Below are 144,179 nucleotides of genomic sequence, written 5' to 3' on the forward strand. Positions count from 1 at the left end.
CTAAACCCTAGACTCTAAACCTTAAACCTTGGATCCTAAACCCTGAACCCTAGACCGTTAACCCTAAACCCTAGACCCTGAACCCTAGACCCTTAACCCTTGCCCCTAGACCCTAAAACCTAGACCTTAAATCCTAAATCTCAGACCCTAAAGCTTAAACCCTAGCAAAACCCTAAAATGCAAGCAATAATATGTAAAATATCTTGATTTAAGCAACAGGTTGTGCGCAAACCCTAAAATGTAAGCAATAATTTATAAAACATCTTGATTTAAGCAACAAATTGTGTTGCACACAACCTGTTGCTTGAGCAACAGGTTGGGTTGCATCCAACCTGTGGCTCAAATCACTATTTGGGGTGCACCCAACCCAAATCACTAAAGAATATGATTTGAGCAATAGGTTGGATGCACCCAAAAGAAAGTTTGATTATTTTTATTAAAAAAACAATATTTATATTTATATTAAAAAAATAAATAGTCTATGTATATGAATAAATTAGTATTTTTTTAAAAATATGCAATATTATTTATTATTTTAATATATTGTTTGCTAAGAATAGTGTAGATTGCACAATGAGGTCTAGAGAGGATCGTAAATGTGCTCATGGAAATCCCTACCTTAATCCTGAGGGAAGAAACATGTATATGACACATTTTTTAGAATAAAGTTTCAAGCCAAAAGGGGAATAACTCGAAAGGGATTAAAGTTAGAAAGCAAATATGTCATTTTCAAAATCTTATGCTACATGGTGGCTCCACATTTTCCTTTAAAGAGCCCTTCCTAGGTAAAAGACCTCCCTATAAGAATTACAAAGCAACAATACATTCTCAATGCACAGAACCTCTTGCACATGGATGGAGCAATTATCTTAATTATTCTTAGAGTAACTAGAAGCCATCACAGGGATGTACATGTTGTGGTCCTCGGGGCCAACTCAATATGTAATTTGTTACTACCCTTGTCCAAAATCTAAGGTATGGGGGGACAAGGTCCATATATAATATGCATGGATTTTCTTTCTAAAATTCAAATATGCAAGGGAAAAATATCAAAATTTCATGTCCCCCCTCCCCCAAGCACACGGGCAGGGAGTTCCTTCTCACGAAAAATTTAATGCGAATTATCACGTGGGGCTCGAACTCACGACTTGCCACCATGTAGGAGAAGTGACTACCGCCCACCCACTGGCGGTGTGTATGCTTGGGCGGGGGTGCGAAGCGGGTAAACGAGGCGGGGATGCCAAATGGCAGGTTCTCGCATGTGCCAAGTGGAGCAGGGCTGAGGAAGCCACGTGGCAAGGTGTGGAAGATCACTTGAGTCAGATGTATGGGTAAATGGACGCATCGACGACAGGCTCCTCACTCTCCGCTCTCTCTATTCGCCTTCCTTTGCCGGTGTGATGAGTGCCACGTGGAACCGTCCCTAATATAAATAATAAAAAATGAATAAATATAAAAATAAATAAATAAATCCCTAATAGAAAATATAAATGCATGTAAATCCAACGCTCATTTCTGTAGATGGTACGTTGGCTTTGTTAGCTTCAATGGCGACGTCCTTCCCCCTGCCATCATGGCCTTTCCCCTCTACAACTTTCACAGTAATCTCAATCAACCCTCTTTTAATGTCTGCGTTTCTCAAGTGATGATTTTGCGGCTTTAACAATGTGATGACAGTTCACGGCTTAGCGCAATGTTCATACATTTTGTGCATACGGTTTACGCCGAGATTCTTTCAGCTCAAAGAGTCATAGACACTTGAAAATTGATACTATTAGATACCTTCCCCTCTCTTTTGGCAGTTCCAGAGCCAGTTTTGCGGCCGCCAGTGGAATTGTGCTGGTCGTAAACTCTTGAGAACAAGGCGCCCTCGGCGCTCTATCTGCAGAGCTTCTTGGCAAGAGGTATGCTTAGCTTGGTTAGCGAATTCTCGCCGTTTTTTGCTTGCCATCCTGTATTCTCTGGCAATACATTTTAAATGGGTTTCTCATTTTTTGGTCCGTCAGTTGGCAGGAGTATTGGTATTTTCTGCATTTCCCTTCACAATTGTGAAGCTTATTGCAAACAGTTCTTTGGGAAGCCAGCTTCAAGAGCAAATGCAAGCATCCAAAAGTGCCGCGAAGCAAAAAGCACCAGAAGTTGAACTCGCCAAGAAAACGGCTAGAGAGAAAAGGTGCATTGTTTGTCTAGGTTTGTTGTAATGGCTTCGATTTGATGTTTCTTCCAATTGTTATTTAACTCCTAGCTTTGCGGCTCTCAAAGCTTTGAAGCCAGGAGGGCTTATTAGCGTTAAATGCAAGAATGGAGTGAATTCGGTTGTATGTTAACAAGTAATCGTCCCACTTGTGTCATATTAAAGGAAATTGTATGGTACGTAATGGATCGGCTTGCTATGGAGCTCTAAGATTGCATCTCTTGTAGGTGTTCATGCCTTGTAGGTGTTCATGTCCAAGTTTCCATGCAAAGAAGCTTAAGTAGAGCATGGGTACTCTTTATGTATTGATCAATTAGTTTTAAGTCTAAGCAGACGCTTTCGTGCAAAAGCTGCTGCATTTCCTCGAAATTGGGTTCGTTGTGCGTGTTCAGACAATCGGAGCCTGTGCTCCTCTGGCCAGCTTTCTTCCGAGCGAGTTTTATCTCTGGAGCTACTTCTATGTCAAATTAGCGTTTTATTTCCTTTATAGCCTTGATATTCTTTCTCCATGCAATGAAATGAGGTGGCTTGCTAAATCTGTTAACTATGGTTCAAATCATGTCATGACCATGTTGTTTATGTGGGAATTTTCTAACAAAATCCGTTGCTATACTTTCACATGGAGCCTCTGTAATGACTATCGTTTAAGTAAACCTTGGCTTTTCGTTTGGTCATACTTGGTTTCCTGACAAGTAAGGCATTAGTATGGATGGGTGGTTAATGAAAATACTTTTTAAACTGTGCCAAGGTTGGAGACAATCATTGATGTCTTGCATACGGTGGATTATGGCTTCCCTCAGTTATCTTCTCCCGCATATACTCCTCGTGACACAAATCCGATAACCCATCTTTGATATAAAATTCCTTGTCTCCTTCGCCATGCTTAAGTTTGTCCAAATATTTGTGCATTTGGGATCAACTTCATAAAGCTCCTTCATGGCTTTCAACTTTTCAGATAGGCTACTATAATAGAGAGACCTTCTGGTCTCCTGGATTCCCAGAAAAAGACTTCTAATGAGTATAACGAACTACATCAATTCTAGAAGTAACTCCTATAACCAACAAGTATCCCATAGCAGCAGCTCTCCTAGCTCGAGCAAAGCAGGAAGAGCCCTGAATCCTGCTCCAGTTTGCCATGAGAGTGTGTATGATGTCACGCCATATGATGCAAATAGACTGAGATGGGTAAGTCTGAGAGCTATCAATGGCCTCTGTACATCTGGATTGCCAACTTGTCAGGTTGTTACACCAGCAATAATCTCCCATGCTGAGTTTTATGGAAAAAGATGACACTGAAAGGAGAACAAGGCACCACATCCAAGCCAGTGACTTCAGGGCTGCCTCCATGAATCATTGTGGTCTGGACTGTATAATTAGATCCTAATTTTTTTAAAAACAAATCGTCTCTCCATAGTGAAGAGAGTACAGGAAGTGGGGCGTGGCAAATGTGAGGTTAGGGACTATGTCATATAGTGTGCGTGCGTAATTATACCAGACTTGAGTGTCAGTGAGTGGTGTGTGAGAAAAATGGAAGCAAGGGCAAGAGTGAGCAAGAAGAGTGAGCTGAATGTAGGTCACTCACAAGGTGGACTGAAATGAAGTGTAGTACAAAACAAGAGATGAGGGGTTTTGTCACTTACCCTATCTAATCACTAACCGTAGTTAGAGATTAGACTGCTGTTAGAGAAAAAACCTGTAAGAAGGAAAAGTGCCCCTAACCCACTTATTACATTACATTGGCCACTGCCTAGAATATAATAATAATTCTAACACCCCCCTGCAGTGCCAATGTGGTGTACAAGGTAGTGATCAATCACCAAAAGGAGATAAGTTTAGGGCACTGCGAAATGCCTCAGACTTCTCACGTGGAAGTGCTTTGGTGAAGATGTCTACAACATTGTCATGTGTTGACACATAGATCATACTGATCTCCCCTGCATGCAACTTCATAATGATAATGAATCTCAATGTGTTTTGTGCGAGAAAGAAACACAGGATTCTTTGCCACTGCTATAGCACTCTGACTATCAATGAGAATTGGAGGACCCTCGAATAAGAGACGAAGATCAGCGAACAAACGTCGCAGCCAATCACACTCAACTGTTGCTGTGAAAGCTGCCCTGTACTCAGCTTCACATGAGGAGTAGCCACTGTAGATTGCTTCTTGCTCAGCCAAGAAATGCAAGCTTTGCCCAAAAAGAAACAATTACCACTAGTGGACTGCCTGGTATCATAGTCTCCAGTGCAATTTGAATCAGTCATAGTTGTAAGACACGTTAAGACACGACACGTTAGACACGCTTTAGACACGAGTGTCTAAAGTGTCTTAAAGATAAGACACGTAAGACACGTTTTCCAGTTATAATAATATTCAATAAATATTAAATTTAAAAATATAAGTATATATAAGTACAACTTGGTAGCATGACTAGCTGCTAGTTTTAAGTTTTAACATTTTAGAAGTACAATGTAGTTAAGAGTGAAGACTTCTCACTTATCAATTAATACTTAAAAGTTAAATGCCAAGACTCGAGACTTAAAAGTTAAAAGTTAAGACTCAAGACTCATGGGCTTGCAAGTCATGACTCACAACTTTAAGGTTTAAAGTGCAAACCAACAATTTGACATTCAAAATTCCAAATTACATTTAAAAAGAGCCTAGAGGGCTACATAGATGATAGACTGATAGTCAATCATCATAGATCAATAAAGTTTAAACATATGTCATAAATAACTTGGCCAATGCCAACAATCTAGTAGTCACATGTGACATGAATGAAATCTGAATCCTCATACATATAACTGAATGGGAAACTTTTGAATCTCAAGAGTCAAGTCTCTCAAGACTCATCCTAGTCTGAATCTGCTAGGTCATTGCCACTGCTGGATCCAAAGTCACCATCAGTGATAGTGTTACCCTCACTATCATACTGTGGCTCCTCAGGCACCTCATCCTCCTCCTCCTCCTCCTCATCCTCCCCCTCCTCCTCGTCCAAGGCAGACCGCATAGGTGTATCTGACGAGGTACTGGCCATAGCCATGGCTCTGCCATGGCCACGTCGGATGGCACAACCACGACCTCATGCTCCTCTTCCACCACTCCTGCCTCTGACTCTGCCTGTGCCTGTGCCTCTGCCTCTGCCCCTGCCCTCTGATGTGTCCCTCTGTGCTGGAATAGCAATGGCTGATGATGCTGATCTACGACGTGAACGAGTGACTCGTCTATCTATGGTCTCTAGCTCTCTATGTAGCTGTGCATATATCTCCTCCTCATCAGCTTCAACTCTAGCATAAGTAGGCAACTTGGTTATGTCAATGCTTGTAGGATCCACTTGCAACAACATTTAGAAGCATATGTTATTATGTTCAATGTTCATTGTTATGATTTCAATTTCCTAGATATATTTAGAATCAAAATCATAGATGATAGAACTGTGAACATGTTACAATAGACTCAAGCTACCAATGTTACCTGCATTGGACCTGCCAAGTTTTTAAGCTTTCTTATAAGCCTCAAGTTTGCACGGCAGTATACTAAGTGCTCGAGTTGCCTTGTGCTTAACTTGTTCCTTATTTTCGTATGGATCAAAGAGTAGGAGCTCCAGTTCCTCTCGCATGCTCCTGCTGCACATTCCTTTTGGTTCCAAATCCCGATTGGCATTTACAAATCGAGATTAAAGGAGTGAGAATCAAGATCAATCATCATCTACATTTACAGTTTACCTAACCAGGAATAGCAACCAAACTTCAAAGATATATGTCTCAGCTCTCACCTGAGATAAAATCCGGAGAGCCAACTTCCGCACTTGAGGAGTGGAGTAGCCATATGTCTCCCACCACTCAATTGGCTTCACACAAATTTCTTTCCTTCTAGACGTGGGTCTAGAGAAGGAAACACCCACACTATTCTGATACTGAGAAAGCTCCAAGTCCAGCTCCAATTGCTCATCCTCTGAAAAAACCCTCCCTATGTAGGCATCTCTATCCGCCAATAACTCTGGCTTATTGAATAAATCAGCTGACTTAAACAGTGGATGCAAAAGTGTTGCAAGCCCATGGATGGGCCTACACATGAACTGCCATCTCGTATCCACTAGAGACCTTATTTCTTCCAATCTACATATCAACATAATTTGTAAATTATAATAAACACTGATAATGGATTTATGATAAGTGATGATTCATTACTTATTAATATAATGGACATAGACCAACCTTACCTCTCAGGTGCGAGGAAATTATCTGCATTGTCTGTAACAACTTGGACCACATTCTCAGGCCCTATCTCGATGATAGCTGCTCGGATATGCTGAAAAATGACTTCACCTGTAGTGCTAGCACCTCCTCGACCTGTATCAACAGCTTTCAAAAAATAGGTACCAAGGCATGAGGATACCAATATATTAATGATGCCCCTCCTCCTAACATCACTCCAACCATCAGACAGAATGCTGCAACCAAATTTCTTCCATCCTTTCTTGATAGGATCAAGAGCTTCAAGGTTGATAGTGTGAGACTCAGGCCCCAACAAATCCTCATCTTGCAAGGCAGCAGGCATGGTACTAGGTCCACCACAAAGTTTTGGATGATCTCTGATAACTTTCTGCGCAATCTCAAAAGGAACAGAAATACGATTTAGGCATGGTAAATCTCTGCTGCTATGCTGTAATTCTCTGTTGCTATGCTGTAATTCTCTGCTGCTATGACCTGCAACCTGTCATGTTGGCATGCAAACGAGCATAATTCAATATAAATTTTGGGAGAAGTAGAACAAGCAAGTAATTGTGTTGAGAAATGCACATGCCAAGCAAGCTGCAATAGAAGCTTCAAGGCTCAAGCATTAAGCAGTAACAAGTCTCATGCATAAGGCATAAGCAATGCTAGTATGGTGCTATGCAGCCCTAAGGAGGCCAAATTAATTAGGGCTTTCAGCCCATACTTTGCCCCCTTTAAATTTACTGTTATACTAGCAGGCTCTTATATGAATCAAGCCCAGAAGGGGGCCAACTTTCTTAGGGCTTTCAGGAATCAGCCCATAATTGCCCCAATTTATTGGGAAAGGAGAAAGCAAGATGCAGAGTGGAGCCTTCAAGGCCTTCAAAAACAGCACTATATAACGAGATAAAAGAAGGCTGAAGCAAACGATGCACAACGTGAACCTGAAGGCAAGCTGAGCTCCAACGTTGATGCTCGTCACCCAAACCAGCAGGCTGCAGAAGGTGCCAAAAATCGAACGTACGGTAAATCCGTATAGTATACGGCAGGTCCGTACAGTGTACGGCGGGTCCGTACAGTGTACGTCGAGTCTGTACGGCGGGTACGTCGAGTCTGTACGGCGGGTACGTCGAGTCTGTACGGGGTACGTCGGGTGTGTACGGCGAATCGTCAGCAGCTGTGCAAGAGAGGCGAAAGAGCGTACGGGTACGGACGGCATGTACGGCGAAACGAAAATGCTACTTTGCATTTGCAAAGTCTAAGGTTCCAAAACGTAGGGCTTTTTAAAATTGATAAAAAAATTTAGAGCGTGTCTAAACGTGTCTTAAGTGTCTTACCATAAGACACGAGTGTCTTAACAACCATGGAATCAGTGTAAGCATGCATCTGCAAGTCACCCCCCCTGGGAAACATCAAGCCATAAGACTTTGTGCCTTGCAAATAACGAAAGATGCGTTTTACAGCTTGCCAATGTGTTGTCTTTGGGCTGTGCATATATTTGCTCACGTGAGATACTGCGTATTGAATATCCGGTCATATATTGAACAAGTAGATGAGGGATCCAACAGCCTGGCTGTAAAGTGTGACATCCACTGATTCACCTACATCATACATAGTAAGCTTCAACCCCGGCTTCATGGGAGTGGCTATAGGCTTACAATCATGCATGTTGAACCTGTCCAAGAGCTTTTGCACATACTTGGATTGAGACATAACGATGCCATGCTTGTCTTGTATAAACTGGATCCCCAAATAAAAATTTAATATGCCCAAATTTGTCATGTCAAATTCAGCTTTCAACTCAGCTTTGAAATCTGCAATTATATCCCCATTCGACCCTGTGAACAGCATGTCATCTACATAAAGAATGATGACCAAAATATCCCCCCCATCCTTCGTGATGTAGAGGGTGCTTTCCGTGGGACTACTGTGTAATCCCTTACTTGCCAGGAATGCATCAATCTTGGCATACCATGCACGTGGGGCTTGCTTCAGCCCATATAAAGCTTTGTTAAGCTTGCAAACTTGAAGTGCATTGCCAGAATCTAGGAGGCTGTTTAACATAAACCTCTTCGTGCAAGTTCCCATTAAGGAAAGCTGTTTTTATGTCCAACTGATGGACATTCCAAACAAAATTAGCAGCCATGGCAATAACTGACCGTATGGTGGTCATCTGGGATGTAGGAGCAAAAGTCTCCTCATAATCTATGCCCTTCTTCTGTGCATAGCCTTTGGCAACCAGCCTTGCCTTGTACCTATCAATAGATGCATCTGGCTTCCTTTTTACCTTGAAAACCACTTGGTACCAATGGCATGCTTACCTGGTGGCAAATCCACAACATCCCAAGTCTGATTTTTCTCTATGGACTGCAATTCATTGTGCATGGCATGCATCCAATGCAAATTATCCTTTGCTTCTTCAAAAGAGTCGGGCTCCTCTTCATCTAGAAGAGTCCCTACATAAGCTGTCTCAACTGAAAGAGCCCCCCCTGGGTGCCTTACTGCACTACGAGTCCTGCCAGGCAATGGGGCCTCAAGCCTACTCTCCTTGAGAGTCTGTAGCAACCAATTTGGGACTGTTTTGGCTGCGTGTATCTCTTGAATTTCTTGCGTGTCAACTCCATCCACACCTTGTGGAGGTACAAATCAACCTGTGGCTGAATCAGGGCATGTGGATCAGGAGGTTGCTGTAAATTCTGATTTTCAGCATGAACCTCAGCTGGGGAACCAAATGCTATAGGAAGCATCCCCTCAAAAACATCATCGGAAGAAGTTGGAATCTGAAATTCAGCATGTGTATGTGCTGAATTTTCAAAGAATATAACATCTCTACTCACAAAATCTTGTGTGAAGTAGGATTGTAGAGACGATAGCCTTTGCTTTGTGAACTATACTCCACAAAAATGCATTTAAGTGCCTTATCTGACAACTTGTGTCGAAACTCCACAGGCACGTGGGCATATGCAACACAACTTGGAAGCATGGTCGCTCTAGTCGGGCCAAAGCACCGTGCCCTCGTGTGAGTTGTGCTTTGGCTACGTGGGTCATCGTGAAAACTGGCCCTGTGAAAACTGCACCCAAGTCTGTGTAGGCCTGCAAAAGCTCCACTGGCTGACTCTAGTATGTAAAGCTATGTCGGTGAAGCACTGTGTAAGAGGTGTTGAAGATCATGACCTTGGTCTTCCCAAGGTTAACCATCAGGTCTCTCTCTGTGCAAAACACCTCTAGGGCATCTAGATGTCTCTGTAGTCCCTCTGTCAAAGATGACAGGAGGATCTGTCATCCGTGCATAGTAGAATTTGTATCATCAAGTCTGCTAGTGGTGCTCCCTCGCCTCCTAGACGGTCTATGAAAGATGTAATCTCATCAATGTAGAGCCCGAAGAGAGTCGGTGAGAGAGGGCATCCCTGCTTTACTCCGATCGTGCTCTCAATCGAGTTTGATAGGCCTCTTGGGACACAAACTCTCCCTCTGATGGACTCGTATAGGCTCACCACTCCCCAGATCAGAACCTTTGGAGTCTGCATATCTTGTAGTCTCCTGATCATGCGGGATCGCGGGACAGTGTCGAAGGCCTTCCGAAAGTCTACAAAACAAGCGTAGACTTTCTGGCGTCTCGACCTCGCCTCCTCAATGTTAGTCCTCAGGGTGAAGATGTGGTCTAGTGTGGAGTGCTGTCTATGGAAACTTGCCTGCCCTAGAGCACGTTGCCCATGTGCCTTTGTATGGCTCCCTCTCCAGTATCGATCCATAGATATTGGCCAGCGTGTGGCCAATCATGAGAGTGCGATAGTTCCCAGTATCCATGGGGTCACCTGCCTTGTGTATTGGTACTATGGTGGTGGTAATCCATGAGGGTGGGAAGCTGTGACATGTGGCGTGGTTGAACATCTGTGCTAGTACCGGAGCCAAAACCTCCTGTCCATGATCGAAATGCTTAGTCTGTAGCCCCTCATGGTCCTGTGCTCTCCGGTTATGAAGCAGGCTCAGTGCAGCCCGCACATTCTGTGCAGTGAACAAGTGGCAAGTGGTGGGTCTGGGCATAGTGGACATATCAGGTGGTGCCTGCATCGGGACATCATGCATAAGTGTGCCAAACACCTGGGTCTGTGATGGGGATAAGTGGCTTCTCCTTCGATAGAAGCCCCCAGCGAATGGTGGGATCCCCCCCTCGAAATGAACTGATCACCTCATCCATTCTGTGGGTGAGGAAGGTCCGCCGCTTACGGCGTGTCAGTCGCCGTGAGATCCGCTGTGCCTCGGGTGATGTCAAGTGGCCAAGGGCTCGCTCACGTGTGAGGTGAGCTCTCATCTCTCTGCACTCATCATCATACCAAGGATTATGTGGCATCTTCCCTAGTGAGGCACGTGCAAATCGAGTCGTGGGGAAAGACCTGATGGCTGCATCCATGACTACTGTGGCAAGGGTGTTTGAGGCATGGGCGAGGTCTACATGATCTCCAAGTAGTAGGGCTGGAAGTCCTTTCGCCAGGTTGCTCACATAGATGGGGTTCAGGGCACGATCAAAGTGAACTTGTACACGAGTGGGTGTGGGGGGCACCCTCCTTGTGACTGGCATAGTGTTAGTGATACAAAAGGCTAAGTAGGAGTGATCAGCACAGAGTGGGGGAGGGGGCACAATAAAGTCGTATATCCGTGAGGTAAAGGCCAAGGGACCCAATAGGTAGTCCAGTGTGCTTGTCCCTCCGCCATGCGGGAAATAAGTGAGACCACCGGATGATGGCCATCTCTGTAGACCATTGTAAATGATCAAATCATGAACAGCCCCTAGCTCAAGTAGATGTCGTCCATACTCTTTCACGTGGTGCATTTGAAGAGTGTCTCACTATCCTGAGCTCAGCTGCATCTAGTTTTGGTACTATGAGGGAATCCGATGCAAAGTCCAGTAGGCCCACTTGCCTATTCCCTGTGTGTGCATTGAAGTCACCAAGAAGGAGGATGTCCCCCTGCCCGGAGAATTCATTGATATCATCCTGTATGGACTCATATGGGCTGTGCCCTTCTGTGGTGACCTCACGTGCATAGGATGAAGTATCTGGGGGGAAATAACACACTGCTATGAGAATCGGTCGTGCGTTTGGTAGCTGGACTCGTATCCACATGTGTTGCGCATGCTCCTCTCTTCGTGCCACTGATATGAGAGGTCTCATGTGTGATCTAAAGATGATAGCCACTACTTTTTGATTAGCCTTCTCCTTTAGTGCTAGCCTTCATCATGGCTGAGTTTGCCCTTCACCTCCGGAGTGCGGACAGAAACTCAGTACGAAGACTTTGTATAAAAGGATGCTCAAGTATGTGTGGGTGTGTGGATTTGTATGTGTGAGAGCATACTTTTATACTATGGTCTACACCCACTGTTGGGTGCTGATGATGTCAGTGGGGATGCCATAGTAGCTATCCCTGCTGTGCGTGATGGAGTTTATGGTTTTCAATCTTATGAGTGACTATCGTGAGATTGAAACTGCACTATGTTGTGTTTTTAGAGGATGAGTTTGGGAATGTTCCTGGATTCATCTAGGTATATGATAGCCACTCCCCCCGAACCCCGCACACAAGTGTCTCTCCTTGTCTCCTTCCTATGAGATGACTCCCATGTATATCCTGTCACAATGGGCAGTCCTCTCTCGGGGCTCTCACGTGTCTCAGTATAGAAGACCATGTCTCTGTCAGTGTGTGTCTCCGAGAAACCACCCAGTTCAGACCAGAGTGTGCCATTGCAATTCCTCACTGCAATTCTCAGTCCACTTTGTGTCTTATTGGCCCGACACCGTCATAATTCGCCCTCTTCTTTCTCTTCCTTTTCTTCCTTCTCCCCGTGGTCTTGATCTCCTCTCTCTCGGATGATCACCCTACCATCTTTGTATGCAGCCCATTTCCCTGCTTCTCTCGCTGCCATGACGTGTACCATACCTTCCCTCCAGTGTTCGTGCTGTAGGAGGGTCAGGTCATCGTCCAGGTAGATCCGAGTTCCTTTCAAGGTCACCCTCGTGCTGATGAGGGTCTTCCTATCCATGGCTGTTCGGAGCTTCATCACAAGTGGCCTCGTGGGTGGGCTTGCCAACTCTCCAAGCTGTCTCACATGTCAGGTTCACACCCATTTTGGTGAACAAAGCATTTGCATCTGCCGTAGGAGTATCTCCAACTGTGAGACCTCGGACTAAAACATTTAGGGCTTTACTGTTTCTCCTTTTATCCTCCTCTAGAGCATCTGAATTGAACTCTTTCTTCGGGACAGCAGTACCTTTCTTGACCACATCTCTCCATTCCAAGATTGCAGCCTCTCCTTTCTTGATTTTTTGGGTGAAATCAGCATGTTGACCCTTCATAGTGTCTTGCAAAAATGCCAAGTCTTTTCTGAGTTTTTCATTCTCAGATTTCAGTTCATCTATGATCTTGCATCCTTCTTTTGAAGTTCCCTTTTCCCCCTTGAGCTGCTTCATTTGTTCCCTAATGATGTTTAGCTCCTCGTGGAGAGAGAGAGAGAGAGAGAGAGAGTGTGTAGGCAGCACGTAGGAGGAGTGACAAGATTAGATGTCACATCAAAAGGTGTCCTTGTACATGAGAGGATGGTACTTATATAGTACTCCTTAGCCGAAGGGCCCCTTGTTCATGAAGGGCACACACCACCTTTGTGTCAAGAGTGGCAGCGGAAGATGTAAGCAAACTGAAGCTACAGAATCACACAGAGAACACTAGAGACAACAAGATGTGCCACAAACAGATCTGCTGTAACTTAGCCCATAAACCAGGGCAGCAACTGTAATACAAGGAGTCTTGAACAGGAGCTGTAGAAGGGGCTGAACTGGAGCAGAGGATAGGGGCACAAGGAGGCTGGAGCCTGAGAGCACGGAGGCTGGAGGAGCCTGGAGCGAGGAGCCTGGATGAGCCTGGAGCGAGGAGGCAGAAGCCTGAGGCGAGGAGGCAGGAGGAGCCTGGAGCGAGGAGGCTGGAGGAGCTGCACCAGAAGATCTGCAGAGGGAGCGTGGGCAGCCAACAGAACAGCTGAGGGGAGGCTCCGGTGGGGATGGCCAGGAGCAGGCTGAAGACAAGAGCCTTGAGGAGTTGCTGGAAGAAGTGCAGAGATGAGGAAGGGGGAAGACCCTTTTATAGGGAAGGCCAGGAGGGTCGGCCAGATGGCCTAGACCGACCAGCCTGGTCGGTCAGCCAACTGGGCCGACCAGCTGGTCGGCCAGAGCCTGGTCAGCCAGGGGCTGGTCGGCCAGCCTACCCCCTCTGGCCCCCCTGCTGCGTGGGAGCTGGTCGGCCAGCCTCGGCCCTGTCTCGTGGGTGCCCCCTCTGAGTGTAGGAATAGCCTCCGACCGATGGAAAATAGTGTCAGATACAAGTGTAGAACCGGGAATGAAAGAACCTCACGAGGGGCGGGCACACCCACAAAGAAGCCCTCACTCAGAGCAATGTGCACACAAGTACACTGTAGACAGGAGATGCATATAATGCTAACACTTTGCTGAGGATTGAGCACCTTCAAGTAGCACATCTTGATTTGGGAGAGCTTTCAAAACTTGGACTTTCACATCAGTTGTAACCCCCAACACTTGGACTACTACATTAATGTCATCCACCTCAATTATCATTATTCCTAACATTAGCATAAGTCAATCTACATGAGATGTGTCATGCAACTCAATTACCATTATTCCTAACAGTAGCATAGGTCAATCTACATGAGATGTATTGGCTAGGCACATTCCTATTGAGCTTATTGTTTAGTACATGCACACAACAGCTTAGTCTCATCCTTCCTATAGATTTGTCAGCATGACATGTCCTAGAGGGCCTAGCCTTGCAAAGCATTCCTCATCTAGGACCCCCCTTTTCTAGGCTCCTACAAAGGATGACTCTTGACCTTGCAGATTACCCCTATTTTGCAGGCTGAGATACTTGTCCCATTATCTAGAGTGCTTCAACGTTTTATGCCTCCTCTACGAGATTTCCATTTGTGGTCAAAATTGTAGTACAATGACTCCGTGCTTCATCCCTAGGATAGACATCCATGTCGTCCCAATGAGCATTGAGACCTTGTACTTAAAACATCTGGCCTGTGCATGCAAGAGTGATGTGGACCTATACCCGCCTACTTCCACTCTACAGTGTATCCTATTGATTGGGTTTGAGTTGACCAGGCCATCGCGTTTGAGAGCCAAGTTAGTATGTTATGACACACCACCTCTAGAATCGACATTCAATACAACTCGAGAGAGGTAGAGAACCAAGAACTCAATGTTGTCTACCATCTTTTACAAGATAAAAAAGGGAAAGACTCAATAGAAACTTTGGATGCCTCTGATGGGTAAAGAAAGCACCCAACTGTTAATTGACACAATTCCGAAATAGCCAAGTTTTGTGCTAGCTGCCTCACCCAAACAACCCAAGCAAAACCCTACATGTGAACCAACTAGTTTCAATACACAAGCAGATGTGGCTCACCACCTCGTGTAGATGAGAAAGGCAACTTTTGGAATATCTCACACTATAAACATGAGCCAAGTGAAACTATTGCGCTTCTCTTCACTAAGAAGCATGCTTACACAATCCAAAAAGTCCATGTCGACGTCAAAGCATAGTATACGTACAATTTCACCGAACTGCTTAGGAGGTAACCTTTTCAATAGAGTTGCCTTCTTGTCTTCGTCCTCTACGCGAGCTCTGAGATCACTCAACTGTCTAAGGAGCGCTTGCATACGATTGAGGAAGACTCCCAAGGTTGCATACGATTGAAGACTCCCAAGGTTTCCGATTTAACCATTTGTAAGTCGAAAAGGTCTTGAAGTTAGACTTGGAGTGTTTCATGCGCATTGTAAAGAGTCTCCAAAGTCTGCCAATTCTCTACTGCACTGGCTTTGATGTCCAAATGGTGAAAATACTCTGGCCCTAAAGCTCTACCTAAATACTCTAGCGCTTTCTCGTCTTTTTGCTCCCACATTGGTATCTTATCTGCGTCATGAGACCTCTCTTTTGGCTTCTTCTCTTCCCTTGAGTATACTTGTGCTTTCTAAGTTAGAAATGTATTTTTGCCTCTTTGCAGAAATGAGACATAAGTGTAAAGTGCCATTTAACTTTTTATGTTTTAAATAAGAGAGAGAGAGAGAGAGAGAGAGAGAGAGAGAGAGAGAGAGAGAGATTCTAGTTTTTTGGAAGTTTTTGTTTCTTGACTTGCTTGTTTATTTTTGCTTAAGTCACCTGCTTCGTTTCTTCTTTATTTCTTGTTTTCATTCTCTTTTGTTTATTTGACGTATTTTAGCAAGCACTAGGTTTGCCCAAGAGACTCCGCGGGTCTTTAGAAACCCAGTATAGCTACTTATGCTTGGGCACTGATGACGACATAAGTGTTGCTTTGCTTGCTAAGTATGTCTTCCTTTTGCTTTTCATAAAAGTTTTTGTTTACCTCTTTTTTCTTCTCTTTCATTTTCTCTTTTATTTTCTTTGTAGATTTTTGATCTTTAGAACAACAAAAAATTCTAAATTTGTATGATTGGACTTATTCTAGTCTTACAAAGGTATATATAAGCCTAGTCACCAATCAAAAGACTCACTTGGCTACTTTGGTCCTATGTCTTCATGATGGTTATTCATGCGACGTCTTTGCTAATTCATTGGTGGCTCGTATATGGCTTCATACAGCTGATTACCAAATTGAACTTGCAAATAGTTTAATGTTCTTGTGTAAAAGACATTGTCAAGGAACTTTCCTTGAGAATTCGATGTCAGCCCATTACCATAGCTCAAGTACGTTATCTTGTATGATGTCATACGTGGACAACAATGCCCCTATGATTACGACCTTGCAATCAGCTTTTGGAGTCGTTGTATCTACTTTTTTCACAACAATTAACTCATGGAGTCCACCGCTTCTTTAAGACTTATTGTGTTCGTACTACAAGACAAGAAGCGGGTTTGGCAATATGCATAGACCGCAATTTGGCTAGTCAACTCATCAATGATTGTACTCAACTACCGTCGTCTAGCCATATTTGCATATGTTTTCTGAGGATCTACCATCAATAATTGACTAAAGGATCATGCAATTGAAATTGTGCATAGCGATATATTCAGCAACTGAGCAATCCCCAATTTACGGGGCAATCAAATAGCTCACAGGCCAGCCAAAATGCCAGCTCTCTCAGCCAAACAAATGGCCAGAAAGTCCAGCTGGTCTGGCCGACCAGTTGGCCGACCAGCTGGCAGGCCCACCGACCAGCTGGCAGGCCCAACCGACCAGCTGGCCGACCAGCTGGCAGGCCCACCGGCCAGCTGGCCGACCAGCTAGGTCTGGCCTATAAAAGGCCTCTGCCCTCACACTTCCGGTGACAGGACAGGACCTGCAGCTGCTCCCCTCCTGGCTGCTCCATCCTCTCCTCCAGATCTGTCCCAACTTCTGCTCCTGTGCTCAGATCTGCTCCTCTACTTCAGCTCAGCTCCTTCTGCTCCAGATCTGTCCCATCCTACTCCAGATCTGTCCCAACTTCTGCTCCTGTGCTCAGATCTGCTCCTCTACTTCAGCTCAGCTCCTTCTGCTCCAGATCTGTCCCATCCTACTCCAGATCTGTCCCCTTCTGCTCCTCTACTTCAGCTCAGCTCCTTTTGCTCCAGATCTGTCCCATCCTACTCCAGATCTGTCCCCTTCTGCTCCTCTTCTTCAGATCAGCTCCTTCTGCTCCAGATCTGTCCCATCCTACTCCAGATCTGTCCCATCCTACTCCAGATCTGTCCCCTTTTGCTCCTCTGCTACAGATCAGCTCCTTCTGCCCGAGATCAGCTCCTTTTCTTCATCATATTGCTATTCCAGATAGCCTGAAGGTTCCTTCCTCAGAGCATGCTGGTTTCAGCCATTTCCTAGGGCAGCTCCAGCTCCCATCATCCTCGTCATCATTGAGCTATACGGAGGACTGCGTTACGCTCCCTCTGCTGCTATCTTTTCTACTGTCTCTCTACATGGAATCATCTTTCTGATTCACCTCAGCCACGGTCCTTCAGACACGACGGCTTGAGGTTCTTGTATTCAGTTTTTCATATTACCGACAGGCACTATGTTTTCTGAGTTCCGTTCTTCAGTTGTATCTGAGTATTGTCTATTTTCTGATCGCTCCACTGCAAACCCTATGGTTTCTCTATCGTTTCTCTATACGATACTCTTTTTTTGTGATCTCCCTATTGGGTTTCCTTTAGTTCACATGAGGAAATCTAACAACAACTAATGTAGTTGCTTGCCAAATTTGACATCCGACCTTGTTGTAGCCCATTTGGAAAACTAAAAATAAAGTCTTTGCAAATTTGGCTGGATTACATCGTAAACTTACCATATTGACTAATGATTGCCGTCATGACTTATGTTAAAGATCATCATGTAATACCTTATGCGGCACGTCTATTAACTAGATACATAGAGCTATTCATTACTAGCCGCAAGTAGAAAGTGATGTTATAAAGGTGTTACTACTTGCTAATCTTGCCAATGAATGAAAGCAAATAAAAGATTATACCAAAACTACTTCAATCACTTTCCATTTCAATAGGAAGATGTTAAAGCATCTTGGAATTTAGTTACAACCTATCTCTAGAAAGCAATGCCCAAATTATCATAACTATGAATTTAAAAAATGGTACTTAATACATGAAAAATGAGTGCTAAGATCGGGATAATGCATAGGTATTCAATTACTACTTATCTATTGACTCCATGGTTTGTCAAAGAACACCTTATCATGGCAAGATCTCAAGTTCACGGTTCACTTATAGGTTGTTCTCATCAAATCTTTGGACATGTCATTACTATTTTTCTCTGCTTATCATCTAGAGTCTAAGATTAAAGTTGAACCAGTTAATTAATCCTTGGAAGGAATGTTATGCTATTGTATTCAATCATGTCTAGCATCTTGGGAAGGGAGTCTACTTCTCATTGAGTTTTCATAAACAACTCTTTATCTATGCTATCAGAAAAACACCTTTCCAAGCAGCTTAGAATCATACTCCTATTGTACCTATGAAATTTCTTCTATAGCATATAGTAGTTGTAGCATATCGAATTGTGGGAGACATGAAAGATATTTTGTTATGGGTTAGTTATTAGATGGGTAAAGTACACAAGTGGTATTAATCCTCAACTAAAAATTGTAGACAAAATCTAGTGTCAATGAAGGTGATCAAGTATTGTTATTGGTAGTGCCTCACTAATACAAAATAGTCAAAGAGTGTGACTCTTCTCGACCCTTTAAATACTCACAACATAGTATTTATTGTAACATTTGAGTAGAACTCTATCATTCATGTCATATTTCTTGGTTAAAGCATTTATTCTAGCTGATGAGAATTGAGATAGTTTCAATACCAGATAACTATGTGCAAGAGTCCGAGGACTATCGGTTCATACTTATTTTCAATTAGAATGTGGACCGTGGGACTTGTCATCGACTAATTAGGGATTTTCTCGTATAATGTGGATGGTTTTTTTGATCTATTAGCATTGATCCATCGTTTCTATCCGAGGTTTTGAAATAAAAAATTTTGGTGTGGAAGGGGATGTCAGAGATTGTGACTTAAAAGGGATACACTTATGGAAGAGGGACACTCTTTCATAGAGAGAGAGACTTCTAATTATAGTCATATATTTTACACCCTATCATATAGGTTTACACATTTCACAAGGGGTACACATCACTCCATGCACATACCCTTTAGGGCACACACCTTTACAATTGCAGCCCTTCACTCATTTTGAAGAAGGACCAATTATAAGGATTGACCAATCTTTATTCGTTGCTATCGTTATACTCTTTTTGATCCCATGGTACTAGTGATATTAGATTACTACGATTTTGTGTGTGGTTTTTTTTCCCTTCACTTTTTGTTTTGGTCTTATTTAAGAGATCCTAAAATATTGTAAAACCCAGATTGTAGTTGGTAGCTTATGCTTACGTTCAGAAGCATTGCTTTCTCTTAAATGTTGCATCTCAAGTACTTTTCTCTTTCTTTTTGAGTTTTTGTTCTATATCTTCTTGTAAAGAATCTCTCTCTCTCTCGCTCTCTCTCTCTCTCTTCCAGGATCCATCGACGAAGTGCTGGGTTTTCGATACGCTAGTGCGACCGAGTGCCATGTATGCAGCACCCTTCTGGGGATGTGATCTACCGATAGCAATGTGGAAGACATTTGAGCGGCTACAGGTGACCATGGGATCTAGGATGATTCGGAGCAAGCCCTCAATTTTGCATGAGATAGTACATGTAGAGTTCGCCATGACATTACCACAGATTGATGCCATCTTTCAAACAGTGACTTTCATCCATAGAGTCTGGGACTTACCCCATTGGAGACTACTGAGGTTGGCTCTGGAGTCATCCAGACGACTAGGTGAGGGTGGGGCAGACACATGGTATGCACGTATATCCACATGGTTTGCCAGACACATGATTTAGATGGACAGGCTCCCCCCCTTGCAGCATAGTTTGGATGCACCCCCTGAGTCGATCCCACGAGATGAGATTAACTGTATCATACGGTTAGATCTTTTCCAGCTCCACACGTCTCAGGCTTGGGGGGGAGATCAGGAGCTCCCCACCAAGACACAGTTCTACCGTGACAATTTCCTGAATGTCTCAGAGGAGGGATTCATTGTCAGACCCCTATATCTCGAGGACATAAGAGTCTCACATGCATTGAGGATCGCCATTGGACAGATGCGGGTTTCATCCCATTAGCTGAGGATTGAGACAGGGAGAGCAGCACGTATACCTAGAGAGGAGCGGACCTACACGCTATGCACATTGGGGGTGGTTGAGATAGAGGAAAACTTTCTTTGCATCTGTCCAGCCTACTATGAGATCCGAGGACGATATCATTGCCTCTATCAGGATGGGAGTGGCTTCAGCCCACTATCACGCTTGATCCATTTCCATGACCAGGTCTGCATTGGGCTCCATATGCCTGAGATGCGTAGACCCAAGGAGACCTTGCTATGATAGATCAGAGAGTAGCAGGAAGCGATCACACCACATGATGCAGAGGCTGACCACACAAAGCGACACATCATAGATTTTTATGCATTCGAATCAGCTCTAGGACAGAGTGGGGAGGAGGAGGAGGAGCTAGCTGCTATGCGGGCAGTTTGGATTACCGAGAGAGGACTGCAGAAGCCACCCATGACATGGAGAGCGCCCAGAGCACACTCGATTGAGGTTCGCCCTATCACAACTTTCCTCAGAGGGGACCGCCTGAGATGAGGGTTCACTCTGAACATAGCTCAGCGGGTTCAGAGATCGAGAAGACCACTCCCCCCTCCGACGCCACAGTATGAGACAGCCAGAGAGACTCAGATTCGAGACATTTTCACCGCTCATATACGAGCCACCACAGTGCCGGGCTTCAGTTTCTGAGTTTCCAGTTCCAATTCTAGGCCTGCTCCAGATAGCAGATAGCACATGATATGATATGATATTTTTGTACTTGTTTTTGCTTGAGCCATTGAGCTCTCTTTATTTCAGCATAGTACTCAGCAAAGGGTCTTAGCACGCCTTTTGCCTCAGCCCCTTGTGGCTTGTACGAGTTTTTCTCTTTGGTGTCACTTTGTCCCATAGGTCCGCGAGGCCTCTCGTGGACGTTAATCTCTCTCTCTCTCTCTCTCTCTCTCATTTTCATCAACTCTCACCCCATTTATACTTCCTACATATGGTATTTACCATGGTTCGCTCTTGGGACAGTACTCCATATGTGGAGTGTTGAAAAAATGCTAACTATGTTAAAAGGCCTTCTTTGTGTGTTTTATTTTTTTTCCTTTCTTCTATTTTCCTGAATTTGCAAATTGGACATATTCAAGGTCTACAAAGGTGTATGTTGGATCAGCCATTACCTAGATTAGCTTGGTTGGCAAGTTCTATCAAATGTTGGTAAGCCTGTTTTGTGATTGTGTGACACGGTTTGAGAAAGGTAGAGCGAACGACTTTTTCCTGGCCAATTCATAATGCCTCCACTGAACTGCTTAGGGATATTTTTTCCAATTCTTTCTTTATGTATAATACCCTTAAACAGTCATCTCCTTAAGAGTACCATACAAGGTTACAAGGAGTGTCTACTGTAAAACCAATTTTGTTTGGGATGGCTAGTCTTCTCTTACTTTTCTAGTATGTTAAAGGAACGATGCATGGTTGTTCATGTCTATGTGAATGAGACATATGCATTTTGCAACTTCTTATAGAGGACGTTCTGTTCCTTTTGGCATTGAAATGAGATTGAAAGTTTGCAAGTTGCAATTCTTTGACCGTAATTGGCATGGTTGGTGCAGTTTTTGGTATGGAAAAGACCGGCCGAAATGGCTAGGACCTGTTCCATTTGAGTACCCCGAGCACCTAACTGGTGATGCTCCTGGTGATTATGGATTTGACCTCTTGGGACTTGCACGTGATACTACAGCCTTCAACAGATATTTCAAGTGAGTCTTTGTGTGGGTTGTTTGTTAGTGGTCTTTAGTTTGACACCCCTTGATAGGGATTTTTATGCAATGGATGTGTAATATTTCTATGGTTCCTACATATTAATTCTATTAATTCTATTGTAGTTGAGTTTTGCCTTGATAGGTCCATCCTGAGGAAATTAACAAATTTAGTAGTATTAAGAAGAATAGTTTTCATCTCAAAAGTCTAGGTGACGCTTAAATCTAGCATTATTAGAAAAGGCTTGAAGCTTGGCGTGATAAGGTAGTAAAAATTAAAAAACTATAAAGAGGCTATGAAGCTTCTCAAAAGTCAAACAAATTGGACATTTAGTATTGTCCTTATTGAAAAAAACTATGAGAAGAGTTCATCTAGAAGCAAGATGAAATTCTCCTTATTTATCGATCATATTTTCTTCAAAACCTCCTCTTCAAGTGTAGAAGTTCTAGTAGAAGGACAACTCTACAAATTTTTATAAGCCTACAAGCATTTGAGGAGCATGCCAAACAAAGAAAGTCGTGAAAGATACTCTTCCATAGGGTGCCACACATTTATTTTTCGAAAGCCAAGTAATTTGAGATCCTATGTAGAAGAGGAAATCATGACATACGTTAGAATGTCGTGGCATTGTTCTTCTGCATTCTAAATGATTCTAAAAAACTCTCTCAAATGCTTCCATATATGTGGTACTACAAGAAATTATACCTTTAGAATTCAAGTAGAATGAGATGCTTCTAGAGATGCTGCTCCTTTGGATTCTCAATCAGCTAGAGCAACTCTCCCAAATGCCTCTATATTTTAACAAGCTTAATGAAGAAGGCTGAGAACAATCATGTGTACAAGGATGGATTCCCTCCATGGCTTGTGATCACTGCACATTCAAGGCACATAATCTTGCACATTGAGTCTGCTTGGGTCAATCGAGCCCTCCGAGAGAGAGATCTACCTCAACTAGATGAGATGCACTAAGTAAGGAGCTTGAACCAAGTGTATTGGCCATTTCTTGTAGTGTATACAGATAATAGTGCTTGAGCGAGCTACGTAAAAGACCAACAAGTGAGAAAATGTGCCATGCGAAGATCTTCATAACAACGGCAATAATTTTGAGCAAATAGGATGTCCAAGGTACAACCCATTGAAAACCCCCTATGTGCATCAAGTAGAACGGACTCCATTGCATTACTATATGCATGTTTTTAAATCTCTATCTGATTAGTTGGTAATGGCCTATGCTAGGAAATGCTTCTGCATAGGCTCCAATGTACATAAAGAATGAGAATGGCTTACAATCTAGCCATTGGAGAAGGGAAGACTACTCATTACAGTACCAAATTTCAAGTATAGTACAAACCATAATCCTTGTGCTGATCCTATCTAATTCTTGGTCTCGTTCTACCAGCAATTCCACATTATTGCTTGAGAGATTTGTGAATAGATGCCTACTAGTCTCCAAAGATGATATCAAGGTTGAACCTTTGCATTCAAAAGAGATAACATGGATCTTTGCCAGCAGAATTTGGCTACAAATTTGGGCAAGTTCTATCTATTTTACTCAATGTACTATTACACTCAAGGGTGAGCACAAATCATTGAGATGAGGAAAGATCAATACCCATGTGGCAGCCACGTATTGGATTGGGTGGTCTCTTTTGCTGCACTAAAACATATCATCATTGCTCATTCATTGAGCCATTTGTCATAGATCTGAGTTTCATTGACTTATGCTAGTTGCCATCTGTCATGTGCATGGATTGGTATCTGACGTGTACTGGGTACACAAGACTAGCTCAAGTAGCCTGGGGAGGCTTAGAGCTAGGCAGGCTTGATTCTCGGGTTGAGTGGCAAGGGTACGAACCATTTATAGGTCTTCGCTATTTTTGGCGCTTGGGGCCCGAGTCTATAAAAGGGGCCCAGGGGGTTCAGTTCTCGGTGTGCCGATGGGAGCAAGTTTCGTTCCCAGGTGCTAGGTCTGATCCTAGATTGAGTCGCGGACGCGCGCCTGCATCTTAGCGTAGCCCAAGGCCCAGTGGCAGATCCCAAGGCTTCACAGCGCCACCTGGTAGTATGGGACACCAGGCTGGTTTGGATCTGATTGGGAGTTCGTGCCAGTAGCTCAGCTCGTGGCTCGGAGGGGACATCTCCTGATTCGGGATCACATCCCGTAGATGTCATGGTTGGGTGGTGAGCAGCCTGCTCAGTTTCTCACGTTGTGCGAGTTTGTTTTGCAGATCAGGGGTTTCAGGAGTGCTGGGACGTGTCAGTTGGTATCAGAGCCAGCTCCTGAGGTAGGAATTTCTGATGCGAGTACTTTGGACGATTTCTTCCTCCAGGTATGCCAAAAAATTCGAAATTTGCTGCTGCAAATTCTGGTTGGTTCATGGGTTATCAGGGGTGGTCAGGATGTAGGGAAAAAGGTAGGAGAAAGAGAGAGAGTGATTCGAATTTGCTGAAGGGCTTAGGTGAGAGAGGGATGAGCGTCGCTGGGAGAGAGCGAAGGTGCAGGTAGGAGAGGCGATAGAAGAGCTGAGTGGCAGGCGTGCAGATCGAGGCTGGTCGGGGCTGCATGGGAGTAGAGGACGCAGAGGCGTGAGGCCGTGTGGTGCGCCATGGCTGGAAGGAGTTTCGGCCAGGGCAGGGTGATGCGCAAGGGGCTGGAGCAGGGTGCGGCCACTCTGTGGGAGGTGATGCTTTTTTCGAAAAAGCACCACCCTCCAAAGTTGGGAGGGTGAGCTTTTCTGGGAAGCAGGGCTTCCTAGATTAGCTGCCCTATTCCCTATTTAGCTTGGCAAGGTTCCAAGCTCAGCCACAAGCCTTGCGTGAGGAGCCCTCTTTGCCAACGACTAGATTGCGCCATCGGGATTCGGGACAGCTTGCGACAGGCTGCCGTACAACCTGCGTCAGCTACCGTACACCCACGTCAGCAAACGTATGGATTGCGGCAGCATCCGTACAGATTACGTCAGCAACCGTACGGATTGCGTCAGCATCCGTACAGATCGCGTCAGCATCCGTATAGTCCACGTCAGCAATCCGTACAGTTTGCGTCACCTGTACGGTCAGCAGGAGGATTCCGTACAGTACGGTTTGCTGCAGAATTCTGTACACTGCAGCCTGCAGCGAATTCAGCAAGAGGGAGACTCCGGGATTATTCGCGCCCGCTGTTCGCCAGTTTTCAGCATCTTCCTCCGTCATCATCTCTTGGGACGGTTTTTCTCTGCTCCACTCTCCTTTCAGCTTCGATTCCCTCAGTTATTTCTCTCAGTTTATATTCGTTCAAATCAGATTTTAGATATGTCTGATTCTGCAAATCCCGAGTTCACCATGGGAGATCAAGATTTGGATTACACTCCTGTGGGAGAGGAAGACCAGGGTCTTTATGACGATCTGATTACGAAGAAGGGCTTCAGTGAATTCACCACTGCTCTGGATGGAAAATTCGAGCAGGTTAATGCGAATCAAACGGGGTTGACACAGCAACTCCAAGGGATTCAGGCGACTCTCACCCTTCTGGCTAGCACTGTGCAGGCACTCACGCATGTGGATGCCATGGCTTCGGTGCTAGGCCCGAACATAACTCCAGACCCTTTTCCGGGAGATCAAAAATCTCGAACTAAGGAGGTTGTTGACACTTGGTTACACAAGTGGCAGGTACACTTCCAGTTGCACCCGTACCCAGATGAAAAGAAAATACAGCTTGCAGCCGGTTTCATGTCAGGAAAGGCGTTGCTATGGTGGAAGGAACTCCAACCTAAGCCGGATACATGGATAGATTTCGAAGGGGTCTTCAGGAAGGAGTTCCTGAAGAAGGAGGACGATTATGATATCGTTGGCAAGCTTAAAGCCCTCGATATGTCAAAGCTGAACTTGTCGTTTGAAGTTTATCTTCAAGGGTTTCGAGATCTCCAGACCAGGGCCACAAAGATGGATCCAGTGACCTTGTTAGGTTTCTTTGTGGATGGTTTGCCAGATTCATACAAGTTGCAAATTAAGAACAACAAATGTACAACGTTGCAAGAGGCCATGAATTACGCGCGTATTTATGATGATACCATGGCCGGTGCAAAAGCAACTACAGTTTCCGACACGAGTGGAAAGAACAAACGAAAGTTCTTTCAGCCTACGACTGGCACCGGGGAGACGAAGTCTACAGACAACGCCTCCAAGAAAAACTTGACTCAGACAAAGAATGGTCGAGCCCGTTTCCTTCGCACATTGAAGCTAAAGAAGGAAGGACGTTGCTTCTATTGCGAGGAGCGGGGCCACACCAAGAATGAATGTCCAAAGCGCAAGAATCAAAAGTTAGTGCTTGGACCGAAGCTCCAGGCAGGTACAGGTACCAAAGCCAGGTATTTCTGTAAATGTCATTACCTGCCCACTTTATTGTAATTGCACTTTCAATACTTCGTTGTTTGGTTCCCATGATCTCTTCCGAGTTTATGGAGAAGTTATGGACCAACAGGTTCACATTCTCTTTGACCCGGGCAGCTCTCACAACTTTGTTAATTACAAATTTGTGCAGAAGATGGGGTTGTCCACAGTACCTAGCGATCACACCTATGAGGTGCAGCTTCCTGCTGGGAAGCAGTTTTGGGATCGCAAGGTTGAAGCGCTTCCTATCCGGATCCAAGCTTACATAGGGGCTCTTACGTGTTATGTTATGCACCTGGAGCATGTAGACTTGTCAATCGGAATAGAGTGGTTTAAAACCCACAATATTCAGATTGGATGGACGGAGCATAGACTTTCTTTTGTAGATAAGGACACCCAATTTTGTATTCAGTGTGATAAAATTCCCTCTTCTCAGGGACCTATTGTATCTGCGATGCAGCTTCGGAATATATTAAACACTTCTCATTATGATGTCTATTAGTGTGTTTTGATTCCGCTTTCTTCCTTTGTTGTTTCTGTAATTAACAAGAATGATTTAAGTGTGCTTGAACACCGTGAATTGAGAATGTTGTTAGATAATTTTAAGGATGTATTCCCTGCTCAATTGCCAGAAGGTTTACCTCCAGAACGGGCAGTAGATCATCGCATAGATTTAGTCCCAGGGGCTCAACCTATTAGTGTACCACCTTATAAGATGAGCCAGATAGAGGAGGATGAGTTAGCTTCACAGCTACAGGATTACCTGAATATGGGCTATATACGCCCAAGTAAATCACCTTGGGGTGCACTTTTCCTCTTAAGAAAGAAGAAAGATTCTACATGGAGAATGTGTATAGATTATAAACGATTAAATAAAGTGACAATTAAGAATCGATACCCTCTACCTCGTTCCGATGATTTGATAGACCGTTTGGCCGGAGCGAAGTATTTCACTAAGATTGATTTGCGTACGGGTTATCACCAAATCCGTATCTATGCTAAACACATAGATAGAACCGCATTCCGAACTAGGTATGGTCATTACGAGTTTCTTGTATTACCTTTTGGTTTGACCAATGCTCCTGCCATCTTTCAGCAGATGATGAACGATTTGTTTCGGGATCATCTGGGCAAATTTGTTGTAGTGTTCTTAGATGACATCTTGGTATATAGTCGAACGCTTGAGGATCACATAGGACACCTCCGGATTGTCTTAGTTATTCTAAGACAGCATAAGCTCTATGCCAAGATGAGTAAATGTGACTTCTTTATGAAGGAGATCATTTACTTAGGACACAAGATTTCTTCTGAAGGTATTAGCATTGATCTGGATCGTATCTAGAAGGTTTTAGAATGGCCTATCCCTCATACTGTGAAACAACTTCGTTCTTTCCTAGGATTTACGGTATTTCTATGGAAGTCTGTGCGTGATTATTCACATATCACGGCACCCCTGATAAACATATTGAAAGGTCGTGCACGCAGGTCTACCCAGCCGATCTCTTGGAATGATGCATTGAACAAGGCTTTTGAAACCTTGAAGTTTTCTATCAAGAAAGCACCCGTTCTTGCCTTACCCGATCCTACCCGGTCTTATGTTTTAGAGGCCGATGCGAGTGATTATGCGATTGGGGCAGCTCTATTCCAAGAGGGCAGACTTGTAGCTTTCGAGAGTAAGAAGCTAGACGACACCCAATATCGTTGGCCCACACTCGAGAAGAAACTTGATGCTGTAGTGTATGCTCTTAAGGTTTGGAGACACTAGTTGTATGGTTCAAAGTTCCTTGTATTGACTGATCATCAGTCAATTAAGTATGTGTGTGATGGATCTGAGTTAAGGGGACGGAAAGCTAGATGGGCAGAATTAATGCAAGATTTTGATTTTGAAATACGTTATCGTAAGGGTTCGTTGAATAGTGTGGCGGATGCCTTAAGTCGAGTTAAGTTTGTAAATGCTCTGTCATTTACGGAAATATCCTCAGATCTATTTCAATCCTTGAGAGGGCTATACACAACTGATAGTCATTTCAGTTCTTATTGGCAGAGAGTCCAGGATGGGAGCTCCATGGTTGACCAGGACTCAGGGATTGTGCCACCTACGGTACAGGCGGCGGGAGGTCAGTGGATGATTAGGAACGGCTTGCTGTTCCGGAATGAAAAGATTTGTGTGCCAGATGTTCGGGACCTTAAATCCAAGATTCTCTGGGAGTGTCATGATGCTCCTAGTGTTGGACATCCAGGTATACATCGGACTCTGTCTCTTGTGAAGCATACCTTTTATTGGCCTAAGATGCGTGCATTTATTGAGAACTATGTAGTAGGTTGCCGGGTTTGTCAGGTTACTAAGGTCGAACGCCTTAGAAGCGCGGGGTTATTACAGCCATTACAGATTCCAGGTAATAAATGGGAAAGTATTTCCATGGATTTTATTACTGGTTTGCCTCGTACGCGCAAGGGTCATGACTCCATTTGGGTCATAGTCGACCGTTTGACAAAAATGGCTAGATTCTTATCTACTAGAACAACTATTTCAGCTGTTCAGCTGGCTCACGAGTTTGTGGACCACTTGTTTAAGCTGTATGGTTTGCCATCTGACATAGTCAGTGACAGGGACTCAAAGTTTACAAGTAACTTTTGGACACTTGTTTTTGAGAAGTTAGAAACTACTCTAAGTATGAGTTCCTCAGATCATGCACAATCTGATGGCAGTACAGAGAAGGTTAACCAGTTGGTTGAAGACATGCTTCGGGCATATGTATCTAAGAGACAGTCTTCATGGGAAGATTATCTACCTATGATAGAATTTGCTTACAACAGTGCAAATCATTCTAGTACTGGTTACAGTCCTTTTATGCTTATGTAAAGGTTTCAACCTAAGTCACCAGTTATGGTTGGATTAAAAGGAATTCAAAATGATGCTGCTAAGACCTTCTTGCTAGACATGCAGGAAATGTTGCAGTTTGCCAAGGAGTCTATTAGAAGTGCCCAAGATCGGGACAGATTTTATGCTAATAGACATCGTTCACCTAGAGAGTTCTCTGAAGGAACGATGGTATATTTGCGAATTCCTAAGGAATCCAAGAGCTTAAGTACTGGTTTGGTTCCGAAATTATCCCCCAGATACTGTGGCCCATTCAAGGTCATTAAAAGAATTGGACCAGTTGCATATCGACTAGAATTGCCTCCTGATGTTAAAGTCCATCCAGTCTTTCATGTCAGTAGACTGAAAGAAGTCTTGGGTGCGGATGATCAACTTGTTTCTCCTCACGAGATAATAGAAGTTACAGATTTGACTTTTATTCCACACGAACCTGAGTGTATTCTTGAATTTCATGACAGACAGATTCATAATCGATCTATCACGGAATACAAGATCAAGTGGAAGGATCGTGTTGAGGAGGATGCAACATGGGAGACATTACAAAACCTCCAGAGAACATTTCCGAGTTTTTTAGCGAACTCAGGAGTGAGTTCTTAGAGGAGGGGGAGTATGTCATGTGCATGGATTGGTATCTGACGTTAGAGGAGGGGGAGTATGTCATGTGCATGGATTGGTATCTGACGTGTACTGGGTACACAAGACTAGCTCAGGTAGCCTGGGGAGGCTTAGAGCTAGGCAGGCTTGATTCTCGGGTTGAGTGGCAAGGGTACGAACCATTTATAGGTCTTCGCTATTTTTGGCGCTTGGGGCCCGAGTCTATAAAAGGGGCCCAGGGGGTTCAGTTCTCAGTGTGCCGATGGGAGCAAGTTTCGTTCCCAGGTGCTAGGTTTGATCTTGGATTGAGTCGCGGACGCGTGCCTGCATCTTAGCGTAGCCCAAGGCCCAGTGGCAGATTCCAGGCTTCACAGCGCCACCTGGTGGTATGGGACACCAGGCTGGTTTGGATCTGATTGGGAGTTCGTGCCAGTAGCTCAGCTCGTGGCTCGGAGGGGACATCTCCTGATTCGGGATCACATCCCGTAGATGTCATGGTTGGGTGGTGAGCAGCCTGCTCACCAGTTGTGCGAGTTTGTTTTGCAGATCAGGGGTTTCAGGAGTGCTGGGACGTGTCACCATCGTTGAGAATCCTATCTTTCATGCTGGTGTGAGACTCAATACCATTACAGATTGGAGTGACGAGTCGATGGTGACATGGCAATGTGATATGTATTTTGAAACAACCCCTAACCAGGTCTGGTAAGTCCTAGACCCTGGTAAGGTACAACTTCAAGCCAGAGTCCAATCAAACCACGGGATGCTTCCGCAAACAACCATAAGGGTTGGAGCTAGCAGCTCACCTCCCAGTCGTAGGGCTCAGAATGCCGAGCCACCCCCGCACTAGAGGTCTAGACCACCGCAAAGAGTCAGCCAGCCGTGAAAGCCAAACATGCGTCCCATACCACATGCCCTTTCCTCTAGCTGCTGCTCCTAGGACAGCAGGTCAATGTCCAGAGGAGAGCACTCTTCAAACCCCTGATAATGTGCCATTGGCCTATACTTATAGACTAGGCTCCACCTATGTTTAGCTATGAGCCTATACTTTAGCATGCATGCATAAAGTAACTTTACATTGTGGCCACCCTTTGCTAAGTATAGCTCAGCCACGCCTTGCCTTTAGCGGGCTAGCTCTATCCACAAGATCTAGACCTCACCTTTGCTAGCTCTGGTCTCAACCCTAGGTTATTCCTAATCCCGAGTTAGACAGTGTTCTAACCTTAGATCTATTCCTAGATCCTAGGCTTTGATAAACCTATATGCAAGCTAGTCCAGTCGTGTAATCTCGAGTTAGACAACGTTCTAACCTTAGATCTATTCCTAGATCCTAGGTTTGTCAAGTCTAGGCTTTGATAAACCTATACACAAGTTAGTCCAGTCGTGGATGTAACATTCTCCTTCCCTTAAAAGAAGATTCATGCAGACATAAATCAAGGTAGGAGAGTTAAATGAGTGATACTTAGACTATACTTTTCAAATCTTCATTTGATTCCAAATGGTAGCATACATAAGGTATCCCTTCAAAGGAAGCAAGAGGCCTAGACCATCCTAGGTCGAGCCGTCTCTATAAGGGAAGTGGACCAAAGTTGGGGAAAAGGCCGAGAAGAATCGTAGAAGGCATGCTAGACCTAAGGAGAACATGTGAGCAAAGTATAAGGCAGCCTCCCAGGCTTAGGGAGATTAGGGACTGCCCCCTCTGGTCGCCAAAGGAGGAGACCTTCATCCATCTTTAGGCAGATTCCCCAGGCAGTGGAGGTCCAGGGTACACTAGTGGATGCAAGAGCCCTGAACACTTTGGCACTTGCGGCCCCTCCGCTAGACCTTTCTCGCACTCCGGGACAGGAGCCGAGAGCTCTCAAGCACATGCACAACAGTGAGGCACTAGAGCGTACTTCAGCGGCACCCCCCCGGGCCGCGCTCTCCCTCTCCCTCCCCTGGTGCAACAAGTCCGACTTCTTCCTTTGCTTCTTCCGCCCCTCGGTCTTCCCTCGAGCCCAATCCGATCTTCCAAACATATGGTAGCAAAGGCAAAGCATGTATTGAAGACCTAAATGCATTTGCAGCATATGCCTCGACTGTTGAAGGTCCACTCCTAAGGAGGATGACCAATTTGTCTTCCTAAATCATGCTTCTGTCGATTTTGAATTGCGCCTATTGATGGCGGTTTTAATTTTTCTTTTGTTTAGTGTGTGTTTTTAATCTTGGATTGTCTACTTGTTGATTGTAGTAGCCTTGTTATTTTGTTGAGGAAGAACATCTCTTGATGGGGGAAGATGACCACTTGTTAAAACCCCTACTCAAGAAGCTGCTGCAACACCATGAATATATCTTGGGCTATAGTTCTATGTAAGGCAGATTCATTGAGTTGTTTCTTTCTACTTCTTCTATGTAAACATGCACAGAACGCACGCACACGCACGCGCATGCACACACATTTCTGTAAGACAGAAGCCTTGGATCTTTTTTCATGCATGGATAGGATCGTGCATTATGAGAGCATAATTGCTAACTTTTTTCCAGTTTTGAAGTTCTTCATGCGCGTTGGGCCATGCTAGCAGCACTTGGGGTTGTGATTCCTGAGATATTGGACAGATTCAGTGGGGTAGCATTTTCTGAGCCAGTTTGGTGGCGTGTTGGGTATGCCAAGCTTCAGGCAATCATCTGCCAATGCATTTCTTTTATGTTATTTCATACCGCCCAGTGTGGTTTATCTCCTGCATTTTTAATTTATATTCTATGATAAGGAAATTCTGCTTTCTGATGTACGTGATGGACTAGTTGTTGGCTGTGTCGCATAAAACTTTTTGTACTCGCAAAAGTATGATGTTATATTTCCCAAACCACTGTTAGTAGTTGAAGCAGTCATAGCTTTATTTGTAATTTGATTTACAAATGTCGAATTTTGAAACCAAAAACTTAAGAAAAGTATTTTAAAGTTGCTGATAATATTTTTGGGTTTGCAGGGAGATACTTTAGATTATCTCGGCATACCTGGCTTGCATATTGCCGGAGCTCAAGGAGTCTTAGTAATTGCTGTCTGTCAATTTCTTCTTATGGTAACTCATTTTGTATGTGTGGTACTTTATTGATTGAGGCTGATAATGGAACAGGAACAAGTGTGCAATATATTTTGTAGGCTTGTTAAATTTGGAATCTCATTAAAATACTCCATGCAATTGAAAGATTGAGTGAAAATTGGTGAGGATTTAATGTGATAAGAGTGACTTATTCTAAGGAGACAATGCTGTAACATGAGTGGAGTGATTTTTTGTAACGACAATGTCAGGTGCTAGAAAGCGAAGGCATGCATCAAACATTATAAAATGAGAGTATTATTTTGTTTGAAGGAGTGGCTATCATGGAAATACAGAATTAAGCCTAAAGATATCACAAAAGAGTGGTTGATGAAAGGGTGAAGAAGATAGCAAGAGAGAAAAAGTGTCATGTTACCACATCTTTATGTAAAGGTTCTCTAATTTTGTGATTCTCAAGTCCCATATAAGGAGGCTAAAATGAAGCAAGAGCTTGAGAAAAGGACGTTAAAGTAAATTAGGGGCTTGAGAAAGAAACTGGAGAACAAGGAAAAGCACAATATATCCAAAAAATTAATAGATGAGAATGTTTGTAGGATAGAGAAAGAGAGAGAATGTTTTGAAAAAAGCTATGATCTTAAAAAATAATTAAAAAATAGATGGAACAAGAGTCACAGAGAGGTTGAAAATGAAGCAGGATCTTGAGAGAGAAACTTGAGAACAAGGTAAAATTAAGAAGGAAATGAAGCAAGAGAGAGGGGGAAAGAAAGAAAGAAAGATGTATTAATGTCTGCAGGAGGCCTCTCGGACCTATGAGACAAAGTACAAAACCAAAAGCAATTCATACAAGCCGCTATGGGCTGAAGCAAAGGGCTCACTAAGGCCCTTACTGAAGCTCAAGTGCTAGACTAGTGAGTAAAATAGCAAAGTAGCAAAATAGTATCAGGTGCTCAGAGCTAGCGCTCCTAGTACACGCCGAGGCTCCATATATCCAAGTACCCTGGTGGCTCTCTGATGGGATGTGAGGAGCTCTCATATATCTGTCTGTCGAGCTCTCCCTCGAGGTGGCGGAGGGTGTGGTCTCCTCGATCTCTGTATCCGATGGGCTACGTCAAGGGTGATGCCTCGTCTCCGGCAGTCTCTTTGAGGAGGGCTGAAATAGACCGAGCCTCAATTGTGCGTGCTGTGGTCACTCTCCGTGCTGCATGTGGAGTGTGTGCCTCTCGTCTGGCAATATCGTGGCTCTGACTCTCACTGCTAATCCATGATGGTCTCATCTCATAAGCTCCTCTCCCTTAGCCTCCCCGGTAGGTGACTCAAATACATAAAAGTTTGTAACACGTGTGTGTTCGGTCGATCTTGGTGACTTGTGGCATCGCCTCTTGTTGCTCTTTGATTTGTCACATCAGTATATGTTTGTGTCGTCGCGTCTCAATTAGATAGAGCCCAACACAAACCTGGTCGGGAAAATGGATCAGCCGTGTAAGCGGGATCAAAGCATGCCCCTCTTGAAAGAGGCAGTGATATCTGGGCAGACACATAGAAAGTGCTCCCCTATCTCGACCTCCCCCATCGGGCATGGTCTGCAGATCCTTTGCTCTCTGGGTATGCTTGCAGCTCTTCCTGTCTCAATCCTCAGGTGATGTGATGAGACTCGCAACTGCCCAATGGCGATCCACAGTGCATGTGAGAATATCCTCGAAATACTAATGTTTGATGACGAGACCATACTGCAAGACCCTCAGGAAGTGGTCATGGTAGAACTGGATCTTGGTGGGGACCTCCTCTCCCCTCCAAGCCCTAGACGTATGGAGCTGGAGAAGGTCCAACCGTATGATACGGTTGATCTCATCTTGTGGGATCATCTCTGGTGGTGCACCCATGCTGTACTGAAAGGGTGAAAGATGGCCTCAACCTAGAGAGGGGCCATGGCGAACTCTGCTTGTATAATTTGATGGGGGACGGAGGGCTTACTCGGAATCATCGTAGAAACCATAGTCACCTGTAGCCTCTCGAATCTCTTCCATTGTCTCGCTGAAATGTCACTCCCCTAGAAAGGTGATGCATACATGGTAGTCGGTCTCACCAAGTTATCAAAATGCCAACCCTTCGTCCGAGGGTCGTGGAAGTGTGCCTGGAAGCACTACCTCTCTAGTTGGGCCAGAGCACCCCGCCCTCATGTGAGTTGTGCTGTAGCTGCATGGGTCATCGTGAAACCTGGCCCAGTGAACACTACCCCCAAATATGTGTAAGACTGCACTATCTGCACTGGCTCATCTCAGTACGTGAAGCTATGACGAGGGGACAACTGCTCGTGAGGTGTTGAAGATCATAACCTTGGTCTTTCCAAGGTTGACTGTCAAGTCTCTCTCTGTGCAGAACATCTCCAGAGCCTCTAGATGCTTCTGCAATCCCTCTGTTGAGGATGATATGAGGACTATGTCATCTGCGTATAGCAGTATCTACACCATCAGGTCACCTAGAAGTGAACCCTCTCCACCTAGATGATCTACAAAAGATGTAATCTCATCGGTATTGAGACCCAAGAGAGTCGGTGAGAGGGGGCAGCCTTGCTTCACTTCAATAGTGCTCTCAACCCAATCTGATAGACGTCCTGGGGCACGTACTCCCCCTCTGACGGACTCTTATAGACTCATAACCCCCCAAATCATGATCTCTGGGAGCTACAACTCCGGTAACCACCTGATCAAGCGGGAACGTGGGACAGTATCAAATGCCTTACGAAAGTCTACAAAGCAAGTGTAGACTTTCTGGTGCCTCCACTTCGCCTCCTCAATGATAACCCTCAGGGTGAAGATGTGGTCCAAGGTGGAGTGTTGTCTCTGAAAACATGCTTGCACAAGAGCCCACTGCCATGATCCTGTGTGGGGCTACTAATCTCCTCCTCTAGTACCGACCCATATGATGACGTGTTGTGTATGACATGGCATTCCGGTTCCCGTTCCCCTGTTCCTCCTCCTTGGAACGTTCCCATTCCGACTCTTGAATTTTCAGAACGTTCCTGTTCCCTGGTAACTATGCCTTGTGTATCGGTACTATGGTAGTAGTGCTCCAGGTAGGTGGGAAGCATGGCATACGGCATGATTGAACAATTGTGCTAGAAGAACCGAGGTTATGACGCGGAATAAGGGCAACCCGTACATTTTGTGTAGTAAACAAGTGACACGTAGTAGTTCTGGGCATAGATGACATATCAGGTGGCGCCTGACCCGAAAATTATGAACAATGACTAGGAAGAAATTAAGCAAAACCTTGCACAGAAAATGGAAAAGAGAGAGAGAGATGAGGGAAGAAAACTAATCCTTCAAATGTAGAGAAAAAGATTCAAAAAAAAGTAATATTGGCAGTGAGAATAGGGTGGGGGCAAGGTCGTTTAAGAATGATGCAATAAGGCACACAATATGGATCAGGCATGGCCTTGCCGAACAAGATTTGCAGTCTGCCATAACCAAAGCAAAACCTTGCACAGAAAATGGAAAAGAGAAAGAGAGAGAGGAGGGAAGAAAACTAATCCTTCAAATGTAGAGAAAAAGATTCCAACAAAAGTAATATTGGCAGTGAGAATAGGGTAGGGGCAAGGTCGTTTAAGAATGATGCAATAAGGCACACAATATGGATCAGGCATGGCCTTGCCGAACGAGATTTGCAGTCTGCCACAACCAAAGGAAAGGATAAAGACATGTAGTAAAGAGATGTAAAATGGCGACATGGTGGGCATTCTGTAGAAAGAACAATTAGTAGGGCGAATTTTTTAACAATTCACCCGCCACTACTGACAGCACCAGTCATCACTCTCATATGTTGCTCGCCATATGGCTGGAGGATATTATTCGGGATTATTTGAAGCTTCCGATTCCCAAAACCTAATGATTCTTCCATATTCGCTTTCAATTGGTCGATTCCCAGGCTACGTCCCTCAATCAATAGATCTGGAAATCCTGTAGGTAAATAACCAGGTATCCACGAGGCTCAACAAGTTCGGGGAACGCACATGTGGTAATTGGTAAAGTGATTGATCAACGAGAACAAGGCGCTTAGTTCCATGTGGCTGATTCTTTGCATGCTTGTGATCCATGGCGACATCTTATGTTGATAATGATGGGTATACATTTCATTATAATGCATTCACCTAGTATTGGGCTCGCTTGGATCGGTGGTATATGCTTCATGCAAGGCAGTTTGATGACCTTGTGACATGAAATTGGATCACACTGCATTTATCTGATCAATCCCTGGTTTTCATGACCTTGTGCTTTGGCTTGCAAGTAAATGATGTGACATTGCCTTTTAAAAGGTGTTTATTGGTAAATGATTCCTATTTACAGCACTACCCCTTTTCGGTAATGGTTAAGGGTCTTATTACCAGACTCACCTTGCATTCTCTAGTAGATGTGGATTGGGCATGGAATCATTTCTCTTTGGGCATGCAAATTTTGATTAAACAATATGGCAGATGCTATTTGGGTGATTTACGCTGCAAAGTGGTTGATGCAAAAGTTTGAATTCATTATTTTATGCTGTGGCTCAGCAACATAGATTGTCTCCTAGTGAGCAGGCTGATTTTCAAGCTGCACTTAATTGCTTGGCGCAAAATGATCAAAGGAAATTGAGGAAATGGCAGCTTCAGCCATGCAGGATAGAGGCTGTTCATCCAAATCTTTTTTCGAAAGCGTGTATACCTCTCGTAGAATGCATTCTCTGCATTGTGTATTGCACCCGGGTGGCTCTTGGACAATCAATAATCAATAGCTTGATGATGTGGTCATTTTCCTGCCCCTCTGGCCTCTTCATCTGTTGCTAGAGATGCTCTTCTTCGCCATGTCCATCCAATTCCGTCTTCTGAGGAGGCCGACTCATTGGACATTTCACCTTGTGAAGTTTTCGTCCATGTTGCGGCTTGTTGGTATTGCGATAATTATTTCTATCTTAAGTGGTGTGTTGCCCTATCAGCTAGATTTAGATCCTTGTCTAGGAGAGACTAAAATGAAATCGTTTAGTCTTCACAAGATGTTGTAGCTTGAATGAAGAGATTTTGGGCTACTTTTTGATTAGCCGTCTCCTTTAGTGCTAGCTTTCATCATGGCCGAGTCTGCCCTTCACCTCTAGAGTGTCGACAGAAACTCAGTACGAAGACTTTGTATAAATGGATGGTCAAGTATGTGTGGGTGTGTGGATTTGTATGTGTGAGAGCATATGTTTATACTACGGTCTACACCTACTGTTGGGCACTGTTGACGTTAGTGGGAATGTCATAGTAGCTAGCCTACTATGCTTGATGGAGTTTATGGTTTTTAACATTATGAGTGTCTATCATGAGATTGAAACTGTACAATGTTGTGAGACGAGTTTGGGCATGTTCCTGGATTCATCTAGATATATGCTTTTGCCGTATTAGCGGACATGCAAATTTCACATTGTGAAGTTTTCGTCCACGTTGGGGCCTGTTGGTATTGCGATAATTTGTTCTATCTTATGAGGTGTGTTGCTGTATCAGCTAGATTTAGATGCTCGTCTAGGAGAGACTAAAATGAAATCGTTTAGTCTTCGGAAGTAGTTGTAGCTTGAATGAAGAGATTTTGGACGACTTTTTTATCAACCTTCTCCTTTAGTGCTAGCCTTCGTCATGGCTGAGTCTGCCCTTCACCTCTGGAGTGCTGATAGAAACTCAGTAATTCTCAATTATTTGTGGGCGTGTGGATTTGTGTGTGTGAGAGCATATGTTATACTATGGTCTACACCCACTATTGGGCATTGATGATGTCAGTGGAGTGTGAGTTTTGGGGGAGAGAGAGAGAGCAAGAGAGTGAGCTGAGAGCTGAAAGCTTGAAAGCTTAGTTGCAATAGAAGAGTGTTAGACTACAACTGAAAGAGTGAGAGATAAGGTTTTGTCCTAGTGACAAAACCTTAGTAGTCACTAACCATAGTTAGTGAACTAACTGCGGTTAGGGGGAAAAACCTCTTAAAGAGGGAAAAGTGCCCCTAACTAGCTTATTAAATTACATTGGTCACTACTGAATCATATCTATAATTCTAACACCCCCCTGCAGTGCCAATGTCATGTACAAGGCTGATTAATCACCAAATGGATATAAGTTCAGGGCACTACGAAATGCTTCGAACTTTTCAAATGGTAGTGCTTTGGTGAAAATATCTGCAACGTTGTCATGTGTGGACACAAAGATCATACTGATCTCTCCTGCATGCAACTTCTCTCTGACGTAGTGATAGTGAACCTCAATGTGCTTCGTGCGAGCATGAAACACTGGATTCTTTGCCACTGCAATGGCACTCTGACTATCAGTGAGAATTGGAGAAGGACCCTCCAAAGACAGATGAAGATCAGCAAATAGACGTCGCAGCCAGACACATTCAACTGTTGTTGTGAAAGCTGCCGTGTACTCAGCTTCACATGATGAGGTAGCCACTGTAGATTGTTTCTTGCTCAGCCAGGAAATGCAAGATTTACCCAAAAAGAAACAATTGCCACTAGTGGACTGCCTAGTGTCATAATCACCAGCCCAATCTGAATCACTGAAGGCATGCATCTGCAAGTCACCCCCCCTGGGAAATAACAAGCCAAAAGACTTCGTGCAATGCAAATAACGGAAGATGCGCTTAACTGCCTGCCAATGCATAGTTTTTGGGCTGTGCATATACCTGCTCACCTGAGATACTGCAAATTGAATATCAGGTCTAGTGTTGCAGAGATATATGAGGCATCCAACAGCCTGACTGTAAGATGTGGCATCAATTGATTCTCCTGCACCATGCATTGTGAGTTTCAGCCCCGGCTCCATGGGAGTGGCTATGGGCTTACAATCATACATGTTAAATCTGTCCAAGAGTTTCTGCACATACTTGGACTGAGACATAACAGTGCCACGTCTCTCTTGAGAGAACTGGATCCCCAAATAAAAGTGAAGCAGCCCCAAATCTAACATGTCAAAGGTGGTCTACAAATCAGCTTTGAAATATGCAATATTATCTTCATTGGACCCTGTGAGCAGTAAGTCATTGACATAAAGAAGGATGACTAAAATTTCCCCCCCATCCATCTTGATGTAGAGGGTGCTCTCAGTAGGACTATTGTGCAGCCCCTTGCCGGTCAAAAAGGCATGAATCTTGGCATACCATGCACGAGGGGCTTGTTTCAGCCCATACAAAGCTTTGTTTAGCTTGCATACCTGAAGTGCATTTGCTGTAATTTCAAAGCCTGGAGGTTGTTTGACATAAACCTCTTCCAGCAAGCCTCCATTTAAGAAGGCTGTTTTTATGTCCAACTGATGAACATTCCACTCAAAATGTGCAGCCATTGCAATAACAGATCAGATGGTTGTCATCCGGGATGTAGGAGCAAAAGTCTCTTCATAATCTATGCCCTTTTTCTGAGCATAGCCTTTAGCAAACAGCCTTGGCTTGTATCTGTCAATGGAGCCATCTGGCTTCCGTTTCACCTTGAAAACCCATCGTGTGCCAATGGCATGTTTGCTTGGTGGCAAGTCTACAACATCCCAAGTCTGATTTTTCTTAATGGACTGCAACTCATCGTGCATGGCATTCATCCAATGCACATTGTCCTTTGCTTCTTCGAATGTGGCAGGCTCCTCCTCATCGAGAAGAGTACCTGCATATGCTGATTCCACTGAATTAGCACCTTCCATGTGCCTTGCTGCACTGCGAGTCCTGCCAGGTAATGGAGCATCAATCTTACTCTCCCTGAGAGTCTGTAACAGCCAGTTTTGCTGCATGTATGTCTGCAATTTCTTGCTGAACCACCTGTTCCACTGCCTGTGGAGGTGGAGACATCTTGTGGCTGAACTGGAGCATCGGGAGGTGGCTGTAAATTCTGATTTGCATCAGAAATATCAGCAGGGGGACCCAAAGCAATGGGTAGCAACCCCTCAAAAACATCCTCTGAAGAAGAAGGCATATGAAATTCAGCCTGAGTGTGAGCTGAATTTTCTGCAAATATCACATCTCTATTGACAATGATCTTGCGTGTAGCAAGATTGTAGAGACGGTACCCCTTGCTTTCTGCATTGTACCCAACAAATATGCACTTAATTGCCTTATCTGACAACTTATGCCGAAATTCAACTGGCACATGAGCATATGCAAGGCATCCAAAGACTCGGAAATGATCCACTGAAGGCTTTCTCCCATTCCAGACCTCATAGGGAGTTTTTGTTTTCAAAGCCTTAGTGGGAGCCCGATTTAAAATGTAGTTGGCACACATCAGACCTTCAAGCCAGATTTTGTGAGGCATGTGTTTGCTTTTCAGCATACATCTGTCCATCTCCATAAGAGTTCTATTTTTCCTCTCAGCTTTGCGATTTTGCTGAGGGGTCAGCCTCACTGTGAGCTGATGCACAATACCCTTGCCTTTTAGAAAAGCATCAAAATCTGCAGACAAGTATTCCCCACCTCTATCTGTGCGTAATTTCTGTATCTTGAGTCCAGTTTCATTTTCAACCATGGCTGAAAAGTGTTTAAATACCATGAACACTTCTGATTTGCGTTTCAACCCAAAGACCCAAGTGAAATTGGAGTAATCATCAATAAAAGTAACAAAGTAGAGATGACCACCCAATGATGGAGTCCTCATGGGACCACAGACATCACTGTGTATAAGCTGTAATTTGCGGACAGCTTTAACTGAACCATCCTTTTTGAAGGGGAATCTATGCATCTTGCCTAAAATGCACCCTTCACAGGCATGTTGAGGAGGTATCTCAAGAGGTGGCAATGCATCAACCATAGAGTGCTTCTGAAGCGTCATCAAGCTGTTGTAATGCATGTGGCCATATCGGGCATGCCATAATTTTGCATTCTGCATGGCAGCAGTAGGAGTAGAAACTGCAAGAGCATGGGCTGCTCTTTTCTCAAAAAGATCAAGCTGAAAAAGCCCACGCAGCAGAGTACCAGATAATCTCAAGGCATAATCATTTTCCCTGTCTCGGACAGCACATTTGTCATCTTCAAAGATGACCTGAAATCCAGCCCTGTTAAGAGTGGACACTGAAAGAAGATTCTTGGTGATACCAGGCACACATAAGACATTTGAAAGTCTGAAAACTGAGCCATCAATGGCAGTAAGCTCAACTTCTCCTGTGCCACGTACTAAATATGACGAGTTATTGGGACAAGTGACTTTCTTACCAACGGGAGGTGGATGCAAGAAGTAAAGAGACACTTTCTAGAAGTGATATGCTTGGATGCACCGCTGTCAAAATACCAAGTATTCAGTGTTTCATTGACACTGAAAGCAGATGCATCCGTAGAAGAGTCATAAGTGCAAGTCAAAAAGGCATATGTATCATCATTACAAGTGGTTGTACTATCCCGAGCATCTAGCGCAGCCAGCCTAGAATCTGAAATGCAAAATAAAAAGGCATAATCTTGTCCAACAAAGTTGGCTGCAGCATCCCCACTGTCAGATGCATGAGGAGCTGAATCTGAAACAGCCATACCGGAGCTGTTTTTCTTCTCTTTTGCAAGCCTTTTCTTGCATTCTGCAATGTGATGACCTGGCTTTTTGCAGTAATGACAAAAACCCTTCTTCTTGGGCTTACTTGCATCATTTTTAGCCTTTTGTGAAGGCTGTCCTGACCCACTGGAAGGCTGATTTACTGATGTCTTTGCCTGTCCCTTTGTTTTTGACTTGAACTTTGAGAGCATAGCTTGTTCACCTGCACGTGAAGCCAAGTTTTTCCTGGTCTGCTCTTCCTGAAGCAGAAGTCCTATCAACTCATGAAAAGTGAGAGGATTTGCAACCCCCCTCAATGATAAGTTCAGCGAGGTATGAAAGCTGAGATAAGACTCAGGAAGAGAATTCAGGGTGGTGGTAATCATCTCTGAATCAGGAATAATCTCATCTATGTTCAATAATTGCTCTCTGAGATCCTGTAGCTTTGTGAGGTGGACTGACATGGAGTCACCCTCTTCCATATGTGTATTACTTAACTCTCTTTTCAAGAAAGATACCCTTGCATCATTCCGGGCTGCATACATGCTTTCTAAGATATCCCACGTTGCCTTTGAGGTCTTACACAACCGGATATGTGGAATGATAAATCTTTTCACTGAAAGAGAGATGCATGACAAAGCTAAGGCATCCTGTGAATCCCATCTCTTCTGCTCTGGAGTAGTGGCTATAGCTGCACCAACAACTTGTTCTGCAGCTGCACCCTGTGCACGACCTCTTCCACCTCCTTGCTGAGGAGGGGTATTAGGTGCCATACCTGCTGGTCGGATCTCACCCCCATTCACATAATCCCATAAATTGTGAGAAATCAGAATATTGCGTACCATGAAACTCGAGAGGGAGTAGTTGGTACCATCCAACTTGTCTTCCTGTGAAAGACCACTGAACTGGAAATCATTCTGATTTTGCTGGGCCATATCTGAGAAAGAGATTTTAGCAGATACAAGACTGAATTCCCTTACTGGGAATGAAATGCACAACTCCCAAAAAACACAGCCAAGCACTGGCTGTAAATGCAACTCAGATTTCTGCACTTGCACTATCAAAAATCTGTCCAAGCATTAAAAAAAACTCTCCAGAATCTGCCAAAAGTGCTGCAAAACACTTCAAGAAAGGCAGTATGAACTGAAATCTCCAAAATTGCTCTCTCAACACAAAAGCCCCAAAATAGGCCCGAAATTGCAACCAGAAAGGGGCAAATTGATCAAAAGCCCCAAATGTTGCAAGAATTGCGCTCTGTCTGCAAAAGCCCCAAATTTCACTGCGAAATTGCAGTGTAATCACAAAATCCCCAAATTTCTGCAAGAAATTGTACTGCAAAACTGTAAGCCCTAAATTTCGAGCTTGAAATTGCAACCAGAAAGGGGTAAAAGCACATAAAGCCCCAAATTTTGCAATTTCAGCAGAAAGCCCCAAATTTTTGGCTAACCCTCTGAATCTGCATGCAATGTCTGCTTCACAAGCAACTATGAACCCGAAAGTACCCAAATGACTGCAAATGTCTGCACAAATACCACCAAATCTGCAAATGTTGCAGAAGAACTGCAAGAATGCCTGGTAGATGAAGGAAACCCTGTACGGATCTGCAGGTACAGATATGCAAGTATGATTTTTGCAACTGGACTATACGGTCGTGGAGTGTACGGTCGTACGGAAACGCACGTGCGGTACGGATGAGCAGATCTGCCGTACGGACGTATGGATTTGCGAAACAGTACGGCGAAGTACAGGCGTATGGCGACAAGCTGTACGGTACAGTACGGAAGGCAGCGCTACACGTGCAGTACGGCGACGACGATTTGTACGATGACAAATGGCGAATGGTAGGGCGTCGCAAGTACAGTACGGATGAGATTGCAGGTGCGACAGGTACGGAAGCAGCAGGTATGGGTACGCGCAGGTACGAGCAGGTACGGACGAGTGGTGCAAGTACAGTGCGAAACTGTACTTAAACACTCCGTACAGATTGTACGGACGACATGTACGGGACGACGATTGTACGGATGGCGTGCTCCAACGGGAATGCGCATACAGACGGAATGCAACAGGAGGAGGAGCACGAACTATCCGGGCAGGAGGAGCTTGGGCTGGGAGCAGGAGCTCAACGAGGCCCTGATACCAAATGTGAGTTTTGGGGGGGAGAGAGAGAGCAAGAGAGTGAGCTGAGCTTAGTTGCAATAGAAGAGTGTTAGAGTACAACTGAAAGAGTGAGAGATAAGGTTTTGTCCTAGTGACAAAACCTTAGTAGTCACTAACCATAGTTAGTGAACTAACTGCGGTCAGGGGGAAAAACCTCTTAAAGAGGGAAAAGTGCCCCTAACTAGCTTATTAAATTACATTGGTCACTGCTGAATTATATCTATAATTCTAACATGGGGATGTTGTAGTTGCCATGCGAGATGGAGTTTATGGCTTTTAACCTTATGAGTGACTATCATGAGATTGAAACTGCACAATGTTGTGTTTTTAGAGGATGATGTTCTTGGATTCATCTAAAAATAGGCCGACTCATTGGAATTGCCATTCACAAATAATGAGTTGGAAGGCGCATTGGCTAAATTGGGGCGTTCATGGCCTTCTAGTGGAATTTTTGTGGAATTATGGGATCAACTGAGCCCTGTTCTTTTACACATGATCAATGATTCTTGGCTTTCTGGTTCTTTGCCCTCTTCTTGGAAGAAAGGCCTACCGCGTTTGGTTCCCAAGAAGCCGCTATGTAAGTGTTGATCGAACTGGAGGCCAATCACCTAAAGCTTATCTCTAAAATGTTGGTAATACGTATCGCACAGATCTTATAGAGGCTTGCATCCTGCGCAATACGGATTTGTGCCTCGCAAACAAATCATGGATAATATTGTGAATGCCGATGTTGGTATTGATATGCCAAATACACGCATCCGGATGTTTTGATCATGCAGATAGATATTGAAAAAGCTTTGACACAGTTAGATGGGACTTCATTGCAGATGTCATGCAACGGTTGGGTTTCGGACCTAAAATGCAAAATGTGGTTTATTGGCTTTATGATGGTGGCACGGCATCTTGTCTTTTTTTTAATGCTTTTTCTTCTTCATGGTCATTAGGACGCTTTGTTCGTCACGGCTGTCCGCTTAGTGCTTTGCTTTTTGCTATTGCTACGCATCCCCTCCTGATGCATATGGACGATTTGGTTTCTCACCAGTATTTACATGGCATTGATATCCCTGGATGCTCCTTTGGTTAGTCCAGGCCTATGTTGATATCTCCTTTTTCTGAATCAGATGTTCGGCATCTCATGCATGTGCTTCACCAGATCATCCATATGGATGCATATCATCCATATGGATCATCCATTTGGTGAGAAAACGAATCATCCATATGGATGATTTGGTTTCTCCCCAGTATTTACATGGCATTGATATTCCTGGAGATGCTCCTTTTGTTAGTACAAGCCTATGTTGATGACTCCTTTTTTCTAAGGAACTCTGAATAAGATGTTCAGCATCTCATGCAGGCCCTTGACTTATTTGGTCTTGCAGTTGGACTAAAGGTGCACTTTACCAAATCCAAACTCCTCCCTCTCCATGCATGTGATTGACACCGTGTTTTATGTCTTGGAATGGTATTGCCTTCATATCAGATTGTGCACCATTTGGGCTACCCCATTGGTTGGCATATTTCTTTGCCACATAGGAGAGACTGGGTTTTGTAGAAGCTATTTCATAAAATAGATTATTGGAAGCTGTCCACATGGCCCTTACATGTCCGTCTTCGAGTAGTACAGTCTATTATTATGGCCTATGTGCAATTTCACTTGCCATTGATTCCTTGGTCATTTACAGACATTGAGAAATTCATATCAAAGGCTATGGAATGCTTGTGGCACACTAAAACGGATCATAAGGAGCTTCGGCTTCTAAAGTACAGCTATGTTTGTTTGCCCAAGATGCATGGGGGTTTAAATATTTTGAACATTCACACTCATGTGATAGCTCGTAAGGCTACTCTTTTGCTTACTTTTCTTGAGCATCATCAGCCATGGACACTTATGCTCTCCTGTTTGTTTACTTCACTTCGTTTTGAGGCTTTTGGACAATGGATTCTGCAAGCTAGGGCAATCAATGGAAGCAATGGAGGTGGAGGCAATGAAGAAAACAAACTGCTGTAATGAATTTCTGCAATCATGAAATGATTACAAAGTACACCCAATATAACAAAACCCTAGTAGTAGTAAGTGTACTAATTGTACCATGTGTCCTAACTGCCTACAACTAGGCCTACAAGGCACATACCGGGGAATGAGTGGCACCTATGGGTAGCCCATAGAATGGCCTACAAACCCCACTCCATGGTATGGGCTGAAGTATCCTGAACACGTCTCAGAATACTTGAAAAACTAATGTCATGGTTGCTTATGTTCAATCTGTATGGATATAGCAACCTATGACTTTAGAGAGCATAACAAATCAAGTCACAAAAGGTACCAAGTTTAAAGCTTGCCGGAAAGCTTCAAACTTAGGTCCAGGAAGAGCCTTCGTAAAGAGATCCCCCAAGTTGTTTTCAGTGGGAACATAAGACAACTGAATATCACCTATTGATAATCTCTCTTTTACATAGTGACAATGAACGTCAATATGTGCGGGCATGGAAAACTGATTCCGTGAAACAACCAAAGCACTCTGACTATCGTTGAAGATGACAGTAGGAGCTATCTGACTTACATGAAGATCTGCAAGTAACTTCTGGAGCCAAACATACCCCACTGTAGCTATAAAAGATGCTCTTGTACTCAGCCTCACAGCTAGAAGTAGCAATTGTAGTCTACTTCTTGTTGAACCAAGAGATGCATGAAACAACTGTTACTATGTGACACACGGGTGTCAAAACAGCCAGCCCAATCACTATCAGTGAATCAATGCATGACAAGTGAAGAATCAGCCTCATAAAGAAGGACCAAATTTTGATTACCTTAGAGATATTTGAAGACTCGCTTCACGGCCTGCCAATGGTGTGTAGAGGGGTTGTGCATATATCTACTCAAGTGTGAGACTAACATACTGAAGATCTGGGCTGGTATGGCATAAATAAATCAAACAGCCTACTGCCTACTGATAGAGAGTGATATCACATGCACCACTGCTATCCTCAGATGAGAAATGAAAACGAGACTCTAATGGTGTGGATACTGGCTTGCAATCCTCAAATTGAAAACGCTGCAAAAGCAGTCCAATATACTTGGATTGTGACATCAAAATACCCCCTCACTGCTAGGAAATTGAATGCCCAAATAATAATGCAAAGGACCAAAATTTGACATAGCCAATGTCTTCTGCAAGTCAACCTTAAAAGCTGCAATTTTGCTCAGCATGTGGTCTAGTAATAAGCATGTCATCCACATAGAGTACAAAAATCAGCAACTCTGTCCCCCTCTTATGTACGTAATGGCCATAAATTCTCACATGTGTGGATGCACCTCAGGATTTGTGCCGACCAGCAGATGAACAGACTGCCAAACAGCCGGCAATGAGCATTAGGGTGGCTGGAAATGGCTGAGGGGAGAGGACGTGACTTGCTCTGATACCACTGTAAGCTAGAGCAATCAATGGAAACAATGGAGGTGGAGGCAATGGAGAAAACCGTACTGCTGTAATGAATTGCTGCAATCATGAAATGAGTACAAAGTACACCCAATATAACAAAACCCTAGGACAGGGTGTCCTAGTAGTAGTAAGTGTACTAACTGTACCATGTGTCTTAATGGCCTACAACTAGGCCTACAAGGCACATACCAAGGGATGAGTGGCACGTATGGATAGCCCATAGAATGGCCTACAGATTCCGGCTCTATCTAATGTTATTTTCAGGGTCATCTACATGGTTCCATTCCTAGTTGTCCTGATTGGCAGCTCCTTCTAGAACATCTGCATTGGTCAGGCTATCCTCCCGATCCTGGAAATACACTCCGTTCGCAGAGTATTCATTGGAGCCATGTCTTTGATCCGCTGTTGGCTAATCTTCAGCCTAGAAATGCTTATTTTCTACACCAATTAGGTACTTCCACAATGGATGATGTGGTGGATGACAGGAGTTTTGCTCTTTCTTGTCCACAGGCTATGAGACAATTTTGTCTGGGCATGCATCATAGGCCTATATGGCATACTTTCACTACCATGCTGCTTCCCTTTCAACTTGTTCCCCGTTTATTTACTGACCTTTCTCTTATGGATTGGAGATTTGATGGAGACGTTCCGGGTTATTTTACTTTTTCCTTTGCGGATCTCACTGCAAAGAAAGCTTAGCATCTTCCTTTACCTCAGCCATGGATTCAGGAGCGTGGCCTTTTTATCTGGCATCTTGACAAAACTCTTGCCTAGTGGAAGGTTTGTCTTGCCTGTATTTGGAATAGTAGGCTCCCACTTAGATAGAGGCTTTTTTTATGGTGGTGTTTGGTTGGTGCTTTACCGGTCGATTCTTTTTTGGCTATCCAGCGCATGGCTTTCTCGCATTGTCCATCTTCTTCACATCCAAGGAAGAAAGTCCCGCATTTACTCTGGACTTGCCGAGTTGCCCGTGATTTTCTTCCTAGATTGTGGACTTATCTCCGTGCTCGATTTCCTAGTGTTGCTTTTGGCAGGCAGTTTTGGTTGTTTGGGAGATAGGCCTCTACACCGGACTATATGCACTTTTCAGTCGGTGTTGGTATTGGGCACTATAGTCTTTATCTCATGCCCATAACTCTCAACTCTATGGCATCTCCTTTGTGGATATTTATCATTTTTTCCGTCCCTGCCTGCATCGCTCCCTTCGGGACACACATTTCATGGGAGATCTTCTAGCGACCCAGCTAGAAGTGTTCTTTCACTGTTTTCAGCTTTCTTGTACTAGGTGTTCTTTACATGAGCAGCTATCTTATGTTTTCTTTTCATCATCTTAGTGTATGAGTAGTACCTGTCTCAATTTGAGACAGCTATGATGTATATTCTTCTTAATGAAAGGTTCTTAAAAAAAGGGGGAAAAAAAAGCTTGTGTATTAGGTAGAGAGAGAGAGAGAGAGAGAGAGAGGATATGATATGATTCTATTGAAGTTCGCTTGGGACCGTATAGGATCTATAGGAGTAGAAGCCGGTATCAAATGATAGTGGATCTTTTACATCTGACTGATACACCTGTAAATCCTATGTGATCATCATGTGCTTGGCCAACCTATCAGCCATGTTTACTGCGGTGTCCCAGAGCTTTCTTAAGGTATGTACCCAGTTGCTTGGCTGGTTGGTTCATAAGGACTGTTAGGCTGACGTCATTGCTGTTGTATGTTTCCTTGTACTTTCCCTGATATGCATGGATGCTCTGCAGTGAAAGAGTGCATGCTCTTTATTCTCTTTCTCCTGTTGGGCAGATCTTACAGATTCTTGCCTCCCTTGGGATTCTTGCTTTGGCCCATCTACCTTTTTCTACCTCTAGATCATGGGAGCTCTTTTCTTATTCTGCAGATTATGTGCCTTTTGAACAATGAGATATCCTCCCTGAGATATACTTGTGTTTTGTACTTCTTCATCGGGTTCTCTCGCGCTTTTAAAATTCCGTTTTTGTTCCTGAGTCTTGCAATAATTTCTGTAGCATTTTTACACAACTAGCTCTAATTTCTCCTTATTTCTCTGGGATATTTAGAGGATGTAGCCCCCATCTCTCCATCCACTTGACTCCCTCTCTATGCCAACCTGAAAATTTTGCTGCCTCCATGGCTCAGAACGGGAGTCTGCTTGCGTCCATCTTCGTTACCTTGTGAAGTTATGCTATGTATTGGCATGGAGCTTCCCCTTCAATCCCCGTCTCTGCTAACATGACGGTATAAGGGGTTGACCCCCAGCTCTCCTATGAGAATACTTTTGTGAATTGTTTCTATTCCTTTCCAATATTCTTTTTCTTTTGGGGGGTGGGTAGAGAGAGAGAGAGAGAGAGAGAGAGAGAGAGAGAGCGAGAGGGAGAGAGAGAGAGATCACTTCTGTTTAGCACAACAATAGCTTTCCCAGAAGCCATTTTCCTTTTAACACCTTATTTCATGCTTGTAGGTTCAGAGTTCTAGTCATTCTAAAAACAAGAAAATTCAGCTCACATAATTGTCTTTTTTAAGAACAGTGATTTAAAGAAGAGAGCTGACATTGTTGACATCATGTGTGTGCCAGGTTGGACCCGAATATGCTAGATACTGTGGTATTGAGGCTTTAGAGCCATTGGGAATTTTCCTGCCTGGGGATATAAACTACCCTGGGGGTGCTCTTTTTGATCCTCTGGGGTTATCAAAGGATCCAGCTGCCTTCGAAGAGCTGAAGGTGAAAGAAATGAAGCATGGACGGTTGGCCATGGTGGCATGGCTGGGTTTCTATGCACAAGCAGCAGTCACCAATAAAGGTCCCATAGAGAATTTATTTGACCACATAAATGATCCTTTTCATAACAATCTGGCATCATATATCAGTTCTGCACTACACATTACCTAATGATATCCTTGCACAGCCTGTTTTGTGGTATTATATAGTAGCCACAACACAGCAAAATGCCTACATACCAGCTGTAAAATATCAGGTCTTAAATTGGCATATCTCCACTTAATATAGGAGTTTGATTTCAACGTGAATGTCAAGGTTTCCACTGTTGTATTTTTAAGAGGATATTTTTTTAAAATAGTGCTTTTGACTCTGGTTGTTATCAAATTACTCATAAGAGCTTTGTAAAGTAAGCTTAAAAGAGGCCGAGTCAATCATTACCGGTACCAATGAGCTGAAAATAATGCCATGCTACTTCATGAGCCATCAATATGCATGAGTCATCATGAAATAACAAGTGGCTGCTAGATATTTTGTATGGAAGCTAAAGAAACCAGTGATGTCAAGTGGAATGGCTATTTTGTATGGCATTGCTTCTTGGAGAAGTTTTGAATTAATAACCATCGATTATGTAACCTCAAAATCAACCACATCGGTTTTATTGATCCATGATTACTAAAATGATAGATGTGCTCAGATATTTAAAAAACGCCATGAAGAAAGCATATGGAGAAGGGGGGCATTTGGGCATTGGGGGGGGGGCTTTTGTTGGGGTTAGTTTTCTTTAAGGTGTGATAGGAAATATTTGTTGAGGCAGGGTAGGAGTGGAACTAGAAAGGTTATATTAGAGAAACAAAATGCAATGTTAGTACTTTGATTGGAATCACCAAAAAGGATGTTGCTATCAAGAATATAAAAGGATGGTAAATTAAACTGTGCAACAAAGAATAGTGGATTGAGGTAATTGGGGCTCTAGAGTCTACTAGAACTAAGATTGGAACTTTGTTTAGGCTTCTATGGCAAAAGTAATTGTGCATTTGGGAGAAAACCTATAAGCTAGAGAGACTTCTTCCTCTATTTCTCCAACTCTTATTCTCTTGACACTAAGTTATGAGAAGTAGTGATTGGCATTTGCCTAAAATATGCAAAGTTGAGTATCTAGTCAAAAAGTCTTTGAATTGTAGGAAGAGATTGCTTGTATTTCCGTACATGAGTAATTGTTACAGTTTTAACAACAAGGGTGACCTTGTGAGTCCCTATCAGTAATCTATTCTTATCATTGAATGGTTTTTTAGCAAGATATCTTGAGACAAATTGAGGATTGTGAATGTAGTAAGTGTCCATGGGAGTTGGTTGTCAAGTTGGAATAGGTAAAATATGTGGAGAAACCTTTTCTAAATATCTAGAAAATTTGAATTCAATTCTTTGAGCCCCGATCAAAGCCTTGTTTAGTGTTTGGGCACCTTGATCTTGTATATGTTTAGAGATTTATATGCTTAACTTGGGCCAAGGAGAGCAACTTTCGATCTTCTAACATATTTGGGTCAACACAAAAAAATACATCAATTTGGCTCCAAACTTAGATGCAATTTCATTTGGTGCTTACTTCAGATCCTGTAACTAGTGCATGTAGAAATAGTGAGATTATGAAGGACTCTTACACTATAATAGTTTCTTCTCGCAAAGTTTGGCCAAGAGCTTTTGGTTGAACCATCTAGTTGATGATACCAAGCCACTACAATACCTTGTAAAGAAGGTTTAATTTGGTCTGCTTGTTGTGATCTTGACCATTTGTGCTATTCAACTTCGAAAAATGATACGAACATAGATTTACATTGGATTGATAAGACTGTGGCTAAAATATCAGGATTGATTTGAAATGTTTGCAAAGATTCTGTGTTGATCAATTCTTGATCATTCTCCATTTCCATTAATCTCACAGTTACGAAAAGATAGATAGGCAAAAGGAATAATTTGTAATATTTTTGAAACAAAAATTAGCAATGTTGGTCAAAATGTTGGAATACTCTTGAGTGAAGTATTCAAACCCGAAGGAATAAGATTGAAGGTCTCCTTGAGTGGGTGAGTGTCTTCTAAGACAACTGGCTCTTTCAATTTCAGCGGTAATGGAATAAGTTGAATTGATGTGTTGCTAGGTGAATGTAAAGGAAAAGTTTTGAATTCAGACCAGGCATTGGCATCTCCTCCAATTACATGATGACCCCATTTTGCAAAAAAAGAGAATCCAATGCAAGAGAGCAACAGATGAGAAAAGGTTTGCAGTCAAAAGATGTAGATGAATCCTTGGAGATCTGTACGTTTGAGTCACTAGCATGTCACTAGTTGCATCATTGGTCTAACATGTCAAGATACATATTTATTAAAACATTTATGTGGAGCCATTGAAAAAAAATTCCATATTTGAAACCAATCTCAAGATGTTCAATCCAAAAGATTCTTTGGTGTTTTTCATTTCTTGGGGACCTCATGCAAAATAATGATATCCTAGCTTAGCAAACCCCTTCCCCCTTGCTCTAGCCCCCTTACCTTGGCACTTGTAAAAATTTTGATTTCTCCCCATTCTCCTCCCGTCTTTGACACAACTTCTCATTCATCCATCAAAAGATAACACAATTTAGAATCTAGATGCATTTGGCAGATCTAGGTTTACAATAATAGGAGGGGTTTTTTAATTCTCAACTTTGGAAAAAAATCACTTAGTTCATAAGTAAAGAGGTGTGTTTTTATTGAGGGGAAAATTTTAGTTGAGGGGTTTTTTAAATACCCCTTGAATGCATGTGATACATAGGGTTTCTAGGTAGTACACCCCTCGAGACATATTTTTCATAGGTTTTCAAAAAAGTGTGGGTAGGATAAAAAGTGCACATATTTTATAGGTTTTATGGGGAAGAGTGGGAGGTAGTTTGAATCCTCATGTGACATGCTACTCCTGAATTACTACACTAAAATGTGTTTTATGCTCTAATCTCTATGTACCTGCCTATTTTCCTTCCAACTAGCACATCCATGAGCATAATTTCTTTGGAACCACTCATCCTTACCAAGGCTATCAGAACTCTAGGCCTAAAAGTTTCGCTCACTCCTCTCAACAACTATAATCTATCTTCTGTCACTGCTTGTTCTAAGTAATCTAATGAGTTGAACTCAGTCACTACAATTATGTGCTCCATGAATCAATGAATGAAAGCAAGATAGAAATCTATCAAGTAATCTAACTATGAGTCACTTTGTACCTATCACTTTGCCACCATGATTTAATGGCCTTACCTAATTGTGTCTCTGCAATTTTCATTGCAGCACTTGGGAAACCTAAGAAAATCTTGTCTAAAGAAGTTCTTGAAAACAAGGACCTAACTAGGACTACAGAAGCATCACTCTCAAAGCATTCAACAACAAGGACTAGAAACTCTTTCTCCACCAATAGGCCAATGAACTCCTAGCAAGGCGGAGCTACTTTTCCTTCACTAGTCTTTTTGAGATGATAAATTCATGGACGTTCTAAGGACTTCTTTGTTCATTAAACCAAATCATGTGGAATATTCGTTTGTAGGGATTTATTTACCATAGGTGAGGTGATCAAGCATATCATCAGGTTGCTTTGGTGCTACTAATAATCAAAGCACAACAAGAGGTCAAAAGAGAGGGATGGTTAACCCCTTCATAGAGATTTGTTCAAGCTTGTGACTATAATCCTTCCCTTCTTGTAAGCAAGAAAGCTTACATTTTTTTGCTTGGAAAGGAAGAAGAGGTATGTGCAAGTCCATTTGTTCTTTTTGTTTGTTTACAATGTATTTCTAGACCTTTCCCCCTTCCCACAGCTTTTTTGGAGCATTGTTGGCAATGGCTTAAGCCACCATCTCTCAAATTCTCTCTTTCTCTATCTTCTTGCAAGTTACTAGACGACTACAAGCTTCCTTTCTTTGCTCCATAGACTCAAGATGCCTATATTTCTATCATGCATTGTTTTGGTTTGAACTTTCATTGCAATGAATCCATCATTTTCAAGAACATAAATGTGAGCTATGCCAATATCTTAAGTCCAATTGTGGTTGTAAACTTGTAGATCTTAGTCTCTCCATGGTTTTGGTCCAAATTTCCATGGTAGAAAATTGCTTGCAATGCGTGAACTGTGTCAATAGCTTAAGCACTGTAGAATAGAGTTACGCATAAGAGGAGGTAGAATCTCACAACAAATTAGGATGACATTTTCTTCTTAGCAATAAATGCCCATTTCATCAACTTGGAGAGGACATAATAAACTACTCTCGAGAATCGTCCCCCATTGAGCCTATAGGGTATGTGTTTGTTTACATTGACATTGACTCCTAAAACAAAGGGTCACAGATCACTCCTTCAACCTTTCCAAATTGCCCCTGCTCCCAACCCCAAAATCACATTCAACATATTTGGGCTGGGGAGGTTGAAAATATGATCAACTACGCTACCTTTTTAAGTGAATTTTGCTCAAAAAAGTGGATGCATGCAAGTGTTTGTGTCTTTTGTTCTTTGGAAAGTGTTCTTCATTGCCTCAACTAGACGAGCTCGTGAAATCATGCTTTTAGGCCTACCAAAACCATACTCGAAAACCATGATTTTGTGAACTTATGCTAGGCTCCTCTGACCCAGTGACAATTGCCAAGTACTATGTAAACAAATTCCAATCATTGAAACACATTCTCAAACAAGATCTCTCAATCATATGCAAAGTGCTTGACTTCTTCTTCATGATAGAATTCCAAAATAGAGGGAGTCAGCATGACCACGGCTTATTGTGGATAGAGAACACACCTGTTATGGCAAAAGCCTTATCATTGACATTGAAAACATCATTGAGAAGCACATACACACATACATTTCAAAGCTCACGTTACAAAACAAAGACATCCAGAAGCACAAACATAAAAAAACTTGACTGAAACATGGCACGTCATGTTGATTCCATTTTCTAAGACTTCCAATGAGAACAACACAAATTCTAACTCCACTTGAAGACGAAAAGCTAACAAGCATTCACAAAGCCAATTACAAGAAAATCAAGGCTTTCATGGAACAAACTTGCAAAGAGACCTTGGACTTTGATAGCTTCTTGAATGCACTGTCGCTCACAGATGACGACTACATAGTAACGAGATAGTAACACTATGTTATAGCAGAGAGCAGCCTACAATTTTCTTGAAAAGGCATCCCAAGGATACATACACAAACAACTTCACATTGCTACATCCGCATTATGTGTTGCAAACATAGACATTCAATTTGTCATGAACCCCGACATGACTGCGTCCTACTATAAGCATTGTAGGTTGCTTTGGATCTATTCTTGCACTCAAACGCACCAGCAAATGAAGGCATTTGGAAAATTGGGAATGCTATCTTGAACACACAACACAGCAGCTCACAACAAGGAGCATACTTGTGCTTGTCACTTCTAATGACAAGCACCATAGGCAAGTTATGTTACATCAACACAAGCCTAGTCGAGGAGCACACATTGCTATTCAAAAAGATGCTTCCAACTAGAGAAGATGGACCCACACAGCACTGACATTTTCTTCCCTTGCATAATTGCCAAGTACAAGCATAGACCAAGTGAGCTATGCAGCTAGTGCTTATAATGTAAATGGTCACACCACCAAGAAATGCAAATGATCAAAGATTGTGTGCTTCAACAACTACAACAAAAGCAAAGACCTCAAAAACCACTACAAAGAACTATGCTTGCTTTACCTGCCATTCAACAATGAGGAGCCATGCATAAACGATGATTTTTAAATGTGGCATGACGTGTAGCATTGCCTAGAGGACCTTAAGAGGACACAATTAAAAGAAATAAGGAAAAATTCACTAGAGAAATTTTCCCTATCAACATTTGCAAGACACTGTCTTCAATAGCAGGCACCGCTGTGAACAATGAGCACATTACCAGTGACAACTTTGACCTCCACCTCGAGATGGAAGGCTTGCACAAAACAAGCCAGCAACACAATCCAAAAAATTTCATGTGCGTGTTCATGCCCAATGCTCAATACTACCAAGAACTAAGAAAACTGAACATAAGGCAACTGCTAGTCATAGAAGACATTCTCCTCAAAAAACATTTGCACGAAAAAACACCTTTCCGTTTGTTTTTGTAAGGCAACACCAGGATTGGGAAAATGTTTGCATTATTGCTTTTGGTGCAAGCATAGTTGCATCACTGCTCACGAGAGCAAGTGTCTGATGTTGAGCTGCCCAAGGTTCTGCTGCTAGCCTACACTGGAAAAGTAGTGTACAACATAGGGGGACAACTATCCACTCTGCTCTTCATTTTCCTTTGCCAAGGATTTGCAGGGAATTAAAACGGATGTTTTAATTCGGTGAATTAAAATGTTTTAAACATTTTTTGACCCCCCCAGGAGCGATTTAAACCGGCCCGCGCTAAGTTTTAAAACCAGGACTACAGTTATTGCATGGTAAAACCACCTACCATGCGGTACAAGGGCAGGTGTACTACCTGGTAATCACCTATACCATGCAGGGGATGTATACACGACACGGTCTATTTCATGTACCGCTCGGGTTTGTGGTACATACTAAGCAGTATTATGAACATACTGCATGGTGCAATTTCTTTTATATACTTTGTGCCGACCTCGTACTAGTCACATTCCCGAGAATCTAGATCTGCTTGGAGTCTCAAAAAAAACAAAGAAGGACAAGGAAAAAGGGATAAAGAAATCTTTCAAAATAATTTGTGAGTTTTTATATCCTTTGAAAAAGTGTCCAGTGTCGGTGGTGGGCTCGCTTAGGCTAGCTAATATCTACCCACACTAGGATGCAAAATGGATAAATGCGTAGCTCTAAGTTGATGGTTTATTATTTGTGATTTGAAAGATTATTTTTTAAAGACTATTTTCATTTAAATATATTTGAAGTTATTTTCACAAAAAGAAAAGGAAAAAAGTTTTTTTTCGTAGACATTAGCTTTTGAAATTTAGTGAAATCTCACATTTTTGATATGTTACTAGCTATATAGCCTATTGGTTATTAAAAACTAGTAAAAATTATATATGAGATTGATTGTAAGTATCTATGTGCCAATGGGGAGTCTGCTTATGTTGACTTGTAACTACTCGCATATGGATACAAAATACCGTTGAACCATGTGCTAATGGGTGGTCCGCATATGCCAATCGGTAACTACTCACACATGGATGTGAAATTGAAAATGATATATTATACTTTATATGTACTTATTAGGCAATAGGAAGATGAAAATACTCTCAAGAAAACACTAGGTAGGGCCATGGATAATGTCCCTATCTCTCTCCATGAGTACGCTACTCCCATTGGGGATGATTCATCTTCCCCAATTCATTTGATTGAGAGAGATGCAGCCCTTACCGTTCTCCTTGCAACTAGCAAGTTTGATGAGGATGTTGGCAAGCAGCCCAAGGGTCCTTCTTCATCTACAAGTGGTGGATCAAGTCCATCAATGAGTGGTGGAGGAGATGACATAAACCTAGTCCTGGAGCCTGAGGAGGACACTATTAACCTAGCTGAGGAGCAAGTTGAAAGCGAGGTCATCTTATCATCATATCCGACTTGTGCATATCCATCCTTTACCTATAATCTAGATGAGGTAGCAACCAAGCCACACCTTGCTTCAGTTGATCCGATTAGGATTGAGGATGAGGAATACCTTACCCTATTGGAAGTGATGGAAGAAAATGGTCTCCGAGAGGATGAGGTGCTATGTCAGCTCTCAAATGACACCTTTGATGATGTCATTGACTTTGATGCTCCAGTCAATCCAACAATTGATGAGAGTGCACTCTTTGATGACTCAAGCCTCACTGATCTGGAGGCAACAATCCAACGAACACAATTGAAGATGCTGCACTAGAGTACGACCTGTCCGATGAGGAGTTCATGAATTTGCAAAGGGAATTGTTTGGGGAGAGAGATGAAGAAGTTGGCATCTGTAGGGATACAATGTCCCACACTTGGCATCCCTTGCTAAAACCATAGAGCCCTTTTGAATTTTCCAACTCTGAAAGTCAAAGGTGGTTTGAAAACCATCATCTAGTTGACTCGCTAAAATGAGACTCTTGGTCAGCTTAGGCACATGTCTCACGTTTTTCAAAACAAATGCAGACCCATTTGCAAAAGAAAACTTTATGTCACCTGCTCCCACTGTGTCACATGCATAGTTATTTACAAGATGCACACAACAACCTGTCTTTCCACTATCATAAGTGGAGAACCATTCCCTATGGGGTGTAACATGGAATGAAGCACTGGAATCCAAAATCCAATCCTGGGAATATGCATCATCTAAAGTGGTAAGCAACTCTATAGGTAGACTAAAAATGAAGAGAATGTCATTGTCACTATCATCAGTGATGACTGCATTGATCTCCTCGATCTACACTTTTCCTTTGTCCTCCCTTAGACTCTCTTCCTTATTATTTGCACCCTAATTTGCATTCTTTTTCTTATCCATTTGCTCTCTTTTCAGCTTGTAGCAATCCTTTTTCATGTGGCCCTTCTTGCTACAATGGTAACACTCAATGTTTCATGTCCTAGATTTTCTACGAGACTTCTCTCTTTCTTGGGACTTCCCCCTGAACTGTGATCTGCCCCTTTGCACATTTAAGGATGCATCCTACTTGTTGCCATCCATACACTTATGTCTACTCTCCTTGACCAATACGCTACCCACAACATCATCAAACTTCAGTACTCCACCGGGTACAGAGTTACTTATAGGCTGTACGGAAGGTATCCCATGAGGATGGCAATGAAGAGGAATATTGCCTTAGTCTTTGCATCAAAATTCATCTTCTTAGCCTGAAGCTAGTTGAAAATAATATTGAATTCATGGTTTATTGTTTGCTTGGGTGGGTGTAGCCATTTTTGGTGAGGTTCAGGGACTTTTTTGTATATGGGTATCTTGCATGACCCATAACTTATGCATTGCTCAACAAAATTCGGCAAACTTTGTCTTCAAGTTGTAGTACACATTCCAAACTTGAACATGAGAGCAAAAAATTATGGAATAAGGATTTGGAATGAGACCGCTAAAGCATTACAAGTGCTATGTTGCATGTGAAGCATGCATCCTGAAGACTATAAGATATAGCAATTTATTCAAAAACATTAAAATTTTGTTCTATACATACATGCAACCAAGTAATCATTCTAAAATACACTGTGAGCTTCTCCTCAACCCAAGGACACACCTAGAGAGTATCTCTCTTGTGACTTTTAACATTTCTGTGATACACGTGGGATTAAGAGGGAGCTCATGTCCCCTCATACTCTAGAGCAAAATCTAGTTGCAACAATCATTGAGGCATCTTAAAAGCACGAGAAGACTCAAAACTGATGAAAACCAAAGGAACCTTCTGCCTAAAACAAGACCATACAACTAAGTTGATATTAGTAAAGGCACCATGGGTGTTGACAAAAGCAAAAGAGACCTAGGTGAAGAGTGTTATCATGGATATGAAAACCTCTCTAAGCATATGAATGGAAAACTAAGTGGTCTAAAGTCACAGATTAACACAAAATGATACAGGTAACATTATTTCCACTTTATTTTAAAACATTTTTGTAACTCTTTTTTCAAATTTACTGACACATGATGGTTACTATAGTATGTACTTCCAATTACTTTGTGGGGATGTAGTACTAAAGATGTGTTGGATGCCATCAATAAGCACAATGCTATCAACCCAAACTCTAGGCATGTCTGGCATGAGTTGTACAAGAATCTCCATAAATTAAATGTAAAAGGTTGACTCTTGCACTAGCCAGCCTTCTACCATGCATCCTTCTTGTCTAGCTTTTTTGTCTTACATACCATTTCAACACCTTCATAAACCAATCCAAGAAAAACATCCACCAGCTATGCAAAGTTCCTACATATGCCACTTCATCTCCTAAGTGCATGAGTAGATGCAATTGGATATCATGAAACTTGTTGGGAAATTCCTTTTCAATCAAACAAATGGCTTTGATGGCAAGAATCCTCATTTCTAAAAAAGATGATTTTTAAATCTCATTTGATGATATCCACTTGCATTTATCCATCGGTTTAGTGATGGAACTAACTTTTGCAATGAGAATGGAAATTTGACATATATTTGTAGACCCACTAACATACCTTACAAATTCACCTTTTGTCTTTACAATTGTGGAGAAATGGTGAAATGGATCAAAAAATATCAAGAAGAAAGAGCTAAAAGAGAGGAGGATAGAAAATCCTAGCAAAGGACCAATAGAGGTAGGAAGCATCCCTCATAGTTATAAAAATTGCCTACTGATTGGTTAGCGTATGCTCTCAAAAGATGGAAGTCAAAGAGGGGAGATTGTCACTATAGAGAATCATGTTGCTTTTATTTAAATTCATTTACAACTTTATGCATATGCTAAGGAGAATCCATTACCTTTGAACTATCATACGTTCAATGCAATGTGGGCATATGGTAATCACAATCAACTAAAGAAAATCGATGTAAGGTGCAAACATTTTACCGAGGAGTTATGGCCAACATTTTGCAAGATAGTAGAGCTATTGCAAGGGATACAAGTCTCATCGTAGGCAAATTGAATTATGTTGGAACCATACAAGATATTTTGCATAGTGAATTTTAGAAAGTTCCAAGTATTTGTATTGGATATGAAATGGTTCAAAGTTGTATGCAAAAGTGCTCAAGCTACAACCATGACCTATCCAAGTGGTTCTTTTGCCATTGATTCAATAAAAAAATTGGGATGACCTTACTGACACATTCATTCACATTCATTCTACCTATGCAATGCAAGCAAGTAAGCATTTTTTCTTATATGGATATCGTTTTTGCTTCAACTTCATTAGACCGTGCATGAACATATCATGGAATTTTGTCTTAGGTGGTCTTTCAACCCGATCGAGTGGACAAGAAGTGTTGGTTTGTGATTCAAGTTGCACCTAGAAATCGACATATATTTGAAGATATGGAAGTAGAGAATGAAATGGAAGATTAAGAAATAGATGTGTTGGAAGCTAATGCTTCCAATACTCCTTCTACAAGAGTTTTGAAACATGAGGATAGTTTGAGTTCCTCAAAGGGTTTCTAAAAACACTGATTTTGAAGACCGCAATCTACATGCTAAAGATGTGCAAATCTTGGCCATGGATGATCAAAAGGATGACCATCAATCTCACAATGAAGGTTCTAGCGAGGCTTAAATTGATTAAAAACTGGGGAGAACATTGATACAATATATTTTTGGCTACTACGAAAACATTTATATATTTGATTTCATTGTTGCAAGGTGAAGGGTGAAACCCCACATTGCCCAAATTTATCAATGCTTTTTTTAATGTTTTGTTTTATTTTGGAGGCTTGAGTGACTCTAATATCAATGTTTATATCGACATGTTTTTCCAAAGACTATAGTAATATCGATGCTAATATTGATGTTTTCTTCCAAAACTATAGTTATTGAGGGAAATTTTAATGTTACATCATTTTGGCACAAATATTGATGGATGTCTTTTTTACTAAAGATTTAAGTGTGACATGTCTTTGGGGGGAAGAGCAAGGCCTCGTTGATATTGTTGCATCCTATTGTGCTCTAATCTCCTCCTCATAGTAGTTAACTCTTTCTATTTTGGCCTCTTCATATCTCTGAATCCTAACTTATTTATCTTTTAGCATATTTTATGCTAGTATGTGTGTCAGAGATTGCGGCCATCTCCTTGTAGTGAATGTCTTATAACAATATAGAAAAATAACAAATTGATTGCTACTAACTTTTTAAAATGACTAGCAATGATGTATACATTGGATATTGATCACTGAGTTTCCTTAGCCATTTATGAGATTAAGGGGGACAATGTCTCTTGGTGATGTAAGGAATGATGTAGAGTAAGGAGATGGGACAATAGAGAGATACATGTTATAGTTTAGAGAATTGCGGATTGTTAGATTCTGTGATCTCATTAATTATGAAACTACAATGTATATATAGCCTATATAAGAGGATCCCTTCCTTATTATAATAAATTGGTGCTTATGTTCATGTTTATACTCTCTCTTACTCTCATACACATTCATATTCTGCCCTCCATAGCCATTTGTTCCTTTTTTCTCTATATCCATAGAGTGACATTCTACCCTACAATGCTACCTTCTAGCTTTCTTTCTCTTAATATCTACCATGAGAAATGTTGCTTCTATGAAATTTGAGCTACTATCACCTCCATTGATCTACAATTTCCCTTTTTCTATAACTAATTGAATGCCATCTCTTGTAGTGTATTATAGCGCGTATTATAGCTTTGTAACACTATACAACAATCCATCTACATCTTGTTTTCTATTCCATGTGTTGCCTTCTCTCAAATTTGTTTATAATTTGAATCATCTAGACCTTATTTTTAATGTGAGCCACACCTCAAGGATCTATAAAACCACATCTTGATCCTCTAAAGATTCTCTACATACTTTCAAGTTATGTATGCTATGCCTTTCACTTCTGCATTCTATGTTATTGATAGTTATTGCTCCCTTTACATACTTGTTGCAATTTCTCTCATGCTGCTATTTCTATTGCCTTGCTCTCATAGCTATCTATAGTTCTCCTCTTATAACTTTGAAGTATAGCCCAACTACACATGTGATATCAGCTATAGCACACGTTATTTTCACGCTTCTATATGCTACCACCTTGTCTCCCTTTCCATGGCCTCTACAAACTAGTACATTGCTCCTAAAACCTATTGTTTTGCAGCTTTAAACTACTACATTGCCTCTATAGACTGTCATTACTTCTAAAACCTATTGTTTGTGTCTTTGAGCTACTACATTACCTGAGACCTCTAGAACCTATCATGCATAAGTATGGGATATTGCTTTGCTATGATATTAGCTATAGTTTTGAGCGACGACATTGCTTCTACATTGTTTGGCACTTTGAGCTACTACATTGACTCTATAATCTGTCATTTGCAACTATGATATATTGCTTTGTTATGATTTCATACATAGAATAACTAATTTTCAATTATGAGCTACTTCTCTAGGCTACCAACTTGTCTCTAGTACTCTTAAGCCTCTAGAAACTACTATATTGCTTCTAAAACTTGTTGTTTATATCTCTGACCTGCTACATTGCCTTTATAGTCTGCCATTTGCAACTATGAGATATTGCTTTGCTTTTACAAGACAATATTTCTTTTGCTTAGATTTTGACTCCTTCTATGTAGCTATATATTGCTATTTTCTATTTCAATCTATCGCCTCAAAAATTTCATTGCAATAGCATTTCGGCATTGCTAATAGTTGTAACATTAGTGAGATTAATTTCTTACTATCTAATCTTCTTTGTGAAAGCATTAGGCACTACACTTGTGCTTCAAGACAAGAGGTAAGATTTTGCTTCACTATGGAATCAAAAGCTTACACTAACATGTTTAATGAATAGGGATATCATGTATGGTGAAACAACATATGGTTTGTCCCGATGAGGAAGGGGCTATGATCCATTGCAAAAAATTAGGACTAGAAACCAATCACATGGGAAAATAAATCGGAATGGGTTAAAAGATATGAGAAGATGTATGCCATCATAGGTCATAGATCTTAGACATCACATGACAAATGCACAAGATGCAGCTCAAGCTTGGGATACATTAGATAGAATCTTATTTTGTTGGAAAGGAAAAACTTCACAACGGTTATGCGAGGCCATTGCTTTTCTATAGATGTCCAATGGGGTATTTGCTCTTCATCAAGCGATGTGAATCAAGGTGCAATGATTATGTAGCATGAGAGCAAGGGGAAAAACACAACTTAAAAAGTGAATGATGAGTGCACACACACACACACACACACACACACACACACTTTTTATGTCCCCTTGCACCCCATTAAATAAAGAAGGGAGACAAGCAAGGAATACTAGATGATGGGATCTAGGAGGGATACACAATCTCAAATACAGATAGGAGCAATGCCCTTTGATATGGAGTGCAGCTGAAACGGGGGGCATAGTTAATGGAAAATAAACATTGGTAAGTAATTTCATATCTGGATGGAAATGACATATTATTCATTACAAGTAAAATTGACCCCTTTACTAGATGATGATTACTAGAGAAGGAGGTTATAAAAGGAGGTCTAATTTTAGTAATAAGACCCCTATGGCTCTAGGGGGGATATATTATGAACTAGAAAGGAATAGTAAGAGAAATGGGAGCCGAGATAGAGATCCCATTTGATTATGGATGGGCCCCTTTATTTAATATCACACCTATCGATGGATGGACAAAGGAACATTACAATTAAGATGATTATACCAAGGAACCCATTGAAAATCCACCTTCCTAGGAACCCATTGAAAATACACCTTCGATTCATTTGAACACTGGGTTATTCAAACATGAACACAGAAAATCTTGGGCTATAGGCTTTGGATACGGGGGAAATATGCAGACCTAGGGCTAATTGGGAAGTGGTGTGCAAGTGAATATAGTATTATTGATTTTGAAAAAGGGGAGGGGTAAAATGGATGGAGAATGTTGGATAAATTGGAAATTATGGACAGCCAAGGGAATGAATATAGAGTACTCCGCTGGATATTGATAGGCAATGTGTGGTTTGAAGATGGACTAGTGGGGAACCTTCCGATACCACCACCTTATTGGTGGAAATCCCTCGAACCGCTGGGTAAAAAGGAGTATACTAGGATTTAAAGGTATGCCTAAGGGGTATGGCAACGTACCCATACAAGAGGAATGCACAAGGACATGATATGGAGAAATGGGTGTACTGGCACTTGCATTGAAGGCAGAGGGTATGAGCCAGTATGGCTATTCCTTAGTGGCAAAGGAGTGTAGAGACTTGGAATTATGAGCTCCATGCCTTGCAGAGAGGAGGAGACTATGTTCGTTCAATGACACAACTTGAGGAGATTTGGATGCCTCAGAATCCGTGGGAGCCTTGAATAAACAACGCTTGGCATGAGGTTCGGTGGAGATATCTATAGCAGCCATCAAGTAGAGCTATTGAGCTCGAGCTATCCAGACTGACGACCTCGAGGAGCAAACCCTAACAAGATGCAGACCAGTAAATGAACGAGGAGACCCGCTCACGCCTCCCTCCCTTGGGGATATGGACAATACCGAGGTGAGACGTTAGGTATTATTTACCTTCCATACGAGGCTTTACTCTGAGTCACTTCCTCGAGCTCCATCTGCAAGGGAGAGGTAACATTGTTCAGTAAACCCAAGTGCTAGCTAAAGAGCATGAGGAAGGGTCAAAGGAGATGCATGGCCATAGTCCATGTGCAGAAGTGTTGCTACTCATGCCACCATATCCTCATACTCACTACGCAGAGATAGGAGTCATGACTATATGCACTCACATGGCCAAGTGACCTCATGGAGAATCGTTCGTAGTAGCTAGGGTCTCATCCACGATTCCTTAGTATGCACTCGCTTTCCTTGTGGAGCTCTTAACATGAGTTTCCCTCCCTGAGCCACATTGGAATGGGATCATAGTGAGGAAAGGCAAAACATAGACATTTTTACAATAGAGCTCGGGCCTCATCACATTGGTTAAGCTGTGGAGCAATATTATCGCATATGACCACAACGTAGAAAGCATGCACATCGGCAAGGATAGAGCCCACCACCTTGAGCCCTTGCACAAGAACAATGCTTGATAAGGGTATGGGCAAGAGGGTCATTCTATGAGTACGTGATAGTAGGATCGGAGATATCGAGGCTCGATGCCCTGCATAGTTTTACACGGACTATGTTTGTCCCATTTTCATTGATGGGTGATCTACTATATGAGTCCTAGTTCTCATCCCTTACCATAGGTAGACAAGGGATGGAAAGCTCACGGCCGAGATCTACAAATGAAGTGCTGATAGAGTAACCATATACCCATGCGAGAATCATGCCGCAGCCTTTCCCTGCGTCATTTTGTTATTTCGATTACGTGAAGCAAATATGTCTATTGGACAGATACTATCAATGAGGGTAACATAGTGATCTGCTACATCATTTCGTGGCTATATCTTCCTTTCTGGAAGTTTGATTCGAATGACTCCACCATCTTTACTAATCTGAGCGTTGGGATATACATTAGAATATCATGTCTCTTCCACTGCTTCTCGAAGAAGTGTGCTTGCAAATTGCCTCTAGGAATGCCTAGCGCATTTTCAATCATGCTTTGAGTGATGGTAATCTTTTGACCTTGACAAACTATTTGTCCCTCCTTCACGTTCACCTCCTGTACCAACCTGGTGAAGTTGCTGCTGAGAGCATCCAAATTGGGCTTTTGAAGAGCGAGTGAGGAGCTCTCAGATGCACAATTTCAAGATCAGGGGAGGAGAGGCTCTCGCACTGTGCCGCAGAGGGGAAGGAAAGATTGTGTGAGGAGCTCCCGGACTATGCAGGGTCCATTACAAGAGGGGATAGAACTCGTAGGAAGAGTGCAAGGGAGATCGAAACAATCAAGAGGGATAGAAGATGGAACAGTGAAGGAAATGGAGCAGTGGAGGCTTAAGTTTGCAGTCCCGAGTGCAAGGGAGAAAAAAAAGTTGAGAGGGATAGAAGACGAAATAGTTAAGGGAATGGAATAGCAGAGGCTTACCTATTGAGGGGTATTTAGGCACCTAGGCTAAGTCAAAGTCATGTGGAAGTTAGAAGGTCACAAGTAGTATACATGAGTGGCAGTTACAAAGAACCATAGTGGGCAATTATAACTTCTTTTGGGATCTTCTTTGTAAAGGTTCTTGATATGTAACAATCAGACTGCTGTCTGACAGGATTCAACCTGCATATTCCCTTTTGGCAAGCTCAAGGCTGATCCTATGTAGATCTAGAGGACAATTATGTTGTAGTTCCAATATTGAAGATTGTTCTTGCTTAAAGTTGTATTTGGATTACTCTTCGCCTTTCCGACTGTGTGTATGCTTGTGCTTGCTTCATGTTAATGGTTGGAAAGGCATAGTTTTGAATTGTTCAGAGTTGAATGCACCCTGAACAATTCAAAAGGCCTTGGCATTGAGGCAAATGGAAGAACGTGAAGAGAATGATGCTGCTGGAAAAAGAAATGTAGATGCTAAGTTGCTCCGTTGGAAAGACTTGAAGACTATTGCAAAGGGTACATTCCTTCCCAAAACTCATTTTCTTCCACACTTCGCAGGGCAAGATCACATTCATGCCCAACAGCTTCCACTTTTGCCTTGAACTTTTTTGGGGATCCATGCTTCCTCACCTTGACAAACGTCTGATTGGCTACTGATGCGTTGTCCATAAATTACAAAACTTAACCCAGTGATTTCTCGCCGAGGCTTGTTTTGCCAAGGAAGAAAATAATTAGGACTAGTTGACATAGTAAACGCCTTCACAACGGAATCCACAGCAAGTTCAATAGCAGCAAAAGAATCTGTCACTGATCGTTCACAGGGGCGATCTTAACTTCTTTGGAAGAACCCCCGTGGACTAAAGGGGAGAATAGATCAACGCAAAGATCGGAGCAGAGGAGAGATGAAAAGAGGCAACAAGCAAGCAAAGTGCTTGCACGTTGCTTGATCAAAGGTCAGCAACAACAGAGGAGAGGTGAAACGCGGCAACAATCAAGCAGAAGTGCTTGCTTGATGAAAGATCAGCAGCAGCAACAGAGGCAAAGATGACCGTGCAAAAACACAGTGGGGAGCAGCACAGATAGCAATGCGTGGAGAACAACGGGGAGTAGCACCAAGCAATTGTGCCAAACAGCTATAGCTCAAATAGCAGGAGAACGAGAACAGCGTGAGCATCGCTACAGAGAAAATCCAACGACATAGCATGCGACATGAAAAACTATAGCAACTCTCAAGAAAGGAAGAGTTAGAGGTAAGCGGGTGAAAAGCGAACGATGACAACATAGAAGAGAAAGGAGAGTTTCCTAGAGGAGCTGCGATTGTCTGAGGCTTTGGAACGTGCTTGAAGACAATTAATCCAGAGAGGATTTAGCCTCCTCCCATTGTGAGGTCTGAATTCTCAAGCCAATAAAGTGGTCACAGAACAAGGAATCAATGGTGCGCCAGCTGTCAAAGCACAATTCTCTTCCTACCTGCGTAGCTTCTCCAATGCAAAGCTTCTCTTTGCTTGTTCCAAATCACCACATTTACCATACATAGTGATAAGGACAGTGCTTACAACAATGTTTGATTCACGTCCACAACCTGTGATGTTGGCGTGTATTCATTTTCCTTTTCCTCTAGTCGCTTGATTGGAAGAGAGAAGGCTGATGAAGGACACGTTGGTTGGCATCACTACTTCCTACTACATTTGATCAAAGATGTGTGTCACTTCCTCAAGCATCCCATGATGCGTATATGCTGCAATCATAAGAACAGATTTCACAGATGCAATTTGTAAAACAATTTCTCACAGATGCATTTTGTAAAACAATTTCTCAGCAGCATCAAGCTTGCTACGCTTCTCATACAGCAGTCCCCACAACAACATCTGACTAAAATTCACCACCTGAGATACAAGCGTGCAACCGCATCCCCTCTACAAGGTGATGGTGGAGGAGCTTGCCATCATCTAAAGACTTCACTACTGGAAGGGGGATATTGTGGTTTGAAGATTTGGGTCTGGCTTGTCATTCAAGGAAGGCACCCTTTTTGAGTTGGGCACTTCCCACCTTGTAGATTAATACACTTGGGGTGAGACTAACTTCGCTGAAGGCAGCCACCACGAAATTCGTAATGGAGGCGGATCTCATGCTCTCTTTGGATACTAAGGTGATGAGGATATAAGCAATGACGAAAGGGCTACAGAGAAGCTCCAAATTCAAAATAATGAAGAAGAGAACAACAAAGAAAAGAAGTCAGATCCAAATAAGGCTGAAGACCAATTGTTTGATGATGAAGAGAATGAGATATTGAGGTTTCTTCTTTCTTTTGGGCATAATCAGATTACTGACCAGTTTGCACAAAATGGTGAGGGCTTTAAAGGTCCAATTGCCTCGGAAAAGTCAAATCAAATGCAACCAACAATGTTGACAAAAATTCAGATTTCAAATGGCAAAATGCAAATGAATTCAGCTCAGTTATTGGGTGAAGAAAATGATGTGGACAATGTTCCAAATGAAACACCCTTTGAGGTGGTTTCACAAACAGGATACTTAGATTTGAAGGATGATATGTCCAAAATGTTTTATGATGCTTTTACTAATTTGAAGAAGAATTCTTTGATGCAAGTGATGACATTATGCAATCAGATTTTGTTTTACAATCAGATTCCCTTGTTGGCAAAGATCCAGTTGTTTGGGAGGACTTAAGTGCAAAAGCACAAACTGAAAAATTCAAAGACAAATGCAAACAAAGATGATGCTGATGTTTATGTTGATGATTATGCTGATATTTATGCAATGCAAAGGATGACAGATGAGGATAAATGGAAGAGCTTAGCCCGAAGCCGAAAGAGCCCAAAAGGGAGCTGAAACAGCCTCGAGGAGTTTCCTAATCACCTCTACTTCATACCAAAAGTATTCCCACACTTGGCAAGTGTTCAAGGGCCCAAAATACAGCAAATGCAAGCTTGGGGAAAGGAAAAATGACAAACAAAAACTCAACAAACAGTTCCAACATGTTTCAGGTAGTCTGATGGGGTCGGATGCATTTTGAAGGTTGGAAACGGTCTAAAAGATGGATGTTCAGTATGATCTCAGTAAAACAAAGTTCTAAAAGTTTAAAGATGTTTGTTGTGATCTTTAATTCAGCATGTGGTGATCAAACAGTATGACAATTCAATTGCAGCCCAATGATAGCCTGACTATCTATTCTCTTATTTGTGACGCATTTTTCAAAATCCGACTAGATAGCATATTCTTGAATTATATCAACTTTATGGTTGTGTTTTTGGATACTATAATTGGAAAGATTTTGAGAATTAGATTGGAGTCCAACAGTAGTCCGATGACAATCCAACTGTGGCAAAATCTAGTAAAAAATCATAATTCAGCGAAGGGATTAAAGCTCATTCAAAATTTAGTATTCCTATGGTTTGATCAAAGACAAATGCAAATAGTTCAAAGAAAAATGAAGGATTTCTTTGAATACTTGACAATGATACATGTTGCGGATGTTGGATCTTCATCGACCTATTTCTTTTTGCTAGATCGAAGCAATCTATCCATTCCGTGCCAGTGGAATGTGAACATTTTGATTCATGCATGGTTCTATTTATTCATTTTGTATGAACTAGCATGGATGGAATTATATTTCTTGGGTTCCCAGACCTAGCCTGTAGCCATGAAATGGTACAATTGTATTAGTAAAACCTACACCATGGAGGTTAGGAAGGGTTCAAGTCTTTGTCTTTTTGTTTCAAAAAGAACTATCCACCGCCGGGAGTGCCAAGTGTTGAGGGGTATTCAGGCGCTTGGGCTAAGTCAAAGTCATGTGGAAGTTGGAAGGTCACAAGTCATATACATGAGTGGCAGTTACAAAGAACCATAGTGGGTAGTTATAACTCCTTTTGGGATCTTCTTTGTAACGGTTCTTGATATGTAATAGTCAAACTGTTGTCTGACAGGATTCAGCCTACATATTCCCTTTTGGCAAGCTCAAGGATGATCCTATGCAAATCTAGAGGATAATTATCCATCTTCCTGAATGGAAGGGGAGTACTTTTGCTGTAATTCCAATGTGGAAGATTGTTCTTTTTTGAAAGTTGTATTTGGATTACTCTTCACCTTTCCGACTCTTATTCGACTGTGCTTGCTTGTTCTTGCTTCAGGTTAATGGTTGGAAAGGTGTAGTTCTCAAATGTTCAGGGTTGAATGCACTCTGAACATAGCCCGACTACAAGGAACTATCAAGGTGAGAGCCATTGCGGTGGTTGGCTTGAATTTTGATTAATTCAAGGCGACAGTACTACCTTGCATGGTAATAAGTAATTAGAGGTGATGGCGTCTAAGATTACCAGCCACGTCTGTGGTGGTGGCTAAGATTCCATCGGGCTGGTAGTTAATTACCAACCATTGCGGTGGCCCACAATTACTCACCTTCCACTTATCACCATTAGGCTTACATGCATGATTACTACGAGTCCAATAAATTACCAATCACCAGGCTTGCATGCTCAGTAGAGTACTAGAGTGCATGGTAATGAGTGATTAGAGGTGATTAGGCTTCATGATTTACTTTTATGGTAATTACTGCTCGGTGGTGGTGGCTCTCATCAGCCATGTTTGTGGTGGCTAAGATGCCACCGGACTGGCTGTTAATTACCAATCACCACAGTGGCCCGCAGTTACTCACTTGCTAGTTACCACCACTAGCCTTGCATGCATGATTACTACAAGTGCAGTAAATTATCAGTCTCATTGAGCTTGCATGCTCAGTAAAGTACTGGAGTGCATGGTAATGAGTGATTAGAGGTGATTAGGCTTTATGATTTACTTTTATGCTAATTACTACCCAGTGGTGGTGGCTCTCATCAGCCACGTCTGTGGTGGCTAAGATGCCACCGGGCTAGCAGTTAATTACCAGCCACCACAATGGCCTGTAGTTACTCACCTATCACACACCACCATCGGGCTTGCATGCATGATTACTATGAGTGCAGTAAATTACCAGTCACCGGGCTTGCATGCTCAGTAGAGTAATAGAGTGCATGGTAATGAGAGATTAGAGGTGATTAGGCTTCTGTGGTAATTACTGCCCGGGGGTGGTGGCTCTCACCAGCCATGCCTATCGTAGCTAAGATTCCACTAGGATGGTAGTTAATTACCAGCCACCACAGTGGCTTACTCACCCACCACTGGGCATTTGCTTCATGATTTCCAGCCCGTCTAGGGTGGCACCTAAGATTCCACCACGATGGCCTGTAATTAATATGGATGGAACCCCGAGCTCTAGCCACAATGGTAGATAAGATTTGTCGCATTTGTAATTTTACTGCGTTGCTCTCATCCGCCCATGCTCTGCTTCTTTGCTCCATACGCTCTGTTACTTTGCTCCACACACCCTCCTCTAGCTCTTTTCTGCCCCTACTCTACTTTGCTTCACACTTCCTCCTCCAATTCTCAGCTCCCTAAAAAGTTTTAATGCAACAAGCTAGGCTGGCGGCAATACTGAGTTGTACAAATTTCCTCTTGCTCAACAAGGCTCATAACCACTCAGCAATGGCTGGATGTAATCTTTTGGGCTCTAAGGTTCTTAATGATCTTTTGGCTCGCTGGATGTAATGTTTTGGTCTCTAAGGCTCTCAACAATTGATAAGTTATGAGGCTCTCAGTATGCACTATTGTTAACTTTTATATTTGAATGGTTATGGTCACCAGATGTAATCTTTTGGCCTTTAAGGCTCTCAGCAATTGCTAAGTTTTTATAAATGTAAGATCCTCTGTTCAATTTTTGCTCAATATAAGTTGTTAGTTTTTATATAACCTGTTATTGGATGCAGATGTACATTGTAATCCCTTTTGCTCAATTTTCACTCAATGAATTATAGTTGATTATTTGGATGGCACCACCGGGCCTCCAGTCACTGCGGTGGCTCGGAATCCTTTTGCCCTCATTTATATTTACTGCAACAAGGACTAAAATACCAGTAAAGTAGGACTGCAATTTCCTTAGTTTAGGACCAAAATATCGCTAAAATAGCTCCAACGACCCACCGTTGTGGTTGCGTGGAGATATATCTAGGAAAATACAATTAAACTTTTAGAAAATGCAATTGACGATATGGCCCTTGAGGGGTCCCCTCTAGGGACAAGGGCCATATCGACATGCATTATACAATATCCAGGATGCCACTAGACAGATATGGCATGTCAATATGGCCCTTACCCCTAAAGGGGACCCCTCAAGGGCCATATTGTCAATTGCATTTTCCTTGGTACAAAAATATATAACTCCAAGAACCAGCACGGTGGTTGTCATAGATCTTCTTTTGTTTGCCAGTGCGGTGGTCGTAAAAGACCTCCTCCTATAATACATAAAAATAGATAGCGGAGCTATAACTCCAAGAACCAGCGCAGTGGTTGCTCTAAGAAAACCCTGAATTTCGGGCAGGTCGTCCGGCCAGAGACTGCACTAAGGTGATGTTCAGAATGATAGATTGCAGCTCATTATTATGCCAAAAACCAACACCGTGGTCTCTCCAAGCTAACCTATGATCTGCATGGGCGCGTTGCCCAATGGTAGGTAGCAAAGCTACTACAAAAAGCTACGCGATGACAGGTGGTCAGAGGCCAGAGACTGCATTGCGGCAAAGTTTAGAATGATAGATTGCATCTGAATATTGTATACCAAGAACTAGCACGGTGGTCTCTCCAAGCCAACCTTGATCTACATGGGTGTGCTGCCCAGTGACAGGTGGCAAAGCTGTGGCAATAGGCTACACGGTAATAGGTGGTCAGGCTAGAAACTGTGCTACATGAAGCAGTGTAGAGATGCACGATGTAGTGCAAAGCTATTGTGTATCGACCTCTATGGTGTTTAGAACAAATAGATTGCATCTCATTATTATGCCAGTGTAGAATCATGACATTGGAAAATTTTTCGATGAGACCATGGGTCCACGCAAAATTCAAAATTTCACCCAAGATTGCATCGTGTCGTGGTGCCAAAAAAAAAAATGGCCCCAAAAATAGTTCTGTGATTGGCTACACCCAAGCAACGTTGACCCCCAACTCATTTGCCAAGGGATAAGGACAAACCTCCATGATAGTGGAGAGTTTTATGTGAGCTAGCATGGCTAGGGAGGATATTGGCAACTTCTCAACGACCATACATAGAAGCATCATCGAGAGCATCCAAGTAGCTCTCGGAATGATACTTTCCTCTGCCCACTTTAGTAATGGGCCTTTTTACCTTCAGCTCGAGGTGTTTTGCCAATAACTTCTTGGTGGCTCAGTCTTCTTTCTCTGTCATTCTAGGTTTCCATTCTCTGACATTTTGGTACATCTATTTGATCGGTGGGAAAAATATCAAAATAATTGAGAGAAGATCTACATCTCCCTTTATTTCTTCCTGGATTTTGGTGGAAATATTAACACAATTAACATCATCAACTTCTCCCTACATTTATTTATTTTGGGTGGAACATGGTCATAATCAATTTTGTTTATGAATGTAATGTCTATGTCTATTATACCCATTCTAGTAGCACCCTAACGCCATCCCCACATGATTGTTGGTTGATGGGGTGCACAGCCCTCCTTTTTTGTTGAGATGAGAAGGACATGCCATAGGGTTGCTGAGTATCTTTTTCTTTGCTTTTTGGGAGAAAAAGTTGAACCCATGGTCCAAAAGATCCTTAATTAAGTTATACTCTATTTTAGCAACAACTAAAAAACGTTTTTAAGTTGTGGTCCATTCCAAAACCTATCTGGTTGATTTGGTTAATCATGTTGTGGACCTCCTAGTCTCATCGAGAAGCATCATGGAGAGCACCCAAATAGCTCTCAAAATGATACTTTCCTCCACCCACTTTAGTAATGGGCCTTTCACCATTAGCTCGAGATATTTTGCCAAGAACTTCTTCGAGGCTCAATCTTCTTTCTCTGTCATTCTAGGTTTCTGTTCTTTGACATTTCGGTACATCTGTTCGATTGGTGGGAAAAATATCAACATAATTGAGAGAAGATCTACATCTCCCTTTATTACTTCCTGGATTTTGGTGGAAATATTAACACGATTAACATCATCATCTTCTCCCTACATTTATTATTTTTGGGTGGAACATGGTCATAATCAATTTTGTTTGCGAATGTAATGTCTATGTCTATTATACCCATTCCAGTAGCACCCTGACGCCATTCCCATATGATTGTTGGTTGATGGGGTGCACAGCCCTCCTTTTTTGTTGAGATGAGGACATGCCATAGGGTTTCTGAGTATCTTTTTCTTTCCTTTTTGGGAGAAAAAGTTGAACCCATGGTCCAAAAGATCCTTAATTAAGTTATACTCTACTTTAGCAACAACTAAAAAAAGTTTCTAGGTTGTGGCCCATTCCAAAACCTACCTGGTTGATATGGCTAATCATGTTGTGGACCTCCTAGTATCATCCTCTCCCCTCATTTTGGTAGGTATTTAGTGATATCTGCTGATGGTGAATATTGGTGAGATTTTTTGTTCATTTTCACACTATTATTTGTATCTGTTTATAGAGTTGGTCAAGGGTGTTCTCTAATTTGAAAGCAATGCATATACGAGGGACAATGGCATGCACATGTTCTATTTTTGGGGCATAAAGCTACATTGAATTTCTCATTAGTAATCTTGTCTAGGTAAATTGCATAGAGCCATTGACTTTACAAGTGTGTTAATACCTAAGAATTTATTTTACTTTAGAGATAATTTAATATTGGGTTGATATCTAAGAACTTAAAGAATTTGGATGTAATTTCATATACAAGAAATTAGCATGGTAACGATGATTATGAAAGGAAATACTACGACTATAGGGGGAATGGGAGTAGAAATTGGAAGGGGAAATGGGTGACAATGTGTGTATGTGTGTTGAGTCTCTCTCCCTCCCCCTCTATCTCTCTCCCCCTCTCCCTCCCCCCCTCCCTCTCTTACTTCCTCTCCTTCTCCCCCCCTCTCCCTCTCCCTCTCTGGCTATCTCACCCTTCCTCCCTCCCTCCTAGAATGGATTCAATCATATAAACTGGAATAAGTGAGCTAATTGTCAACTCTAATAACACAACATTAGATTTCAAAAATATGACTACTCAAAGTTGGAAAGAAGTTAGAGAGGAAGCAATGATGCATGTGTAGCTAGTAGTAGAAGAGAGATGGCAAAGAGCAACAAGGGAAAGGAGGAGACAAGGCAAATGGTAAGGGCAAGAGAGGTAAGATATAAAGGGAGATTACTTGTAGAGTGAAGGGGGGGGAGACAATTCAGGTCATGAGTTTTGGAGACTTTCTTTCAACTCACTACCAATTTAAAAACTTTAATCTTAATAATATTATTCCATACATATAATTTGACCTAGGAAGAAACCTAAAGATAATTTTCAATGTAAAATTTCAATTAGGTGAAATGGTGGACATAGCAAATTAGGCTAAGGTCTTAGGATAACATAAAAATTCATGCAGAGGAAAACACAACTATAGAAGTCTTTCCACTAGGCTACATGAGATTCTAAAAGAATAATCAGGAAGGGATTTTGAATTCTTGAGAGGGAATATTGGTGAGATTTATTGTTCTTTTTCACACTATTGTTTGTATCTGTTTGTAGAGTTGGTCAAGGATGTTTTCTAATTTGAAAGCAATGCATATACGAGGGACAATGGCATCCACATGTTCTATTTTTGGGGCATAATGGTACATTGAATTTCTCATTAGTAATCTTGTCCAGGTAAATTGCATAGAGCCATTGACTTTACAAGTGTGTTAATACCTAAGAATTTATTTTACTTTAGAGATAATTTAATATTGGGTTGGTATCTAAGAACTTAAAGAACTTGGACATAAATCCATATACAAGAAATTAGCATGGTAATGATGATTATGAAAGGAAATACTAGACATAGGGGGAAAGGGAGTAGAAATTGGAAGGGGAAATGGGTGACATTGTGTGTATGTGTGTTGAGTGTCTCTCCCTCCCCCTCTATCTCTCTCCCCCTCTCGCTCCCCCCCCTCCCTCTCTTACTTCCTCTCCTTCTCCCCCCCTCTCCCTCTCCCTCTCTTGCTATCTCACCCTTCCTCCCTCCCTCCTAGAATGGATTCAATCATATAAACTGGAATAAGTGAGCTAATTGTCAACTCTAATAACAACATTAAATTTCAAAAATATGATAGAGGACTCGTTACATTTGAGTTGCATCCATTTTACCAAATCATCACGATATATCAGAATCCAAGAACAATCAGTAACAAGGACTTGCGGAATCGGATGTCTTATGACACTTACAAATAGAACTAAACGAGGGCTTGTGCTGTAATAGGAAAACGATGAAAGACCCAAAGCATTGAAATACAACAACAGCCTCTGCGTACTACTAAGAGCGCTTAAGGTCAGATTACATTCAACCAACTTTGCGGAAAGGGAAGACAAGAATACATATACACAGAATTTACTTGACGAAGTAGGGGAGGTTGAGCACATACAAAAGGATGTAAGCCCATGTTACCCCTGATAAGCCCCCGAAGAAGAAACCACCTGCGAAACTTGCCCAACCTTCAGCTGTTTGAAGCTTATCGGCCACTTTTTTCCTTCCTGTTAGCGTCAATGCAGGAGCAATCGAAGCATCTCCCTCTTTGAACGAAACCACGCCGTACATGGTAAGGCAAACCGATAGGATCACTACAAGGCCTGCGGCTCCCAATGCTCCAGCAGAACCTGCTACCTCAGTGTTGCGCAGAGGGCCAGCCTTCACGAAAGGACCAACCAACAGAAAGCCATGGGCGAGCCCGACCTCGACTCCCCTGAGGAGTGGACTGACGGCAGTGCGATATGCGGGCAGGTTGGAGAGATACCATGCGATAAGAGGGCTGGATGTCACTGGGGTCTCTAACCCACCAACAAAAGGATCACCGTTGAGTGGCTCGATCACTTGGAACTGCAAGGGAAGCCAAACAACCTCATGATTAGGATGAGGAGGAAAATGCAATGTGAAACCCTCGCCAAGGAAAATTGCATCCGTGAAACAAAGACGCCGCCGAGAGCGAATACTTAGAGAGCAATGTGGATTAGAGCAGTGGATCCATCGGGGAGGAACGCAAAAGATCAGCAGTAAAGGAGGCTAGATACAGGGACATAAACATCACTGTTACGCGCTATGATACCAATACAAACAGGTACATTGTCCATAGAGCAGCGACACAAACAAAGCTTTCTTCTAAGGTAGAGACAAGCTGCCAGGGAAAAGCAACAAACACCATGCTTGCTTCCGGCAGAGTCATCGGGCTCTGACCGTCAAAGCTCGAGAGCAGTATCACCCAGCCAATCAAAGAAGGCATCAGGAGGGAGCAAAACGTGACTTACCTGAGAGAGCAGTCTCCGTCAACACAGACCGACCTGAAAGAGCAGACTCCTTCAAAACAGTCTAGAAGCTACAAGCTATAGGTGAAACAACGTGAGAAACAAAACAGCGCTCCGATCAACTGATCAAGCAGGAAATTGAGCAAGGAGGGAGAGGATAGAGGAGACCCAAAGATGAGGAGAGGCGATTGCTGGAGGGGGGGGGGGCTGACCTTCTCCTGGGCACGGACGAGGAGAGGACGGGCGACGGTATACTTGGAGGGGAGGGAGGGGGAGAAGCCGAGGCCTTTGCCGAAGAAGGCGTGGGTGAGCTTAGCAGAGGAGGAAGGCATGCAAGCAGCAGACGACGAGGAGGTGGCCGTGGCCATGGAAGCTGCTAATTGAGCCGTTGCAGACGCCGCCGCCATAGCTGATGATCTCTCACAGAAAAACACTCTCTTTGTTTGTGATAGTTTTGCTTCTACCAACGATTGGTTGATGAATATGAAATGTCCTTCTTGTTTGGATTAGATGTTGAATGGCTTTCCAAGGAACGTGAGAGCGAGAGAGAGAGAGAGACAGAGATAAGGAGCTCCTCTCACAATTTTGAGTGGATAGGATTTGTTAAGGCCTCATTGGGTGCTCGTAGATAAAGTCCCTCCCCCCTTTTCTCCTTTCCTATCCCTTCTCTTTCTCAAACACAAGGTGGCACACCCCTATAGCCCCTCCCTCCTTCGGACCAATGTGCTAGCCATTATCCCAATGGCGTCTTAGCTTGGTGGAGGCAAAGTGTGTGTGTGTTAGTAGTTCACCCAAGAAAAAAAAAACTTGTGTGTAGTTTCACCAAAAGAAAAAGTGTGTGTGTGTGTGTGTGTGTGTGTGTGTGTGTGTGAGAGAGAGAGAAAGAGAGCTCAACCCCTAGCTAGAGGCCCTAGCATTTTTTTCCCATCCTCTACGTGCAATCATCGTAATTAGGGCTTGTTCATCAGAGAAACTACCCCACCGGCCCTAGCATTTTTTTCCCATCCTCTAAGTGCAATCATCGTAATTAGGGCTTGTTCATCAAAGAAACTACCCCACCGCTCACTACAACTTTACCCTCATACATGCATTTCACATCAAAATTAAAAGAAATGGGATGACGTGGAGCCAGCCTAGCCACAACCATCCCAAAGACCGGAACATTTGGACATGCTCGTCTCTATCTGCAGTAGGCCATCCAAGTTTCTTTGACAAACAAGCCCTAATTAGGATGATTGTACCTAGAGGATAGCAAAAACAAATGTGGCACTAAGGGCTAGCAAGGGTCTCTCTCTCTCTCTCTCTCTCTCTCTCTCTCTCTCTCTACTCTCCAACAAAGCACTTCTCTACAATCCTCAACAATGTACACAATTGGTGCATCTAAATGATTTCATATGCATTGCATCACATGCAAACCACAATTCTAAATCAAAGTTATTTCATGCATCCATGAAAAGTAATTTGTTGAGATGCTTCAAAAAGCAATGGCTAAAAGGTCTACGATTAAAAAAGGCTCCACTAACAATGAATTTAATTTTAACCTATTTGATTACTTCCTCCCTTAGCATTCCTCCTTAAATGCTTCCTTAAATATGCAGTCCAAGAATAAATAATCCAAGGAGCCCCTGAACAATTTGCATGGAAGCCTAAGGAAGCAGTCAAGGGGAAGCCAACAATCGCTCCATATTCAAAACCCTACCAAATCTCCTTGGACGAGAAACATAAAAAGACTTGCAGGTCACATTAGAAAGAAAAGCACTTCAGCCATTGAAGAGTAGCAAAACACAAATAAAACTGAGCATAATCCTCTTAAATAGTTGACTCCTCAAAGAGTGAAAATTCGAGTATAATCCTATGAAATTGGTGACTCTTCAAAGCATATTTGCAAATGGATTGGAGAAAGATCCAAATCTCACACAACATAATTCAAATTCTACTAATAAAAGTGAAAAACAAATGACTAGTTTGGTAGAAGGTCATAAAAATGTCCTAGGACACTTTTATGTCATGTTAACTTAGGCACATCCTAGAATTATTCAAAAGCATTAATAAAGTATTTTGGAGTTTTGATTATTTACCATAATAGCTTATATGCTCAAAAAAACTTGGAATTATTATGGATCGGATCTTGCACTTATTAGTTTGAGTTCTACCTAAAGTTTTAAGGTCAATCTAACACCAAATTTCAAGATGTTTTCTTAGGTTTTAGATAAAATGGCCATACTTCTTAATTAGAATGATTTTTTAAGAGTTTGTAAGTCCTAGAGTCTAAGGATATAAACTAAAAACATATTTTTAGATTGCTTTGGAGCTATCTTATTTATTATGATCTATGGCCTCAAATGTAATTTTAAGAAATGCTGAGATAGCAAGGCAAATTTTGATCTTTTGCAAATTCTTTGACAAGTCTAATAAGTTCCAAACTCAACCATACTTTGTATATGTCGTAAATAGGATATTATGGAGTAGCTTGAGTTTTTAGGGAACCTAATATCATGTAGAACACCAAATTCAAATTGTATTTTGATTGTTCATTATGGTGCAATTCATGCTAAATTCAAGATACAAGGGTTAAAGGATATCATAAGAACCTTTACACATTTACATTATACTTATAGAGTGCCTCTAATCATGAATGAGTGACGCTAGTTAAAAAATTTATATGTAGAACACTTATCTACATTATAATCCAAATCTATAAAAATGAGGTTTAATGTGGAACCTATTTTGGTAGTTGAGATTAGAAGCACTTAATCTCTTTCAGTTTTAACCTTTATTGTGATGTCGTGACTTTTCATTATGTATAATATTGTTGTAGTTAAGATATAACACAAGTGGCTATTATGTATAATATATAGAGATGCTTATTTATGCAATGTGACCCGCTAGGCTAACCACTATTGTTAAGATTGGTTCTACAAGTTACCCCACCACCTTACTAATTTTTATTAGCACCCCAATTTGCATTCTTTTTGTTATCCTTTTGCTCTTTTTTCAGCTTGTAGATATCCTTTTTCATGTGGCCCTTCTTGCCACAGTGGTAACACTCAATGTTTTGTGCCCTGGATTTTCTACGAGACTTTCCTATTTCTTGGGACTTCCCCCTAAACTGTGATATGCCCCTTTGCACATTTGAGGCTGCATCCTGCTTGTTGCCATCCATAGACTTCCATCTAAACTCCTCGGCCAACAAGCTACCCACAACACCATCAAACTCTAGTATTCCACCAAGTGCAGAGTTATTGACAACTATGTGGAAGGTATCCCATGAGGATGGCAATGAACACAAGAGAAATATTGCCTTAGTCTTCGCATCAAAAATCATCTTCTCAGCTTGAAGCTAGCTGAAAATAATATTGAATTTATTCAAGTGAGAAGAAATGGAGACCCCTTCCTTCATCTGTAGCTCAAGCAACCTCTTCATGAGGTAAACTTTATTAGAGGCAGTTTCCTTCTCATAAGTGGCACATAATTTCTTCCACAAATCTTCTGTAGTCTGCTCATGTACGACTTTGAAATAGACTGACTCTGCAAGATGAAGTCTAATAGTAGACTTTGCTAATGCATCCAACTCATTCCAATCATCCTCAGATATATATGCAAGCTTAGCTCCAATCCCTGCAAAGGGTTTAATCAGCTTCTTTTGAATAAGCACATCCCTTATCTGTTCTTTCCACAAAGAGAAGTTTGTACCATCAAACTTTTTAATGCTGAAAAACTCCTTTTCGAACATGGAAGAGGATGCCATGATGCAAATGAAACGAAATCCCAAATGCTAGTACCTACAAGAGAGAAATCACACCAAATATTAGGTGCACCTAATATGTCTACCTTAATGAAGGATAGTATCACCAAAACGCAAGGCTCAAAGCATCAAAATGCATCTAACTCATGTGCATATACTATGCATCCATATGAGCAAATATGGCCCAAAAGAAAATGTCAACCCTCAATGACAAAACAATGGCAAACCCAATACTAATAGGAGCCAAATGCCTCAAGCATAAATATCGTCCATGGGCATAAGCATCAATAATGTCTCATCCAAGAGAGCATAGCACTATGGGTGCATCAACTGCAGTGTGTCAAAGCTTTCCCTCAGCATAAAATAGCATCTATGGGCTAAACATCCATCAATAAAGCATCCCACAAGGAAATCTGGGCCTATCAGCACATCCAACAAGGATTGCAATGCATCCAAATGGCCTGTAAAGCATCCGCTGCAACCCAATGCAAACCACAAATAAGCGCACATGGCTGAGACTACAACCATAGTCCATGTAATCCTGCAAGAGCTGGTAGGTAGGGGTTTTTGGGCCTCTGGAACGCAATGGAACAGATGGTTTTAAAAACCATGGTCCTAATCACCAAGTCCAACACATGGGCCAAAAAATGTTTTTGTAAATAGATCTATTTGTAAGCACCACCGGAGTGCAAACGATAAGCAACACAGGAGTTCTAGGACCTCCTGAGTCCACCGAAACTGACAGATCTGTGAATGGTTGCTTCAAACTCGAGTTCCAACACACTGTCAAAAAAACGTTAAAGTAGAGACAGTGAGTTGGAAATCCAACAAAATGATGCCAAATTCAAGAATGAAGGTATTTTTGAACTCCCAAAGTGCAATGGACAACAAAAGCAGGCAATGGTTGCCTCTACAAGTCATTCCGGACTCTCCGTAGAGTCAAAAGGAATAGAGGAATCATCAAAAAACATATTTTTTTGCTCCAAAACCACTTAGAGAACTTTCCAAAGCTATTTGTAAGGTCTCTGCACACCAAGATGTAGCTGAACACCCGCGCTCTGATACTAGTTGAGAGATCTCAATAATGGAAGTGGAACGGAAGAAGGTGAGAGAGAGGGAGAGCTAGAAGAGAGAGCCACACAAGTTTGGGTGAGTGCAGAACACCCTAATCTTCTATGTCATCCATATATATATGTCTTTGAGTACTGTACATAACCAGGGTTAAGGTATAGTGGCCTTTAACCCCTAACAAGGACACACCTAAATGAGAACTTTTTTTGAATTTGTTGAAAATCAAAACGGATTGAAAATTTAGAATCCAAACTAGTGGGACTACTGCATGGTGGTCTTAAAACATTGATAGTTATTGGTATTGGTATCTAGATTCACCCTAAAATGGAAGAAGTTGAAAATGTGCAATTTGTGCATGTGCAAAGATCTTTTAATAAATCCAACACTATTGTAAAGTCACCCAACGGAGCTTCTCCTTCCTCCCACAAAGCTGTAGCAATGACTTCGAGCTCCAAGCTCACATCCGAGCTGCATCTCTCTCATGACGTCTCTTGCAAAGCTCTTCCTTCTTTACTAAGACCATACCCCCCCAGCTAATTTTTCCCTAATAATGCTTTTACATCTATAAACTACACCTAATATTTTCTTGTTAGGCCCTTGGTTACTCTGCTTGGCATTAAAAATATTCTAATTTACCCACTCTAAGTCCACCTAGCTCACCTTCTCACACTGCCCATGACCTCCCTCCACCACCTTTCCCCTTGCTAATTGCATGCATCGCCCTGCATAACGGCTTCTTGCTCCACCTGCTTACTCTCATGACCTTCTATGTATATACCTTTCCTTGCTCTTTGTAATTCTTCCTCAACTCCCTCTCCAAGCCTCAGTTCTCTCTCACAAGTCCCTTATATTTAGCGGCCTCTTCATTGATCTTTGCTCTTATCCCTTCCTCTTTGCATTAGCTCACAAATAAGTTCACGTATTCTTTGCTTGGCGGCATGGAGTGTGGCTTCCAATCCACTATGGCAACTCCTCTTTGATCTTTTGTTGGTAGTGCCCCCTTTCATGTGTTTCTTTGCAACGTCCTCTGCAACTTTATATGATTCTTTGCCAATTTATTGCATTGGTTGGCACCCTTATGAGCTTGCGCTTACGGTTTTTGATTTTATGCACTTGCTTTGCTATATGGCTCATAAGCATGCCAAGGTCATTGAATTTCATAATATACATCATCAAACCTCATAGTATGCCCTTTGGCCTATTTGTGTTTTGAAGCATTTGAGGCCACATTGCCCTTGTTTGGGATATCCAATTCTACTGATGTGTATCATTGGAGGGGGGAAAACCGGCAGCGGCTGAAAATTTTGCTACTCCCATGAATTTTGAATTTTCACACCTCCCGTCCATCAAATTTTAGAAGATTAAGTACCTGCAACTTGCCCCTGCCACCGCCCTGCAACCCGCATGCACCTCGTCATGACCTTGTTCCATCTTTGGTTTGGCATTGCTGTCTTTTGGGTAAGTCGTCTTCTATTCTTTTCTTGCCTCACAAGCTAGCTTCTCTCTCTTTTGGTTTGGCATTGGCATGTTTCACTGATCGTTGCCATGGCAATATGCAGCTTGCCATGGCTTGCAAGAGAAGCAGACAGAGGCTGCAACATAGAAAAGCTGAAAAGCTTGGTCAAGGCACAAGGCATAGAAGACTCCTTGCAGAGCAGTAGCATGAAGCAATTGTTGCAGATGCACGCATTCAATCATTGCCATTAGAGCGAACAACAAGAGCTGTGATGTCATGACTGGTGGTAGCATTTGAGGAAGCAACATCAGACCATTCAGGTAAATACCACTCTCGAGTCGTCACAAGCTTTAGCCTACACCCTAAAGTTCATAAAGTGACAACCCTACCAACACCTCGAGAGATGCACGCAGAGCGGAAGCAATGCCCGATCATCCCAATCCAAGTAGTCTATGGGCTTCAACAGAACTCAAGAAAAGAAGAGACAGCCTAAGTGCAGAAGTCATTGCAATAGTGGTGATGCTTTGGCACAAAAATACGAGAGTTTCTCTAGATAACATGGATATCTATAGAAAGTAGACGGGATGCAAGATGTCTGATGAACACATCATACAAATGCTTGATACAATGCAGGTCACTGGTTGCCTAAACCATCCCAGTGGTTGTTTGTGATTAAGCTTTGGAATAGTTTACTTGTTTGATTTCTTGATACAATGCAGGTCAGTGGTTGCCTAAACCAAGCTGGTGGTTGTTTGTGATTGAGATTTGGGATAGTTTACTAGGCTGGCTTGGACTTAATGTGATTGTCCTAAACCAGCCCGATGGTTGGAATATCATGAAACCATGGTGGCTGGTTCAGATCAAACACTAGAACCAGGCTGGCTTAGACTTAATGTGATTGTCCTAAACTAGCCCGGTGGTTGGAACATCATGCAATCATGGTTGGGTCAGCTCAAACACTAGTTTTGTGATTGCCCTGAACCAGTATGGTTGAACAGAAAGTAACAGCAATATATTTTGCAACGTCAGAGTAGGAACATATTGTCATTTTACTAAACCATCCCGATGGTTGGAATGTCATGCAACCATGGCTGGTTTAGCTCAAACACCAGTCTGGTTGAACAAACATTAGTTGTTGACCAACTCGGTGGTCAATTACTATGTTTCTTAGTGCTTAAATTAGTTAAATTTAATTTGCACATACTGTGTTTTGTTTTGTTTTCCTCGTAGTGTAAAAAGGGAGCCTGCATGTTGGGTCAGCAGCAGAGACGAATCGTATCTCAATTTTATCGATTAAAATCCTAACATTTCAATTGGGCATAGGAGCTTCGAGAATTGGAAGCCCAGGTGCATCTAGAAACTCAAAAGACAAGAATGCTTGTTGTTGCCAAGCCAAACTCAAAGACAAGAATGTTTGTTGTTGCAAGCTATGAATGACTTGAGATTTGGTCGTATTGGAGCATTGCTCCATGGGGATCGATGCCCATGTCTTTTCGATAAATGTGCAGTCTGTAGGCCACCTAGATCCTCATCATGTGTCACAAGAAAGGGCATCTAGATCCTGATCATGTGTCTCAAAAAACCACCGTGCTTGTTTTTGTAAATCCCAAATGATAGATTAACCCCATGCTTGTATTTAGTAAACAACCACCGTGCTTATTTTTAGTCATCTAATGGCATGTCATGGGATCCAATTGCATTTTCCTTGGTTGCGCACAAGGAAAATAGCTCCCAAAATAGGCTGGTCCTCTGTAACTATTGTCAGATTTCAACCACTGGGCTAGTGAAAAAATATTAGAAAATGCATTTGTATATGATGTCCCCTTTAGGCTGGTTCTCTTTAACTATTTTCAAAGTTCAACCATCGGGCTGTGACCACAAATCCACGGGTGACCCACAAATCCTAAACGAATGAATTGTGTGCCATTCATCTTGTAATAATAGAATCAAACCACCATTCTGGTGGCAATTAATATGCGAGTGTGCAACCAATCGCTGTGATGACAATCACTTATCTTGTACTACCACCTTGCTATCCTAATACAGATCGTATTGTTGCAAAGTGCTATACTAAAACATGCCCTTTAGGCTAGTTCTCTTTATCTATTATTAGAATTTAGCCACCGAGATGGTGACCACAAATCCTAAATGTATTGCAAGCTATAGAATCGTACTATATTTTTGGAACATGTCCATCAAATTATAAAGTCCAACTGAAGGAAACATTTTCAAATTATAAAGTCTAACTAAGTGAAGTAGTCATAAGAAAATACTGTTAGATGTCAATGCTCCACTCTCGTGTAACTACGTGGGAACCAGCTAACTCTACTTGTAAGCCCCCCATATGAGGAGAAGGCATTTGAGTAGCTTGGTTATCCAGTAGGTCCTGGTTTGGACACCAGATGGGGGCCATGTGTGGCCTGATGGCTGGACAGAGTTGGCACACTACCAACTAGGGTACATGCAAGTGCGGGAAGGCATCCCTTGACTGACCGCATTGAGGGTAAACAGAGCATTTCTCGGGGCAGCCCACTCTCAGGTTGCGGGGCTCGTTTGGAGCCCCAGATGATCTCGGATGGCTCTAGGCCGAACGGGGTCCGTAGGTTAGTTGCTCTATTTTATGCCACGGTTCTATCGTGTGGTCGGTGGCCTATTTCGGGACTGACCCCGAGTCTCGACTGTTTTGGGCGGACCGGTCACCCAATTGGGTCCAACCGACTACAACTAGTGGCTATATAAGAGCAAGCTCGTGAAGCCCATTTCATCACTAGCTACAGCAACCCTGATTCCTTAGCATTCAGCCTCCGTCCTCTACTGTTTCCAGCTCGCCATTGAAGCTTCTTTCACAGGAGCGCACGGTTGGGAGGCTGCGCCATCTATTGTATCAGTTCTACAGTAATCAAATTTTCGATTCTCCATACTATCTATTTTGTCTCTTGCATATGAGATCCTGTTATCTATTGAGCATAGACGTTGTATTGTTTTCTTACATGGTATCAGAGCCTCGACTCTGGCAAGAAGATTTGGTAGTGTGTTTCTGTTTGCGAGCAGATTGTGAGAGATGGCCCAGCCCGCAAGACTGCGAATCCCACCATTCGGTGAAAGCGAAAAGTTGGACGGCTCTAACTATCCACTCTGGAAGTTCAAGATGAAGACCATCCTAAGCACATACGAGCTTTGGGATACTACTACTGGGGTGGACGTGAAGCCAGTTGCGAGACCGGATCCAACCAATGTAGGACAACAGATAGTACCAACTGTGGAGGAGATTCTCGAGTGGACAAGAAGAAATGTAAATGCCCTGTGTTCTATTGTCTACAGTGTAAGTGATTCCGTCATGGCATTAATTCAACATGTCACCACAACGGAAGATTGCAGATGAGAAGAACGGAGTAAAGAAAGAGTCCAGCAACAGTGCGCAGGCAGTACCAGCAGAGCTGTTCATAGCAATTGAAGAGATTTGCACGGAGGTAGTTCATGTACCTGCGGATGAACCTTGGATTATTGACAGTGGTGCATCGCGCTACATGACCAGTTGCAAGGATTAATATACCTCTCTAGAGCCGGTAGGGAATGACATCCTGGTAGCAGTCGGCAATGATACAAACTATCCAGCAAAAGAAAAAGGTACGATTGCTCTCAAGTCAGATGGAGTTGTAAAACAGTTATCCGATGTTCTTTATGTGCTAGATATCAAGAGGAACTTGTTGTCCGTTTCTGCGATCACGAATCGGGACCTCAAAGTTCACTTCGATAAGAATGGCACACAGATTTTGGATCTTCAAGGGAAGGTCATTGGTAAAGGTACACTGTGCAACAACATCTATGAACTCTCAACTTTCAGTGCTCGAGCGGATGTGAAGAACACTAAGCTGTGGCATGAGAGGTTTGGTCATCTAAACCTTAGTTCTTTAAAGGAGATGCATAAAAGTGGAATGATTGCAGACCTACCAGAAATTACAGATCTGCCCGATGTATGTGAAGCTTGCATGATGGGCAAGCAGCATCGATAGCCCTTTCCTAAAGAGGCCAGCAGGGCAAAGGCTCCTCTAGAGCTCGTTCACATGGACATCTGCAGAAAGATGGAGATGAAAGCTTTGGGTGGTTCCTACTGCATGACGTTGATCGACGACTATAGTAGAAGGATATGGATATACTTCCTGAAGACTAAAGACGCTGGTCGACGACTATAGCCGAAGGATATGGTTATACTTCGGCTCTAGCTATCCACTCTGGAAGTTCAAGATGAAGACCATCCTAAGCGCATATGACTTTGGGATACTACTACTGAGGTGGACGTGAAGCCAATTGCAAGACCAGATCCAGCCAATGCAGGACAACAGATAGTACCGACTGCTGATGAGATTCTCACGTGGACAAGAAGAAATGCAAATGCGTTGTGTTCTATTGTCTGTAGTGTAAGTGATTCCATCATGGCATTAATTCAACATGTCACCACAACGGAGGAGGCATGGACGGTCTTGAAAAATCAGTACGAGACCACGAATCAGATGCAGATTTAAAATCTAGAGACTCAACTCGCGAATGAGAAACTGTCTGAGTCTGAAGCTGCAGAGAAGTTCATCACCAGGGTGAAGAATCTACGTGAAAAGATGACTACGATTGGCATCACCATCACCAGCGAGAATCTAGCATGAAGGTGCATACAGATTCTCCCACCAAAGTACGATCCAGTCTTGTTACAGTGCTGAATATGCAGAACAGAAATCCGCCCCTCAACTTTGAGGATTTCTGCGCAATGCTTTTGGAGGAAGAGATGCGTCAAAAGACGAGGACTGGAGTCGGCTTTCTGGACCAGATCAAAGAAAGGTAAGGGTAAGGACTCTAGTAACCCATCTTCTTCTGATGATAAAAAGAGAAAGAAAAAGATCAAGTGCTTCTATTGCAACAAGGCAAGGCACAAGCAGAATGAGTGCTGAAAGAAGATTGCAGATGAGAAGAACGGAGTAAAGAAAGAGTCCAGCAATAGTGTGCAAGCAGTACCAATAGAGCTGTTCATCACAATTCAGGAGATGTGCATGGATGTGGATGAACCTTGGATCATTAACAGTGGTGCGTCACGCCACATGACCAGTCAGAAGGATTGGTATACCTCTCTACAGCCGGTAGGGAATGACATCCTGGTAGCAGTCGGCAATGATGCAAAATGTCTAGCAAAAGGAAAAGGTACGATTGCTCTCAAGTCAGATGGAGTTATAAAACAGTTGTCTGATGTTCTTTATGTGCCAGATATCAAGAGGAACTTGTTGTCCATTTCTGCAATCACGGATCGTGACCTCAAAGTTCACTTCGATAAGAATGGTGCACAGATCCTGGATCTTCAAGGAAAGGTCATTGGTAAAGGTACATGATGCAACAACATTTATGAACTCTCAGCTTTCAGTGCTCGAGCCGATGTGAAGAACACTAAGCTATGGCATGAGAGGTTTGGTCATCTAAACCTTAGTTCTTTGAAGGAGATGCATAAAAGTGGAATGATTGCAGACCTACCAGAAATTTCAGATCTGCCCGATGTATGTGAAACTGCATAATGGGCAAGCAGCATCGGCATCCCTTACCTAAAGAGGCCAGCAAGGCAAAGGCTTCTCTAGAGCTCGTTCACGTGGGCCTCTGTGGAAAGATGGAGATGGAAGCTTTGGGTGGTTCCTACTACTTCATGATGCTGATCGACGATTACAGTAGAAGGATATGGATATACTTCCTGAAGACTAAAGACGAGGCTTTTAGTAAGTTCAAGGAATGGCATGTAATGGTCGAGAAAGAAACAGAAAGGAAGGTGAAGAAATTGAGATCAGACAGAGGTGGAGAGTTCACATCAACTGAATTTAAAAGTTACTGCAAAAGTCATGGGATCAAGAGGCAGAAACCCCCGCCACATACATCACAGCAAAATGGAGTAGCAGAATGCAAGATGTGCATCATCTGTGAAATGGGCAGGAGTAAGATGAAAGGGAAAGATTTGCCAAAGACTTTCTGGACTGAAGCATGTAGCATGGCAGTTTACATTCTGAATCGTAGCTACACGAAGGCTGTGAATGGGATGACTCCACTACAGGCCTTTTCTGGTAAGAAACCTTCAGCTGCACATTTTAGAGTTTTTGGATGTGACTATTTTGTGCATGTCCCTGATGCTAATAGGACCAAATGGGAACTGAAGAGCTGGAAGTGTATTTTCTTGGGCTACAGTGAAGAGGCAAAGGGTTACCGTCTCTACAACCCTATTACCAAGAAGGTAATAGTAAGTCACGATGTGGTCTTCTCAGAATACTGCATCAATTGGAGGAGGATGCTTCCTTCCTAGACAACCAGGACCAGGATATCCATCTAGTACCACCACCAACAGCAGACCGAACGCCCCCAATGGTGCTTGGGAGGATTCAAGATAAAGAAGATGAAGAAGAGCCTACAGAACCACAATGGCAACGGCAATTCCCAAAGTGGGTAAAGCAGCTTTTGGACGGCAGAGAACCTCCAACCATTGAGGAGGAACCATCCGAACACCGCTGACGGTCCAAGAGATTAGAGGAGCAAAGAAGGGCGTAGGAACACTTGGTCAACTATGCTTTGATGACAGAGGTAATCCGTGCTGATGGACCCAAGTGTCTTGAAGAGGCATAGGGTGATGATAGGTGGATGGAGGCTATGTAGTTAGAGTATGGCTCCATAATGAAGAACAACACTTGGGACCTTGTGGATCATCCGCCAAAATGCAAGGTAATCGGCACCAAGTGGGTGTACAAGACCAAGTACAAGTGCGACGGCATGTTGGAAAAGTACAAGGCTCGGCTCATGGCAAAAGGATTCGCATAGGTACATGGTTTTGATTATCAGGATACTTTTGCTCCCACAGCTTGACTAACCACAATTCGTAGTGTTTTTGCTTTAGCTGCCCAAGGAAGTTGGCCCGTGTTTCAAATGGATGTAAAATCCACCTTTCTGAATGGAGATCTCAAGGAGGAGGTATATGTGGAACAACCACCAGGTTTTGAGATCCCCGGTTCAGAAGGTAAAGTCTGTAAACTAAAGAAGGCACTTTACGAGCTGAAACAGGCCCCACGAGCATGGTACCAGCGGATTGATGCCTACTTTCTACAAAACGGGTTCAGGAGGAGCCCATCTGATGAAAATTTGTATATCTTCAGAGAAGAAGGCAGGTGTATGATCGTTGTCCTTTATGTGGACGACCTTATCATAATAGGGAACCATGAAGAGAAGATCTCGCAGACAAAGCATTTGCTAGGAAGAGAGTTTGAAATGACAGCAGACCTCAGACTAATGCATTTCTATTTGGGGATTGAAGTTTGGTAAGAGCCGAAACAGATCTTCATTTCACAAGTGAAGTATGCTGGAGAGATACTGAAGGCATTTGGCATGGCTGAGTGCAAGATAGTTGGTACCCCTATGGAGGTTGATGTGAAGCTCTCAAACGAGGATTCATCACCACTGGTGGACGAAGCGAAGTACAAAAGGCTTGTGGGCAGCTTGATTTACTTATGCAAACATCAGCTTTGCGACTGGTGTTCTAAGCAGGTTTTCCAATAAGCCTCGGGAGAACCATTGGAGGGCAGGGATGCAGGTGCTGAAATACATCAAAGGCACACTTGATTATGGCATCACCTATACTAAGGGCAATATCTTGATCGGATTCTATGACTCGGATTGGTGACTCGGATTGGGCAGGAGACGTGGACAGTAGGAGATCAGTGACAGGTTATTGTTTCTCACTTGGATCTGGAGCTGTGTCATGGGTCAACAAGAAGCAATCCATAGTTGCTCTTTCTTCTACCGAGGCTGAGTACAAATCTGCATGCTTTTCTTCTTGCGAGGCAGTGTGGTTTAGGAGGATTTTAGAGGACATGGGTGCAGTGCAGAACAAGCCTACGCAGTTATCATGTGACAATCAGAGTTGCATGGCGATTGCAAAGAACCCTGTGTTCCACGCTTGCACAAAACACATTGAGATTCAATATCACTTTGTACGCGAGCTCATCATGGATGGAGAGGTCGACTTGGTGTACTGTCCGACTACAGAGAATGCTACGGACATCTTCATGAAGGCTCTTGGAAGAGGCATCTTCATTGACTTGGCATTGGACTGAAAAAGTAAGTTCACTTGTGGGTGGACATTGAGGGGTGTGTTAGATATCAATGCTCCACTCTCGTGTAACTATGCGGGAACTAGCTAACTCTACTTGTAAGCCCCTCATATGAGGAGAAGTCATTTGAGTAGCTTGGTTATCCAGTACGTCCTATTTTGGACACCAGATGGGAGCCATGTGTGGCCTGATGGCTGGACGGACTTGGCACACTGCCAACTAAGCTACATGCAAGTGCGGGAAGGCATCCCATGATTGACCGCATTGAGGGTAGATGGAGCATTTCTCGAGGCAACCCACTCTCGGGTTGCGGGGCCCGTTTAGAGCCCTAGATGATCTCGGATGGCTTCGGGCCGAACGGGGTCCGTAGGTTAGTTGCTCTATTTTATGCCACAGTTCTATCGTGTGGTCGGTGGCCTATTTCGGGACCGACCCCCAGTCGACCATTTTGGGTGGACTGGGTCGGTCACCCAATTGGGTCCAACCGACTACGACTAGTGGCTATATAAGAGCAAGCCCGTGAAGCCCATTTCATCACTAGCTATAGCAACCCTGATTCCTTAGCATTCAACCTCCATCCTCTACTGTTTCCAGCTTGCCATCGAAGCTTCTTTCACAGGAGCGCACGGCTGGGAGGTAGCGCCATCTATTGTATCAGTTCTACAGTAATCTTTTCAATCCTCCATACTATACGTTTTCTCTCTTGCGTACGAGATCCTGTTATCTATTGAGCACAGACGTTGTATTGTTTTCTTACAAATACAACCTTCAAATCCAACTAAATGCAACATTTTCAACTTATAAAGTCCAGCTGACAGATAAATGGTGAGTTATTACTTTAAAACTGAAGTTATATAGAAAAGCCAAATGTATAATCAGCCCCTAAAAGTTATATACTTGGGTAGTATACAACCAAGTTTTACTCTCCTACATTTTGAAAATAGACCATTATCGTATCTAAGGATGAATAAAAAAGACAATTTACTACTTTTTTCTTTCAAAAAAAACAAATGACTACTTAAGTTCAATTGAAAAGCCGATTGTATTAGAGGGGTGGTCAGCCCCTACAAAAGTATCGGGTAATATATATCCAAGATTCCAAGAGATCAAGTCTAAGATCTTTGAAGGACTTTATATTTATGCAAGGATTCTAGGACAAGGGCTCGACACTTTGCACAATGGGAGCCTTTAGCAACATACTTTGCAAGCTGTGGGTTCTTATAGTATTGAAGGCCTTCCCATAGTTCCTCCTGCAATATGACCATCTTGTGAATGACCTTCTTGGGAACTCTATGTTTCTCCTCCAAGTGATCAATCTCATCTACAACAATCTTGGGTTGCCGAGGGATCCCTTGCGAAATGGCTTTATCAAGCTCAGGAGACAAGCGGCACAAAAAAATGTCATTGCCTTTGTGGCTTTCCATCTTTGTTCCTCCACTGTTCCTTCACTCAGGTTTTAAAACTAGTTTGCTCTCTTGCTATCCAAGCTATAATTGTTCACATATTTTGATCTGTCAAATCAAGCCATCTTGATATGCTCAACAATGTAATCCAATGATATCTTTTCCGTCTTTGAAGACCCGTGTACCGATAGATTCCCCACACATTACATTGATGAATTTGACAAATTAGTTGTATGATAGTTAAGGCTAGAGGAGGTAGGCACTGGCTAGAAGAGACCCATGTTGCAATAAAGAAGTCAACCCTCGTTGTAATAACTTTAACAAAGCACCAGTGCATTAGCATAACATAGCCTCCGATGCGATATATGTAACATGACATCGGGGCATACCGCAATGCGATAGACGTAGCAATAACTTTAATGTAGCATCGTGTAGGGCACTACGTTGCATTAGCCACATCGACATCGCAGCACATTGCATGCATTTTTGTTGGTTTAGCATTAATTGCAACCCCCAAAAAATATAACTTTTAGTAAATCCCAATTAATACATCCCAAACAAGGGAAAATATAAAATCCCAAATAGTATACTAATCCCAAAAAACCACTGAGCTTGTTTTAGTGACAATGACTATGCATGAGGGACCATCTAATTCATAGTTTCAGATAAGCATTCATTTGGAATTAGACTGTAATAATAATGATTGTGCATGAGGAACCATCTAATTCATAGGCTCAGATTAGCATTGAGCTGAAATCAGGAGCTGAAATCAGACTGTAATAATAATGAATTTTCATGGGTAATCATCTAGTTCACAAGCTTAGATTAGCATTTAGTTGGTTCATCTGGCTTTAATAAAGCAATAGTTCTCATTCTTATAATCGAAAGCTATTGTTGTTACAGTCTGATGAACCGACTCAATGCTAATCTGATGTCCTGTTTTGATCTTTCCTTTCTTCAGTTGACTGTAATAACAATAAATTTGCATGAGGGGCCATCTAGTTCACAGGCTCATATTAGCATTGAGTTAGAATCAAACTGTAATAATAATGACTTTCATGAGGGACCATCTAATTCGCATGCTTAGATTAGCATTAAGCTGGAGATATATTGTAAGAACATATTAGACTGTTAGAATTTTTCGATGACCGAGAAATTCTCCCATGGCAAACATCTAATCGCACATCATGGCTACACGATGATGTGTATGACCGCCTACGCTAGGTTTGGCTATCAGCAAGCTGGGTGTATGTGCCACTGCTCCTCCCCCCTCATCCCATTGAATTATTATGATCTTGGCTTCGATGACCAAGAAATTCTCCCATGGCAACCATCTAATTCCACGCCATGGATAGATGATGATGTATATGACCACCTACACTAGGCTAGGCTACCAGCAAGCTGGGTGCATGTGACACCGCTCCTCCCCCCTCATCCCATTGAATTATTATGATCTTGGCTCCAATGATCGAAAAATACTCCCATGGTAACCATCTAATCGCATGTCATGGCTAGACTATGATGTATATGACTGCCTATGCTAGGCTAGGCTACCAACAAAATCTAGTGGGTGGATTGTGTGCTCTTAGTAGTGATAGGCACCCAGAGTCACACAAACTAGCATAAGAAACAAAGGGGAAAAGAGTGGGAGGGCGGCAAGTCTAGCTATTTCAAGGCCTTAAAGGCAAAGAAACAATTCACCACACCCAGGAAAATCCCCTCTCCTACCCCCTTCCATGCTCTCTCCAAGCCCCCTTCCACCCCTGTGATGAATCTTCTACTGCAACCTCAATGCCCTGTCATAATGCTACCCAAGTCATGAGATCCATTGTTTGCCTTGTCTCTCCATCTTGCAACACTCCACCAACCAGCCATAGCCATGGCCAAGGGAGTTGCAGGATGGGGAGCCAAGGAAAATTGGTCGTTGTTGTTCTGTCAAGCACTAGGAGAGAACTCAACTTGGTGATGAGCCTCTCATAATTGAGCACAACCTTCGGCACTAGGGAAGGAGAACTCAACTTGGTGATGAGCTCTAACACACTGAGAGCATGCGCCAGTGTGCTGGAGCTCACCACCAGATTGAGTTTCCTGTCCGCTGTCAAATGTTGTGCTCGATTGAGCTCATCGCCAAGTTGAGTTCTCTCTATTAGTGCCTTGAAAGAAGTTGCTATGAAGAAGGTTATTTTCAATTATGAGGTGCTCATATTGTCCCCTACATATGAGGAGTTTCGGGTCAAATTTGTAAGAAAGTCTTAACTTCTACGATAGCACTACGAGGTGCTCTATTATCCCCTGCATACGAGGTGCTCATATTATCCCCTGCATATGAGGCACTAGGACAAAAGTGTAAGAAAGTGCTAACAAGGGCAGAAAATGACACTAGGTCCTACCACAACGGTGGTGTTGACAAGTGCTAAAAGTGTTTAAAGAAGTGTCATAAAGACAAAGTGCTAGCATCATTGGATGTAATCTGTTTTGTTAAATGTTTGCTTTGGATGTAATTTATTTTGTTTAAATTTCGATGTAATACTATTATCACAAAAACTATCGAATGTAATTTCTTTTGTTTCAATTTCAATGTAGTACCATTATCACCAAAACTATTGTTGTTGTTACTTCGGTAGTGAAAGTGGCTCTAAAGAAGCAGAAATGGCATATTTATGCCCTCGTTTACATTTTACTGCCACCATAGGAATCCTTGCACAAGAAACTATTGAAAAAACTATTGTTACTATAGTGAAAATGGTTCACAAATGCCCTCATTTAGGATTTTCTACAACCAATGAAACTGGTACGATTGCTGCACAAGCAATTATTGAAGAAGGACTAAACTAGCAGACTACATTTTCCTTATCTTGGAGCTAAAATAGCTACAAGAACTAGCAGAAATTGTTGCACAAGGACTAGTAGGACTAAAATAGCTTCAAAATAGGAGTATATTTTCCTTAGTTTAAAACTATAATAACTTCAATAACCACCAGTGCGGTGGTTGCAAGGAAACTTCAAAATAGGAGTATATCCCGAGGGATTCATAGGGGGAAACTTACGATATCACATGAGTGTACAATAGGGGGGTTTTTTGAAATGAGGCATAAGCTTATACATTAGGGGTTGGGCCCCTTTTTATTTTTTCCCAATATTGAATTTAAGCTAGGGGGGCCATGCCATATTTAAGAGGGGGGGATGTAGTATAGGCTACCTTGGGTAACTAGTACGAGCAAGTTTGGTTTTGTTTATGGTTTTAAATAGTCATAGCGAAAGTAATCTAAATTTGATTATTGTGTAATCTAAATGCTTGAGAAAGAACATAGATTTAAGGAAAGGGGGGGGGCAGGCATAATAGAATTTTGGTGGTACCTTATAAGCTTAAATAGGGGTGTTTTATCATCGTACATGGATATTTAATAGGGAGTTCTCTTGAAGTTCATGCACGTAGGTGACGTCCCCCTTTAATGAAGAGTGAATCCCACAGGGAGTATACTCTCCTTGGTTTAGAACTATAATAACTCTAACAAACCAGTGCGATGGTTTAGAACTATAATAACTCCAATAACCAACATGGTGGTTTCAAGGAAACTTCAAAATAGGAGTATATTCTCCTTGGTTTAGAGCTATAATAACTCCGATAACCAGCGTGGTGATTTAAAACTATAAAAGCTCCAATAATCAGCATGGTGGTTGCAAGGAAACTATCATAAATTGCAAATGTCTACATTTTCCTTAGCTTGGAACTAAAATAGCTCCAAGAACGTGTGCAGTGGTTGAGAAATTGTTACACAAGGAGTAATACAACTAAAACATCTCAAAAATAAGACTATTTTCCTTGATTTAGAACTAAAATAGCTCCAACATCTAGCATGGTGGTTGCAGATATAGACCTTGAGGGGTACCCTTTAGAGATTGACATGCCACAGTGGTCTTCATGCCAACATGGTGGTCTCTCCATGCCAACATCATTGCTCAAACCAACATGGTGGTCAACATAATAAAAGATTGTTTTGTGCAGCGATAGATGGTGAAGCTGCATAATGACAGGTGGCAAGGCAAAAGTTTTGTGTGATAGTCAGGCCAACATGGTTGTGCTCAAACTAGCATGGTGGTCAACACAACAAAAGATTGTGTTGCGCAATGAAAAATGGCAAAGCTGTGCAATGACAGATGGCAAGGCAAAAGCTGTGTGATGTAGTCACGCCGAGAAGCAGAGCAACAGTCTCTATGCTCATGGATGAATGCATATCGTGCCATGTGTCAACCTCTACATTGTTGATGATGATAAGATTATGTCTCATTATTATGCTAGTGCGGTAATCATGATGCCGAAAAAACTTTTGACAAGAGCATGGGTCCATGCAAAATTCAAAATCTCACCCACTAACGCATCTCATCGTGGCCCCAAAATGGCCCTGAAAATAGTTTCGCAATTGGCTACACCCAAGCAAACATTGACCCCTTTGGAAATTGCACCTCTGATGATGAAACCAAGCATTTAATTATGGCCATGTAATGATGTTAGGACACCCATGTCCCCACAAGGTATGGAAATGTTTTTCATGTTTATGTATCTACCTTATCAACAATTTGTGTGTGGTTCTACTAGCTCACCACTATCATGAACAACATTCTTTTATGTTGACCTTATAATGAAACTCCAAATTACCATTTGAGTAGCCGTTATGAGATATTGAACCAACTATAGTGTAATGACTTATTTCCTTGAAGAATCTTCTAAATATTCATTACCATGCTATGATGATTGCCATGGCTGCTTGCTATTTTGTAGGTACGATGAAGTTGATGCTATTGTCTCCTTCCAAAATCTATGTTGAACTATGGTATTAAATCCTTGTGCTCGAGCATTCGATTTGCATCAAAATTTTTGAATCATGTTTGTAATTTTGAGATCTAATCGAGTACGCATTTCATATATATATATTTTTTAAAAGAAAGAGGGTTTTATATTACTTCCAACATATACAACTTGTTCAACTAATAAAGATGAACAAAAGGAAACTAAGACAGAAAGAAAAGCAAATCATACATCAGTTATAGAATGAGGGTCTTTGATCTTGGCTTTGAAGTCTCTGATCAAAGACTTGCTATCTCGAAAGACAGCCCATTTTCCTTCTTTTCTAGCCGCCTTTACCTTTGCAAGCTCTGAGGTCTTAGTCTTTAGCTGAGATTTTGTGAGTTCCTTTCCATCCACACACTTAATCCTTTCAGCTTATTCGATTGTCTGACAATCTGAGTTCTTTCATCTTTTGACTCGAAGGTAAGAATTGCATGCGCTCCTACTTTTCCAATATTAAGCTCTAGGTCTTCCAATGCAAGTTTTGGTAAAGCTTTTCTGATTTTCTCACGAGTCTCTTCATAAGAGTCTTCCGCTATAAACCAGTTGTCTGGTAAACCTCCAATCTTGAGCATTCTTGAGTTGCATAGTCTATCAATTTGCTCTTTAACTTCCTTCTGTAGTCGAGTAGACATCTGTGTATCTAAGGAGCTCTTTAGCTCTCCTTTGAGCTTCTCTTGGATCTCTCCCTTGAGCTTCTTTTGCATCTCGTCCATTTGACTAAAGACAGCTTCATCCTGCAAATTACAAATTGCAAGATTATTGGACCTTCTAGAGTGAGGCAACGGGTTGCAATAGCAAGAGGAAGCAGTGGCAAAGGCAGCGGGAGATGAGAGGTAGCAAAGCATGGTGAGAACATAGACGGTGTCATTTATATCCTACATTAAGGTGGTGAAGAAAAGTCCAGAAAGGACACGTGCAATTTATCCCTCCCTCCCATTTATCCCCCCTTCCCCATCTTTCATGCTCTAATGGCATTTTTCACCAACTGGGGGTCCCTATTAGTGCTACTATGGCATTCCTATGAGCTTTGTCATAGTCCAAGGCTTAATTAAGATTGTTGAGACCTTATAGGGCCTCCAACTTCTTTGAGGCTTTGTTTGGTCAATACTCCTTAACATAACTCGCTCTTGATTCTCCCACACAACAAGAGTTTTCTACTTCCAAACTCCCTTCCTCAATCTAGATCCTAGTACCTTCAAGATAACAAGTAGGAAGATACATAAGGATACAAGGATAGCTATGATACCATGTTAGGAAGCAATAGATGAGGGAAAAGAAAGGAGACTTGAGCAATAAAAAATAACAATAAACACAAGTATCAAGATAAAATATATATAACTGACATGTGGATGGGGTTGATACCCTTATCCAATTGTATCCGCTCTACCCACACGCTAATTGTGCATATGAGCCTTACTTAAGATTTCTTAGACCTTATAGGTTTGACCATATGAGACTATAGTGAACATACTTTCTAGGGATTCCTTAAGTGCTTCTAGCTTCAATGAAACTTGGAGCCTCCAACTTTTTTGAGGCTTTGTTTGGTCAATACTCCTTCAACATAACTCGCTTTTGAGATTCTCCCACACAATAAGCGTTTCTACTTCCAAACTCCCTTCATCTAGAGACTTCTACTTTCAAGCTGACATGTAGGAAGATACATAAGTATACAAGGATAGCTCTGATACCATGTTAGGAAGTAGTAGATAGGGGGAAAGAAAGGATACTTGAGCAACACAAAAGAACAATACACAGGTATCAAGATAAAATATATATAACTGACATGTGGATGGGTTTGATACCCTTATCCAATTTTATCCACTCTACCCACATACTAATTATGCATACTAGCTACAATTACTATGACATTGCTATGAGCTTTGTCACAATCCAAGCCTTACTTAAGATTTTTGAGACCTTATAGGATTTGACCATACTATACTATAGTGAACATGCTTTCTAGGGATTCCTTAAGCTCTTCTAGCTTCAATGCTCCAATGAAACTTGGAGCCTCCAACATCTTTGAGGCTTTGTTTGGTCAATACTCCTTCAACATAACTCGCTCTTGAGATTCTCCCACACAGCAAGCATTTTCTACTTCCAAACTCCCTTACTCAATCTAGAGCCTTCTACCTTCAATCTATCAAGTAGGAAGATACATAAGGATATAAGGTTAGTTTTGATACTATGTTAGGAAGATGAGGGAAAAGAAAGGAGGCTAGAGCAGTTCACAAAATAACAATACACACAAGTATCAAGATAAAATATATTAATTGATATGTGGATGGGTTTGATACCCTTATCCAATTGTATCCACTCTACCCACACACTAATTATGCATACTAGCCACAATTAGAAACACTCGTACTAACAACTTCAACAATTATTGACAATAGATTTAACATTGCCACTATGTAGTCTTACCGGTGACTCATGTGTCATGGGGATGTTGCCGATACAATGGTCAACTCCTCTCTCTACTTTGGTTTGGGAGATGCAAGTGCTTGTCAACCACTAGTGTCACTCTAATAGCTTCAAGACCATTGCAATGCACATCCACAAGAGGGAAGGGAATGGGGATGAAGGGGGAGAGAGGGAGAAGGAGTGGGAAGAAAGGGAAGAGAAGAAGAGGAAGTGGCATTCACAATGACACAACAAGGAGTACTCCAACAACTCATGAAAAGAAATAGAGCTTGTTTTCCAAAAGTACAAACAAGTGAAGACCAAACTCAAAATTTTGGTCTTATATACATCTCACGTTTTGAACGGAGGACCACTCTCTCTCATCCTTACACTCTCTCTATTCTCTCTCTCTCTTTACAATTCACTTTTCCCTATCTAGCTCCAAGGCACAATCTCCTATACAAGCTACTCCATGACCTTTACGAGATCCAAAAAATGAAGAATTTGTTAACCAATGCGGTTGACATGCTCCCCCTTATTACACATGATCCATTCTTGGATCACACTCAGTGGAGCATGTTGGATATGATGGTCACTTCCATTAGGGAGTATATGTCTAGTTGTTGTCGAGGAAAGATTTCGCAAAATTGGTGCCCTGACTTTTAGAGGTGGGTGTCATGCATGTCCTTGTAGGTGCAGATATGGTAGCAATGTAGATAACAAACCTAGAGGTACATGCATATGCCTTGCCCTTGTGATGGCCCCTCATTCATATCAAACACAATTTCGGAGTCAAGACGTTCTCTTTGATTGTTTTTTCTCGGTCAACAATATCTCGAAGAAAAATGATAATAAGCTAGAAAAAGTGGATAGTAGCCACTAGGGCAAGATCGGGAACCCCAAGCCATAAGTGTCATTAAAATTCTACTGTTGATAGACGAGATCGGATATCATGGGGGATGGAGGGAATTCAAAGCAAGGAAATTTTAACAACAAACTGGCTAGGTCCACCAATGATGCATTAGCATGTATGTGGGATGGACTATCCAAACTCGGCTCTCACTTGGCTAGCTCCACAATAATGGTCCAAAATTTTTGTTCATTCAAGAAGTGGATTCTTGTTGTCTTTGTGCCAACATGGACTTAGGTAGAAAAGAATGTGTGTAGAGCAGCGGCAAAGCTCCGCTTGTACTTGCAAAGCTAGAAATAATCCCTCTTAGAAATCCAACTTGCAAGTTATACATGCAAGTTCTACATGCGAGTTCTACATGCAACTCCTACATGCAACTCCTACATGCAAGTTCTACATGCAACTCCTACATGCAATTCCTACATGCGAGTTCTACATGCAACTCCTACATGCAATTCCTACATGCGAGTTCTACATGCAAGTTCTACATGCAAGTTCTACATGTGAGTTCTACATGCAACTCCTGCATGCGAGTTCTACATGCAACTTGCAACTCCTACATGCAACTTCTATATGCAAGTTCTACATGTAGAGAGAGAATGTTTTACAATTCCTACATACAGAGAGAGAAGCTCTCCAACTTGTATAAATACCCCATAATGGAATGAAGCCCACACTCTTTGGGGCATTGTGTTGAGTTCTACTTTGGTATTCCAAGCAATTGTCTCAAGTGTCCATGCTTTCTTGCACTCTATGTCCAAAAGCATGTCCTAACCTTGCAACTCCTCCTCCCCTCTCCTCCAACCTTGCAATCCATCCTCTCCCTCTCCTCCTCCCTCCTCCTCCTCCCTTCTCCTCCTCCCTCTTCCTCGTCCTCCCTCCTCCTCGTCCGTCTCCCTCTTCCTCCTCCTCCTCCCTCCCTCTCCTCCTCCTCCCTCCTCCTCCTCCTCCCTCCTCTCTCTTCTTTCCCCCATGCTCTTATACCTTCTTCCTCTCCCACTCCTATGCAACCCCTAAACCCTTAGTTCCTCAACCCTTAACCTCCATGATCTACAAGGGAGACAAGTTCTCCACCATGTACTCTACCTTGAACCTTGGAACCTCTTCTAAACTCTGGAACCTCTCTCTAAACCTTGGAACCTCCTTCTAAACCTTGGAACTCCTTCTAAACCTTGGAACTTCCTTCTAACAGTGGAACCTCTTCTAAACCCTGGAACCTCCTTCTAACCCTTGGAACCTCCTTCTAGCCCTTAAACTCCTCCTAAACCCTACAACCCCCAATGAAGATGAAAGCCTTCATTACCTCAACCATGATGATACACGTTCCTTTTACACATGCATACACTATGTTTGCTTACCATACTTAAACCTACATCTCTCATTGGAATATGACTTGAGGTCCTAAGCTACACGTATGCTACAAATGACAACTCTAATATATCTATAGGTGACAAAAAGCCTCGGAACCGTGCATACTAAAAACACCCTACTCTTCTCGCTGCTGAAGCTGTGGGAAAGAGCCAACATTTGGTGCCGCTGTCGAGGAGACTAGCATCTCAAGTAAAGAGTAAACATACACAGGTATGTGTAAAAAACAAACTACTTTGAACTTTCACGAACATATCACTCAAGAGCTAGGAGAGCTAAAATTTTTCCAACTCAAGTTTTTTTTTAATAAAAAAAGTTGAAACTCTTCATTATCGATTTCGGAAAATGCATGTTTTTTGGAAAAACAGCACCTTAAAGAATAAATCAAGCCATGTGATGGTTGTCAGAGTGTAGAGCTTGAAATTTTGAACATTTCTCCTTTTTACAGAAGCACATTCTAACACAATCACCAAAAGTTATGGGCAATCGATGATTAAGGGTTCTAAATGCCATAACCCAAAAAAAAAAAAAAAACACCTCCCTATTCAAACTTGGACAAATTCAAAGGTGCACATGTGTTTGACTAAGTCCACAACTCCCCCTCCTTCCCTATTAAAGAGCACCCATCCCTCTCATACTTTTTCTTTCACATCTTGCCTCCATCCTCTTCCCCATTCTGAGCCCTACGCAAGACACTCCTCCCTTTCCATCGACCACCACCCTACTCCCATCCTTACATGGTAAGTTACTTCGAGCCCATCTCGCAATGATAACCTAGCCATCCACCCACCGTCCATTGGTCCTCAACAATCTCGTTACATTGAGAAAGACTTGGAGAGTGTTTAGGTGACCATCTCTTCCTCCCTTTGGATTTTCGTCAAAGTTTTCCATTTTCCGTCAAAGTTTTTCGTTCGTCAAGTTTTTTCTTTTTTCTTTTTTCCCCATCCCCCTCCTCCATCTCCCCCTCCACCCTCCACCCCTTCCATCTCCACCACCCCCCCTTTTTTTCCCCCTCCCCCTCCTCCATCTCCCCCTCCACCCTCTACCCCTTCCATCTCCACCACCCCCTTCCATCTCCACCACCCCCTTCCTCCCCCCCATCTCCACCACCCCTTTCCCCCCCCCTTCTCCCTCCACCACCACCCTTTCTTCCCCTCCTCCATCTCCACCCTCCACCCCCTCCTCCACCACCACTCTCTTCCCCCTCTTCTCTCTCTTTCTCTCTCTCTCTACCCCTCCTCTCTCTTCTACTCCTCTTTCTGTCTTTCCCCCCTTCTCTCTCTTCCCCCCCCCCCTCTCTCTCTCTCTCTCTCTCTCTCTCTCTCTCTCTCTCTCTCTCTCTCTACCCCCTCTCTCTTCTCTCTCTCTCTCTACCCCCCCTCGCCGGCCGCTCCTCCCCTAAAACTACCTAATAGAATATATTATAGCAAGGGCCTAAGCCCTTGCTGTAGTTGCCAAGGGCAGCGGTGCCTGCACGTAGCACCCCTGCCCAAGGTGGAGCTACCAACAACGTCGCCCACCCTGAGCCCCGCCTCCCCGCCAATGCCTCGTGCCCCACGCTCCACCTCCTCCACCTCCACCCTCCGCCGCCCTCCCTAACTCCTCCACCCTCCCTAACTCCTCGACCCTCCCTAACTCCCTCTACCACACCTCCAAAACCCACCCCTCCCCTCCACCCACCCCTCTAGCCGCCGCCATGCAAAGCCCCCCCCCCCCCCCCCCGAATTTTTATTTTTTGAAAAAAACACACCCTAACCTAACCCTAAATCTAACCCTAGGTTAGTTTAACCTAGCTTAGGTTAGTTTAACTTAGGTTAGGTCAATCTAACTTAGTTAGATTTAACCTAGGTTAGTTTAACTAACCTTCAATTTAGTAACTAACTGAAGTTAGTGAAAGTAGTTAGGTTAACCACCCAGTTACAGTTAACTGAGGAGGATATAGGCTAGTCAGACTAACTAGAATTAACTTGGTTCAAACCCTTCAGTTGGACTTAAAGTCTATTTACACCAACCTTACGACCAAGCCGCCCCCCCCCAAAGGCCAATTTCACCCCTACTTCAGCACTTCGTATCGCGCCCGTTTGGGACCCAAACTAGGCCCCGTTTGAACCATAATTTCACACACAAAAACACCATGCTATGGGGCATTTTTCCAGCCCAATACATACCATTTTGGCATCCTTAGCACTCGCTCATTTGTGTCCCTGTGCGGGCCTCATTTCGCACAAATTCATTCGTATCTTTATGCTATGACGTCCTATTGATGATTCATTTGCACCGGCACATTTCCCTACACACGTAGGACAATCTTAGGCAATTATTAACATGACGGTCCCTACAAAACTAACACCACTCTAACTCTCAAACAAAACTACATCAACACCCGCACTTGCAGCAGCAGAGACACACTTTGCAAATCTCGCCCAATCTGCATGTAGCTACATTCTGACTAACGCCTCTGACTCCAACGCTCGCCAAATCCGTATACAACTCCACTGCAACCACCACCCCCGACAATCCTCTACCCCGAATCCCCCCCTGAAAATCAAGCAATTCCTCCACACCACAACATGGTTGGATGCCATCACGACAATGATGGGGATATCAACCTTGATGCAGAGGCTAACAATTTCTTTAATCAAAGAAATAATAACAATCAAGGCAGATGCCCCTTGGGAAAATTGGAACTTCCCAAATATAATGGTAGGGGAGATCCACAGCCCGATTCCTCCAGCATTTTGATGCCGCATGCTGAGCAGGTGGAGATCAATCTCATGAAACCAAGATGGCTTGGTTTCCAATGGCCTTAACTGATGAAGCGTCTGAATAGTACCTAGACCTTCTAGTGGAAGAGCTTGTCACATGGGACTTACTTCAAACAGAATTTAAACGACGCTTTCAAATAGAAAGGCTACAAGATGATCCCACCCTCCAACTAAGCAAGATCAAATAAGGCCACCAAGAAGATGTACGCACGTACCTGAGTAAGATGAAAAGATTAATCGCCAAATGTGACCCATGTCCCAATGCAAAGTACCTCACAGCCTAGTTCATTGCAGGACTAAGAAAGAAAATCCGAAAGGATATGAAAAAGATTAGCAGCTATGAAATGTTCAGTGCTGCTCATGCAGCAACCATTAACATCGAGGATGGCATGACCGCCTCTGACACTAGCAGAGATGACAGTAGATCTAGTGCACAAGATAAGCACTCAAAAAAGGGCAAATCCAAGTCCACTGCAGAAACATCAAATGAAGATTGCCTAAAGGCCATGACCATGAAGTTGAAAGAAGACATGATGCAGGCCATGGAACAAAAACTTCACTTGTCTCAGTCGCCAACTCAAACATATCCATGATGAGAAAATGTCTGGTGTCCACACTACATGGCCAATCATACAACAAATGAGTGCCCGGTCCTAAGAGCCAAGATCAATGCACAAGCAAATCCACCACCAAGGTTGTGGTGCCATATCTGCGTCGTCGATGGCCATGATGAAAACAGTTGCATCTTCAACATGCACAACAACCTACCTCGACCTCAACAATACCAAGCGGCACCCATGCCAGTCTTGTTACGTCAACTGTAATACCGTGACATCGGTGTAACGAGGAAACCATGAGGGCTTGACAATACTTACCCGTGTGGCTAATGAGGGCTAGGGTCTAGGGGGAAATCCTAGGCCTAGGCAATTAATGGAAGGGTGCATTAGTTGAACCTAAAGGGGGGTTTAATGGTAAGGTCCACTTGGATACATGGCACCATGAGTGTTGGCCACTTGGGAGGTATTGAGCAAGGGGGAGGATTCTAGAAAGAGAGCTCCACATGGTAAGTAGGAAAGGGCGAACTCGATAGGGGGTTCACAAAAACAAGAGGGAGCTCACGGGAGTCCGCGGTTGGGTGGAAAACGAGCAGAAGCCCTCAAGGACATAGGTCTTATATCATTGAGCAGAAGCCCTAGAGGACACAGGTCTTATATCATTGGTATTAGAGCCTCCTTCCGAACCTGAGGATGGAAATCGCTGCTGTGAATTGAGTGGGTGTCTATCTAGTTGGGTGAAGCGGATCACTTCTACGAGCAGGAGCTACCCGAGAACTCGTATAATGGATATGCTCCTGGAGTATGGGCGAATTGCAAGGCTTCAGCTTATGGCCACCTATTGTAAGTAATCGTGGAAGGCAAGGATCAATCAAAAGAGAAGGCCACCAGATTTGCATCGGGAAAAGCTACGATAGCCATGAAGACGAATGGACAAGTGGAATGGGTTGCAGAGATGTGTAGCGGAAGCATGGACTGTATGTGCAGTACAATTCCCCACGTTCTGGCATAGCCCATTTAGTTATATCTGCTTCATCACAGAAACACTAAAGTCTATTAAAAAGAGGACTTTGGTTGTGGGCGGGCACAGCGATAACCTTCTGAAACGTGCCGACGCACAACAACGTAGTTCTAGATTCGTACAAGAAGAAAAGTTCAGCATACATTTGCACAGTCTGGCGCACCATGTCCCTAGCCTCTGCTGTTATGAGCATACATTCAATTGATAAGGGGAAACTAGGCGATGCGACTCGAATTTACATCATAGTTTTCGAAAGGGCGTTTGCAGGCCAGGTCATACAAAGTTCTTAGACTTTGAAGAAAGCCACATCATTTTTTTTCAAAGGTCCTAAGATCCTTTGTCACCCCTCTTAGAATCTATATCTAAGTCTAGCCTCACTAATCTTAAAGAAAAGGAGTTGAAAGCGACATGGTGGAGATCAAAGAAGGGAATCAAAGCTTGTGTTGAGGAGTTTAAAGTCGAAGGAAGTAAAAGAGCAGAGTCAAAAGACGAGTTCATGAATTAAAAGAAAGCAGAATGACTTCAAAGACAAATGCAATGCCTCGAACAAATATCAGGGAAGTGGGCACTACATTTTTTTCTCTCTGACATAAAGCGTTTCGCTTTATAAATTTTGGAAAATTTATGTCTTTAAAATGACAACTCCAAAAAGGGGGGATGATATGATCAGAGAAGCCGAGGAAAGGGCTAGAAATGGAAAAGCAATAGTTAGAGAGGAAATACATGAGGAGGTACAAACTAAAACTCAAAAGGATAATGTAGAAATGGAGGATATTGGTTACGGTGATTATGGAATTCCGTATGCAGAATTCACTAAACTTGAAACTCGAATGCAAAATATAGAAACACAGTTAGGGGTTATCAGTGAAACATTAAAAACCCTAGCTGAAGCTATAACAAAGATAGCTGATTCTCAATCAATATCTATTATTGAAAAATCACCGATTCCTCCTAATCAAGTTGAGAGGTCTACCTCTCGACTTAGAGAAACCTCGAACATCCTTAAGGACTTAAAACCGCCAATTTTCAATGGGGAAGATAATACGTTCTTGCAAAAATGGCAAGACTTTCATCGACTCAGGAATACACCTCCTAAAAATCAAGTCGTGGAAGCAAGTCTTTCCCTTGGAAATAAAGCCTATAAATGGTGGATGAGCCTCAGGGAGAGTGATAAAATTCCTAGATATTGGACTGAGTTTGAACAAGCCTTCCTAAAAGAGTTTTTACCGAAAAATGAATTAGAAAGAGCATGGGAGGCTTGGGACATTTGCACTATGGGTAAAAACACTCTAGTCGAATTATAGGGAGGCAGTCCTTAAGCTGAAGGGAATTGATGAATTCCAAAAGATAAGGGGTTTGGTGAGAGGTCTCAAAGACACTTATAAGGTTGAGGTGAAAAGAAATTCTCCAAAAACCTTTGAGGAAACTATTAAGTATGCCCAAATATATGATGATATGACGGGGAAATTCAAAATTGGAACTTCGGAGCAAACAGGTTTTGTTCCAAAGTTCAATAAATTTTCCAATTTGAAAAGGAAGGGGCACTTTAAGAAGGAGGTTCCTCAGGCACCACCTAAGAAACCTCAAACACAAAATTATCCTCTCTTGAAAAAAGAGGATTATGAAAGGGCCAAGCAAGAAAATCTTTGCTTCAAATGTCTGGGCAAAGACCATGCTGCTTGGAACTGTCCTAAAAACAAACCAGGGTAAGCTAAAGCCCCAAATAGACCTCCACCAAAACAAGTGTATGTGGTGCAAGTGTTACTGCTTAATGGTACTGAAAAGTACACTGAGGTAGAGGTCTATCATGAGGATAGCACCCACATGTGCTGTCTATCATCAGCAATGTGGCAGCCCACCTTTGGTCCTCATGATTTAATGAGGATGCATGGAAAAATTAAGGGGCAAAGAGTAAGAGTGATGGTTGATGATAGTGCAACACATAATTTCTTAAACTACTCGTTAGTTAAGAAATTAAAATTGCCTGAGAGTCCCAGTGCCCATAAATATGTGGTCTCTTTGATGAAGGGCAGTGATAAAAAGGTTTGGGACACCATGATATATGGTGTAGAGATGGATATTCAAGGCTATTAGGATGCCTTGGATTTCCAAATCATGCATCTCGACCGAACAGATGTAGTGCTTGGTCGAGAATGGTTGTATAGTCTTGGGCATAGCTTACAGAGGAGTTATCTTAATAAGTCCATTATGTTTGAAAAAGAGGGTAGAGTCTTTCAGATTCAAGGAGAACATGATGTGCCTAACTCTCCTCTTATTTGTTCGATGGAATTGGAACGACTACTACACCAAGAACAATGCAAGGTATATCTTTGTGAACTTACTTTTATTGGTGATTTTATGTCTTTTGCATCGGAAAGAAGTAATGTTGTTTTTGATAATGTTAAAAAGTATAAATCTTCTTTCAATGATTTAATGTTTGAATTTAAATATGTTTTTCCGCTTGACTTACCTGATGGTTTACGTCCTGAGAGAGAAGTAGATCATAAAATAGATTTAATTCCTGGATCTACCCCTGTTTGTAAACCCCCATATAGACTTAGTCAAACGGAGAAACGTGAGGTCGAAAGACAGTTAACAGAATATCTTAGGAAGGGCCAAATCCAAACAAGTAGTTCACCTTGGTCTGCACCAGTTTTACTGGTAAAGAAAAAGGATGGTACTATGCATTTATGCATAGATTACCGAGCACTAAATAAAATCACCATAAAAAATAAGTATCCTATGCCTCGCATTGATGAGCTCTTTGATCAATTGCAAGGGGCAAAATACTTTACTAAAATTGATTTAAGATCAGGATATCATCAAGTACGAATTAGGGAAGAAGATGTCCCTAAGACATCATTTCGTACTAGGTATGGGCATTATCAATTTAAAGTAATGCCATTTGGATTAACAAATGCTCCAACAACTTTCATGACACTTATGAATAGTGTCTTAAGGCCATATCTAGGAAAATTTGCTGTAGTATTTCTAGACGATATCCTTATTTATAGTAAAACTAGAAAAAAACATTTGGAACATTTGCAAAAAGTGTTCCAATTGCTTAGAGATAATTTGCTCTTTGCAAAAGAATCCAAATAAGAATTCTTTGCAAAAGAAGTGAAATACTTAGGACATATAATATCCCAAGAAGGGGTTCGTATGGACCCTGATAAAGTAAGGGCCATATTGGAATGGCCACATCCTACAAATCTAGAAGAATTACAGATATTCTTAGGTTTGTCAGGATTCTATAGGGGATTCATCCAAGATTACGCTAAGATTGATGTTCCGATGATGGACCAGCTTAAGGGGAAGGGAAGCACCTTCATATGGGATGAACCTCAAAAGAGAAGTTTTGAAAAATTAAAGGTAGCTATAGCGGCAGCTCCTGTCTTAAAAGTAGTGGATCCCAATGAACCATTCGTGGTTGAGACAGATGCCAGTGATTTTGCTATTGGGGCAGTACTTATACAAAAAGGTCAACCAGTGGCTTTTGAAAGCAAAAAGCTAGATCGTGCCCAATGGAATTACTCAGCATATGAGAAGGAACTATATGCTATAGTCTATGCTTTAAAGAAGTGGAGGCACTATTTATATGGTGCAAAATTTGAGATCATCTTTGATCAAGAAAGCATTAAATGGATTTGTAATCAGCCAGAGCTTAAAGGTAGAAAAGCTAGATGGGCTGAGTTAATGCAAGAGTTTGATATACAATTGACATATAGGAAAGGGAAGTTTAATGTGGTAGCAGACTCTCTTAGCCGAATGCCGATTGTTAATGAATTGAGTTTTACTCAATTTCAGAATGATTTCCTAGAGTCCTTAAAAGGGAAATGTGAATTTGATCCTCACTTCTCTGAAATATGGAAAGCAATTAAAAACAGGGATCCAACTAATCGAGAGGCTTTCACTGAGGAGTCGCATGGAAATGGTGACACACCACAGGTTGGTGATAAAGGACTCAAGTGGAGAAAATATACTATTGAAGATGGCTACCTACTCTACAAGGGCAGAGTATGTGTCCCAGATGATAATGACATTAGGCGCCAAATCCTTTTTGAATGTCATCATAGTCCAAGTGCTGGACACCTAGGAATTCAGAAGACATATGTACTTCTGAAAAGACAATTCTTTTGGCCTGGAATAGTTAGGTAAGGACGTCCAAGATTATGTATTGAAGTGCCAAAAATGCCAGGTCAATAAGGCTGAACGCCTTAAGGTAGGAGGTCTCCTACACCCATTGGAGATTCCATCTGGCAAATGGGAAAGCATCTCCATGGATTTCATTGTGGGACTACCGAGGACACAGAGGGGGCACAACTCTATGTGGGTAATTGTGGATCGGTTGACCAAGATGACTTATTTTATTCCTGTCAATGAAGATGTTAAAACTCCAGAATTAGCTAGGCTATTTGTGGAGCATATCTATAGATTGTATGGGCTACCAGCCGGTATTGTTAGTGACAGAGATAGCAAATTTAACAGCCATTTTTGGAGGGCTGTGTTTAAGAGATTGGAAACTTCATTGAATATGAGCACCGTGGACCATCCACAGAGTGATGGTCAAACTGAAAGAGTCAATCAGATCATTGAGGATATGCTTCGAGCATATGTAAATAAACGGCAAACTAATTGGGAATAGTATTTGCCCATATTAGAATTTGCATATAACAGTGCCAAACATTTAGCTACAGGTTTTAGTCCATTCATGATGATGTATGGATTTCAACCTAGAGCCCCAATGACAGTGGGACTTGAAAAAGAGAAGGTTCAAGCGGCCAAAGACTTTCTTGAGGATATGAATCAAATGCTTAAGTTAGCTAAAGATAGCATAAGAAGAGCTCAAGATAGAGCACAAAGTTATGCAAACCCCCACCGTAGAAAGTTGGAGTTTGAAGTAAATGAGAAAGTCTACCTTAAGGTACTTGAATCTTCAGAATCTCTAAAAACAAGTAAATGTTTGAAGTTATCTCCTAGGTATTGTGGACCATTCACAATACTTAAGAGGATTGGAGAACTTGCTTACAAATTAGCCTTACTTGAGGGATGTAGAGTACATCCAGTTTTTCATGTTATTAGGCTAAAAAGAAAATTAGGAGATGATGATAATCTCATTGGAAATGAAGTCCTAGTTGAACTTATTGAACTTGCATCTTTACCACATGAACCAAAAAGAATTTTAGATACACAAGAAAAAAGAATGCGACATAGTATATGGAAAGAATGTCTGATTAAGTGGAAAGATAGATCTGAAGAGAGTTCAACATGGGAAAAGGTAAGCAATCTCCAAAGGAGGTTTCCCAATTTTGTTTTCAAGGACGTAAACAATTCTTAAGGGGAAGGGAATGTTACGTCAACTGTAATACCATGACATTGGTGTAACGGGAAACCATGAGGGCTTGACAATACTTACCCGTGTGGCTAATGAGGGTTAGGGTCTAGGGGGAAATCCTAGGCCTAGGCAATTAATGGAAGGGTGCATTAGTTGAACCTAAAGGGGGGTTTATTGGTAAGGTCCACTTGGATACATGGCACCATGAGTGTTGGCCACTTGGGAGGTATTGAGCAAGGGGGAGGATTCTAGAAAGAGAGCTCCATATGGTAAGTAGGAAAGGGGGAACTCGATAGGGGGTTCACAAAAACAAGAGGGAGCTCACAAGAGTCCGCGGTTGGGTGGAAAATGAGCAGAAGCCCTCGAGGACACAGGTCTTATATCATTGAGCAGAAGCCCTCAAGGACATAGGTCTTATATCAAGTGTACAGGCAACCGACACTTGCACAAGCACCCCCAGCTCTGAGGCAAAATCGTGTTCCTGTTTGGACACAAGTCCCACAACTACTCAAGAATCCGAATCCACAACCATATCCAAGAGCACCAAATCCAGCTCCTCAGGCAGTTCCAATACATCAACTACAAGCCAAGAAAGTAGACTCGTCATTTGAGTATGAAACAGAGTACCCAGTGTACTATGTAGAAGGTGCAGAGGGTCTAATACCAGTTTATGCAAATCAAGTACGTCCCAACACATATCAAGCACCAATCAAGTACTACGGTTGTGGAGAAAATCATCGGATCGCAGAGTGCCCTCATCGTGGTAGCCCCGCTACTTTCCAACCACTCTACAAAGATTGTGGCATAGGACATGCCTGTATGGATTGTCCCATGAAAAATAAAATCCCACAACAAATAGAGGTTAAGCTTGATGTCCCAATCGGCATCATTGGGGTGGACCATCAAAGTCTGGGTCTGCGACAAGTGTAATATCACAACCTGTAAATGTAATTACATGCCAACAGAAAGAGGCCACCAAGGACCCTAACATTCCAATCCAACCAAAGCGACTTCTTAAAAAGAAAGCACAAGTGGCTCCACCTCCACCAAGCAATGAGCAGTTGAGCTCATCCACATCAACTCCCAAGCCTCAAATAAAAGAAGCTCCATACCCAAATGCAGAGGTGGAGAAGGCTTGTTTTCAGGCACTTCAACAATGGGTACAAAAGGAACAAGCTCAATTTAAGGTTGAGAAACAAGCTCAATTTGAGGATGAGAAACAAGCTCAAGACCCAATCCATGACTTGGCCCCACAAAGTATTGATACTGTACTCGAGCCTGTGTTCCAACAACAGACTCAACATAATGTACCACCACGTCAACTTGAAGGAGCCACACTCTCTAGCATCTTGAGTTGCCCTGTGTCAATTCCCATTGGAATCCTCCTACTCCCACCAATGCAAAAGGCTAATTTCAACATACACCTTGCCGATGATTCACGGGCTAAACCCTTGGGAATAGTAAATGGTGTGTCCACGGATCTAGGAGTCTGCTTTTCCCTTCAATTCACAATCTTGGATCTTCCCAAAAAATCCTATCAAATCTTGCTGGGACGTCCTTGGTTACAGGAAGCATCAGTCCTCCATGACTAGGGAACTGATAAATTGACAATCCAGAATTGTGACAGCGCAGTCAAGGTGAAGGTGGGAACATGAGCTATAAAACCAATTGTGCCTAGAGCATTGGATGACACATCTTCCACGACAATCTCAAGCAAATCAGCTCCCTGGCAACAGCATGCCATAGCAAGTGATTCACAAAGCAATGTCAATAACTGGATACAAACGTTGGCAACCATCGACAATTACCATTCATTAGACCCCATCTTCTCACAAATAGATGCTAAGGTGCTACAGGTAGATCCTCCACTCACAGATGAAGAACCAATCGATCTAGAGGTCGCATTCTTTATGGCTGACCTCGAGTGGAATAATGAACCTATACCAATGATGACTCAGATTTTCCTTGGGACCTTGAAACAAAGGCTGAGAATGCTGAAATTGAAGATCAAATCTTTGATAATGACTAAGCCATTCTACATGCCCTAATGGCAGTCGAGCTCCCAAAAGTTGAACCTCCAAAGTTGAATAACAATAGAAGATCCCGTAAGAAAGCTGAAGGAGGAAATCATAGAAAAGCCAAGGCCGAATACTTCAATGAATTTGAACGAGTCCAAACAAGGATCGTCGAATTGTATCTTGCAAAGCCAGATCCCTCAAAATTAGATCCACTGCCTCTAGAATGATCCCCTGAGAATGCATAGCAAATGAACCCTTACTTGGAAACACCTTACCAGTGGAAAAGTTACCCCACAGTTTCTAGCGTAAGAAGTTTCGAAAATATAAGCCACATGTGCGGATGAAGCTCGCGATCAAGAAACTTTAGAAAAAGAAAGTAAAAAAGAGCCTAACAAATTGGTAAATGAAACTATGCCACCCAGTACACATGGCACATGTCAGGCTAGTTCAACACCATCAGAGGCCGATCTTCGAGAAGTGCCAGAATACTTTAAAAATTACACACGTGGCAGTGTGCCAATAGCAATGCCAAGACCACTAAGAGAATCTGAAGTTCAAGAAATTGATAGCATTGGAGAAACTCCAATCTATGAGGGACCGGCAAAAACATGTTCAATAAACCTCGCCCTTGAAGGGGAGGAAGAGAAACTGGTTTTCATTGGGAAATAGCTTCGACAAGAAGATGAAACCAAACTTAAAGCACTCCTAATGGAATACCATGACTGCCTAGCATGGTCATACAAAGAGATTAAAGGAATTTCACCAGACATGGTAGTACACACGATACCTATAAGGGAAGGTACCCACCCTAATGTATGTGAACCTTATTGCACAAATCCTAAGTATGGCACCATGGTTTATGACGAGCTGGAAAAACTCCTAGATGCCGGATTCATCTACGAGATAGAGCACACTGATTGGGTTTCACCCATCGTCATTGTGCCTAAATGCAAGAAGAAGCTCAGATATGCGTAAACTTAAAGAATGTGAATGTCGCCACAATTAGAAATCACTATCCCCTACCCTTAACAGAAACAGTTTTGGAAAAGGTGGCAGGTTCAGAAATATAGAGCTTCTTGGATGGCTTCAGTGGCTATAACCAAGTGCAAATTGCTCCTAAAGACCAATCAAAAATAGCATTTGCTACAGAATGGGGTATTTTTGCATATAGAATCATGCCATTCGGCCTTTGTAATGCCCCAACCACATTCCAGCGAGTCATGTTCACAGCTTTCAAGTCATTTTTTAATAAGTTTTTACAGGTGTTCTTGGATGATTTGTGCATCCATTCAAACAAAAAGACCACTTCAAATGTCTTGAAGCAGTACTAATCAAATGCAGGGAGTACGACATCTCCCTAAATCCAACAAAATGCCACCTCATGGTCACCCACGGAGTTGTTTTGGGACACATCGTCTCTCAACATGGGATTGCAATACTGACGTGGACAAAATCAAAATCATCATGGAATTGCCTCCTCCTACAAATTCCAAAGGTGTACAAGTCTTGATGGGGACATGTCGGCTATTATAGAAGATTTATATTGTGGTATGCCATGATAGCTAGACCACTTTACAAATTATTAGTGGAATTCTTATGGACCGAAGAGTGCAACCAAGCCTTTGAGTTTTTAAAGTGGTGCCTAATCACATCACCCATCCTTATATCTCCCAATTGGGATATTGATTTTTGCATTCATACTGATGGATCCAAGTATGCAATTGGGAGTGTGCTTTGTCAACCTAGTGAACATAAGAAAGACTACCCATTCTACTTTGCCTAGTCAACAACTCAATGATGCAGACATCAACTATACCACCATAGAAAGAGAAGCCCTAGCAATGGTGTATAGTGTAAAGAAATTTCGGCACTATCTACTGGCAAATGATTTTCTTCTACACCGACCATCAAGCATTGCTTTATCTTGTGAATCGTCTATGCACAACAGGAAGAATAACCAGATGGCTCCTCTTGCTTCAAGAATTCAACTTCAAAATAGTGGGCCGCAAAGGTGCCCAACACTACATTGCCAATCACATGTCTCGAGTCAAGTTGGGAGAAGAAGCCACTGGAGTAGAAGACGACTTACCAGATGCCACACTATTTCAAATAGATGTTATTCCAAAGTGGTGTGGAGATATCATTGGGTACTTAATGACAGGAAGACCACCCCCTGAAATGAAAGCAATAGATGCTAGAAAACTAATTTTAAAGGCTGCACCCTATCAACTCATTGTTTGTAGGACAACTATACAAGATGGGCAAGGACCAGATATTAAGAAGATGTGTAATGCCTCATGAGATCATGCCAATCTTGAGTGAAGTCCATGAAGGCATTGCAGGAGGACACTTCCAAGGGAAAGCCACAACAAGAAAAGTTCTTCTCATAGGCTACTGGTGGACAACACTATGGGCAGATGCCTATGAATATGTAAAAGGCTGTGATGTATGCCAACGGACTACTAAACCACAACACAAAGACTTCAATCCCCTAATAACAGTTGTTGCACAAAAACCATTTGAAAAATGGGGGATTGATTATGTGGGTCCCATCCATATAGTAGAGGAAAAGGAACACAGGAACGCTACATCATTGTGGCCACTGATTACTTTACAAAATGGGCGAAAGCTAAAGCAATCAAAAAGGCAGATGCTAGAAGCACATCAAGATTCTTATACAAAAATGTGATCACCCGATTCAGATGCCCCATTGAAATTGTGTCGGATAGAGGCACACATTTTGTCAATGAGGTAATCCAAGAACTCTTGTCTGGCTGTATGGTAATCCATAGAAAAAGCACACCCTACTACCCCCAAGGGAATGGACAGGCCAAATCCAACAACAAAATAATATGCATTATCCTCACCAAGGTAGTAGAACCACAGCTTTCTAATTGGGTAGAGAGACTGAATGTAGCCTTATGGGCATATAGAACCACACTCAAGGTCAGTACAGGGAACACACCTTTTCAATTGGTGTACAGCCTTGAAGTTGTGGTCCCACTAGAATTTGTAATACCAAGTCTACGTATAGCAGTACAATAACGCATGGGAGACCATGAATCCTTGAAAGAAAGACTCTATCAATTGGAGAAGCATACAAAGAAAAGACTAGTCGCCTAACATGCCATGACAACACAAAAACGCAAAAGAAAGGCATGGTTTGACAAAAATCTTAAAGCTAAAGACATCAAGGAAGGTGACTTGGTCCTATTATACAATGCCAAAGTACACAAGGGGAAACTAAAGTATCTAGGTCAAGGACCCTATCGAGTAAGAAAGATGAATCCCATCAGAGTTGTGCTACTAGAAACATTGGATGGAGTCCAATTCAACACAAGAATAAACGGGAGCCTGAAGTGCTACTACTTCAACATGCAAGCCATCCTCGACAAAAATGAAGATTTGGGAAACCAAGTCTTCCTTAGTTAGGATTAGATTGTATCACGAGCACTCACTTGCATATGTACGTCTTTGCACATATAGGTAGCATCAATCGATTTTAACCTAGGGCTCAAAAGTGATGCCTGAGTTCTAGCTGCCCTATGAAAATCCCAGCAACAAAAAAAGCATATAGTTAGACCCTACCTAGCTACTAGGTCACATGCACTCACACGCTTTCACTTAGACACATAGATAATTGCATGAATAATTGTGCCACACACTTTCATTCCACACTCTCAAAGCATGTATAAAAATATGATCTCTCATAAACACACAGAAAGGTCATACCTGCATGCCAACCAATCTAATGATCAATGGTACACCACATGCACATGGATGTAGGTTCAGAAAAGATGCCGCCACTAAAGAGGATGCATAGAAAGAGCCCACCGCCTCAACCACAAGACCCCCTCTATGCCACCCAGTCACCACCGGTCTACACAACCATTGACAGGGCCCAATCATTGGAACTTGTTTAGCCACCCACATCAACTTATGCTCTTTCCCAGGAAGCAACATCTTACTTAGAGCAAAGGGGTCTAGGCGATTTGCATGAGAGCCTAAAATCCTTGGAAGATAATCCTACAATGACCACATACATCAGAGACTTTCTCCATTCTTACCATTCCAGCAATGCAAAGGTTGGCAAGTATGGTACAATCACTGTACATCAGAGACCACTAAACATTATCCTTGACAATACAGTCATTCAAAGGGCTTTCTCATTGCCAACACACAGTGCCAAATACCCTACATGACCTGCTAATGCAAAGTTTCTCGAATTACAGTCTCTCCTCTCACCAAGTGCACACTGTTCCATAGGGACGGCATATTGCTCCGCACAATCCTTAATCATCACCTCAAGGAAGCAGCACAATTCCTATCCACAATCCAAGGGATTAAGTGCGGCAAGAATCGATCCCTTCCACTCCGCACATTTGTTTTGCTAAGTAGAAAGTTAAAGCAGGACTGGATACAACACTTAGTCATCTTCTTACAAAGAAACTAGATGGTTCATCAGGCTAAAAATGTAAAATTCCACACTTATTGGCTATAATCATCAAAAAAGAGCTACAAGAAAGAGAAATGATTCTACCCGAGTCACCAAAACCAATTGAGGAGTTGGACATACCATTCTCACCAGTATGGGAGCCATCACCAACTTCTCCTACTATCACATTGATAAGTATGCCTTAGAAGAAATACCTATTCTGGAGGTCGAGATTCACTGCAACCAATATATCTCCAACAACAGCAGCAACTAGAGCCCGAGGCAAGATCAACACCAAAACCTGAGGAAAGATTAGCACTAGAGCCTGAGGCTACATCAGCTCACTAGAACCACCCATCGATGCCATGCCAGTCGATGAGCCACAAGGGAAGCTAGTGCCAGATCAATAGTATGACTATTGTACACAAGGGACTGAAATACCATTGGAACAACCTCCCCCAAGTACTACAGAATCATCAAGATGGCTACATGGGCACCACTTGTATAAGCGGTATCACCAAACCTCATCACCGTCTGTCATTCTCCAACATCAAGCTAGACAAATGATCCAAATGTCAGAACTATTCAGTCAGAACTATTCACTAGCTTGGCCAAGGAAGAATATGCAAGAGAATTGGATAGACACACTGCAACAAAAATCAAAGACCAATTCCAGGAAATTGCCATAGAGGTCAAGGCACTTTGGGCACAGATAGATGAGAAGGAGGTAGAAGAAGTACACATGAACCAAGCTCTCCAAGCTCAAGAGAAGGCAGTGAGTGATGTGACCTCCAACCTCCACCAAAGTCAAACACAGCTGACAGCAGTAGTACAAGCAACGGCAATCCTACAGACCTACTATAATTCCTTGACATCTGCACATGCTCAATAGACGGAGGTAGTGGCACAAGCTCGACTCACTCTAATTCACAAAGAAGAAGAGCTCCAGGATTGCAAAGACAAGCTTGAAGACATCAAACAATCTTTGGCAGTACATGCCTTCAGCATTGACGAGCTTATAAGGGAATGTAGAATCTTAAAGGACCAACTTGCTACCACTCGAAAGGCCAACACTTCACAAGCACAAGTCTTGAACCAATGGTCCAATACCACTGAAGACATTCCTCAACAGGCAAAGGTCACCTTGCAAATGAGAAAGCTTAAGGAGGCATACACAACTATCTACCATCAATACAAAGAAAAAATGAATGAGATGCACTCCCAAAAGATAATCATCTCCAAGATTAGACTCCAATTGCTAGTACACAACAATGAGGCATTTGAAGACAATAGCAATGAAGCCCCACTACAATGCACAACATTGGTGTACCAAGAGCTTGTGGCTACTCTACAAGTGGAAGATCACCTCAACGCATGCGTGCTTATCCAATGGAAGCAACTCCAAATCATGATCATATCTACTCATCCAACAATCAAAGGGGAACGTTCCATAGGGACCAAAACTCTGTGCATAATTTGCGAAGACTTGTTCCAAGATGAGAAAAATATATTCTGCCTGTCTACACATGCCAGGTTTATAGCACTCAAGACAGATGCTTTCATTGCATACGTATACCTCATGGGTAGTCCTCCCCTCAGGGTTATTGCTGGTTTGTTTCCATTACTACAAAGGCCATCACTATTATTTATAAGGCACGACCTAATCGACATCCCACCCATGCAACTGATGATCCCATCGCACCAGCAAAAAGAAGTGTCAGAAGATGATAGGGCCTATCTCACATCCAACTTCCCATATCTAACCACTCTCTCTGCCAACCTCATAACCTCACTAATTCTTGCTGCCACACCCTCTTAACCTTCCCCGAGCTCCATCCTAACATCTATTCCCTCCATCGTCTCTTTGCTCATGCCTCTCACCATTTTCAACTAACCCAATAGTCACAAACTTATGAGCCCCTCACACCTAGCTTCTTCCCCTCCCTTGCTAATCCTACCCTTGAGGATTACCAAGCTACTCAAACCATTTGCCCGATTCTCCCCCCCTTCCCCTTTGCTCCCCCTTTTGCAACTAACACTCTTCCATATTTCTCCCCCATGTCCCCAAATTCCCTCCCTACCCTGTCATCAACTACTTATGCTTCCATCAGCAAAAAATGACACAATTTTTTATTTTGAATATCAGGATCCAGATAATCCAACTCATACTCCCATGCCAAGTTCCAATGATGGGTATGATTTTGATGAGATACCACTTCCCAGTAACCCCATCAAGGAATTTTGGAGCAAATATCCTGATATGAAAACTCAAGTGGATGGACCCTGGACAACTTTCCTACCAACCTTCATCAGCATTAAATTAGTAAAGGCTGGATAAGCAAGTTGGATCCACAACCTGATTGGTGCCATCCCAAGCTCTTTGATGTAATCTTCTTAAAAGAGTACATATGTGCACCTCCATGTCTCAAAACCCATCCCAAGTTCTATGCAGTTTCACGATGTAAAAAATGGGAAGCCAACAGACACACTTTGGATGACGATCGAACCATTAATCGGCCAATGATCGAACCATACTCTGGTGTAGAATGGAATATCCAAGGCACAATGATCCGAGCACTTCAGCAGCATGAGCAAATAATGTGCAACAACATTAATCGCTTCCTTTGCCTAAGTGATATATTCTGTAAAATATTGGAATTCATTCTAGAGGTCCCATGTTACCTCGATACCCATTTGCCTCCACTTAGTTTCAATCCCAATGAATGGGTCGATGCTCAGATTACAAGCCAACTATATCAAAGAGAGATCTTCTTGGAAGCACGACACATATCTCTATTCAAACAAATGGTGGATACAGGCTACCTAGAAACTGAGCTAAAATTGTATAGTGCCAAGACTTTACAGCAAGATCGACTGGCACGACACAAGTTCCACAGCCACTGGACTAAAGGCATGGCAATCTAGGTACGTGCTCACAATAAGCCATAACCCAAGGATGGGTAATAAAATGGATCCGAGAGTATGTTGTCTCTGTGCCAACATGGACTTAGGTAGAAAAGAATGTGTGTGTACAGTAGCGGCAAAGCTCTGCTTGTACTTGCATAAAGCTAGAAATAATCCCTCTTAGAAATCCAACTTGCAAGTTCTACATGCGAGTTCTACATGCAACTCCTACATGCGAGTTCTACATGCGAGTTCTACATGCAACTCCTACATGCAACTCCTACATATGAGTTCTACATGCAAGTTCTACATGCAAGTTCTACATGCGAGTTCTACATGCAACTCCTAGAGTGTATAGATCATTCAAGGGCTTGAAGGGGTTGAGCAGTTGATACCAATCAGAGGCTAAAAGAGTAGTCTCTGGCGGAGGTTGATCTTCTTCATTGCAAGAGCAAAAATTGCTCTTCTTATTTGATAGATGGATCTATGGTAGAAGGAAATAGAGGAGCTTCTGTGCTAAAGAGGATGGGGCCAAGTAGTTGTTGATGTATCAACTTGTTGTCCATAGGAATGCCTTTAAAATCTAGATGCATTTCGCAGATCAAGTAGCACATCGGCATCTAAGTGTGAGTGCGAGGGGGCTCTTGTGAATCAGATGGGGTGCAATTTTAGAGGTGTGAGAAGAAGTTCTAGGAGGTAGGGTGTGTGTGTGTATGCATGCGTGTGTGCACATGCATGCACATGTGCATGCGTGTGTGCACATGCATGCACATGTGCATGCGTGTGCATGTGTGTGTGCATGTGCATGTGCATGTGCATGTGCATGTGCGTGTGCATGTGTGTGTGGATGTGCATGTGTATGTGCATGTGTGTGTGCATGTGCATGTGCATGTGCATGCATGCATGTGCACATGCATGTGTACACGTGTGTGTGTGTGTGTGTGTGTGTGTCTGTGTGTGTGTGTGTGTGTGTGTGTGTGTGTGTGTGTGTGTGTGTGTGTGTGTGTGTGTGAGAGAGAGAGGCATGAGGGGATTGAGAAGGGTGGCCAGTATAGGTTCCTAGACCCTAGATGCAGGTCGCCTAGGGCGCTAACTCCTTACTTATTGAATTTTAGGGAAAAATATGTAATATGCTTGTAGTAAAAATATATGTTCTATGGATTCAGCAATGTTAAGCATATAGGAATGTTCTACTTGTAGAGAGGTTGAAATATGCATATCATATGAATAGTTTGGTAAAAGGAATACACATTTATTAAATAATATATTACGTAAGGTATTTGGATTCTTTTGTATATTTTTGTTTACCCCCTCATCCAAAATACCCCCCCCTAAAAAAACCTCACATAGTATGACATATATGTATAGATTAGTGAGTGGCATATCTGACAACATGTACATATTTCCACGTTATTTTCAGAGGTGTTTTAAAAAGTGTGGGTAGGATAAAAAGTGCACATATTTTACAAGATTTTATGGGGAAGAGTGGGAGGTAGTTTGAATCTACATCTGATGCATTACTCCTAAGTTACTACACTAAAATTTGTTTTATTCTCTAACCTCTATGTACCTGCCTCTTTTCCTTGTAGCTGACACATCCATGAACATCATTTCTTTGGCACCACTCATCCTGACCAAGGCTATTAGAACTCTAGGCCTAAAATTTCGCTCACTCCTCTCAACAACTACAGTCTACCTTCTATCACTCCTTGTTCTTAGTAATCTAATGAGTTGAAATCAATCACTACAATTATGTGCTCCATAAATCAATGAATGCAAGAAAGATAGGAATCTATCAAGTAATGTAACTATGAGCCACTTTGTACCTAGCACTTTGCCACCATGATTTAATGGCCTTGCCTAAGTGCATCTCTGTAATTGTCATTGCAGTACTTAGGAAACCTAAGGAAATCTTGTTTGAAGAAGCTCTTGTTTGTTAGAAGCATCATACTCAAAGCATTCAACAACAAGGACTAGAAACTATTTTTTCAACAGGCCAATGAACTACTAGCAAGGTGGAGCTACTTTTCCTTCACTAGTCTTTTTGAGATGATAAATTCATGGATGTTCTAAGGGCTTCTTTGTTCATTACACCAAATCATGTGGAATATTTGTTTGCGAAGATTTATTTACTAGAGTTGAGATGATCAAGAATATCATTAGGTTGCTTTGGTGCTACTGATAATCAAAGCGCATTAAGAAGTCAGAAGAGAGGGATGATTATCCCCTTTGCAAAGATTTGTTCAAGCTTGTGAGTATAATCTCCTCTGCATTGGATGCTTTGCAAGGAGTCTCGGGGGGTGCACTAATTAGAAACCCTATGTATCACGTGCATTCAAGGGGTATTTAAAAAACCCCTCAACTAAAATTTTCCCCTCAATAAAAATACCCCTCTTTACTTATGAACTAAGTGATTTTTTTTTTAAGTTGAATTAAAAAACCCCTCCTGTTATTGTTAACCAGTTAAAATTTTCCAAAAAGTTAAATTAAAATACCCCTGCTTTTGAATGCACGTGGTACACTAAAATTTTAAAGACCGTATTAGGAAAAGTGGGAATATCCCAAGTTCCACTTTTTTCAACACTCACAATTTTAGTCCACAAAAAGAATAATTTGAAACAAAGTTTTTTCAAGATACATGGCATGAATTTTTGTATATATTGAAGTTAATATGCCCATTACGTACAATAATTTATGAATTATTTGGCTTCAAAGCCTTTGTCATTGCTTCCATTTTCAAATTTATTATACTAAAATTCACTTGTATTGGCTTGTTTTGTACACATTGCATTGTAGATATTGCTTGGATGCTTTCAATGTTTTTTCCTTGGGCAAGAAAAAGGATAATCATATTGCTTTAGATCCTATCAATGTTGCCATAATAGCTTGCCTTTGTATGTTGATTTGGTTTCCCTCTTCACGGCTGTGAGTTTATTGCTTCAATTGGAGAAGGAGTTTCTTGGTAGTGACCCTTGGTCTGGCCAAAGGGGCTCATCATGGTAGCACCCTCGACTCCCCATGCTATCAAAGTCCTCTCTCCTACAGACAAGAGACAAGTGGAAAGCAGTTTAATCACTTCTTGCTTTTAGTAGATCAATTTTGCCAATAAGCCCTCCAAGCTTGAGCTAGATGGGATTTTAACATGACTTTCATTGCTAGCATTTTGGAATTTATAAGAGCTAACAATACTTACACACCTTGTTTGGCATTCTCATCCTAGTAAATCTAAAATGAAGGTTGTTGAGTGACATTTTGTGCATGCATTTTGAGCGTTTCTACCATGATAGCTTGTCTACAAAAGTGCTTTCAAGACGAAAGAAACAATGATATTCTATATGGAAGACATATATGGGCTTTATAAGGCAGAATTATCACCAAGGATAGATGTAGAATGTAGTATATCTTGTTTCAAAAGGAAGGCTCCAATAGTGGAGGAACTAATATGCAATAAAGAGCCCCAGGTACTAAATCTATGCGATGATCAACATCCACTGGAGGTGAACCTTCTGGCAGTTGAGCAGGGGAATACATCCATGAAATCATCTAACAATGTTCTCAATTCGCGGTGTTCAAACATGCTTAAATCATTTTTGTAGGGCCTAGGCCCAGGCCTAGGCCTACAAAGAACTTTAGATATACAAGAAATCCTCACACTTTTGCCTTAACTCTACCAAAATGAGACCAAAATTTGGTGTTACGTTCTAATCTTACCCACTATTTCAATCAGAATATGTCAGATTTCCCTTGTAGGTGCTCCTTTTGTAAATATTTCATTAACTCTTGCCACTTTGCATTTTAACTTGAGATTAAATTATGAAAGCTCATAGATTGTGTTTTTGGAGAAAATGATTTCACACGCATGTACAATCCATTTTTTCTTTATTTATTATTCAATAAGGTTGTTTATAAAACTTTAGAATAAAAACCTATAGATCACATGATGGGATGCAAAAGAATAAAAAAACAAATGGAGACCAACAACAATGAAGCGATGATATAAAGTGAATTTTATGGTTCTTATCCTTGTCTAAGATAGAATAACTTTCTCCCCAAAATATTTCCAAAGGAGGAACAAAGCTCCATAAATTTTGAAAATGCTTGATAACACTCTCAAAGTATCCATACAAGGGATGACCTAGTATCACTAGGCATTCACCAAAGGGATCTACTATGATAATTGATTTTACATCTAAAACATGTCTCAATTCAAAAAGATAATGTGATACTTTTTCTATGAGTTCAACATTTCTTGACTCTAAAGGGTAAATGGCTACAGTCGAAGGTCAATTTGCAAAGCTTGTGGATGGCTTGTGGGTGTGTCTTAGAATGTGCTTATTTGTGTGTGAGAGTGATCATGCACATAGATGTGTGTGAATGATCTTCAAATCGACCTAAGGTGAAGTTGCAATGCTTGGACATCTTGTTCATTTTTTAAGACCTTATGCTATCACTACACCAAATAAAAAGGTCAATTTTAGAGTGTGTCTGCATGTGCCTTAGTATGTATTTCTGTGTGTTAGACTAGTCATACACGTAGATATGTGTGTGTAATCATGAAACTGACCTAAGGTTGATTTGCAAAGCATGGCCATTGTGTTCAGCACCTTCAATTTAAAGTGTTTTTGGGTATGCCTTAGAATGTGTTTGTATGTGTGTCTTAGAATCTCTCTCAAGTTGACCTAAGGTTGATTTGTAGTGTGTGTGGGTGAATTGTAGAATGTATTTTTGTATTTGTGTGAGTGATCGTCCAAGATGTCATATGTGAATAATTATCAAATCATGATTTGCAAAGCATGTTCATTGTGTTTAGCACCCTATGCTATCACTTATCAAAGCAACTTGCAGTATTTGTGTGGATGTGTATCTTAGAATCTATTTCTCAAATCAACCCAAGGTTGATTTGCATAATGTGTGGGTAGAATGTATTTTGTGTGTGTGTGTGTGTGTGTGTGTGAGAGAGAGAGAGAGAGAGAGAGAGAGTGTGTGTGTGTGTGTGTGTGTTTAAAATGTTTTAGAATCTATGTGCATGTGTGAGTGATCACCAACATCTATGAGAAGCAAATCGAACTAAGGTTGATTGGAAAGCTTAGAACAATGTTCTAAATGTTTTCAAGTATGGGTGAGCGATCACCAAATTTACCTAAGATCGATTTGCAAAGTGTGGTTATTGTGTTCAACACCCTATGCTACCACTTCTCAAATCAATAAGGTCAATTTGAAACATATGTGGCTACATCTTAAAATGTGTTTTTGTGTGTGTATAATGTCATAGAATCAGTTTGTGTATGTGTGAGTGATCATCAACATCCATGAGGCACAAATCGACCTAAGGTCGATTTGAAAACTCAAAACAAATTCTGAATGTCTTTGTATTTGGGTGAGTGATCATCCAATTCACCTAAGGCGGAGTTGCAAAGCCTAGCCATAGTGTTCACTCCTATACTATCACTTCTCAAATCAAGCCAAGGTCGATTTACATTGCATGTGAACATGTTGTAGAATGTGTATGTGTGTGTGTGAGTGATCATCCACATTACTGTATGTGAATGATTATCAAATCGATGTAAGGACAATTTGCAAAGCCTAGCCATTGTGTTCAACACCCTATGCCATCAATTCTCAAACTAACCCAAGGTCAATTTGTAGTGTTTGTGCGTGTCTCTCAAAAAGTGTTTGTGTGAGTCTGTCTTAGAATCTCTTTGTCAAATCAACCAAGGGTCCATTTACATAGAATGTGGGTGGAATGTATTGTGTGTGTGTGTGAGTGATCATCAAATTGACCTAAGGTCGATTTGCAAAGCTTGACCATTGTGTTCAACACCCTACACTATTCACTCAAGGTCAGTTTATAGCTTATATGGGCATGATTTAGAATGTGTTTTTAAGTATGTGTGTGTGGTTAAATTGACCCAAGCTTGATTTGTAGTGTGTGTAGGGTGTGTCATACAACATGTGCACACACGTGTGCATGTGCATGTGTGTATGTGCATGAGAGAGAGAGAGAGAGAGAGAGAGAGAGAGATCAACCATGTAGATATGTGTGAGTGACATTCAAATTTGGCACAAAGCTTCTCTCGTTCTAGCTTTGCTTCTCCTTTGTCCTCCCCCTTCCCCTTCGTTGAATCCCCAAAGAAGGTAGGAAGGGGGAGGACAAAGGAGAAGCAAAGCTAGAATGAGAGAAGCTTTGTGCAAAACATAAAGGAGACGAGTTTGAGGGAAAGAGGATCAATGTGAGATAGAGTGAGAGAAAGAAGCCTTTAGAAAACAGGAGAGCTTGCATGGTAAGGGGAGCTTGCATGGAAATAGAAAAAGATCTCTTTAGAGGCTTTGTATAGGTTTAGATACAAGCCTTTACATGAGAGCAAAGAGTCCACGATGCTTGCCACAAACATAAAAGCCCTTTACAACTTTGGCTTTCAACTAAAGGACATGCCAAGGGGATGAATAGAGCATACTTTTGTATGCCTTGAGACTTGGCATTATCGCAAGGGGTTTCCAAGGGGGATGTTGACTAAGTACTATGGAAAAGACTATTATAAATGAAGGATATGTTTAGGTGTTAGGATGATATATACGAGAGTAAGAGAGCCTTTATTTAGTTTATGTTCAACTTCATTCGGCTCACATGTTATTAAAACAATTCGAACATTGGTTAACTACCCATAGTGATTGAATGTGTCCTAGGTGATTCTAGTCCTTTTAAATTGCTATAGGAACTAGGTCACTAGAATGAATCAAAAAAAGATGATGCAAATGAAACTTTAAAATTAATTTGTCATGATAAGAAAAAGAACATAATTTCAAATGATCAACTAGTAGGAATGTGCATTTAAGAGAGATGGGCACATGGCATTTATTTCTTTCAATGCCATGACATGAATTACAAGATGGAAATTTAAGAAAATTGATACACTAAAACACTCATTTCTATAGTGCATATTTGATTAAGAAACTTTGTGTGTGTGTGTGTGTGTGTGAGAGAGAGAGAGAGAGAAAGAGAGAGAGAGAGAGAGAGAGAGAGAGAGAGAGAGAGAGAGAGAGAGAGAGAGATCACGAGCATTCGTGAGCTGCAAATCGACCTAAGGTTTGTTTGAAAAACTCAAAACTTGTTCTAAATGTCTTTGTATGTGGATGAGTGATCATCAAATCGACCTAACATCGATTTGCAAAGTGTTTGTGTGTGTAATTTACCCACATCCAAAAAGTTCAATGAGTTTATGTAAGTGGCTGACCATCAAATCAACCTAAGGTCGATTTGCAAAGCTCAATCATTGTGTTCAAAAATCTATACTAGGGCTTCAAATTGACATTTAACTTCAGATTTCAAATTTGAAATTTGAATTCAAAATCAAATAATTTAGTGTTGAATTTCAAATTCTTTTTAAATTACTATTTTTAAAACTTCAAGCTCAAATAGATACTTGTGAGACAGATGGGATGGAAGAGCACCTAGAGCCTATGGCCGTGTCTTACTCTCACTTTTTTGAATCGGATTAGGATGCTTGCAAATACACACAATTAAGGGAAAAAGCTGAGAAGAAAAGAGATTAGGAATCGCTCTCTAAATACTCATTCAAGCTGCTGCTAAATTATCGCACAAGATCTTTATGAAAAGAAGATGTTGATGAGTCTCAGTTAAGCTACCATTGAGCCTTTCTATAGCTTTCCATTTATCAAAGAATTTATGCTTAGACTTTTTTTCTATGTTTCAGGTAAATGGGCGGCTCAAAACACAAAGTCTACCTACACAACAACTCGACAAAATAGATGCTTCTCAAAGTTATGTTTTCTTAACAATGTGCTTTCCTTGTATAAACTAATCGACACTTTAAGGCCATTCAGGAGGCATATGAAAATTTGAGAGATCCCTCAAAGAGTAGACTCTAGGATCTATAGAGAAGGCCATTCAGATCCCGTGGAGACCATGCTCCTATTCGTCTTGCCAAGAAAGAAAGATACCCGTAGAGAAGAACGAGTTTCTTTAAATGTGTGTGTCGGTTTGTTGATGGAGGTCCATAGATCGTTATCAGAGAGCTTGTCCTGAGGTTGCACAGATAGGTAGCGTCTCATGCTTCTTTGTGCATCTCTGTAGCCTTTTGTTCACGGTGTAGCTCGTGTGTCTTGCCTGTGATTGGTCATGTTGCCCTGGGAGTTGTCACCTATGAGGAAGCACCTCTTCTTCAAATTTCAACTGACAAGAGGACGACGCTTCTTCCTTAGTATGCTCCTTGCCCATCTACGCGCACTAGGCATGCAGCAAGATAGTAATACTCTAGAGAGCTGCGTAAGGAAGAAGTCCTTCATCAAGGAAGTCTGAGTAAGGCTCGTGTGGAGCAGCTATGTGGAGCGATTGCATACGAGCCATGGGCTGCAGAGAAGGGTTGTGGAAAGCAAGATGCAGAAGGGTGCTGAGAGCCATCTAGAGCATCGTGCGTTGAGAGACTAGCTTAGGAGATGCGGCTGCACTGTGGTAGAAGCTGTGTGTGAGGTCGCGGAGGGAGGTCTGTGCATGAGGTCACAAAGGGAGGTCCACAGAGGAGGGGAGGGAGGGAGGTTTGCGAAAGGAGGGAGGGAGGAGGAGGTCTGCAAAAGGAGGGAGGGAGGTCTACGATAGGAGGGGAGGGCGACATCCGAGAGGGCAAGCATGATAGTTAGGGTAGGGGAGGGGGAGGGAGTGTGATTGTTAGGGTAGGGGAGCACGATCATTAGGGTAGGGGAGGGTATTTCAAAATTAAACTTCCTGCCTCTCTTCCCCACCACTAATCTTTCCTCTCCCTTTGTTAAAATCCCCCCCCCCCCTCCCCACTAATAAAATTTAATCTCTTCCATTTTAATATTTCCCACCATAAATTTAGGTTCTAGTCTTTGCCCACTTTTTAATTTGACTCCTTGAATTTTAAATCTCTTTACTTTTTTGGGTGTGTCCCTACATTTTAACACCTTTTATTTATAGGTTATACAATTTTTGTTCCCTTAAATTTAATCCTTTTAATTTAGGTTATAGGCTTAGGTCTTTCTCTGCTTTTTAGTTAAATTCTTTTTTATTTATAGGTTACACTTCCCTCATTTTTATTTAACCATTATAATGGGTCTTTCTTCCCTTTTTACTTAAATCCTTTTTTATTTATAGGTTACACACTTCCCCCCAATTTAATTTAACCATTATAATGTCGGTTTAAGATTCAAGTCTTCCTACTTTTTAATTTAAACCCCCTTGTTTAACATTTTTAATTGAGCATATAGATTTTACGTTACATATGGGTCAAATCCACATTCTCAAATGGCCTCAAAGTCGATTTACAAAAACTAGAAATGGCTTTTCACATATTCAAATCAACCTAAGGTCGATTTGCAATGATGTAAAGAGCACTGAGGAAGGCAGACAACCTAGTCATTAAATCGACTCAAGGTCAATTTACAGTGCATGCATGTGACTCAAATCGACCTATGGCAGTATGAATTTGTTTCTGTGTGTGAGTGGTCATGAAATCAACCTAAGGTCGATTTGCAAAGCTCGGTCATTATGTTTAGCACCCTATGTATCACTTCTCAAATCGACCTAAGGTCGATTTGCAGAGTATGTGAGTCTATCTTAGAATGTGTGTAAGGTCGATTTGCTATGATGTGAAGAGCACTGAGGGAGACAAACGACCCAGTCATCAATCGACCTAAGGTGGATTTAGAATACATGCACGTGACTCAAAATCAACCTAGGGCACTATGAAGGTGTTTTTGTGTGTGAGTGATCATGAAATTGACCTAAGGTTGATTTGCAAAGATTGGACATTTTATTTAGCACCCTATGCTATCACTTCTCAAATCAACCCAAGGTCGATTTGTGGAGTATGTGGGTGAGTCTTAGAATGTGTTTGTATGTGTGTGTAATGTCTTGGAATGTGTGTGTGTGTGTGTGTGTGTGTGTGTGTGTGTGTGTGTGTTGTGTGTGTGTGTGTGTGTGTGTGTGTGTGTGTGTGTGTGTGTGTGTGTGTGTGTGTGTGTGTGTGTGTGTGTGTGTGTGTGTGTGTGTGTGTGTGTGTGTGTGTGTGTGAGAGAGAGAGAGAGAGAGAGAGAGATCACCAATATCCATGAAGTCCAAATCGACCTAAGGTTAATTTGAAAACTCAAAACGAAATGTGAGCATGTTTGTGTGCATGTGAGTGATCATCAAGTTGTCCCAAGGTCAACTTATAAAGCCTAGCCATTATGTTCAACACCCTATTCAATCACTTCTCAAATTGATCCAAGGTCAATTGGAGTGTACGTGGGTGTGTCTTAGAATGTTTTTGTGTGTGTGCGTAATGCTTGAGAATGTGTTTCTATGTATTAGAGAGATGAACCTCCATAAAGTCCAAATCAACCTAGGGTCGATCTGAAAACTCAAACATAACCTAAATGTGTTTATGTGTGTATGAGTGATTATTAAATCAACCTAAGGTTGATTTACAAGCCTAGCCATTGTGTTCAATACCCTATGCTATCAATTCTCAAATTTACCGTTTGTGTGGGTGGGTCTTAGAAGTTAGAATGTTTCTGTGTGCACATAATGTCTTAGAATGTGTTTGTGTATGTGTGTGAGTGATCACCAACATGCATGAGGTGCAAATCAGCCTAAGGTCAATTTGAAAGCCCAAAAACATAATCTAAATGTGTTTATGTGTGTGTGAGTGATCATCAAATTGAGAGAGAGAGAGAGAGAGATGTGTTTGTATGTGTGTGAGTGATCATCAAATTGAGAGAGAGAGAGAGAGAGAGAGAGAGAGAGAGAGAGAGAGAGAGAGAGATCACCAATCTCCATGAAGTCCAAATTGACCTAAGGTCGATTTGAAAACTCAAAACAAAATGTGAGCATGTTTGTGTGCATGTGAGTGATCATCAAATTGTCCTGAGGTCAACTTATAAAGCCTAGCCATTGTGTTCAACACCCTATTCAATCACTTCTCAAATCGACCCAAGGTCGATTTGGAGTGTGTGTGGGTGTGTCTTAGAATGTGTTTGTGTGTGTGCGTAATGCTTGAGAATGTGTTTCTGTGTGTTAGAGATGAACATCCATAAAGTCCAAATGGGTCGATCTGAAAACTCAAACATAACCTAAATGTGTTTATGTGTGTATGAGTGATTATTAAATTAACCTAAGGTTGATTTACAAACCTAGTCATTGTGTTCAATACCCTATGCTATCAATTCTCAAATTTACCGTTTGTGTGGGTGAGTCTTAGAATGTTTCTGTGTGTGCATAATGTCTTAGAATATGTTTGTGTATTTGTGTGAGTGATCACCAACATCCATGAGGTGCAAATCAACCTAAGGTTGATTTGAAAGCCCAAAAACATAATCTAAATGTGTTTGTGTTTGTGTGTGTGTGAGTGATCATCAAATTGACCCAAGTTCAATTTATAAAACTTTGGTAATTGTGTTCAATACTCTATGCTATCACTTCTCAAATTGACCCAAGGGTAGTTTGTAGTGTTTGTGGGTGTGTCATCGAATATGTTTGGGTTTGTGTGTGTGTGAGTGTGTGTGTGTGGTGTCTTGGAAGCTATCTATGTGTGTGAGAGTAATCACCACCATCCATGAAATGCAAATCGATTGAAGGTCGATTTTAAAACTTAAAACATATTCTCAATGCATTTATGTGTGTGTGTGTGTGTGTGTGTGATCCTAAGGTCAATTAGCAAAGCATGGCCATTGTGTTCTACACCTTATGCTATCATTATCAAATCAACCCAAGGTAGATTTGCAATGTGTTGGGTTTAGGTTAGAATGTATGTGTTTAGTTATCACTTCTCCCAAACACACACATGCCATTTTATCACTTTTAGAATCCACCCAAGGTCGATTTGCAATGTGTGCCCCCACACTCAAACATAAACACATTGCACATGTAAATATGTGGTGATGACCATAATGGTATGCACACATCGTATGTGTGGCCACTCACACATTCAAATTTGAGAATATGTGCTGATGTCAATAATTAGACCAAAGGTTGTAAATCTTAACACAAGATTTTAAAACTAAGAACGTGTGATCTTCAGGAAAGACGCACACACACATTGGTAGGCACATACATTTATCAAGCTCAAATCAATCCAAGATCAACCAAATCTGAAATGACTTTTCTTGGTAATTCAAACCAAAGTCAGTTTGCGATGTGAAGTGCAGTGAGAAAGGAACACAGTCCCACATCCCATCATTGACACATATCAGGGATTGTAAATTGACCTTAGGTCAATTTCAAATCTTAAAGCATATGGTAATTATGATTATGGCATGCATACATTGTATCTGCACATGCGCATGCGCGCACGTACACACACACACACACCCCTTTGAAATTGATAAAATGTGGTGATGATGACAATGGGACCGAAAATTGCAAATCAACCTTCGGTTGATTCTAAAAATGTGAAAATGTGATATTTGCACAAGACAACACATATCACACACATTCATAGGCACACCTTGGTCAAATCCACATGCTTGAATTGGCCCAATGTCCATTTTCATTGACTAGAATTTAGCATTTTTATGTATTCCCATCGACCTAAGGTTGATTTGCAATAATGTGGAGAGCTCTAAGGAAGACACACATCCCCACACCTAGATATAGGCACACACAAACATACACATGCCATGGATTACATTAAATCAAACTTGGGTCAATTTCAAACCTTAAAGAATGTGGCAATGAGAATAATGGCATGCATACATTGTATGTCCGCTCAAACACATGCATTCAAAACTAGGAGTATGTGTTGATTAATAGAATGGGACCAAAGATTGCAAATCGACCAATTTCAAAACTATGAACATGTGATCTTCACACCTTCTTCACATAGGACACACACACACATTTGTAGGCACACACATTGGTCCAATCCACATGCTATGAATTGCAAATCTTGACCCAAGCTCGATATAAAACCTCAAAGCATATTCTAGTGAGAATTGAGGGACCGAGAGAGAGAGAGAGAGAGAGATTTAAAAAAGAAATAACCATTATATGAGTTTGGGTATTGTCAATTATAGGCATGGCACAATATGAGCAAGAATGCAACTTTGTTCTACTAGAGGATGGATTGAAGGTAGCACAAGGGACAATTATTTTAGTTGCTCTAAATGGTTCTTGCCGCTTTCAACCATTGGGAAATGGGATAGTATCAGTTTCTATTAATATCAGTTACATGGCTTTTGATGCTGAGTTTTTTTACACTAACATGGGTGCATCCGATGTCAAAGAGGCACTTGGTAGTATTGTGCATTGGCCCTTGAATGTAACAGAACCCTTATTAGAGGTAACCTCAAGCACTAGTACACATATAATGCAGAGAAAAAAGTGACACAATGATGGTAGGGGAATGTGAGACACAAGCAATCATCCTCTATCCATGATGGTATGGGAAAGATATAATTCAACAATTTGTTGACTATAATGCAAATAAAAATGCTCCATAAAAGTCACACTATGGTGGTAGGGGAATGTGAGACACACTAACAATCATCCTATCCATGCACAAGCAAGTGGATATTTTGTGAGAAGCCAATGGAAGAATGGAGGGGTTAAAGTATAAGCCTTTGTTAAGGTCAATGTTCAATGGATTATGAAACACAACCTTCAAACAAGTGTCGATCAAAGACAAGTACATCCTCCCAGTGCGACAATTGCTATACACTCAAAATGAAGCAAGAAAGGACATAGAGAGAAAGTGAGAGGGAGAAGCTACTACTCCTAGTGTTTATATGCAGGTATTTGTGCAATATTGGAGTCCAATCCATAGATGAAGATGATGGAGTACGATATGCAAATTGTGCTGGGGCGATATATGGTGACTCCCATTGGGAGCATGTGGATTCAATAATATGGAGTTAGAGCACAGCAAAAGTTCCAAATAAAAAATGAAAAATTGGAATACCACAAAATGCAACCTTGAAAGCACAAGAGAATCTTCAAAGGGCAAAGAACAAGAATACGATGGTTGGTTTGGATATTGATGAATTTCTTGGATGATTAGTGAAATATAAAGTTCATTTGAGCAAAAGGCCAATGCATGCCAAGGCAATTTGTAATACTGATTGAATGGTCTCTTTCTTTGTAGTCCAGATGTAATTGATCCTCTTTCATGAATGTTAATTAGAGTCAGCCTTTGCATTCTATTTTTTTGTACTTGTTCATTTAAAACTTGGTCTTTTATGAAGCAATTTTTAAAAATAATATGGTATAAATTAATAGAAATTATTTATTACCTTAATTAACAATGTTTATCTCAATTGACAATAATTATTCTTCATTATCTTATTTAATAATTATTAATTATTCTTAATTTTGAAATATAATAATTACCTTGATTAATATTAATTATCTTATTATTATCAATGATTAACAAAATCAATACACAATATACACTCTCATCAACTACATCAATGAAATTGCTTCAAGCTTTAAAAAGGTGGAACTCGTTGTAGTCATCATATAGCAATAATTTTGTGCATGCAATGTTTTTCAATGGAAGGTGCATACACATTGAGTATATAGCACATCATGAACATGGAAACTAATCACAAAAGGATTCACAACAGTGAGTAGCATGCAAACTAAATTAACCTTAGTCCATCTGAATGTACATGAACACCTTCAATCCAATTAAATTTGTAAACATTCCACAAATCATGAGAAAACATGCAAAAAGCCACTAACATAAAAGGAACATCATTTGAGAATTTCAAGCAATCTCTATTGAACAGAACAGATATAAAAGTGCACATTTTCTTGGTTCTTAACCAATTTGGAGAGTTCCAATTTCATGAGATTTTCCCACTTTTCCTAATACGATCTTTTTATGAGGTGAACCCCCCGACCAAGGAGTACAGATTTGGGCAATCCTTCCCTTCTTGTAAGCAAGAAAGCTTACATGTTTCTGCTTGGAAAGGAAGAAGAGGTATGTGCAAGTACATTTGTATCATCTCTCAAATTCTCTCTTTCTCTATCTTCTTGCAAGTTACTAGACTACTACAAGCTTCCTTTCTTTGCTCCATAGACTCAAGATGCCTATATTTCTATCATGCATTATTTTGGCTCGTACTTTCATTGCAATGAATCTATCATTTTCAAGAACATAAATGTGAGCGACTATGTCAATAGCTTAAGCCCAATTGCGGTTGTAAACTTGTAGATCTTAGTCTCTCCATGGTTTTGGTCTAAATTTCCACCATGGTAGAAAATTGCTTGTAGTGCGTGAACTATGTCAATAGCTTAAGCAATGTAGACTAGAGTTACGCATAAGAAGAGTGATAATCTCACAACAAATCATAGTGGCATTTTGTTCCTAGCAATAAATGCCCATTTCATCAACTTGGAGAGGATGTAATAAACTACTCCCAAGCATCGCCCACTGAGCCTATAGGCTATGTGTTTGTTTACATTGACATTTATACTTCTTCAACCTTTCCAAATTGCCCCTCCCCCCAACCGCAAAATCAGATTCAACATATTTGGGTTGGGGAGATTGAAAATATGATCAACCAATCTACCTTTTTAAGTGAATTTTTCTCAAAAAAGTGGATACATGCAAGTGTGTGGGTCTTTTGTTATTTGGAAAGTGTTCTTCATTAACTCAACTAGACAACAGACCGTGAAATCATGCTTTTAGGCCTACCAAAACCATACTTGAAAACCATGATTTTGTGAACTTGTGCTAGGCTCCATGTTTCAACTAGAAATCCAAGGAAATCCATCTATTGTAGCTACAATGCTTACTACCAGGTAGGGGACCAAGAAGTGTTGAAATTGCAAAATCTTAGGTGGCTCATGGTGAGACATAGAAACATGGTGCCCCTATGGAAAGAAGGAAGCTGCACACCCCTTTCCCTTTTCATGTTTTCATCTTTAATTTATCTTGCAAAATCTTCATATGTCTTAGCATGCAATATGATATCTAAAGGAAGATATTTTGTTAGATTCTAAGTCAGGCAAGATGAGTTGATTGATAGGCTCATGATAGCCTTTGGCATTTCTTGCATCTGTGAAATGGAGCGATTAGAAAGAAGGAATGCATCCCAATAGGCCCAATCTAAAAATGAGCAATTCTTAAGAAATGGGCCCAATCCCAACGAGCCTAATTCTAAAATGACAAATTTCAAAGCTCTTTCTTTGTACTTAAAACGTGAGTGACATTTTACATTTCAAAATAGGTATTGCAATTACTTGCATACTTACTAGGTGTTTTCAATAGGAGTGATCAAAGCTTGTGAAGTCACTATTGTGGTTGGTCTTGGTCTAATAGTTGGATCCAATGTCATTATCACATAACCAAGATAGATTTTGATTTTGAGACGAGCATGTCTGTAGATTTTGAGATGAGATTTTGCATCTTTGAATGTCCTAATGGTTGCTAGCTCTTAGAACTACTGAATTTGTGTGGTGATGTGTGTGAAGACTATCAATAGATCTCATTCAAAACCACTAGATGATCTGATAGAAAAACTTTGTTCTGGATTTTGAATCAAATCTTAGAGGGTGTGTATGTGGACCCTAGCCTATGCAACTTGTTTGTGGTTACCTCATAGAAAAGTGGGTAACACTATTCTAGATCTTTGGGTCAACCCCTTACCTCATGGCCCTAGATCAGCATAGCTTGATGGTGGTAAAGCATGTTCTCTCTGATTTCCCCACATCTTGTTGATTAAGGGTCCTCAAGGAAGACGACATAGCATTGAGGGTGGATTTTTCTATGAAGGACTTTAGAGTTTGGAGGATCTTTGGTTTTTTGCTACCAATTTGTTTGGACCTTCTCTTGAGACAATGTGGCAAAGATTTAGAAAGGAGTCTTCTAGGTACAATGGGTGCTTGGATAATGGTGCATTGTTCTTCATCAAGAATGTGTTACAAAAATGTATGACAAATAAAGGAGTGACAAGGTCAATTCCTTTGGAGTGCTCCGAGGATGAAATACAATGCATAGATCTAGTTACATGGAATAGAAACATGGATGTTCTTATTGGGTTGTGTGGCAAGACACATGGCTTATCATTGAAACATAAGTGTGAATTGGATTTGAAAGTTTTAGCTACAACTTTTTAGTCTATGATTTCAACATTTCAACAATACAAAGTGGATAGTTATGCTCGTATTTGTTATGCAACCCTCTTGTGAGAGGTCTTCCATGAATAGCAATGACATTGTTGCCAGCTTGCAAGAAATTTATAGCTAAAGATGTCTCAAAATAGTGGGCATGCGTAGATGAACGATGGAAAGAATTATGAGAGTCAACCAATGGTTTCCAAAGCTTCAGATGGGGATAGCCAAAAGAAGGAAGTGCATGATGTTAACTTTTCAAATTGGAACATATGGATAGGATCATCCATTTTTTCAAATCAGAGCAAAGATTATGGATGGGTATCCTTGTCTTGTCAACCAAGACAGCATCCATTGTGCAAAGAAAATTAGAGCTGGTTTAAGAAATGAAACAAGTAAACTATCCCAAAGCTCAATCACAAACAACCACTGGGCTAGTTTAGGCACCACTAACCTGTGTTGTATCTAGCATGTGTATGATGTGCTTCTCAAACACCTTGCATCTCGTCCGCACTAGTTGATTTAAGATGTGCACCCATTTTACTTTTTGTAGGCCATTTCTCAAGTTAGAGGGCATCGCCTCTTGGGCGTGCATCTCTAGAGGTGTTGGTAGGGTTGTTACTCTATGAACCTTAGGGTACTTCAGGCTAAAGCTTCTGAAGACTCAAGATTGGTATAATCACTTGAATAGCCTGATATTGCTACCTCAAATGCTCCTTCCCACCAATCATGACACCACAGCTCGTGTTCTTCGCTCCGATGGCAATGATCGAATGTGTGCATCTATAACAGCTTCTTATTTCTACTCTGCAAGGAGTCTTCTTTCTTTTCATTGTTTCTCCCTTTTAAAATGTTGCAAAAGTGTCTTCCATTGCCAATTTGATATCGTGTCAGCACTTTCCTCGACCCGCACTCTATCCCTTGTGCCTTGACCTAGCTTTTTAGCTTTCCTATCTCGCAGGCTCTGTCTGCTTCTCTTGCAAGCCATGGCGAGTTGCATGTTTCCATTGATGCCATGGCCACGATAAGTCCAGAATAGACCCAAAGAACCTAGCTGGTGAGGCAAGCAAAGAATAGAAGACAACTTACCCAAAAGAAGAGAATGGCAAACCAAATTCTGTGCAAGGTCACATCAAGGTGTGTGACAAAATATGAAGAGGGGAGAGGAGAAGAGTGGAGATGAGGAGAGAGGGCACAGCTAGAGAGCACACCACAAATGACTAACTGTACACTAGATACTGTGTGACGAGGGAGCCCGTGAGCTCTAGTGAGGCGGCTTTTGTGTAGGAGCTCATTGGAGGCTGCTAGGGTGTTGATGCGGCTGTTGTATGGAGGAGGTCATTCAGGCTAGAGCTTGTGAAGCCTTAGAGGCTTGGATCGATGCATGATGCACAGGAGAGTAGTCATAGAGCATGTGGAGCCTTGTTCGGTGGAGTCTTGCTGAGCTGCATCTATGAAGGAGATCATAGGTAGGTGCATCCCTCGAGGGGAATCGTGAGGACGAGAGCCCGTTGGCTCAGCATCGAACTACCTTCAGCCCGTAGAGCCACCATTGTTGAAGGCGCATGAGCACTGAGAGGGGCCAATGGCTTTGGACTGTGGGTCGGCTCTTGGTATAAGTAGCCCGTGTCGTGAGTCCTTGGGCTATTACTAGCATTTGTTGTCGTGGCTGCTGTTTGGCTTGCCTTGCTTATGAGCAACAAGGTAGCTACTCGTTGTTGCTGAAGACTGCAAGGGTTGATGGCGGGCATTCTTGTGAGCTTGTTGGACGTTGCAAGTCGAAGGCATTATAGCCAAATGGTCATTGGAAATGTCCTCATCCGGAGCAGCAGAGCTATGTTTGCTGGTGGGCACTGCTTGCCGTTAGAGAGGCGACAGACTAGCTTTCATTGGAGCTCATTGAAGGAGCTTGAGTAGATTTGTTGATGAAGATCCGGCCAGAACCTCTCTCTCTCAATCATTGAGGATAAGAGCTTCTCTGTCACACAAAAACTCTCTCATAGGATCAAAATTTCTCTCAAAGAACTCTTCAATAAAGTGACACTCACACTCTCTATCACAAAGTAGTTCTCACAATATCACAAAAGGAAATGAGCTCTCTCTCTCTCTCTCAAATTGTAAACTGAAATGTCTCACTAGACAGAAATTTCTTTCAATGGACGGAAATCTTTCATCAATGGAATGAAATATAGAAACCTCTCAATCTCTCAATCTCTCTCGGACTCTCAAGAATCACAATGCCTCAGCGGAAGGCAAGGGAGCTCTGATACCATGATAAAATATGAAGAGGGGAGAGGAGAAGAGTGGAGATGAGGACAGAGGACACAGCTAGAGAGCACACCACAAATGACTAACTGTACACTAGATTTAGTTGAAAAAATAGAATATATACAAACCCATTTAGGGTTAGGGTTAGGGGATCTAACCCTTTCCTTTATAGCACTCTATAAGGTTAGTGCTATGCACATATGATCACGTGATGGTGCTATGCACACATGATCACATGATGTTGAGCATGAACTCTCAACAATGTGTGCAGGTTGCAAGGAATTTGCAAGGTGGGGGCAAGTTGCAGGTACTTAATCTTCTAAGATTTGATGGATGGGAGCTTGTTGACGACACTCTTTTGAAAGTAGCATTAAATCCACCCGGTTCCTACATAACTCCTTTTGCCTATGATGGAGATCCTAATGATGATGAGCTATCAGATCAGTTGCTCCCATACTTATTGGATTTAGCAAATGCTAGAGAAAGTGTTGTTGCCTTTATAATGAGATACCCCTATGAAGGCCATGTGATTGAGCGCATTGCAGCTACCCATGGTGAGCATCTAGCCAAATTATTCACTGAAGTCTTTTCTGTAGATTATGTTAACATGGGGTGTGTTATGCTATTGTTTCACTATTAACTGAAGATCCAAAGCCCACGGACTGGTTTATTATCCAACAAAGAATAGCAGACCTTCCACATGAGATGTGCCAACAGATTCTTAGGCATAATTCTTATGTAAACTAATACCCACCATACGCTAGGCCTTGAAGGCCAGATTGTAAAGGATTTGTACATTGATGAATATAGATGTTGCTACTTTCTAAATACATAAATAATATAATAGTACACAATTAAAACTAATTGTACTAAAAACTATTAAAGTTCCTCACTACGGAGCATCCCCGAGAGAAACAAGATGCCTTTGTATTACAAAAAGCAGCCCCCAAAGGGGCAGCTAAAAATACAAAATGTGCACAAAACTATGTAAGATCCATTGCAAAAATACATGCTCAGCAACTATTCTTATAGAGAAACGTTTTCCAAGATTTGTTCGTGCACCTCCTAGGATACACGATACACCATTCTCTGACCTTTAACCTTGTGCTTTGCTTGCAACATTTGAAACTTATTGCCAACACCGCATTAGCATACACTATAGCGGGAGGTGCATCTTTTAGTAATGCATAACTGCTTTTGCATTTTGGGATTTTTGCATAAAAGATTCCAGAAACACATTTATAAACACATTTAAGTGTTGCAAGTATTGAGGGATGATGATGGATGGAGGAGTGTCCTTGTATAAGAATTTTATTCTTTTCTTTGCATCACCTTTTCCTGTATCCTCGGTGGCATATTCATACGCATTCCATCTTATCAATGCACCATTTGCATCATCCAACTCATATGGACAAAACAACGGTTGTGGGCACTTGTCACATTTGTGCAATAAGCATTCAAGCTTGTGCCATTCAGCATCCTCTTCCTTTGGACATACTACTGAACGCCACATTTTAGACACAGAAGAACAATTGTTGGTGTGGGCAACACACGTATCCTCCCCTTGGGGCCTACAAACCTTGCATAAGCAATCACACATATCTCCATGCAACAATGTGCTATTCTGCCTCATGGAATAAACAAGTCTATTCTTGTGTGATAAATACAACAAGTATTCCTTTCCTTCAGTTTTTTAATGAAATAGGGCTTTAGATTCTGAAAAGAATGGAAACCAATAACTATGGAAGGATGCTCCTCCTTGAAATTAAGGAAGAATTCTACCTATAAAATCAATCATCAACAATCAGTATTATTTAAACCTAAACATCAAACAAAAAAACTATAAGTTATTTAAAACTTAGAGTGCCATCATTATTTTTCTAAGCTTTATCACTCAATTACTAAGTCTTAACTGCTACTAGTAG

At 41.8% G+C, this 144,179-nt stretch overlaps 2 protein-coding genes across 3 annotated transcripts; one reads left to right on the forward strand and one right to left on the reverse strand.

Moving 5' to 3' along the window:
- The first annotated feature begins 1,506 nt into the window (after positions 1-1,506).
- LOC147899182 (Chlorophyll A-B binding family protein) lies at positions 1,507-50,859 on the forward strand. Of its 2 annotated transcripts, XM_087377852.1 has the most exons (7): positions 1,507-1,601; positions 1,803-1,904; positions 2,007-2,173; positions 21,724-21,870; positions 32,235-32,367; positions 32,678-32,770; positions 50,414-50,859. In XM_087377852.1, the coding sequence occupies exons 1-7, from the start codon at positions 1,548-1,550 to the stop codon at positions 50,726-50,728; spliced, it is 1,011 nt and encodes a 336-aa protein (XP_087233978.1). In that variant the 5' UTR covers positions 1,507-1,547; the 3' UTR covers positions 50,729-50,859. The 2 variants fall into 2 exon arrangements, with proteins under 2 accessions (XP_087233978.1, XP_087233979.1); XM_087377853.1 differs by lacking the exon at positions 21,724-21,870.
- Positions 50,860-77,548: 26,689 nt separating this feature from the next.
- On the reverse strand, positions 77,549-79,094 carry PSAL (photosystem I subunit l). The gene is made up of 2 exons (XM_087378366.1): positions 78,774-79,094; positions 77,549-78,139 (listed from the first exon to the last, which is right to left on the reverse strand). Exons 1-2 carry the CDS (start codon positions 78,966-78,968, stop codon positions 77,654-77,656), a joined length of 681 nt encoding a protein of 226 aa, XP_087234492.1. The 5' UTR covers positions 78,969-79,094; the 3' UTR covers positions 77,549-77,653.
- Positions 79,095-144,179: the final 65,085 nt, after the last annotated feature.

This window comes from Dipteris shenzhenensis, chromosome 8 (assembly GCF_047967505.1).
Source record: "Dipteris shenzhenensis isolate YYH24624 ecotype China chromosome 8, Dip_SZ_1.0, whole genome shotgun sequence".
NCBI classification, from domain to species: Eukaryota; Viridiplantae; Streptophyta; class Polypodiopsida; order Gleicheniales; family Dipteridaceae; genus Dipteris; species Dipteris shenzhenensis.

Bases quoted from the DNA above. Each gene is read 5' to 3' on its own strand.
- PSAL (XM_087378366.1), bottom strand. From the start codon at position 78,968: ATGGCGGCGGCGTCTGCAACGGCTCAATTAGCAGCTTCCATGGCCACG. The intron at 78,140-78,773 runs GTCAGCCCCCCC...CTTCCCTTGCAG, and splicing joins TCGTCCGTGCCCAGGAGAAG to TTCCAAGTGATCGAGCCACT.
- LOC147899182 (XM_087377852.1), top strand. From the start codon at position 1,548: ATGGCGACGTCCTTCCCCCTGCCATCATGGCCTTTCCCCTCTACAACT. The intron at 1,602-1,802 runs GTAATCTCAATC...CTCTTTTGGCAG, and splicing joins TCCCCTCTACAACTTTCACA to TTCCAGAGCCAGTTTTGCGG. The intron at 32,771-50,413 runs GTAACTCATTTT...TGTGTGTGCCAG, and splicing joins TCTGTCAATTTCTTCTTATG to GTTGGACCCGAATATGCTAG.